The 133,469-nt window shown below is 41.2% G+C and overlaps 2 protein-coding genes and 2 long non-coding RNA genes across 5 annotated transcripts; 2 read left to right on the plus strand and 2 right to left on the minus strand.

Annotated features, from left to right (window-relative positions):
* Nucleotides 1–2,168: 2,168 nt before the first annotated feature.
* On the plus strand, nucleotides 2,169–39,550 carry LOC143420419 (uncharacterized). Its single transcript, XM_076888578.1, has 7 exons — nucleotides 2,169–2,291; nucleotides 7,427–7,478; nucleotides 32,905–33,030; nucleotides 34,938–35,111; nucleotides 38,553–38,604; nucleotides 38,742–38,818; nucleotides 39,545–39,550. The coding sequence occupies exons 1-7, from the start codon at nucleotides 2,248–2,250 to the stop codon at nucleotides 39,548–39,550; spliced, it is 531 nt and encodes a 176-aa protein (XP_076744693.1). The 5' UTR covers nucleotides 2,169–2,247.
* A 15,258-nt stretch (nucleotides 39,551–54,808) lies between these two features.
* Nucleotides 54,809–56,025, minus strand: bhlhe22 (basic helix-loop-helix family, member e22). Its single transcript, XM_004546662.4, has one exon. The coding sequence runs from the start codon at nucleotides 55,737–55,739 to the stop codon at nucleotides 54,933–54,935; it is 807 nt and encodes a 268-aa protein (XP_004546719.1). The 5' UTR covers nucleotides 55,740–56,025; the 3' UTR covers nucleotides 54,809–54,932.
* A 5,589-nt stretch (nucleotides 56,026–61,614) lies between these two features.
* On the minus strand, nucleotides 61,615–64,756 carry LOC101476875 (uncharacterized). Its single transcript, XR_191068.4, has 2 exons — nucleotides 64,519–64,756; nucleotides 61,615–62,436 (listed from the first exon to the last, which is right to left on the minus strand). It is a non-coding gene; the product is annotated as an uncharacterized LOC101476875 (long non-coding RNA).
* Nucleotides 64,757–66,492: 1,736 nt separating this feature from the next.
* On the plus strand, nucleotides 66,493–115,891 carry LOC143420302 (uncharacterized). 2 transcript variants are annotated; one of them, XR_013100120.1, is made up of 5 exons: nucleotides 66,493–66,891; nucleotides 69,884–70,086; nucleotides 70,262–70,316; nucleotides 112,797–113,026; nucleotides 114,793–115,891. It is a non-coding gene; the product is annotated as an uncharacterized LOC143420302 (long non-coding RNA). The 2 variants fall into 2 exon arrangements; XR_013100121.1 differs by having other exon boundaries at nucleotides 69,884–70,058.
* The last annotated feature ends 17,578 nt before the right edge of the window (nucleotides 115,892–133,469 follow it).

The following is a 133,469-nucleotide window of genomic DNA, read 5'->3' on the forward strand; positions in this document are numbered from 1 at the left end:
ACACATCCCCTTCATCTGATGTGCAGCTTCTGTCAGTGATGTGAGAAAAACAGCCTGACTCTCCAAGCTTTTTTTGCACCAGTGCAAAAGTTCAAAATTGAAAGCCATCTGTTCAAAAAAAAAAAAAAAAAAACTAATCTAGGCAGGGAGAGCTGCTTCCAAGGCGGCCCTGATTGGATACGTTTCTTGTCTTTGAACTCCCTGCCACACGGTTCACAATCAGCTCAGGATATTGTCATTTGCAAAAATGTTGGGCAAATACAAACACAGTAAGTCTTTCCATTAGTACTAAATTTTTCTGCTATGCTTTTTGAACTTTGCTTTTAAACATTGCTCTGCCTTTATCTTATAAATTCAGCTGTGGGCATTTTTATTGTACATAGTATATCTGGATTCGGGGTCCTAACCATCTTCACTCTTTAGTTCTAATAAAATGTGAGGCCTTAAGTACTTTCACAGAAAATCAATTGTCCTCTCTTCCACTGCTGCCCTTAAGCACTCACTTAGTTAATTGCCGCACTTATTTGATTAATTGGATGTGTTCCATTGTAGTCTCTCTTTACCTCCTATGTTTTATAGAGGTGTTTCAGAGTACTCTTAATCATCCACTTTTAAACATCTTACCAATGTTAAATATGTGCACTTTAACTAATAATTAGATCAATTACACTAATTAGTTTCATAAGTTGAACTGTAAAACACTGAAGTGGCTTTTATGTCTCATATATAGAGTGTGCTATCTTTGTGACTACAGTTTTAAATCTGCGACCTGTGGCTGGTTTGGACGTTGTATGAGAACATCAGAGCTCTCATCAGGTCGTCACGCTTTAGGTTAAAATAATAGTACTTAAAATTAAGCTAATCTCAGTTGGTTTTATTTTGCTGATAAATATCAGATGTAAGATTATAGTCCATAAAGCAGAATTATGTCTGATACTGTTGATGTGCTTCAAACTGACTCCTACGTAGCTAAGTTCTAACTATGGCTCTGTATAGTAACCAGTTATCGATCCCTTATTTATTCCATAATTTATTCCAACATCTCTGCACCATTGCAGAGATGTTGCTATTGTCTGTACTGAAAAAGAAAAAGACTGAAAAAGACAGCCTTAAAATAGGTACACTTTTTAGTTTTGCAATTAATTGTAACACAAAGTGACAAACCTTTTAATTTATTTACTCGTTTTTCAGATATAGAAATCAGTAAGTTTAAAAGTAAACACCACCTACTGGCTATTTGTTTAAAATGTGAATTTGAACAAGTGAAAGTTATTGTGAAATTAGGAGATTTACAGCGTTTTAATAACGTAGCCTTTAATAAAGCCACATAAAAGGCCAAGAACAGATTCCACACTCCTCTGACTCTATTTTAAACTGAAGTATCATTGATATTGTAAAAAAAAGACCAGATGTTCCCTGTATCTTTAAAAAATTAACAATCTTTATGTGCAATATTTTCCAAAATGTCATTTGCATAATAGTGAGCAGATGAAACATCGGTATCAAACTGACTGTAAACTTCTCTCCATTCTAAGTCTAGATGCATGCTTTATTATTCAGGTGAGGACAGTTTGTTGCTAGTTCTGATCTAACAACTCTGTGCCTCACTCAGAGTCATAGGAATCAATGATCATGACAAAGGTATATCTTTGGACTGCCAGGACTACAGTGTTTCTGAGATTAGTTTTAGCAGGCAACACACTGAAGCCATAATTCCTTGGGATGGCTGTTGGTGTATGGCATAACACAAACCATTTAGCCAACAAAGACACAAAAATTATCTCTGCCTTTACATGCCGAGCTGCAAAAACATATCTCATACTCAGGGGTTTGGTTTTTTTAAGGACCAGTGAGAAAACAATCACCTCTTGATAAACATTTGGCTTTAACTTGCTAGTAAAATCAAAGCTATTACCTTTAGCTTTTTAATAAGTGTCCTTTTTTTAATGACTAATATTGTGTGAACTTTTAATACAAAAACAACAACATTAAAAATAACTCTGACCTATGAAAATAGCAGACAGATGATAAAAAACCAAAAATAGCAAAATTAAATTTTACCAATCCTTCCACGTTTTCTTTTGCGGGTCTGGGAGTGGGCGGGGCTTGTCAATTAGCTCACCGTTTAGCCAGAGCAGAGCCGTTTTAATCTTTTAATTTTCTGAACTTCTGGTTGGAATAAGTTTAGAAAAATGTCCCTTAACAGCACACGTTTTTATTTTTGTGTTTTTCTGTTTTTTCTGCAACATGATAAAGTCCCGCTTAGTTACAGCAAATACCAGGCAGTCCAGGTAAGCCAAGTTTCGACTATACACCGCTGTCGTTCTCACGCCTGCTTCAAATGTGTATCTCAGATAAACACTCTTCTTTTTTGTCAAGACTAATACACATTTAGATTTTTTTCCTATTAAATACAACCTCCCGTTCTTCTCGCCTCTTTTTACGCATATGTCTCATTTAAAGTGGAGCCCATATTGTATAAAAACATTACTGTACTGTCCTTGAGCTTCTGGCAAGTCATGCGACGCCACGTGTTTATCGTTGTAAACGAAGGGTTGCTCTTTTGATGCTGTAAGCATTTTACTTGACATTTCTCAGAGTTCTCGTTTATTCTGCAGTGTTTCTGCTATACTTTAGTTTCATGAAATAATGCATTTTGCACAAGGAGTACAGTTATGTGCATGTCTATTACCTTCTTCTGTAGGTACTGCTGAGTATTTTGCATGATGACAAGAGGCTGTAAAACATAAAGAAGCTCATGTTTCCTAAGGCCTTGGTTGATCAGAGGCTCATGCCTCACATCCTGTAAGCCCCCCTATGAAAATGCAAGTGTTTTGTGTTGGATCTAACAATATGCAAAATAGTCTTCCACCTCCTTCTCCACTTGCTTGCCTGAAGTCCACTCCCACAATGCCTTTGGGCACAACCCCCTCTCACTTATATGTTTTCTTGTTACATGGAGGGAGCAACTCTGCTGGTTGCAGGTCCACACTGCTGAAATTTGTGTGTTTTGTGACTCACAGTTTTTTGTGAATCAGGAGGATTGGACAGGGAACTGTCTTCAAGAAGTCATAAAAGAAAAAGTCAGAGCACTTTGAAAAAATCCACAGTGCCTGGAGCACATTGGACACTGGCAGGTGCTTTCTGTTAAAACTAAACAAAACTAAACACAACATTTAGATTAATACTTGTTTGGGAGTTTTGTTTGTACTTGAAATAGTAGAACGAGTGAAGTTAATATGATCATTGTGGGTCTGCTTCACTCTGTGTGTGTGTCTCACAGTGAGCTCTGCAGATGAGCAGAGGATTAACAGGCACGCGTGCACACAGTGAAACAGAGTCAATGAGAGCAGCAAACCAGCAGCAAAGACTCTCACGCTGAGCTGAAGTGAAAAGATAGAGCAAAGACAACATCCTTTGATTTGACTGGTGTTGTCAGCAGCTAATAATGTGTTGCCCATGTTAGATGAACCTTGTTCTGTAATTGCCAGCTCTGACAAGTTGGCCTTGCCCCTCATGTTGTCAGGATTTGATCCACTAGTTTGATACTGTGAAACCCTATCTGTCTTTTTAAGTGTTTTTTTTGGGGGGGCTGTCTTTGGTGCAGCCTTGACTGTAGTGTTCACTGCTTGTTTCTCTCAGGATGTGTCATTAAAAACCCCCAACAACAACAAAAAAGCATGAGAATATGTTAACATGTTAAGAGTGTGGAGGCAATCCTTAAGAGAAATGTTCAGTAACTGCCAGCTGGGTTTGTTTCAGCAGGCGATCCACTTGACCTCAGAGCAGGAGCAGTGTTGGTGCTAGCAGATTAATAAAGCAAAGTATCATCAGCTGCAGCGGTAGCTAATAGACCTTTCTCAAACCAGACATTTTGTCTGCTTTGGGGAGACCATAGGTGGGATTAATGATGGCTCAGTTGCATTAAGTGTCCCTGTCAGCCATGACAGTTAACCAGCATGCGCAAAAGCATGACCTCCTCTAAGTAGAACGCAGCCCTCATTAATAGACCCGAGGTTTCCCTACTGTGACAAAATGTCTGGCATGAAATAGATCAGCGCAACCCCTAGACGGTACATAAGGCTACAGTGCAACACAGCCACTGATACATGCGCTAACGATGAAGCCAGGACTTGTTTTCCTTTGCGATTGTGTCTGAACCCTGTCTGGCTTTCAGAACCACACATTCCCTTCAAGATTTAGTGACAGAATGTAAAGAAGGGGCAACTGGGTTAAACCTTAGTGTGAGTTTTGGCTTTGAGGCCGTCTTATGATTGGCTTAAATCACACTGATTCATGAGTGAGCTCGCACATTTCCCATCGCTTTGTCAGATGAGGATTTTAATTTGAGCATCACCTGATGGATGCTAGTAATTTATGCTGATTAGAAATAAAGCGTCATATTTTCCTTTATCTTCCCCCACCCATCTCAACAGAAGAAGACTTTTTTTTTTTCCAGAACGGTACAGGGAGAGCACTTGATTAGTTGTAATGTGACCGCTGTACCCCACAGGCTGAAATTTATGTCCTCCATTTGAAGTGTGGCTGCGCGTTCTGTATACATCAGGTTTGTTAATGAAATTTGTCGCCAGGAGGGAGTCGGTGGTGGCGGTCGTTGGGCGCTTTGGCACATAATCGTGTGAAATCTAACCTTTCAAACATCAAGTCAGCACAACTTTAATTGTAGCATTAATATTATCCACATCAAAACATTACACAGTGTATTACTTTATGGATTATTGCTGTCAGACTGTTGCAGAAGGAATTAAATTACCAGTGTTTTATTTAATAATTTCCCTGTTTGCTTTAAATGCTACACAGCCACGTTAGGAAAAACAGTTTGTTTCACAGGGGCCACATCAGGAGTGCCAGTGTGGCAGCACTACCTGTGCACTGTGTGTGTGTGGATGAGTGGTAAAGTGAGGTCAGTACTACTCTGCTCTAACATGTGGACCTGTGTATGCTGCTGTCCTCTCCATCCTGTCTGTGAGTGCATGACTGACAGGTGTCAGGCTTGTCATAGCAATCCAGGCTGCTGTGGGTGAGATGTTTGGGGAGAGTGAGAGATGGAGGCAGTGGAGGAGAGGGATGGCGAGAGAGTCTGTCATTTCACTCAGGCTTTTCTCTTTTATGACACGCATCCTCAACCCCGTATTGTCTATCAGTATCAGCAGATGACTGACAAAGGAACTGCTCAGCTACAGACAGATACACATCGTGACTGTGTTTATGCCTGCGTGTGTGTGTGTGTGTGTGTCTTTGAACTTTCATGGATGAATGCAGGAGTTGACGCATTAAAAACAATGGCATGCCCTCACTTTGCGAGATCAGCATATCCTCACATCCTCGCAGTTATGATGAGACCTTGCAGTATGTGCACAAAACACCAAACAACTGTCCCTGCTGCCTTTCTGCTGCCTTCACCCCTTTGCACTTGCTTCAGCCTGACCATCAAAATGCTGACTGCTTTCCAAAAACTTGATTTCACAAATGGAAAAACAGCATCTGCTTTCCTACAGCTTCACATATGGCAGCCATAGCTTGCTCATATTAACTGAAGCAGGTAAGCAGGGTAGGGGGTTGGCCCCTGGGGACCTTGAATAGAGGGCCTGGCCCTGGAGACTGTAGGGCCACTCTGCAGCAAGGACCCACGCTTGTCCAGAGCCAGATGAACCTGCATATGAAATGAGGCCACAGAGAGCTGGCGACCATGAACATGGAGAAAAGTGGAGGTTGTGCATCTGCTATGGTTATTTTAGTAAATAACCAGAGAATATAGATTCACTCATTAGCAAATTTAATTTAGATTTGCACACCTATCATTCCCACATAAAGATTGTTTGCACAGAAGTAAAGCCACTAATATTTATGAAAATATTAGTGGCTTTAAATCTTTTAAACCCAGCATCTGTGACAGGATAGGATAGATTGTAAAATCACTCCTCAAAGAATCCTGTGCTTTATTTATGGAGCCATAATCTTCAAGCTCATGCTATATTAAAAAGATTTGAAGCTAGCTGCTGAAACATAAAGTGATCAGGAAACTGTTTACTGAGGTCATAAAACAGATAAACATTAGAGTCATTCTCTCCTAGACAGTCGAACTTATTTTTACAACTAGAGGAATAGCATCCTCCACTCGTGAGTTTGAGGAATTTCTGCATTGGCTTCTCTTTTCAGCTCCAGAAGCAGCATCCATCTTTAATATACAGTCTGTTGTTTGAAGGTTTTTCATGTCATTGTAAGATCAGGGCTTTTAAAAAAACATGTTGTCCTTGTAGTATAGTGCCCTTGCAGACATTTCATAATAAAACAACTAACATATTTTGAAAAATTAGCATGTTGGCTGTGTTTGTGCTCTGACTGATGTTATGGTTCGGTCAGTTAGGTTAGATGCAGATGTTTATAAAGGTGCTGTCAAACTGGACCTATGAAATCATCCAAATTTAATCAGATTAAATTAAATTTGATTCAGGAAGTCTTCTTTGTTTCTTTTCCGTTTTTATTTATTTATTTTTGCGTGGTGAAATCATGCCAGCTGCACAGAGGAAGGTTTGGCTGTATTGAGTGCAAGGACGTTGACAGAGGTCAGTAACAGTGTTTGAAGCTGTTTAATTAACAGCTAGCTTTGTGAAAAGCTGCTTCCAACCTGCTAGCCACACTAAATGCTCATAGTTTATGGCTATGTTTACAACCTGGGCTGGTTTCTGGCGTCCGCTGCTTTTTTGCCAAGCCACATGACTAAAGTTGTTAGGCAAATTTTAACTGTTGCACTTGCTCTAATGTAACCAATTCTGTTTTATGTGTAGTTGTCATTTAGTTGTCAGGAGTCCCGTCTCCCTTCCCTCTGGTCTGCTCTGGTCTCCCGGTGGCCTTACCGGTGATTGCAGTGTGACAGATCGTCCTTGGGGAGTAGGGAGCACCGTTTATAACCCTTTTTGGTGTCAGTGCCTCCTGTCTGCTGTAATTTCCACCTAACTGCTTTACCTGAAACACTTGCCCCGCGCTCACCTAAACTATGCAGATATTGGAGATCTATTATGCACATAGGGTTAATAAGATATGGCAGAGGGAGTGGTGGCAGAAAAATAAATTTTTCGCCCAGGATTCAGGATTCCAACTTTTATGCATATCTTATTGTCTTACATGTGCTCTCAGACCCATGAATTGTAGATTAAATAATGTGGTGAAATCATTACCAGTATCTGCCTGTAGGCCACCCAGAGTAGAAATTTGTAATGATTGCTAATTGCCTTGTTAGTATGAAAACAAAGCAGCATTTTTTTTCTCATGCTGAAGGGCTAAATTACCAGGAAACAAACAAGTGGAGGGGAACATGTGAATAAGGATGTTTTTACATGAGCATCTGTGGATACAGCTGCTGCTTGCTCTGACCATCCTGCCTTCTCCTCTCTGCTTCTCTCAGGCTCAAACAAACAAAGCCAAACAAGACAGCATCCTCATGTGCCTGTTTTTGGGTAAGTGTTGTAATCTACTGGCTGAGTTTTTTATGACATCAGTTCGTGGCTTTTTTCTTCTTCTGGTGAGCAGATAAAATCCGTCACAATGTACCAGGGTAGCAAGTCTCCTCTGTTTTATGGGTTTGCTTTTATGTTTAGAGCAAGTATAGTGCAATGTTACCACTACTGTATCTTCTGCTAATGATTGAGGCAAACAGCACCCTGGGTGTTTCTTTCCTCTTCAGTGAATCACAATTTCTGCTCTGATTAAACACACTTGCTTGTTTCCACTGTGTATTACCCCAAATCTTCCCTGTGCCTTTCTTCATCCCAAGAGAACTGTGTTTACCTCGGCAGTCACCTGCTACTGCGGGAGGCAGAATAAGATTCAGGGGCCTTTTGTCCCAATCAGCTTTTCCTATCAGGCTAAATGCTCCCCAGAGACCGGGCTTATTACCTGACACAATTCCCAGAGTAGATAAATAGCTGCCCATGTCACGAGTCGAACCCTGCTTGTGGGGGCTGGGGGTGTGAGTAGCAGACAGACAGCTTGGGGCCCCAAGAGATGAAAGGAGCCCACAGCCTTATTGACATTTTAATCAAAAACAGTTAGCACTGAATCAGACTGTTTGCAGGCAGCGAAGCAGGGAGGCTTTTCATCCGGGCCTGTTGAAAATATGCAAGGATTGAAATGCAGACCTTGCTGACATACAATTTACCTGCTGTCAGTCTGTATGGGCCTGTTTTATCATGAGGGCTTGTTGTGATGTCTCCCACACCAACTCTCCCTACTCACCCACCCCTTGCATCTCCTGCCACCTGTTTTAACCTCAGCTACGTAAAGCTGCACGCTTGAGTGTTAAATCTGCGTGCAGTTGTCTTTCAGGCTGATGAGTCTGTGGAGAAGTATTCTGAGGCCATCATTTTTTAACTATACCGAAATCCCGTGATCACAGTCTCTGAGGACAGCATCATTTGAAGGCTCTGCTTTGCAAAGAGATCACAGAGGTTCTTGGAGTTATTTGGCTGATTATGTCTGAGTGCTTGGACGCCTGCTATAACCTTTTTCACACATTTGACATATTACTGATAGCATTAATAATGGCTCGGTTGTACTCAAGCGTTACTCTAAGCCATGAAAATGTGATAGTGACTCAGCGTCAACTTATAATAACCTATGAAAATTGTTTTTGCATACTTGAGTTGGTAACGGGGTGTAATTCTCATATCTTTAAAATATCGGGCTGAGCACAGGTCTGATAAGAATGAGTGTGACATTTGTGTGCACATATATGAGTCACTTCATTAACAACAGCAGTGTTTGTTGTAACATGAACTCTGTATTGGTCCTGCACTCTGTATCATCTGTATTGATGTTTATTGGTTCCATGGTCAAAAGTAGCCTTCTGACTGTAACATCCACAGTACTGAGCTAGAGTGAAACGTGGGCTTTATCTTTGACTTGTAGTTTGTCTATTGTTTATTAGTAAAAAAGTAACAAAGTTTCATGCCATCTCCTCCTTTCCATTAATCCTGATGTGCATAATAGAGAAATTTACACTGGGACAGGTTAACATTAGTAATAGTGCGCTTGTGGTAATGAGGCTGCAACAGAAGGCCAAAGGAATGAAAAGCGCGTTCAGTTAGAGATTTGACTTGAACTACTTCCAGATAAAACCTGGTTCAATATAATTCAGTGCATTGGAGTCACATGTCTCCTCATTTATTGGTTCTTTATATCAGTGCTGACAAATTGCAAAACAAAAGATGACAGATGAAGCCGACATAATAGATGAAGTTAATTCAAAATGTTAAATTTCTATTTAATATCTTTCCACTAGAATGTTAAATACATGTCCCCAAGAGATATCAGTGTAAGTCTGGGAAGCAATTATTAGGCTAAAAAAACCAAAAAAACTCAGAGAGCAAAGATTTGAACAATCTGGTGCATTGCTGCCAGCTCAGGACATTCAAAATTTCTGAAAGACAACAGAAGAAAACTAAAGCGCATGATGACAGAATTATTTCCATGGTTAAGAAAAACAACCTCACAAAAATATGACCAAGTGAAGAAGACCCTCAAGGAGGAAGGCATACTGTTGTGATGCTCTGCAATCAAACAATGTTTTCCTGAATATAAATACAGAGCAACAAGGTGCAAACCACTAGCTACACTCAAGACGAGGAAGGCCAAATTAGACTTTACCAGAAAACATCTAAAAAAAGTCTCCATGGTACTGAAAATCTTTTTGAATAGACGAAACCAAGATCAACTCGTACGAGAATAACGGGAGGAGAAAAGTGGGGAGAAGGAGAGAAACACTTCATGATACCATATACCACATTATCCTTTAAACATGCTGGACGCAATGTTGTGACATAGGTATAAAGGGCTGCCAGTGGAGCCAGGTCTCTGATTGGTCAAAGCTTCAGAGTGCCAGTGGATAATTACCTAAAGCATACTGCAGAAGCAACTCACCTGCTCTCAACTCATTGAAGAAGCATCAGGTTTTGTCCATAGGCTCTATGCTTCAAGCAGTCATTGACTGCTTATATAAAAAAAGATGTGCGATTAAGTTTGAGTATAAAATGACTGCAATTCGCAAATAGTTGTTCTTCTGTCATATCTTGAATGATTTAAAATCCAGAGATTTTGGTGTGCAGAGACGAAACAACAAAAATTGTTTATATCCAACAAATCGTGAGCCTTAAGCTGAAGTTGATAGGCAAGTGGAGGGGAAGTAAGTTTAGCAGAGATGTAATTTCCAAGTTTCATGTGATTTTGTTTTTTTAGTTGTTTTTTTTTACCTTAAACTGTTTTGAGAGTATGAAACATTTATACAGTCAATAAATTAAGAATGCAGCCTTATAGAAATGTATTTCTCTTGGGATAATGTGTGAGCATATTTTCTGTGTATGTCCATTTTTACTTTATAGTTTACATCACCATATGAAATATTTATCATAAAATCCTGCTGTTTACCGAGTGGACACCTTCCAGCAGTTCCCCTCAGTCATGTCGGATCTCTCCCTCAGTATTAGAACATTAAAGGCCAGCAATCTCAAACATTTGCATTTCTGTTATTTTTCATTTTGCACGCTTTAGTCCGACTCTGAAATTGCAGCGAACAATTTTCCACAGTCAGAGCTACACAACTAATTGTTAAAGACACTCCACTGAGTTTTAAAGATGTTGTCACAGACTTTTCATCAGACATTAACACGTGGCACTGATGATTTCATGCAACGCGCTCTTAACATCGAGCTTTTAATGATGCTCCAAAAAAAAAAAAACCTTTAAAACTAATCATGAATTACTGAATGATAATGGGAGGAGGGAGAGCAGGAAAAGGCTCTGCTCCCCGACCGGTCATAAGTTGATCATCTTAAGCTCCGAGCTGCAGGTAGGCGGTGACAGCTGCTTAATTTGGTTTTGTCACCAGGGTGACTTAATCCTGTAGCGGGCCCCGGTGACAACGGCCTCACAGACGGCTGAGAGACGGAACGGCACTCTGGTTGCCCGTTTACAGATGCAGCAATAGACACCAAGGTCACTTTAATTAACTGCCAAATTACAATTTAAACGATAATACTAATCACTCACTTTTGCAGTAGCAAGAAGCCACTGGCTGTCACGATAATTTAAGGCTGTGGGGGAAAATGGACATTTCCACCTCTGCCTCTCAGTAGGCCTGAGTCTGTGCTGCCATGTTTTCATTTGCTCTCTGTGTGGCTTTCAGATCACGAGCAGGGTGACCTAACTTGTCTCTGCGGCTTTTTATTACTTTTGAGTCTTCATCACTTTCTGTGCCTGTCTTAGTTTTTCTCTCCCGATGAATTTGCCGTCTTTCTCTTTCTATCTACATAAAAATCTTTTTGCTTCTCTCTTCCTCAAAAGTCTCAAACTGAAATAGGTGGTACTCGGCGACGTCCTCCCCTGTGTTTATGGTTTTAACTAATTACATCAAATCAAAATGCTTAATCACTCAGTGCCTCAGATGGACACCTAACACTGCCTCCATCTCTGTTCATCCACTTAAAGATAAACTTATCTATTTTTTAACACTGTTTTCTTAACAGGGCATTTGAATTTTATGACTATCTAGACATCTACTAGTACTAGGTCCTTCTTAATTTTTAAGGTACTATGTTTCTGTTAATATGGACGCTCGGGGTCTAAAGAATGATGCTTAAAGATAAGAGAGCGCACCATCACAAATTTTGATGAAACTGGATTTTTCTAAAAAGCCCTAGCTCTCCTCCTGCACGTCTGCTTTTCTCTGCTGCACTAATAACCCTGTGAGGTTTAAATCATCATATGTGCAAACCCTAACCCTACTCCTACCCTGCACTTTGGGAAAGTTGCACCAACTATTGCTAGCAAATGGTGCTTTGCAATATCAAAGTAAAACAAATACCTGAATCCCAAATATCTAAAGTTAGTATGATCTAAAATATCATACTAAATGTGATTCAGAGCATTTTTATGTATCATGATTGTTATTTTGTTGAACGCAATCCACATAATGGCACTGTTAGTTTGAAGTCCACACTTTTGACACAAGTTAAAATTAAGAGTCAGTGAGGCTGCATCTTGCTGCTAGGTCACTTTAAATCCTTGTCCCCCTCCACTGATTTTCTCTAATCAGCAAATCAACCCAGATACTCCTTGTTTTGTAGTCTTAACCTTTCTTTTGGCATAGGCTCATCATGAAGCCTCCATGGGCAGTGTATATACTAGGTAAGCTCCAGACTATGGGATATTTATTCAGGCCAACCTCCACCCCATTACAGTTACTGCCCATCTGCCACAGCTGCCACTCAGAGCCCTCCTAAAGGTTACTCATTTACATACGGGGAGGAAAAAGCCTCCACTGATAACAGAGTTTCAATCAATCAATGATTCATGATTAGTCCCATGTAAAATCTCAGCAGTGGGTTAAAACTCTGCCTGCTTGCCTCGTTGCCACTTTTCAAATGAGCTCCTGGAATGCCATGACAAGTAACTGGAAACAACTGAATGGAAAAATTCACAATATCTTAGATAAATTATGACGGGGTGCCTAAAATTGATTTATTATTGTGATCGTTAGCCATATGGCACAGACTGCTTTGCTCCCCCCCAGCACCCAAAAATCGGTGATTACAGGGCTAGGTCAGTTCAACCTTTACCATTCTGCAAATGAATCTCAGTCTAGTCAGAAACAAAGGACAACAGAAATGTGAGAGTTTGGGGAGTCACAATGAGAAGTGCACAGATACAGATATAAAATATATTTCATCAAATTGCAAATAGTAGTTCATAAAATAATGTCACCTTCATTCAAGAGCCATTTTTGGCTGGAAAACCTAATCTTACTAACTTGCATAGTTACATCTCTTACTTACCTACCAGGCCTACACTTCCTTACATCCAGATTATAAAGATAGACAATTATGCAAAATTATAGATTTTATTTTTGAACATGATTGTCATGTGCATTTTGCATCTGTTGCATTTTTGCAAATATTTACAGGTTGTCAATCCTCTCTTCAACACTGAAGGCAAAGGATTAACAAACTAAAACACCAAAAAAAAGGTTGCGGTGGTCAGACTGCACCCACAGGCAGTTTAAACCTTCTGAGGAACATTTCTGCCATCACCATTGGCTACAAAACCAGATATGATCATTGGCTAAAGACTTGAGCCACACTTAAGTCACTCGTTAGTCACCCATTAGCCAATGGGTGTCCGCTTTCACGACACAGATAATTCTCCATTTTGAAGCACAGGTTGACCAAATTTCATAAAATATTCATAGTTTGAATTCTGTATGACCCAAATGAGTTACTGTACCCATAAAGCCAACAGGAAAGTGTTTACAAAGGTCAGGACAGAAAGATGTTTCCCACTGACATCTGTTGGGACCAAAAGGTTTTTAGCCATCGCTATCTGGTGGTCTTTATGTAGAATGCAGGTCAAAGGTGTTTCCATTCTGTCTTTGTTTTTATACTTTGGAATCTATATCCATATTTTAATACTGTCTCTGGACTTACCAAGCAATCCTTCAGTTGGTAGTTACTTTTTTTCCATTGTGTAGCTAAGATGGTGAACATTGAGGGTAAGAAGTGTACAGCATCAATTTTTTGATACCCGCTTTTGTTTTTAAGCGTGAATGCACTCAAATTAGCAAGTTTAAATATGGATCAGTGAGATTTAAGACACAGCAGTTACACTGAATTAACAAAATTGTTTTCAGGTAATGAACAGATACTGGGATATATTAGCATTCACTAGGAGTCATACTTCAAGTCACTCTGTGAATGTAGATGTTAAAATATTCACCCTACTTTTATTTTAGAATTTGTCTTAGAGGTTTTTGGTGCTTTCCAAATTATTTATATGGTTGACATACTAACACACCAATTACTGATCAATTTTCTTTCAGTTAATTAAATTATAAGTCAATTATTATTGTACCAACAGGGATATAGTTTGATGTTTTGTTATGCGTGAAAGTCTTGAACCGCCCCTAATGTTTTTATGTGTTGCTAGGAAAATGGGAAATAGGTGGAGCGACTTTTGAAATGGGAAATAAATAGAATAAATGGAAATATAATATATTAGGCAAAAGTTGGTGCAGTTCTAATTAGCTTGAAAGTAGATGTGTAGGCACGAGTCTGGTTGAGTTGGGTATCTTTTTATGCTTGAATGATTCAGGGCACGATAAAGTGGCTTTTTAAACAAACAAAGACCACTCCTATGAAAACGGTAAGGCACAAGGACTGAACGGAAAATGAGTGAAAAAAGCCAGAAAGTCTGGCTACATGGAAGCAAAGTATGAAGCATGAAGATGATATTTGAATAACGTCCGTCTTTGTCTTTATCTTTGTGTTGAATCTTTTATGTTCTTATGAATTTGCCCTCTTGAATCATCACCCCTCATACTGCACAGACAAAAGTCAAACCTTTAGGAAGAAATGTCCTGTTTGTAATTATTTTCATGTGACCTGCCAACATTTACATTACCATCGCCGTGTCATAATAATTGCCTGCCTCTCCCATTTGCTCAGGGCAGTGTTGTATTAGATTGTAATCTTCAACACTGTTTCCTGACACAAACTTGATGTGTCACCGTGATTGGCATGGAGGAGATGACATGACAGAGCTGGTTTTGGGAAACTGACAGATAGTTGGCAGGTTAAGGCTCCCCTGTTGGGCGCTGCGCTGCCTCAGGACAGTCACCTGTCAACTCAGGTGAAGGCTCGTCATAGCTGATGACTGGGAGCAGCAGAGTGGATATAATGGGATGAGCAGACTGACACAGACGTAGTGAAGGACTCCCTTTGTCTGTTGGCGAAGGAGGAGACCTTGCTTCAGTCAAGTGTGCCGCCATGCTGAATTAAGAGTATGAAGAGTTTTAGCACTGTATGTGATGTGTTGGCAATTATGTTCTGAGTGCACAATCGATCCAAGTTATGCTCAGACCCGTGAGGTAGAGTGTTTATAGTCTGCTGCACATCTATTTGTTACACTAACTGAATAACACTGCAGTTATTTTGATAGATACAGCAGCAGTTTGTTTTCTGTCAGGTATTTATCATTGTATATGTTCACCTAACTTTTTATATGATAGATATAAATACAAATAACTTTTACCAATGTTGTCAAGGTGATTGTAAGTTGAAGTGCTCGGGTCTTTCTTCACGAACCATCACCTAGTGAAAAAACGGTGTGCAATTTTCTTTTTTTCTTTTCTTTTCTTTTGTGTAAGGGGGCGGGGAAGAGTGTCGACCCGATCACTGTTGCCATTTTTGTTCAAGTTCCTCAAAAGACCGTCCTGCCAAGCACAGGGGGACCATGTGTCCATCAAAGTCAGGCTGATATGAGACGTGAGGGTGAGGCCTCCACGAGAGATGGAAGGATGGGACTGACTCATGCAGAAGCTCAGGAATCAGGATGTCACTCTCAGCACAGCACACTGCCATAGTGCATCAGCCCACACTGATCCTATGGAGAAACTCCTGGATCAAGTGCAGTATTTACCAGTGTCAGGTGCTGACAGGTTACCATTTATTCAGGAGGTATTTCAAACAGTTCTTAATTAAGACACCCCAGAGATGATTTAAAACACTGTTAAATCTGCATTTCATAGCATAGCATCAACTACAATTTCTTATAGAAATAGACTATTAGAATCTGAGTTTGAAATACAAAATAAAACGAATAAAATGTAAGTAACTTCAACTGTAAAAAATAAACATAAATCATCCCATTTGTCCTAAAGAACCTTTACTGTAAAAATGATCCTTGTCAAAGAAAATTATCGCATGTCGTTTTTTGCAAGTTGCATTTATAAATTGGGCAATTAATAGTAAATCCTGTATGAGCTAAACAAACTAATGAGCTAGAAAAATAGCTTTTCAGTGTAACTTAAACTTGTGTGGTGTTGATGACCTTTTGTAGTTCTTTTAAAGATATTTTTTGATTTTTTTGATGATGTGTGTTGCAGGTCTCACATTTCCCCCTCATTGACAGCACAGCATACTAAACCAGCTGGCGCTCACGTGCCCACCGTCCACCTTTTCTGTATTAGCAGCTCGAGCAGTTCTATATCTCGCTATCCGATGATTTCAGTCCCAGAGGCCCTGAGTGTCCATAAGTGTGTCCTCCGAGCCGCTGTGAAGACGATCAGCGGCAGGAGCAGTGTTTAGTAATCTGGATATAATCTGTGTAACCTGCTCAGATTATCCATCTTAATGGGTAGATACAGACCTGCATCACTGGACTGCTGCTTCACTGTACCCTTTGTGAAGGTGTCTAGATCTAAAAAGTCATGAGTCACACTAACCCCAAGCTTTCAGGTCTAACCTTGCTTCCTCTTACTGATTGATCAGTATATCATAAATTACGAATTAAGTCATATTAAGTCATTTAGTAACCAAGACAGTTGTACATCAGTGACCCTTTATTTACCTGGTGGGCCTATTTTACAAGCACTCTTTAAATGGCTGTTACTCCACTGCCGTTTGTGCTAGAGGCCAAATTCAAACAGTTTGGGAAAGAAGGCGACCTTTACGGGCATTTTCAGTGTGTCACAGCAGCACAAGGTATTTGTAAGGTATTGCTATGTGTACACAGACAGAAAGAATTGGCTCTGGATAGATTTTACCATGTGTGCTTCACATTACTTTGTTCCTCAACCAGTTTTGGGCTGGAGGAAAAAAAATCAAATGGTTCCTGAAAGATGAGAATTACATGTTTTCCTTTTACAGTCAAAATTACAGAGTAAGTCCATCAGGTCTGTGGGAAACTTGGCCGATGGAGGGTTAAGGGATTTCTCAAAAACAAATTAATTGTGGATTAATTTGTGCGACTCCTTGCTAGCTTTTTTAGCATTGTGCCCTCCAGGTAGCAAAACAATAATATATGCAGCAGGCAGAAAATACAGCAGTAATCAGAGGTAATTGTGTGGTAATTATTACAGATCGCGTTGTGAAAAGTATGTTTTCATCTGTTCTCTGTCATCCCGTATTGCTGCAGGTGATTTTTCATTCCTAGGTCCTTTGGTCAGGGGCAAGCTTCAAAGAGGACACCTGCATTGTAAATATTGAGATAGGCACTTTTTCTATTGTTTGTAGGAGCTCCTGAACAAATGTAGCTAAACCCAGCCAAAGGGAATCACGGTTCTCATTAGAGCGCATAAAGGTGTGGCCATATTTTGCTTTTCCCTCTGAGGGAATCAGTGTGCCGTCAGAAACCTCTTAATTAATGAGACCTCCATGAGAGATTAAACAGGCCAGAGCAGATTTAGACCTTCAAAACAAAATAGTTTGCAGGAGACAGGTCAACAGTGGCAACAGCGGACGCCTCAAGGCTGTGCTGGGCACTTATTTGCTGTTTTATTTAGCGTGGTGTTTTCGCCCGATTGGGGGCATCTTAATTCTCTAAATGACTTTTTAAGTAGTGCCCCTGCACTGCGTGACCCTGATGAGTGACAGGCCATTCTAATCCTTTTCACCAGGGAAAACAGGCTTTGTTGCAGCCTCTGGTCAGTTTGTTTTGCCTTTACAGCATTTAACACACTCGTAATTAAAAGGGTGAAACCAAAACGCTTTGTTCAGTCTGCGGCTTTGGGCTCGCGTTGGCGGACATCAGCGGGGGATCGCTGAGGCCCTGCAAACATCATAAAATCCTTTTTTTAATATTACATTGATAATAAACAGACATGAAATGATGCAGAATGACTCAAAATAAATAACTGCGTGCTATTACAGTGTTGATTGTTGCATTAGCAGGTCAGTTTTCATCAAACAGAGCGAAATTAACAGAACTTAAGCACTCAGACACAAAATTACATGTAATGTTGGGGATTCTTGACGGTGTCCCGGCTTGCCGTTTATCCTAGTCTTTTCTAGCCAACTGGGTGAAGGATACTCTGCCTGTTTCCCCACCCAAACTCTAGGTCCCATCTGCTCACAGAAAGGCACAGCATTTGTCAAAGTAGACTGGATAATGGCTTTGGCATCCTTATTATAATCTCAGCATAATCTTCATTTGTCCACTTTTGGCACCAGGACACTTCTGGGTTTGAGAAATCGGTCAGGACTCTTAAGTGTCCTCGTTTCGTTTTCATTAGCTCAAATCTAGGCATGAAAGCTCATTTAATTCCAATTTAAAACATGGTGGTTTCTGTATTATTTGGAGGCACAGAGAGCTGAGGTTGTTTTCCATCCTGCTGTGATTAGCCTGAATAAAACTCCCCAAATTAAAGCGGTCATAGAAACAAACTCTCATCAATCTGTGAGTCTGATTTTGACCTGATCGAGGCTTCTTCCTGACACATTTCAGGCATCTACTGTAACGTCACGATTGAGGCATTAGATTAAAATCAGATCCTTTCATCTCTAGGTTACCACTACGGCTACAATTAGAGTGCAGCAGTCATCAAGTTGCTTGGATAGTATTCATGCTATCAGGGAGTAATTAACAGCAGAAAAAGCAATAGAATACAAGCTAAAAACAGCTAAACTGGCTTTATTTTCAACTTCATGCTTGTAAAGACAACAGAGGGACAAACTTCATATTATGTCTCGCTATTCTCCATTAAGGTTGTGGCTCTCAGTTGACTACTGCTCCCCCTGTATGTGGGTCACATACACTGTTTCCAGCTGCGTAGCCCAGTCAGCTGTGCCTTTTGCCATGCCCGCCAACATCTGCTCCACAAAAACAATATCCAGCTTTTAGCACTCAAATGGAGGTTACACCATATGCCAGCAAGCCACTTAGGTTCTGCCAGGGGAGCTGGGGCCTGGCCGCAATCGTCGAGGTAACAATGAAGGAGAGCGGTGCTGGAATATGAAGGAGAGCTCATTTTCCTCTTCTTTTTATTTTATTTTTTTGCTTTATCCCAATTCGTCATTTTGGTTTCTTTACTCAGTCTTTTGTTTTAATTGGATTTTTTTCCTTTTGTTTTATTTTTGAATTATCTATCCTTTTCCTTTTGCATTGTTCCCTCTTCAGCTGCTCACTCAGACCATCAGTGTGTGCCAGTGTGCATCTGCTCAAGGTGCTTTGGCAACATCACCTTCTGAATATTAATGCATCACCTAAAAACAGTTTGCCTGCAAGGTCTGCCACAAGGTCTGTTGCGGTGTGTGTCTACACTCTAATACCTGAGAATCATTTGTTGTAACACTGGTGCACTTTTGCCAAGGGGGGTTATTTTTTAAAAACGAGTCCAAGCTACTTGCAATAGTTTGACTTCCCCTTTAAGAAAACTTGAAGTCCGGTTGCATGAAAATAAATTTAGCCATTTAAGGCCAATTAGGAGTGCAGATCTGTATAGTATAGGCTGAAGTGCTGCTCGCTATGCTAAGAGGTGATAATGGATTTTTAATTAAATGTGGGAACCAAAGGTCCCAAAATGGAGCTTGCAGCTAACCAAGCAGTAGCCATTTGGTGACTGTACAGACAAGGTCCATTATTGTCTCTGAAGCCTTGAGTCTCTTTTATTTTCTGTGGTCTAGCCAGGGTGCAATCCTTCAGGACTTCCACAACTGCTCCTTTTGTGAGGAGAAGTATGGAGTAAAGAAATAATCAGAAAAAATTAAAGAACTTCAGTTGTTTTTAATTTGCTTAACAAACAAATCAGCGATCTTTTATCACGCACGCCTACGCTTTATAGTACCGTGCCAGCGATTACCTTATTCATCTCTTGCAAGCTCTTGTCCTTGCTCAGTCTTTGGGGGTGGGTGGGAGAGTAGGGGAAGACAGACAGAGCCACGTGCTCAGGGGGTGGATCCACTGAGTCGCTCCGGGACGGCGGGTCGGGGCTGCCTTCTGCAGGTCACGGTTTTACTTGTGGGTATTAATTTGGGAGGGACAAGCACACAACAGCTGTGTGTGTGTGTGTGTGTGTGTGTGTGTGTGTGTGTGTGTGTGTGTGTGTGTGTGTGTGTGTGATGGCCATGGTGAGAGCTGTTGGAGGAAATGGTGAGAGGTGAGAAATCACCTTGACAGGGGCTGTACTGTATATCATACTTAGAGCCGATGCCACTCATGAATGCTGATTAGAGTCTACTGGGAGTTTAATTACTTTCTGCTTAAATGCTGAAGAGCAGTTTGTACAGGCTTGGAAAAAAAGATGGAAAATGTATCCGTTTTTGGCCACTAAACAACTTTGAGTATCATCAAGTTACCAGCTGGTTGAGCTTAAAATAACAACACCACCAGTCAGAATCTAACCAAAGGGCTACGCTGGCAAATAAGATATATTTTTCCTGTTGAAAGATACTTTTTTTTTGTTTGCAGCATAGCAACATACTGTGAGTTATTTTTCAGGTTGTTTATGCCCACCTCTAGCTTGTATTTATTCAATCTGATTGCTATTTTTTGTCCAAATTCACACGTTTTTATCACGTCTATTTGATCGGATCACATCCGTCTGAGAGTCACTGCTTGTGTCGTGGAAATGCCAGCGCTTTTGGCAACGGCAGCAGATTTCTGTCAGCGTCTATCTTTGAACACCTCCCACATCATGTTCTGAGGAAGTGATTCCTGTCTAGTGCCAAAGGGGTGCAGTCCAACAACAAATGGCACTGGATGTGGTGGTGATGGGGGGATGAGAATGGGGTGGGGAGGACTCCGCTCATCCACCTTCTGCAGGCTCTTTACCAGCAATAAAATTAATCTTGAAATCATCTTTGCTTTAAAGAGTGTAATGACTCGGAGCAGCGCTGATGAGTAGCTGTATGGACTGTATGCACTTCCTTGGACAGTCAGAGGAGGGCAGTGCTTAAGTGCAAACAAAGCTGTCAGGGTGCAATCGGCTTCATGTGTTTGAAGTGTGTGTAACTGTGTTTATGCAAAGGTGTATCTGTGTTTGTATCATAGTGTGTGGCTCTCTCACAGCTCAGTGAGAGTCTGTGGTTTGCTGTTATCTGCAGCTTGTAGCATTCTGCTGGGTGTCTCTATTGTGCTATACGTTACAGTAAGTAACACAGACAAACTAGCACAGAAATTATGCTAATGAAGACAATGATTATGTTAATTTGCCTCTACCAGTCCAGTGCAATGATGCTGAGCCTGCATGATTATTAATAGGATCACAACATGTTAGATCACAAAGCGGTTAAGTTATGCTTCCAGTTCTCCGGTCACTTTTCTTTGACACCAAAATTTTAACCATTTTATCACTTCATAAAACAAAGCTAATATTTCAGCGTGTCTATTTCTTAAAATATAGCAAATTTTACATCTAATGAAATTACTTTAACATGATGTTTTTGTAGGTTAGCGGCTCTCATCTCTGCTCCAGCTGTGACTTCTCAAACAGACAACTTCTGTAAAGGCCGTCGCATGACTACCTCAAGAACGAGAGTGATACCTCGACAAATGTGTTCAGTCAGCAACCACGAATGGGCATCACGGGGACACGTCAAAGAACTGTGATCCTGATCAGTGTGAAAAGTGTAGACGAGGATGTAATATTGAACGTCCAGATGGTTTCGAGGCAGAGACAGACGTGCTGTGGCTTGGCATTATCTTTAATTCATATCTGCTCAGCCGTTCTCCCTGCGTTGTTAGGCGCTGGGAGACGTGAAACTAATTTTATACGGAGGACCAAACAAAGTAAGTTTAGTCAGTGTCACTTTGGCTGGCACTTCAGCTAATTTGTGTAAACAGTGTTGTGTATGATATAGTTCAACATGGTGAATGCTTTCTCTCGCAATTGGAAATGACTTTTTTGGGGTGTCTTGCCAACAGCTTGATGATGATGCTCAGAAGCCCCACTATGGTTCACGCCTCAGTGCTTTAAAGCAATTGTTAAGCTCTCTTTAATGACATGACATACACCATTATTGTGGTTGTCTCAGTCTCATATACTTGTTTATGTATTGTCTAAAGTTGTGAAATGTCAAATATTACACATGCTATCCTTGCCTGTTTGAATTTCATTCTTTAAGGGTTGAAATTCATATGAACTCCATATTGTATACTTTAAATAAAGGCTTTTAGAACAGACAAAGCTTACCCAGGACTGAGCTGGGCTGAAAGGTAAGGGTCTACTTCTCTCTTTTCTTGGGCCATTTTTAATCTAAATGAGTTTAAAAGTGAGGAGGTGGTGTAAGACTCAGAGCTTGGTCACACTCTTCAGCTATCAACGCTATGCAGATGTGCTTGCATGTGTCGTTGTGACTGACAGAAGATGAGAAAGTCCCGATAAGGGAACAGCACGGGTCCCTCACAAGAAAGCATGAATGCATTGCAGGTATGAAAAAAGTACCTAATTGACCTAACGAGGGGGAGTATTCTTTATTAAGCTAATTTTCAGTGGGGGGAACGATTTCAGTGTCAGTATTGATCAGATGTTGAGATGATGAACTTTTCTCTCCTCGGAGGATAGCTAGCTTCTAACATTCAATGCATCTGCTCTTCAGAAGCAACTGACAAATGTATGTTAATGTGTTGGCAGGATTCAAAAAATGAAATGAGGCAGCCCATCTTTTCAGATCAGTCATGTGTCACAAAGCCAGAGCCTCAGCTCTTTCCTCTCTCCTCCATGGGGCCGGGATGACCTCAATAATTAAGGGACAATTTTAAAATGCATTTCTAATTTTCTACCAGACTGAAAAGCTTTATCACGGAATAGCTGACAAAAACCCTCCCCTTGAATGGGGGTGACTCCTGGGCTTCCACTAAACTGGTCATGAATGCACAAACCATCTGTTTTTCTGGCCGTTTGTCAGTGTGAGCGTGGCGGAGGCAGCTGTCGGAGTGGCCCCGGTTTGAATGATGGAGCACACAACCTTTGTTTCACTCTGCAATGGCTTTGTGAGGTCTGGCTCGTCCTGCTCACGATGCCCTGCAATGAAACCAGGCGGGAGACGGTTTCTGTGTTTTGCCCCACCAGTCGCCACCAAGTTGGCAGAAAGACAGAGTCGGAGCAAGAGAGACAGACTTGGAGAGAGCTTGAGGAAATTAAATGAACGAAGAGAATGAATGAAGGGGAAAGAAAAATGAGGGATTGGACAGAAGGGATGTGGTCAGAGAGTTAAAGAGAAGGGAAGGTGTATGGCCGGTGAGTGCATTGTGTTGGTGAATGAGGATCTGGGGCATTGTGTGCCGGCCAATCTGTAGCTCAGTGGGTGAGGTTGTCAAGAGCCAGAGCCAGGGATTAGGGCCAGAGGGCCAGGAGAGTGAGGTGAGAATGTGAGAGCAGCCAGCAGGGTTGGGGGGTACTGCAGGAGAGTGGAAGCATGAAAATATCGCATGGTAGTAAAGACGGGAAACATTATTAGGAGCATCAAAATGTTGATTTGTTTTAGTTTTGTGCACTGCTTGAGTGAGCTGCTTAACTCTAAGAGTTTCAAATGTATGTTGGTAATTAAAAGCAACACAATTTTGTCTTTAATTTCCATTTTACTTGCATGAAAAAGGTGTTGCTGGTGTTGGTGGGAGTCCATGGTTGGCAGCCAGGAGTGCAGAAGGAAAATTCCTGTTAATTTGAGGCTCATGGATGCTCAAGGTTTCTGCCAGGGTATTGCAAGCTTGTAAGCACGCTGTGCACAAGTTGACCAGTGCCAGGCCAAAAGACCTATAACTGTTAACTTAGCTAATATTTCTTATTACCCTGCTGTTCCCATCAACTGTTTTACACACATGTTATACGCCACAACTTTTCTGGTTGCACTTGCACTGTGCTTTTTTGACATACCAAATGTGGATATAATCATGAATTCTCTAAAAAAAACAGTTGAAACAGCCATAACATAACTCCTGTGATTCTGTGGTCGGTCTTATTGTTTGCGGCTGTCCTAAACCTGCCGCTTCTCCCACTTTGCAATCATAGTGAAACACAGAAATAAAGAGATCATTGTTCGTTACTTGGCTTGGACTAAGAAGATTGGCTGGGACTACATGAATACATTTTGGTAAAAACAAAAAAATGCAACAATTTCATGCGTTTGGAGCAAAAGCAGATTCATTCAAAACTAGATATTTCTGCTTATTTTGGGTTTTTAATAACACTGATTTTATTGCTCTGCATTTATATTTAATATGTAGGTTTCCAGAGTGATGATGCAGTGATGATCTTACTGAGAAATCAAATAGAAAGATAAGAAACAGAAAGGAAGGATTGTTGTTAGGTTGTTATGATTTTTTACGCTGATACGAAAAAGATTGGTACCGGCTAAGCCCATCAAATTAAAATTTTATTCATATCATGTAAAATGTGTATTCTGCAATTTATTTTTCTGTTTTGTTACTTAGTATTCCTCTGGACAATTTCCTGTCCTCTTTCCTGGTACGATTTAACTTTTATTTGAAATTCATAATGACTGTTGTCCCCCGTGTGGGTGACACTGACCAGCATGACCTAATTGCATACGTTGTTGTCCTGGCTGAAGCACTTGACCGGAACAGAGAGGCTGCGAGTCCACACGTGTGGGGGTGTAAAAATAAGTTCAGTGTGTGTCTGTGTGTGTGTGTGTGTGTGAGATGTACACCGTTGTTGTGTTCATCAATCTGGCATTCATACATCGCTCACTTTGAACGATAATGTTCCTTATAGCTGTTTAGTGCATTCTCCATACAGTCTTGCTCTTTATTGACCTGAGTGACTCGTAAAATTCAAGAGACAAATGCACAGACGACAGCCCACGGTGACGCCCGCTGTAGGTAGCAATGGCCCAAGTCTCTGTGTTGTAATTTTGTGTATGCCTGCATGAAGTTTGGACTTCTTTGTGAAAGACATGTTAGACATGATCTAACGAGATCCGACCTCATGCGCTCATTCAAACATGAAGTCGAAGCATTTAAATGTCGTCAGAATAATGGAAAGTTCATATCTGAGGGTCTTTGTGTAACCCGACATTAAACCAACATATGCAGGCAATATAATGCCATTACTAAAAAGGTCTTGTTTAGAGATGGAAGTTGACATTATTTATGATATTCTAGCACACTCGTGAAACTTCTGGATGATGTTGATGGCAGAGTTAATGACAGTTGCCTTAAGGCACCAAAGAAAAATTTTTCCCGGCTCTTCCCGTGTGTGGGTTGACAGATGAATAAATGAGGGCCTGATAGGGTCTGTTCTTTCTGTCACAATACAAAGCTTATTTCACATGACTTACTGCTTGGTCACAGGCTTATTGTGTTTGGATGCTTTGAAAATCTTTTCTCTTCTTGCAGTAATGAAGTTCCTTGTGTTATAATGCAGTCTGTTGTTCTTTGTAGCACTCGCTAAGCTTGTTAACAGCTATGAATAACTTTAAAGGTCTTAGTGTGACAAATGTCATGATTAAAAATAGTTTTCTGCACTTTTAGGCTGTATATTACATTTCAGTTTCTTGTGTTTAATAATATAAAGAGTAGCATTCCCTTTTTGTTGTTTTTTCTTGACATTTTATTGCATCTCATTCATTTGTAATGGCCCAGCGATGCCGGCTGTGGGCTGGTAGAGCTTATGGTGGAAAAGCAGAGTTTAGCAGAAAGCAGTTGTGTTCTCTCACACGGCAGTCTGAGCATGGCGTTTTTCTGTAGCCCCAGGGCAGGCAGGCAGGCACCCAGCGCTAGCACTGCCCGTGTCCAGCCCCTCCCCATCTGTGTGTCACGAGTCAGATCTTGTTAGAGATGATGGTTCTCTGATGTGGACAAATTGTCACTAAGGGGGGACCTAGAGACTGAGAGACACGGCTTTGGGTATTTTGAGGGGAGAAAGTGTAGAGAAATGTGTGTGCAGAGAAGGACCTGAAACAGCAGAAGGACAATTCTGGTGCTTTGTCCCCGCCGTGAGGTGTAGAGTATCTCTGGGGTTTCATCCAGCTCCTCTGTTGTCTCGTGTTTAGCTGAATGTTAGTCTGGATGCTCATAGCAGCCAGGAGATCTCAGTAGGTATTTAGCTGCATTTAGTTCAGACAGCAGCAGAGAAACAATAAGCAAATCCCATAAGTCCACAGCGCCACACCGACGAGCCTCTCCTTTGCCGAGGTGTTGATAGGCGTGCCAGTCGTTGCGTTTAATGGGGCACTCGGGGAGACAAAATAACCCCCGGTTCTCTTTCAAAATGCATGCATCAGGTGCAGTTTCTCATTTCAGATCTGCGGCAACCTCCAATAGACTGCCAGCCACTCATTCATGATCTCACACTTTTGTCTCTTAACCTCCTAGGCTCACAATAAGCAGTGCAGTGACAGAGTGGCCCCTCTTTTAATGGTTAACGGGCCAAGAGAGGCCAAGCATCAACACCGGGCTTTGAGAGGAGGCTGGAGAAGCATATGGAGCTCTAAATAAAATTCAGATCAAGCACAATGATAGCTGAGTTCTGCTTTGTGTGTGGACGGCTGGGTGAAAAAAGGGGGCGGAGTGGAAAGTTGGATTCCCATAATAAGATCGTGAAGCATGAGGAAATGAATGTATGGCTCTGTAATGTGGCACGCTATTGATTCTAGAGGAAAATTGCAGCGGCAGTATTATTGTGGGGGGGGGGAGATACTTTTCAACTCTGCCCTTTATTACTCCTCAACGGCTGGCTGCAGTGAAGCCTCATCATCCGCCCAGAGTTCTGCTCCTAATCAATGACGCTGACAGATGACAGATTTTCCAAGCTTGCAGTCTTTGTCAGAGGCTGATGATCTGAAAAAGGCTTGGGTGGTAGGGCAATGAATAAGATGTTTAAAGCTCATAAATAAGCCCTCCAAAAGCTGCACTGCTGTGTGTATGTGTGCATGTCTGTTGCAGAAGAAGGGTTGTAGGGGGATATTTTTTCTTTTTTTTCTCCTCCCTCTTTTTTCACACTTGCAGAATCTGCGGCCTTTGAAGGACTTGTGAAGCCGAAGGCATCCCGTTGCTCAATCAAACAGATTAAGTCAGTCAGACAAGCAGCGATCTGTCCTATTCAATAAAGTTACTTTTGTCATGCTGGATCTCAGAGGGCCTCATATATGCATAACACTGGGCTTGGACATGTAACCGTTTTATCACAGTGTGAGCGGGCTTTGACTGGATTTTAGTTTGCTGTTTTTCTCTCCTTAGTCTTACGCCATCAACGTAAAAGACAATATTATTTATGGCAAACGCTATTTAATTGTTTTTTTTCCAATATTTTAACATTAACTTGAACGAATAATAAGATTAGAGTTAAAAAACCTTGTGATGTTCCTTAATCCCCTGATCTGTGAAAAGTTGAATAAGTAGTCTAAAGCACGGGGCAACCCAGTAATGAGGACATCTGTTTTCATATGGTCCTTGACACGTAGCACCAGAAATTTGATGTCATCCTGTCCAAACTGGTACATGGCTGGCAGACAGCATGGCATCCTGTGATTGGTTCTGACAAGCCAGTGACAGCTCTGGAGGTGAGGAGGGTGCATGACAAAGGGCAAGCAGAGGATGAGGGGGAACGGCGTCAGGCTATAGGTCTGTTTGTCTGTACGTCTGCCTGTCTTTTCTGGATTCAATAACCCACCCCCTCTCTCTCAACCACCATCACCCCCTCCTTTATAGCATGCTGCCATCAACACTCAACCTCCACCCATGTTTATCAAACCAGTGACACTTCCTTATCTGTAACAGCTGTTCTGCAGAAATATATTGCAAAAACATGTATCTTTATGTATAATATCTAAAATATTGCTTCTATTTAAAAGTCATGGTTCCTCAACCTTCACTCATTTATATAGATTTTATATCAGTATTTAGACCCCAAGGGGACCAGAAGCTGTTGCGATGTTCTTTTATCAATTGCTAAATAGGCCAACCACGGTTGTTTGTGGCTGGTATTATTATTTTAAAGATGGCCACCTGTCATTATGAAAATCAGCTGCTATGCTTTTGTACACAGCTGAGCACTGTGAGAGCCAACAAAGCCTCCTCGACGCCGAGAGTATAACATGTTTTTGGCAGCGAAATTCTCCTTGTCATTTTTTTTCTGCCTCAGACATAAAAGAGAAAGGAATCTCTGTTTCATACATGGGACACTTATTAGGGCTCCTAATGAAAAAGGTTCCCATTTAACACACTGACATGTTATAGCAGCCTGTGATGACTACATCAGGAGTTTGTCTGCTGGGCTCACAAAGCAAATTAGATGGCTGTTTTCTCCTCATGTGGCCAGTCTCCAGTGTGACCTTGCATTAGTGCATATGCTCACAGCAGGGTCACTGGTTTAGGGCATGATCTGTCAGCCTTTGTTTATGAAACGCAGACAGCACAAGCCTGTAAGATAACATATTTCATGCAATTAGTGGTCTGCTGTACAGCATTTCTCTACAGAGTATCAGTAAACAACATATATTATGGCACTTATATTCCATATACATGTTTACATGGAGCAAAATGATTATGTTGTCTTTTTTCAATTAACTGCAGAATTAATGTACAAAATGAAAAAAATCTAGTTTATTTTGATGATATGTTGCTTAATTTGCATTTTGACAGAGAAAGATTAGCAAATTCTACAATTTGAGAAACTGGAAACTGCAAATGTTCAATTGTTCAACTGTGGATAAATTCCTGTTGGATGAAAACGGTTTAAATGCAGGAAGAATAAATGTTGCCTGCGAACGCTTCTGATAAAGATGTGTTCAGGTTAGATCAGCTTGGTGTTCGCATGATTGAGATGGCTTCGATATGATAGAGATAGGTTGACAGAGTCTGTCAGTGCAGAGTTGGCAGCAGCTCTGACAACAGGCGCCCTCTGACAGTCGCTCTATAAGGCTTGGTAACCAGCCTTTTTCCTGGGAGGTGTTCACTGTCACTGTGCATTGTGGGTGCCTGGCAGCAGTATTTCTCGAGGCTGTCAATCTCCACAGACACTAACCTGCCATGTTAGATTTGACCTCCACTGGGGAGATTACTGTCTCCAAGCTTTAGAGGCATCCTTCATTTTTCTCTGCTCTGTAGGGATACCTGGGAGAGATGAGACGGGAATGCACGCAAGATTTGTAATGCTTAAATGTGACAAGAATATTCTCATTGCTAAAACCATTACAGCTACTTTTTTTTACAGTCAACATTTTAACTACTGCCCTTTCTGTATTTTCGAAAATGTATCTGGGAATTGATTTCTGTGATATGCAGCATTACGGGAATGTTACGTTGCGTAGTAGCACTGCATATCCGTGTTTTTGTGGAGTAGAAATGAGTTTTGGATAAGGACACTGGCTGTGACTTTGATGCGATATGTGTGTGGGAGGCCTCAGAAATGCCTGCTAATTAATGGCGTTACATTATTACTCTCAGCACAACTAGTACAGCAACTAGACAGAATGAGCTATCACTAGGTATATTTTGGGATGTGATAAGTTTTGTTCAATATTCTGCCGTGAAAGAAACAAAATACTTTACTGTTGACTCATTTGACTCACGATGAATAGATTAATGCTAATGCTCCACTCCTTGAAGTTGATTATACTTATCTGAAGCTATTAATCAGACAAACTTTTGTCATAGTCTCTTAAAAATGTTATATATCCACTACAGCAGCTTTGAGTGATACAACAATTTTCTGCCTTTTTAGGAAATAAGAAACTGAAACGTGGTCCTTAGACTGTATATCAAAGATGGAAGCAGCCACCATGTAATGAATGTATGAGGAATTTAACATAACTACCTCAAGTTATAAATTTTGGTTGTCGCATCTTAATCTTTTGAAACTAGGTGTGACCATATTTAAAGGGTTGGTCTGCTAATTCTAGAGGTAGCTATCTTGGTTATCAAGGTTCATACGTTCTTCATTGTGTTGCTAAGTGGGATGCTTTTGGCTAATGAGGCTTAAAACAAAACATTTCTTCATGTTTCAGACCTGAAGCTGTCCATTTTTTATGTACAGTCTGTTGGTGCCCTACAATGTCGAGAACAAACCTGAGTCCTTCCTTAGTTACGCTGAATAGTTTTGGACTTCTGGGGGCTTCCCATGATGCACTGGGAAGTGTTTCTTCCTTCACACACATCTTTTGACTCTATCAGTTTATGCACCACTGTGCACTAAGTCATTTATAATTATGAATTTCTGACTCTCTTCCACAGCGTAGCTTTTGTCCTCTCTCCCTTCCCTCAACTCTAACTGGTCACGGCAGATGGCTGCCTCTTCGTGAGCCTGATTCTGTTGGAAATTTCTTCCTGTTAAAAGAGAGTTTTTCCCTCCCGCTTTTGCCAGATTTTTGATAACAGTGGATAGTCTGATTGTTGATGTTTTCTCTGTATTTTTGTAGAGTCTTTATCTTAAATAATAATATAATAACATAAAGTGCTTTGAGGCGCCTGTTGTTGTGATTTGGCACTATGCAGTATAAATACTCAAGCTTTATTGTCATAAAGCTTGAGTACCACAGGTGTTGTTGAACTGATCATCTGGCTCCCTGCTGGCTTGCAGCACATAACTGGCATAAAATAATTCAAGAAATCTTCTCTCAAATACATTTCAGATTAAAAGGATCAGATGCATCTAATTCTGAGTGCTAACTAAGATTGCCAGGAGTTGCTTCTGACTGTTTGCGATAGTAACTTTATTTTATATGTAAAAAAAAAGTCTTTCTGGGATAGTAAGCATGAGATGATCCAACAATGTCAAGAATGATGTGTATCAAAATCATCAAAATTTCACAACGCAGTGGATTTTTTAAGCTAGTTTAAGCTAACTGGCTGTAGTCTTATATTCACTTTTCCCTGCAGGCTAAGAAATCACTCATTGTTTTGTTTTTTGTTTTTTACATTCAGTCTAACTTTTCAGCTCCTATCTGTCTGCTGAAGATGTGTAATGTTTGATACTGTGCACGTTCGTCTGCAGTAAATGCAGACTTGCATAATCAGCTGAGAAGGAAGTGACTCTGTTCTGTCCAGTGGTGACTCTGTCAGCAGTGTACCTCCTCACGCTGGTGTCTGTCTATAATTACATTTGAGTATGATGAGCTGTATGTACTACAGGATGTTGATGGAGTTTCTGTGTTCAGTAATGGCCTTTAACTTGAATTATTTGTATTAGGTTGAAGCTTTTACATAGACGCCAGGTGTTTTGTTTTTTCCCCCCAAACTTATTTTAACTTTGTAGTAAAATTTGATAATGTACCTTAATGTTGGAAATATTGGAATTTCCAATAACCTTTTTTAAGAAGGTTCAGCTATGCTATCAGAAGCTAGTTCAGCACATAACGATGTTGTTTGAGATGGGCCATCACACATAAATTTACTGCTTTCTCCATTCTTATCGTAAATTGACTGGTGCACTGAGAACGAGTGGTTATACAGTCACATAAAACCCCCAGTTATGACCTGTGTTCTGTTTAGCCCTTGATAGAAACGTGCTGTTGCTTCCTGGTGTATTTCTGACCATGAAAATTATAATATGGAACAAAGATTAGAATAAAATTATCGTGGCCGGAAGGCATTTAACCGCCTTGTTGAGGCACGCTGTTCGGGGTTAGAGGAGGGGGGAAAAAACCCTGGTCCCCAAGAATAATGATAATACATTAGGCTGTGAGCGTGCTGGTATTATTGCTGTACATTATGTATGTTCCATTTATACTACCTCACACAGCCCAACCACTGCTGACGGATAGGTCATTACTTCCCGCACCGGTGAACACTTATCAGGCCCCACTGCTGTTTATGGCCAGAATGAAGAGCACTTGTCAGTCAAGGTCACTGCTTTGTGTGTCCTCTTTAATAGTTCCTTCTTCACAGTTGTTGAACTTTGTATTCTAGCTCAGGCCCCCCCTCTAAGTGGTGAGGGAGATGGGGCAGCTTTATATTCAGGTAGATTCAAGCTTTTATGTTGTGTAGAGGAGCAGCCCTGCTGGAGATGCTTTAGCGGTCTGAGCAGGATTAAATGTTTCTAAAAATGTGAACATAATCTGAAGACAACAGGAAGCTCAAAGAGATCTGTGTCCAGTAAAAGCAAGCTAGCAAGCTGCTCTTCCATGTTTGTTTTTTGTGTCTGCCGTGTGTGCATGAAAAACAAGAGTGTATGATAAGTTCGGGTGACAGGATCCTAAGAGCCCGCTCTAACTGGAGGGCCAATGCTAATGCATGGCTGGTTGCGTTACACCAGCTAGTGCAGAAATCAGAAGTGGCCCACAGTGCAGTGCAGGCTTTGGCCCTGGGACAAAACCAGATTTTGGTTGCCTTGGTTTTCTTTTAGCCTCAAGTCTCAATATTTGTCATCTCCGCACAAGTTGTATCTCTGTATCTTGTAGCACTGTAGGCCTATAGAGGCAAAGACACTCACTTGTTTATTCAGCTTTCTTAGGTAAAAAGGCTTGCCCCATGGTAATTGTCAATGTTATTTTGTGTTTAGCTCTGATCTCTTTTTTTTTTGTCTGCACTTGTTTTCTGCTCCACAAAAACGGCCCCTTCGAATAAAACAATGAAAAAATCTGTTGTAAATTGTAATCCACACTTTCATATTTGAGTCAGATTGATATTTTTACCAGTATTGGCTACATCCCAAAAAAAAGAAAAGGGAAAGAAAAACGCAACTGATGAAACAGAATTTCCTGAAAAGATCTAAGACGAAATCACAGGTGTTACCACAGTGTTGCACCATGCAGGCAGCACTGTCACCAGCAGACTTGCAGTGTCAGATGAAGTCCACACGGATGCAGCTTTTCAACATAAAGAAACTCGATCTGTGGAAACCGACTTTTTTTGTCTCCCTTCACCCTGTGTCAGGACCTCATTTTCACTCCGCTGTCATACTTCCAAACAAGGGGATTTTTGACAAGGTGCTTTTCATTGTCATCGTTTTCCCTGTAAGTCACCCAGCATAATTTACGGTGCTCACCTTCCCAGCCTGTTTCCCCCCCTACAAGAAAGCCCCTCCACAGTCCCACTCCGAGCTGTAAAAATGAACAGTTCCTGTTTCTCTGCTTTGATGCAATGCTGACAGGAGTCACTTTGATATACTTGGGAGTATGAAATTTAGATCTGTCCTGTTTTTTTTTTTTTTTCCTTCCCGAGGCTTCATCTTTGCAGACATTGGGAGCTGTCATTTTGCAACACCCTGTGATGTGGGTGACACTCAGCTGCTTTGACAGGTGCTGGACAGCAGACACACTCGTAGACGAGCTGGCAATATTTCTTCAGGTAAAGTGCTGAAATGTGTAAACGAATTATTGATAAATTTATCTCTGCACATTTTTTTTTTAATAAAGTCACCCTTCTGTTCAGTAAAAAAGTCAGCATTTGATTAAATATCACTAGTTTAGACTGGTTTATTCATATTTATCAACTAAAAATTCAAGACAATTTAATAACCAGCTTTACTCATTTTACAAATCCACGAAGCATCTTTAAAATGCTTCTTTGGACATTCATGAAGATATCAAAATTTTCCAACAGTCTTAATCTAATGCATGCAAAAAAATAAGCGTTGTGTCCAAGATCTTAAAACTGCCTAGCTATATTACACTTTAAATGTAATCCTTATTTGCACCTAATTTAATATTCATCCCTCAATAAATGAGTCATTGAGCTGATCTGTATAAGAATACAAACTGAGTGATCTTACCTTATTAGCATATTTTTTATGTGTCATAAAAATGGAAGACTTTTCTAACTTTACATTAGACACACTAGTTAGGTGAGACGGATGGTTTCGTTGCAGTGCTATGGTTGGATCTCGGCTGCATGGTGCACTGTGGGAGCCCACAGGGTGTGTGTTCACAGCGTTTCCTGGATTAGACACCTTGGTATGGCCTGTGGAGAGATGTTCATAGTCTGCTGTTCACACAGTCTGCCTGCTACAGCTGAGCTGCCCTTTGCCAACAGGCCTGGAGACAGGACGAACACATTTAGATTCGCATGTCGCAGTTCTCTGTTGTCATTATTTTTCACTCTTTGCTGTTGTAGGTGAGGGTAATTCGAGGCTGAACGATGTAGACCAATAAAAAAGTGTTTCAAAAGTTTTGTTTGTGTGTCCCCTCAGGTGCACCTCTATTCACTTGGTAACATTTTACAGACTTACATGCAGATTTAAAATATCTGATTAGAGCGCTGGTAGACTGCGTACTGGATAGCTTGGCAGTTTTGTGCCTGATAGCACAGTTCACAGCTTACCAGGCCTATTGTTTCACCACACACACGCACGCACACACAAACATGTTGACATGCTCATCTGTCACTAGGAAAACCGCCACAGGCTGTGGCCTTGGCACAAAGACATTCTCCGAGCTGAGTGAAGATGCTCAGAGCCAAGATGCACCCAGTCAAAATGTTAAGAATTTCACATGCCAGAATCGACAAGCACAAGCGTTGATTTGAGGAGAAATGATGTTGAAGCAGCACTGTTGATACACATGACAAAAATGCTTTACGGGTTTTTAACAGCTTTAAAAACTCCCTGCTTGGTTGTGTTGTTAGTGCTTTGAAAATCTAAAGAAATAAACAAATTACTAAAAATTATTTAGCATATATATATATGGTCGGCAGCCTTATGAAATTTCCCCTTGTGGGACTAATAAAGGTATATCAAATCAAATATATATATATGTATACATATATGTGTGTGTGTGTGTATATATATATATATATATATATATATATATATATATATATATATATTTAAAAGCTATTATTTTCCTGACAGTTCAGTGTCAAACATAAAAATGTTCCCTGTGTCTAAAATTAAATCTACCAAAAGAGCTGCAACAGGGCAAAGCTAATGAGACGTCATGCGTGCAGGGTGTGGTTAAGAAGGGTTGTTTACGTCTGTGTAGGAGCTTTAAGTAGACATTATTATCATTATTTTGCATCTGTATTCATTCAAGAAACAGCTGTTGAATTTTGAGCGAGATTTAAAGTGGCAGGGCCTGCAGTTGTTCTTGTTCATTCAGCTAACTTAGCTTTGACATGATGGCTTCTGGCAGAGTTTTGTGCTGAACTCAACATCTGTGACAACTGTCAGCACCACTGACCAGTCCTCTCCATGTCTCTTTCTCTTTTGTGTCTGTATATCCCTCTTCCTCTGTTCTCTGTGTTTTCCTGCCTTCCAGGATTGCCCACTTTCGGGGGTAAAGACCAAAACAGAAAAAGCGGGAAAAATGGGAACCTTTGTAGCCACTAGATCAGTTTCTTCTGCCAGTACCCATCTCCATCACTGCCACATCAGCTGGTCCCAAGGTTGTGAGGTCATCCAAACATCTGGCCCCTCCGCCATGTTTTCTAAGGTCAGTGGGTAGCATCTGTTATAGACCCCACCACCTTCAGTGTCTCTGACAATGAAGATCACGCTGAGAAAACCAGACAAAATACTTTGATCAGTTATAATTGTTGACAGGAAGTAGACCTGATGCGTGTAAACCTGCTGCAATCCATTGCGGTGCTCTGGTAATTTATGAAATAGTCTTGAAATCCAGTGTGTTTGTTCATATACAGTTCTTAAAAAATAAATTAGAGCACCTGCCAGAAAAACAAGAAAACACAAATTTTATAGAAATCTGTAAAAGCTGAAAATGATATTGCTATTTATTAGGCAAGTAATAAACAGGTGTTCTTCTTTCTTTTATCCTAATTTGAGCCGTCACACTGGACTTCTCTGAGGAGTCACAAATTAATCAAGCATGATATTATTCAAGTACTAAGACAATTTTTTTCTGATTAGGAGTCCAAGTAAATAACTGTAATTTGACATAAAACAAATAATGTGCCTTATTTCAGCTTTTTTAGTAAAACTGTAAGTTTAAACAATCATGGATAACAACAACAACAACAATTATACTTTAGAAATAAAAATATCATTTTGATATTTTGAACTCCTCTGTATACCAAAGTAACAGTAAACAGCAGCCAATCCACAAGAGAATGCATGAAAAATAAAAGAATAAAGTTGTTGCAGTGACCCAGTCAAGTTCAGACCTCAGCCTGATTGAAATGCTGCGTTGGGACCTCAAGAGAGCTGTGCATAAATGAATGCCTGCAAACCTCAATAGACTTAAGCAACACTCTAAAGAATAGTGGGCCAAAATTCCAAAACTGATAAAGTCATATCAGAAAAAAGGTAAATATTTAAAAACAAATGCTATTCTAAATCACATGCATATGTATAAAGACAATCTTGAAACAGTCAGTTCAATAACATGACTAGTTCATATTTTTCCTGTTGATTGGCTCTTTGGGATAAGATCTGCCAGCTTTGGTTTCCCACTTGAATTTGTGTTGAGGGTTTTTTTTGGTTTTTTTTGCGTGGCATTTCTCTCACTCGTGTTTTTGTTAATCAGAAAAGTCATCCCATATTGTAACCGAGCCTGTACCCAAGACCTTAAACTTCCTAATGTCACCTTGGAGACGGTGTAGATTTTTCCTTTTCTTTTCCACGTGCTTTCTGAGATCACGCAGCACAGTGAGTACTGATTAGGATTGAGTTATTATAAATAGCTCAAAATATGAATGAATATGCATAAATATGAATCACCTTTTCTATTTCAGTCTTTTTTCTAGTTCATTTTAGAGGATTTTTGTAAAATAGGAAGGACTGAGCTCTTTTCAGCAACTCTGTTTATAATTATACAACAAGTCAAAGACACAGAGGTACAGAATGCTTCAAAGACAGAACTTTTAATTTAAGCAATTTTCAAGAGTTAATGTTTTGGTGAAGTGTCTCAAGGCTACAACACTGTTTTAGTAAGCTGCTCTCCACTGTTGACCACTTCATGCAGTATCTCTGTACTAAGTACTGCAATTTGATCCATTGTTTTGGATCTAAGTTATGATTTGGCCTCAGAGCATAATTCCCTGCAAAAACAGCTCAGAGATTGGTCACACTAGTTGCATGCCAACTCTTCATATGTGTACATTCAGTGTTATTCAACCTTGCTGGAGTTGTAGTTTAGATCTTAAAGCATTAACTTGCCAGGCCTGTACTATAAAGGTGAATTAAAATTCATAAATTACTTAAAGCTTAAGCCAGTTGCAGTTGTCACATTTTCTCACTCCCAGTTCCTGACACAAGGACACATTCATGCAAATATTGAACTTGTCTAGTCCTAGGAAGTCCCTTTCCATGTCCAACATCAGCCATTTGGTAACGATAGAAAGAAGAGTACTGGATTTATCTGTCCTACTCCAGAGCAACATGACCACTGATGTGTTTATGTAGAACCAGGTTTGTGAGGCAGATGATTTGGTGGCATGTAGGCACCTGTCTCTTTGTGTCTGTTCTCAGTGAAGTTTGAGCAGCAGCCGGCGCTGTGATGTCAGGGGCTCTTAGGGGTCAGAACAGGAATTATTGAACAGAGGGTGGCTGACAGAGCGAGCTGGCACTGGGAGCAAACAGATGTTGCAATCATAAAGAAATACACAACCTCTGAATTAAATATGAAGAGCGGGGGGGTTGCAAGAATTGAGCATACTTCTCGACTCTCCGTTACTTGTCCAATCGCAGCAACTTGTTGCAAGTTTAGGAATCACCGATTGGTCGGTGGCCATCATCACGAGAAGCAGGTAAATCGGTTAAATTATGCAGGTTTCAAAACCTCGAGGACAGGATGCGACCAAAAAACCTTGGAGGAAAAAAAACATCTTGCAAGAAGACAGCTGTTCAGAACATACTGCAGATTCATTATTCACAAGCAGAGAGTCTCTGGACACAGCATGTTATGTCAAAGTGTTTTAAAGCATTTACGCCACAGTGGCTCAGTGATGAAATCTGTAAAAAAGAGAAGAATCTGACAGGATGTCCTCAGAACATTGTTTTACCACAAGTGTTTTGTTTCCCAGCCATTTTACAGGGTTTTTCACTCACAAGGAATTACAAGTGTGTCTGAATATTTGATGGCAGAAGCCATGGAGACACTTTTGCGTCTTCTTATCGTCGTAATTCTGCAGTTTGCAAGTTGTGCACCGCGGTTCTTTACAAGAAATTCGATTTGTGTTTTACTAATTTTTTTTTAGATGCTCATATGTTTAAACTCCATGCACAGTCGCTAGGAGTGTGTTATATGGAGTGTGTGTGTATCATCGCATTGATATACTGTGTTTTATGTGATTTTTAGGGGATTTAAGATTCATTTTAGTAGTTGTCATGTAACACGAGATGTTTCCTCTGTTAAAGGTAACAAGGAATTGTGATTTGAGCCTTAAGTTTCTTTGTCATGTGATGACGTGACTCCCAAAGCCTTAGAAATGGCTTTGTAATCCTTTCCTGACTGATGGATGTAAATTATTTTGTTTTTAAGCTGCTTCTTTAGATCGTGGCATGATGCGTTGTTTTTTGAGATCTTTAAGGTAACTTAAATTTGTCAGGCAGTTTCTATTTGAGTTTTTTTGTTTTATTAAACAGGTCTGGCAGTAATCGGGTCTGGGTGTGGCCATTGAAACTGAACCAAGGGTTTTCAAAAGTGTTTAAAACCTCATCCGAAGATTCAGATTTTGGTTGGTTCAGATAAGAGGTCCTGGTAATTTAAATAATGTTTCAAATTAACAGCCCAAATAATTGCCCAGAGGTGTTTCAGGGTGGACTTGTAATCGCTCTCCTCTTCTGTCTTTTCTTTTTCTCTTTATTCAAGCCACACTAAAAATAACAGAGAGCATCTAGTGTCACATTTTCCTTCTTCTGTGTTACACCGTGAAAATGTCATTGAGCGACAGCGGTGACTTTTTCAACCCAATAGGTGCCACCTGACAAACCTGATCTGTCTCTCACTGTAAATGCACCTCAACATGGTAAATGCAGTTTTTCCTAACACTATATTAACTCATTTCACGACATATTTTAAACCCACTGCTGCAGATCTGTGTGTGTGTTTGTGTGTGTGTGTGTGTGTGTGTGTGTGTGTGTGTGTGTGTGTTTATCTTTAAAGTGGATGGCCTCCTGCCAGTTGGGCCTACTCCGAGTGCCGCAGTGTCAACAGTGACGAGAAAGGGCCAGAGGGGTGATGTAAGTATTGATACACTTCTTGAAATCACTTTGTCACCACCAGACATGCCAGGCTGCTGAAGTACCACACAACAGCAGGAAGATGATTGTGAATTCTTGGCAGCAGGATGAGGGATGCCATTAAAAAGGCAAATGTGATTAATTTTTAGTGAGAACGCTCTCATGTTGGCGAGTCAGTGAGGTCGGGCTAAAGGGATGTGACACAGAAATTACTCCTCCCCCTGCTCCTAATGTGACTCGTCATTCTCAAGAAATATCTTGGAAATGGGAAGACAAAAACACTCTCATCCAATAGCCTATTTGTTCAGGGCTTTTGTGGCAGGAATCTGGCTCGATAGCACAAAGAAAATCCATTGCTCATTGTAGATCACTGGCTATTTAACACACGATCGAGGGAGATATTTGATACGTCATCATCCTGGCACGTTTAGTTTGTCTGTTTTAGTTTGTTTAAAAAGAGAAAGAAAATGAAATGCCTTTTTCTGTTCCAGTACTGTGTTTTTCTGTAAACCTGTTCGAACTAAGACTCCCCCTCCTCACCCCTGTGGAGTGACATTTTCCAGGTGACACAATGGCGTAGGCCACACTTAATCTGGACCCCTTTATAAACACGGCGGGGCTGCGGCACCTCCACCGCTGCCTCTTGTCTCTGTCTGTATAAGCGCTAACAACAAAAGACAGGACACAGGTCACGTTAAAGGTTATGTCCTTTTCTGTTTCATGCAGTTTTAGACAAATGATTTTTACAACTTGAATTCATGTAATTATTGATATGCACAGCAGATAAAACCGCACAAGTCTTCTTCATTTTAGTTATGTTGTGACTTTTTCAGACTCCTCATCATCAGTGGGTTTTTTTTCCACACCAAAAAACCTAAATAAATTGCTTGATACATTTTTTTAGTAAGAAAAAAAACCCCCAAATAACTGCTGAATCTAGAAAATATGGTACAAATTAAAACTCATATTTTCACATTAATATTTAATTTTAAAAAAATTCTGGCAATTATTTCATGCTTTAGAGTGTTAAGCGTTAAAGTACAACAAATTCATGTGTGTTTAGGGGTTTGCGTGTAGAGGCAATGAAAAGCAATATTCATATAAAGTGGTGTTTATAGAGCTCTATAGAGGTTTATATGAAGCCCACAATAACTTTTGCCTGCCTATGTGCCTTTTTAGAGTTTTATGCTTCTTCGTGTTCCTCAAAATGACACAAGAGAACCACAACAGCAAAGTTATGATAAAAAAACACCCCAAAACAACCAGCTGGAAGTGGTCTGAACCACATATAGCTGAGAGACAGTCTGTGTACTAAAATTACGCTACAGATTGATCTTTTTCATATTTAGTCATAAGTCATTTATCTATTTTTTATTCAAAAAATGTCAAAAGGATGAAGGTTCTGAGTCTATTTAGCCTCAGTGTTTATAATTGAGCTATAATTGATTCCCCAGACATCCATGAATAGAGAGCCTCAGAGTGCTCAGAGTCATAAAAATTACACTCTGCATGTCTTGGAAAGATGAAATTGTAAAACGTTCCCCAAAACGGAAGTGTTTCTTTTAAAATTGCCAGCTGCCCTCGCTGAAAACGAAATATCTTCTGAGTGTTAAATCGATTATAAAAGTCACAAGCCAGCAGAGATCACAATTGCTTAATCCGTTCTCGCTTGTAATCTTGGATTAGCCCTCGGTTTACGTCTCCTCAACAGAAAATAACAATCCCACTGCACACAGGCCAGCAGGACAGTCAACTGCACACCGTGCTGTAGTTTACTTAGGGTGGAAAACTGCTCATGTTCTTGTATCCCATTACCATGACCACCTTGAGATAAATGGCTCTTTCTCCCTTCTGCCATAAGGTTTTATATCAAACGACATGTGTTGAGTATCTGACTGCAGGTTATATTGTTGCAGCGGAAATAAAACAATCACTTTTGGAGTCGTTTCAAGGCGCCTGCATGCGCTGTGTAACTGCTGGCCGACCTATACGCACAGTGTTTATAGATGTAGGGAAGAGGACAGTGGCAGGTGACAGGTTAACTCTGCTGTGTAAATTCCTGGGCCGTGTATGATGTAGCCTGTGATCCTGCGGTCCTTGATTAGATCTGAGCCAGTAAATATCCTGTGATTAATCAAAAGGGCTTGTTCTGTGTGTAGCGTCCCTGTGTCACCTTCACAGCTGGGTGGCAGGGCCGCTGTGTTTACCGCACTCCACTTCCATCCCTTCAGACCTCATCCTTATTTCATCACAGCCCACAGAGGGACGACTTAAAGGCTCCTGCAGCCCTAGTGCTGCGGACATGGCTGGCATTATAATCCAAGATAAAAACTGAGATATTGTGGAAGATTTTTGTCATCTAGTGAGCAAAATGTGCGGGTGTATAATCTCCACAGTGAGGCTGTGTCCCGCTGTCTAGTATGTTACACAAATGTAGAAGTGGGAATTGTAAAAGTTTATTTTTCAATCTTTTTTAGCTTTCTGTAGTTTTATTTCTTCATTATTATGATTGGCACTCTATTTTAAGTTAAATGCAGACGGACACACGCACGTTTCTGGGATTGCAGAGCAAAACACAAGTACCGTTCATCTCTTGTACTCTCTACTCTCGACCCTTTAAAAAGAAATATATAAAAAAGTCTTTATTCTAGGCAACACAGATGGGGGAAGCGAGTCCAACATTGTGTTTTATGATATTTGTTGACAATAAGAAATATAGAATACCACCATCCTTATCCTTTAACTACAAAATAATTAGCACTCAGACCGAGAATATCCCCTGGAAACAGCTTTGCTACAGGCTCGTTACATCCATGAAACATGTTCAAATGAAGGCCAACATGATAATGGGTGATTATAGTAATTAATAGACTGAACTAATTACTTTAGCCAGTTGAGATTCATTTAATGCTGAAGAGTAAGTGGTGTGTGTTTGAGTGGAGCCTGCCCAACTGAAACTGACTCATTTCTAATTAATCATACTCCTCTGCTTCCTTACAGTATCTTTAGCGTTGTCTGATAACTGGTGTCACTTTAGTTAGCTCCTGTCTGTTTAAAAAGAAAAAAAAACCCAGTATGGTCCTCACAGCATCTTCTTAGGCACTATTTTATTCCCTGAACAGCTCACTTGGAAAATCCGTCCTGATGTCCTGACTTGTCTGTGGAGCATGATTTCACTGATTCCTGCCCCCCTTTTTATGATGACTCCTTGATTGTCATCTGAAGATGGTCTGTGGGACATGCATGTCATGTTAATAAAGGCATTAAAACCCGTGTATCCCTCCACCACAGAACAAAGTCTGGACCTGTCCGCGAATATAGATCTCTAATTGCTTTTGCGTGGTGGTGCAGCAGAATTGTGCTTCCCAGATGTCACGTCTGCCAAACCCCGGTGCACATCACTGTCAGTGGGCCTGAGAAATCTCCCTAACAAGCTTGTGATTACATAAATCTATAGCTGCAGTGTCGCCAAAGAGACTGAATAACTTTCAAGGAGACTTCATGTTTGATGTTCCCGGGCTTGATTGCAAAGAGGAAAAAAAGAGAAACCCTTTATATTGGGAATGTGTCCAAACACTCTAGGTTTGCTAATTTTGTCATAGTCAATTTTATAGCATGGCCGTGAGAATGGGTGGCGATGAAATGAAGTTTCTGAGTGCTTTGCAAAGGGGCGTGAGTGGGTTTGACAGGCCACTGAAATATGCTCCGCTCTACCTTATTTCATTACAGCAGCAGGGGCTAAAAATGCAAATCTGGGGTCCACTCTCAAGAGGTTGTTTGAAAAGTGACACGTCAAACAACTGGCTTCGAGTGGCAGACAAAACCTTACATTAATGTTTCATCACTGAGCTCATATTTTGATATCTGATTACTACAGTGGCTTTTCAGGCATTCTCAATAAATTCTCATTTTCAATAAAGCTATGCTTTCCTCCAAGCCGCTCTCTAAAGCCATTGTTTGGATGGCCTCGCCATTTACTTCCACGTTTAATATGGCAGAAATCCTTGGTCATGAGAACAGTAACCATATCCTAAACACAGAGACTGATAGACCAGATCCGTCTCATGGCCTTCTCTTAAGGGGTGATGAATTGGCTTAATGGGGACCACGCAGCCACACAGAGGGAGGCGTGAGAGGAGGTATTAAATGACATGATTTTATAGCCTATCAGCACTGTCATACCTCAGCTGTAAGCTGAATGTCTTTTTTTCAGTACAATAATGCGGTTTGAATATATGCCACGTTAAACACACTTACGCAGAACACTTCAAGTGCTACCATGTACTTGTGCAAAAGTTTTTAGCCACCCAGCATTTTTTTTATATTTTGCTTCAAAGGAGCCAGACTTTCTTGGATTTTTAAGGTGGTTTTCCTGAAGGTCTTTCAAAACGTTTCTTTGGAGATTGGCAGCTTTTTCTCGAATTTTCAATTCAGTCGTTTTACCTGACTATTTTTAGAGGATTGATTTTTTTCAAATCCATGTCCTATGAATCATTCAGGCATAAAAAGGCACCTAACTCAACGTATGAACCAATTTTGTGTCTAAAAATAACAGACAACTTAACAAAGAACCAATAAACTGCCATAAAACACATCATTTGTTCCCATTTCTTTATTCAGAACTTTATAAAATACCAAAGATAACCCAGTTTGAAGGTATAAAATTGTATTTTTGTGCCAACAAGTTGATTTCCCAAAGAGCTTTTGGCTGGAAAATTGGCATATCTCAGCATGGTGTGCAGTGTGTTCTTAAAAAGTTTGAGGAAACAGGACAAGTGGCAGAACTTAAAAAAAACAAAAAACTTTTCCCTGAAGCCTCCTCAGACATGGTCACAGGAGAAGGGTGGGCGTAAAGGAGCCGTTCTTAAGGAAGAGGGGAAAGGCTTGAAGTGCGCCGCATTACACAAGAACTGGACTGAAAATTATTTGCAGCAGGTCTTATGGAGTGATGAATCCAAAGTTTCTTCAGCATTATTGAAGCAGTGTAGTATCATCTCAACAGAGAGCGAAACAAAAGCCTGCCAACATCTAAAGAGGAGCTTTGAATGGGATTCAAGAACTCCAAAGAACTCTTCCTGAAGACTTCTTAAATTATAAGAAAGCTGCCTAAGAGAGTTCAGACTGTGCTGAAGAGTGAAAGTGTTTAAGGAAATTATTAACTTTTTCATTAGAATTGTTTTTGCCTTGTATTTGGTATTACCATTTGTGTTTATATGTTTCACTGCACCTATTTCCCATTTTCTTAGTAACATATAAATAAATGAGAGGTGATTAAGACTTAAGACTATCAGTATTTGGCATCAACAGCAAAGAAAATTTAAAGACCACTTTTTTTGGATTACATGTGCTTTTTTTTATATGAAGTTTATTAGTTTAGTTACCATCGATATGGAACCAGTTTTATTTATTTACACTTGTGCCAGTTCCAGCTTTTTGGCAGCACTGGCACCATGCTGGGGGTTTCCATGTTACCACTTTCTGTATATTTTAGTCAGACCAAAGAATTAGTGGGATTTGTATCTGTACATAACTTGGGTGACCCTCTTAGTTGTCCTCTGGCACTATTGTAAATATATATGGTCATGAAATTTGGTCTGAATAACAGCTTTGATGGTTCTTTTTTATTCATCCAGCACAAAACAAAATAATTTGATCATGACCGAATCCCTGCCAAACTAATAACATTTGCATCAGCCCTAATGTACTTAGTGCTAATTTGTTGGCCTGCAGACACACCGAAGTCAGTCGCCAAACACAGTCAACACCTGCTTAACATCCACATGTTAGCATTGTTACCGTGAACCGGTTTGAATGCTCCCGTGACTTTAGCTTCAGCTAGTGCCTCACAGAGCAGCTCAGTTCTTGGACTTTACAAACCACGCAGGTAAACAGGTGTAGGGATTTTCCAGGCCGCTGGGAAGACACGTATATAAAAATACTTTTTATTTGAAGCCACTCCAACAAGCACCCCAGAAGCCGTAAACAGCGCGTGACAGGTGAGACCCATTAGGGTGATATTCTCCTTGAGTATTTAGCAGCCTGTTTTCACACAACTCATTATTCCTGATAAATTAGCTGGCTGATGATAGTGATATGTTGTAATTTGTAAATGAGTGGGGTGCACCTGTCAGTAAGGCTCATTTGCTAATAACGAGCATCCACTAAATAAGTAACAACCCTCCTAATTTCAGTTGACTCCTTTACCGTCTGCTTTGTATTATTTTGCCGTTTTCTTTTGCTGCAGATTGATTCCTTCTTTGAAAATGTGTTCCCAGTCAAGCCTCCGTCTCTCTTTGCTTTCTAGACTCACATGTGAATTATTCCAGTTCATTATTTGCTGAACTGGTATTGATGATCATTTCATATCCTTGATCATGTTGTTCGTTGCATTTTATTTTGCTTTTATTCATAAAAAGAGACAAAAAGATGATAGTCAGTGAAACATAAACATGGCAGTACACGTTGCTTTTTTTCTTGCAGAACTTCTTTTCTTTAGTACTGCAAATAAAGATTCATAAATATATTCAGGAAGGCTTACTACTCTGTCTCTGCGTGAAATATCGATATATATTTTTAAATATACCATCAGATAAACGGACTGACAGATATTTTTGCCTCAAATATGGTAAAAGTGTGCAAATCTTAAAACCTTAAGGGAAAAACGAGATAAAAGGAGCACCGAGGTTTGGTGACTGGTCACCCATTAAACGATATTACCCTGTTACTTTGCAAAGGCTTCCTCCTAATACAAGACAAGGGGGTATGTGACCTTCAGCTATTAAACCAGCCTGTTAATTGTCTAATAATAAAATGTTTTTATTGTACAAACCCTCTTTTAGTGTAATTGAATTTCTGTCTGCCTTTCGCTCATCTCACTTTTATTTCTGTCTTTTTTGCTGAGGCTGTGAATCCTCGCTATTACTGGTTATAATGATGGCATAGGAATTGGTTCTCCGGGATCGCCACATCTATCCTCCTCCTCACTCGTCTCCCCGCAAACTTTACATTTAAACCACTCTCATTACAGCGCAGATTACAGAGGCTTATTGGTCCTCATTAGAGCCCACTGATCCTTGGCTGGGCCCATGTCCTAACATCTTTTAATTAGCATTCTGGAAATCTAATCAATGTAATAACTCAGATTAATCTCCCCTTTTGCACTTATTTTCTCACACTCTTTTATTTCAGGAGGTTCTTGGCTCGAAGGCTCAAAGGCTGAGAGATTGCGGTCTGTTTTCTGAAGCTGCCAGGTGTGTGACATGAGAGTTAAGGAGACCTTGAAGTTTTTATATTTGAAGGGCGAACAGGATCATTTCATGGATTTGACTGAATTTATTGAGCTTTGATCAAACAAATTACACTTAAAATGCAAACTAGACCTCTCAAATGTAAATACAGATTGTTTTAAATGTATGTTTCTCTCCATATAAGGCTTGCAGTACTTTGGAAGGACATGAAAAGATTTAAATACCTGGTAGTGACAGATGTTGACAGTGGGCCATGAGTTTTTCATCTAAATGTGCTGTAAAGCTTTCACTCCCCAGCCAGGCTCTGTGCTGTGATACGAAGTGAAAGCCAAGGCGGAGTTTGGCACTGGACGGCCATTTTGTGTCTGGTCTGATGCATGGTTTCACTGGGTGTCACTTTGGCTTCATATCACAGTCAGTGGTGGCGGCGAGCAAAGCTGCAGGTCTCATTAGAGCATGTTTACTGCTACAGTTGCAGGGAGTGCAGGAAAATAAAATAAAAAAAGCAAAACAGGGAAGAGTTTAAATGTTTATGAATGAAAATTCAGGTCCTGGATTATTAAATGATAATGTTGCTTTTAAAAGTGTAACACCTTAAAAATGAACACAAGAATCCATTTCGTCTGGCCGTAATAAAGTAAAGGACAACTGCATTTAGGCCATCGTGACTGGCATCCAAGTAGGAGAAGTCCAGTGTCTGACAGCCCGGTACTCACACACCTTTGTGTACAGTAAAGCACCGTTTCTATGCCAGGTATCCAGGGCAGACATTTTGGCGCAGCTTTGACCATACAGACAAAGACGCCAGGGTGTGATGGGACACAGACCTGCCATTTCCCAGCAGCACTGGCATGCCTCTCACTGCAGAATGATGAATGGTTGCACACGCATGTTGCACATTTTCTCATGCTCCCTTATAACACATACACGCTCGATCACATGCACACTTGCAAAAGCCCCATAACAGCCCTCCTGGTCAAGTCAACGAGGCATTGCATCACACACATACACACTCTATCTCTCACACATACATATAGATGCACACACATGCAGACAGGCATCCTCACTGTAGTGCTGCAATATTCAGCGCCAGGTGTAGGAGGAAGGGGGAATAAGGTTGTGTTTATTAGCAGCTCCCTTGGTGTTCTCTAAATTGCCTTGTTTGCTCGGCACAAGCACACAAACAGATGCTGTCCTCTCTGCTCTGGGTAATTCTTGGGGGGTCTCTGGGTACTTACTGAAAGGCCTACCCGTACCACACAAGCAGTCTCGTATGTGGTGATGCATACGGTTCCTGCATGCAAACACACACACGTCAGACCAGTCGATATTAAAACAAACAAAACAACAACAAAAAACTACACATTTGTGTGGTAATTTTTGCACTGACATTCAGAAGTACAGTTTGATTTGTGCAAACAAGAAGACATTGTCTCTCCAGATAAGTAATTGCTGTATCGCCGTATAAGCAAATCTCTCTCTGTGCCTAACCTCGCAGTGGCACAATTTCACTCTTATTAAGAAAATCTGCATTTAGGAGGGACCAATGCTATCAGTCGAAATTAATCTGCTTTGACTGATCCTTAATGTGACCACAGTCATCGAGTAATTATTGTCTGGATGGCTGTGCACCAGGCTCATAACCGCCATCCTCCTCCTCCTCCTCCTCCTGCCCCCCACAAAAGGGGCTAGCCTTGGTGTGTGAATCCCTCAGCAGCGGGCTGGTTACAGTGGGTACGGCAGGCATGTCATTAAGCGCTTGATCAGTGAGTCGTGATTAGCCTGCCCTGTATTATTGTGATTAACGTCTATCCAGCGGACGACTGTCCCGTTGTCACCAGTGATACCATCTGAGATCCTGAGATTCTCGGGTGAAGGCCAGTGGAGGAACCTGGTAGTGTGGATACACAAATCTGTTCGCTTCAATGAAGGCTGCTCCTCTTAAATGCACACGCACCAAAAAAAAACAAAACAACAAAAAACCCCACACACACCCTGTCAGTCACGAAAACGAATGCATTTAACGAGTGCAGCACTCTCTCCCCGTGCAGCTATGTTTTGTCTGTGTGTCTTCTCTGATTAGTTAACCCACTACCTCTTGTGCAGCTTGCATGCTCTATAGCATTTCCATCAGGCCACATGCCTTTTGTCTGCGTGCGCGCTGAAAGACAAAAACCTCCTCTTCCTATTGTGCTCCATTTCTCTCTTTCATCTCGCACTTCCTCGACCAACAAAGTTGATTTGACCACGGCTGATTATTGTAACGAAGGCAGTCCAAGAGAATATGCACATTCTCACTGTACGTCAGATTCGATCACAGCAAGGGGGGGAAGCCTCGCACTGACCCACGTCTCTTCCCCTCAGACAACTGGCTGCTTACACAGAGGGAGCTTTTGAGAACAGGCGCTGTGGACTGAACTGCAATCGAAGTCTCACTTATGCGGCGCTAAGGACACGGAAAGACAGTGGGAGGAAATTGTTTTAAATTAGGAATTGATATAAGAATGTGGCAAAAAGAAAAAGAAGAGGAAAACTAGTGCTAAACTGTGCCACACGAGAAACGGAGATCAGACTACTTCTCTTTTTGTGCATTTTAAAAGCAGCTAAATATATAAATACTTAATATAGTTCAGATGTATTCCCTGTAGCTTGGATTTCATGTTTTTTTTGTTTGTTTTTTTTTTTATTCCCAAAAGTTTCATTGAGCTTTTTCTTCACGAGCCCCTGTATGCGTGTTTCATTTCTTTGTAATTACTCACCTAAACCCAGACCCTCTTCTCGTGGCTCTTGTGCTTCCGCCGGTGGAAAAGAGTCAGTTTTGATTACAAAGTAAACGCTGTGGCATCAGACAGGGGGGTTACATGCTGATATGCATTCTATCAGGATGATTTATGCAAATTATGCACATTATTCCCGCAGGAATCTCTCTTCTGAAAGTGCCAGGATAAATTGCCGGAAATTAGCCATAAAATTCACTGCGCAGGGAGTGTGAGGTGAAGGCCGCCAAGGAGCCAAGGACATTGGGCCGCCATGGTTACGCTTGGCCTGGCCTGCCTCCCCCATGCTTGGCATTCATGGCTGTTAAAGACCTCTGCTCAGACAGATATACTGAAGCCTGGAGTGGCACTCAGCACATCAGGAAGATCAGCCAAGCAAGTGTTACACTAACGGCGGGGTTTCATGCTCTAGTAACGTGACAGATTTTTCAAAGGGAGGGAACGAGATTGTTGGTTTATTCTTCCCACGTTTTAGGCCGAAACCCACTTTGTAAATTCTTCTGTGTTCCTAGAAAGTGGCAGCGCGTTATCATTGAGTAGCTGGCCTCAGATCCAGTCACCGTTTGAACTGTTTTATGACTGAATTTATGCCTTTGTTTGCTATATAGCTGACCTTGCTCATAGTGCATCCTAATCTTCAGATTACACTCTAATCAGAAACCTGTTCAGCAATCAGGTGATGAATTGTTGTAGGGACAGCACATAAATAGGTGGTTGTCATTATCACAACACAGAATTGAGGTTGTATCAGGCAATGTCTTCTTTATAGCGCTACACACCTCCCTATTGGTCAGGCCTTTCATTTGTCTCGTGATCGGCGTGTGTATGGGAGGGAAACAAAGAAAAAGTGTGTGTGTACATTAAATGAGAAGCGAGTGACTCTCGGTGTTATTGTGTCTTCCTCGTGTCTTTATTTCAGTGTGAAAGCCAGAGTTAATGAATATGAGAAAATGGAGATGAAATCCACCTCGCCTTGGCTTTAATGAACCCTGAGAGGGTCACGATCTGCATATTGAGCAGGACGAGCAGGATCTGTCTCTCTCACAGGTGAAGTACACAAAAACCATTGCAGTTTCACGTTTTAGTTTAAATCCTTCACTCTTTTTAAGGTTTGCATCGACGTGGCTGAGTGCAGCCGAGCGTGGTGCTGTTAACATAATCCAGAGCGGCCGCTCGGGTCACTGTGAGTTCTCCATCCGCTCTAATCAAGCACATTATCTCGATGTTAAGGTCACATAAATGGAAAGTTCACAGCTGTCGGGGAAGCTTTGACCACTGCGCCACCGGAAGTTAGTTTTTGACGTTAAAACGATCGCGTAATCTGTAAATTCAATGAAAAATAAATTGTTTCTTTTATCAAGATGTGTGGATAACAAGTAATTTCTTAATAAAATCAACACGCGCATGGAAAGCACACCAAAGCTCAAAGTATATTTCAGGCAACGGCCCCATAAAACGGCATCAAATCGAGTGAATTGCCTCCCAACGGCGTTCATAATTTGATTTATTTGGCACAAATATTTGAACAATGAATGCACTTCACTTCATCGCCTGTTCTTGTTTGTTCAAGCCACAGAGTAAATTGTTTTTTGTCTTTTTTTTTTCTTCTGGAATAAACAACCTGTACAGCAACAAAGAGCCAGTGCTGTCCACAACAACAACACGGCCACCACCAAATTACTGTGCTCAGCCATGACACAGTTTAATCCCAGCGGAATAAAAGAACATCAGATTACGGCAGAAAGACAGAGCCATCGGTAAACAGGGATTAGGAGATTGGGGTTTTAATCTGATTAATATGGAGGCAGTTGGAATATTAGAGATGTTACTCAACTGTTGTATTCCAGATGAGGGGATAATCACACTTTGCTACGTCATTTATTGTGCCCTGTTAGAACTTTCAGAGCTAAACGAGCTGCCATATGTTTACCTGACCTCGAGGCTGCCTCCGAGATAAAAACATTTGCAATGTAATGAATTAGGAGCTCGTTAGGTGAGTGGGAAAACAGTTAGAAATATGCAGGAAATACTGAATGTTATTGCAGCGAAAGTGGTCTAAGTCGGCGTCAGTATTCTTTATATTTACAGATATAAAGCAGCTCAGAGTTACAACAAAGCATCTCTAAATAAAAACCTTTATTACAGTTAAACAGCTCCTTCAAGCATCAATGTTTAAATATTATAATAGGGATCGTTTCTGTTTTGAAAGGAAAGGCTTAGTTATAGCATTAATCTGTAAGATCCACACCTGGTCTTGTTCAGGGCAACCTTAAATCAAATGTGGTGTTTATCTTCCTGCACACAAAGAATGAGTAGATGGATTTGGACATTTTTTTAGCTCCTTAAAACAACCCTATTTGTGTTTTAAAGGTGGTAAGCATGTATTTAATTGTTGTAAAGATTTGGAAATATTCAGCAAGTTTGGACGGTTTAGCCTAAAAACTGCATTCAGTATTCCTTGTCTAATAAGCAAAGTTTCTAATAAAAGTGCTATTGGAAAGATTTGTAGCTGAAGTTCAGAAAAAGCTCAAGTAAATTTCTCGAATGTGATAATGGGCTCATCTACGAAGACTAGCTTCATATATCGGCCCTACAGTGCATCTGATAATGACGGTTTCACTGTTAAGAAGTTCAAATTTGTACTACTCAATGTAAGCAGTTTACCTCTTTAGCTTCACAGTTCTATTAGCCAGCATTGCGTGCACCAACAACATTATGCATTGCTATCAGTGGCCTGACAAAAATGAAGTACCGCCCAGCAGTTGATTTGGTGCCTCAACCAGTGCAGCACATATATCTTTATACACAGCGTGTGACACAGCATGGATGAATCCATTGTCAGAGTTTTGCCAGCTACTGATATGAAGGAGACATTTCAATTTGGCGTACTTATGTATATTTTTAATGTTTATCATCTTTAGCATACACAGCAGCTGCGTTATGAACGAGCGCCCTGCTGCCCACTGATATGGCAAATTGGACATTTTATAGTTTATGAAAGGGGTGGGTTTTTTTGTTATCTTCCAGTTTTATTCGTCAGTCCCGATTCCCACTGTAAATGCTTTAAAGACAGATGCAGCTTTATTAGGCTTTTGGATAAAAGCGATGCTCCCTATTATGACTTGGTTGGTGGCCACTTTAAAAAAAATAGATAAAAAAAGAAGAAGCTTGAAATCCTCCCATTTTTTTCTGTTTTCATGAGGCATCTTGGGGCTCTATCGCTGCCCGGCCCAGCTTAACATTTCAGGCACCCTTGTGTGTACATGACATTTCACCTACTTGTAAAAATGGCTGAAATACCAAGTATCTAGCAGCTCCCTTATCAAGAGGATCATGGAGACTTTCGATTATTCAGTTTCTTACTTTTTCTTATACAAACCTGCTCCTCATGTTTGCTCTAAAATTGTCCTCTGCCTTTACATTGATATTTTATGCTGTTGTCTGTTTTCCTTTGGATGTTGTGTTCTGTTTTATGCACCCATATGGCTCTCTCTCATCCCTGGGGAATCTCCTCTTATGGGCTAATGTGAATATTAGTATGGGTTAAATGCTCCACTCATTTATGCATTAATGCATATTGCATAATTAATATTTTTGTGAAGTCTCATTTTCAAACAGCAGCAGGGGGAGAAAAAAAAGCCTCATCTCTGTGTTCAAACTACAGTAAATAAATAAATAAAAGCTTAAATCCTGTAACGTGAGTTGCTGACAGGATTTTCACTCCAGAGCTGTTTTGATGTCTCCTGATTATTTCCAGTCTTGATTAAGGGCTCTTCTGTGAAGATTCAAGGCATTCAGGGGTGTGATGGGATTAAATGGGACACTGTAATGACCCTGTTGTCAGAATGGCTCATCATACAGACACAAAGCTTAGATCGGAGACTAGTAAAAATAAAAAAACAATAAATAAAAAAAATCAGAAACCAGCATTGTTAACACATTTTCATATTTGTTTGCTTCTATGTGGAAAAATGAGATAAAGATGCAGGCTTTTGGTTAAAATTATTAGGATAAAACATTGAGCATGTTACATTTAAAGAGGTTTTTGGTGTATGGCTCTGCAAGCTTGAAGCTTGTTTGACGATTTCAAATGAAAGCTGTGCCTAAAATATCACAGTATCCATCTACAACAGAAACATTTATTGGCAAGACGTTTGCTGTATTGAATTTAGTTGATTGTATTAAAAAGTTCGGGGAAATCTGTGGTGCGAAATGATCGGTGCTAATTCATGGTCTGAAATGTGACGTCTGTGGCCTCTGTCCATGGTGCTGAAGCTTTCACGATATTTACCCTGCCTTTTAGGGGGGGGGGGGAGATCGTGGAGATTTAATGCTAGATTGGCTTTACTGTTTCAAAAGCATTTCCTTATCAAATTGTTTTCGATGTGGACAGTGAAGTGAGGGGGACGAAGCTTGAGTCGATCGCGGAGCAGCTGATGGTTGCGTTCTAAGTAAAGACACCAAATTGCGGCAATGAAACAGTCTTAATTACATTTCTTAATCACAGTTTGGAGGTCTAATTGCCTTAACGATCTGTTTGATTATGCGAGGCCAGGTATTACTGCCGACAGTTTTCATACACACTTGTTTTCGCATTATCATATTATTACACACAGGCGTGGAAATTGTCTCAACATCCACAGTAAAGGTCATCAGAGTGTGTGGGGTTTTTTTTGTTTGTTTTTGGGGTTTGTTGTCTTTCTTTCTTTTCTCTTTATTTTTTCTTTTAGTCCGTGGAGCACAAACATCTTAATGTTGCCCTGAACGTTCGCCCACCCACGTCTGGCCTTCGTTCCCAAGACTTAAGACAAGAAAAGTTACCGGTTTTGATGGAGCAGAAAATTGTTGAGCATTATTTCCCCTCTCTGCATGACACCTGGTGAGAATGCAGAGACTGACAAATGAGAGCTGCATCGCTCCTAGAACAGAGAGGCTCTAAAGTTATCCTTTAAAAAAAAAAAAAAAATAACCCCCCTCCCCCCCCCCAAAAAAAAATAAAATAAAATAAAATAAAAATCAACAAGAACAATTAACAGTTAAAGGCAGCTCGCTCTGATTCCACGTGCGCTACACTTCACATGAATAATCAGATTTTCTTTTTCTGTTGTTCAAAATATTTTAATAAAGCTTTTCAACACTGAAATACATACAAACGGCCCTCCTCTGCTCTTATAATAACTAAGGTATCTACAATAATCCACAGCCCGACCTGACAACGCGAATAATCTGAAGACCTCAATCGTCATGTTTCAAAAGAAAACAAAAATACAAGAAAAAGAGAGACAACAATGTGCAATGCAAGCAAAAAATATCCATCATAGATATTCAAATGAATAAATTACAAAAGCACATCGAAACACGTGATAAGCTTCAATTCAGGATTTTAACAAAAAGAAATCTGGATGTTTATTATATGACAGTGCCCCCTCACCCCCAAAAAGAATTGCAATAGGCGTGCGCAACGATTAACAAGTGTCTAAAATTAGCACATAAACATCTGACTGATTCAACCTCTTAACTCGCTGTTTCGTTTGACTTTCCTTGCTCATAGCATTCCACTTGCTCAGCAGAAAAACTTCGTGAAAGCAGGCCTTAAACCAAAAAAAAAAAAGAGGAAAAGTCTCTGACTTGAATGGAAAGAAAACCGTGAATAAATGAGAAAGCAGCAGAGAGTGAGTGTGGACCGCTTCGACAAGATGTCCATCTACTCAAGTGGAAAGAATCGCAAGTTGTCAGGTCACCCAAATTTCCAAAAGTGTCCATCACAGAGCAAGTGATCAACAACTCACTCAAATCAACACTTGCAGCCATTCTCACAGGCCCTACTGTACGTCTGTTTGGTCTTCACTGTCATTCATACCAGCACTTTAAGGATGATTTATATTCACAATCAAGTAATGTTTGAACAAAAAAAAGCGCGTTTTAATGCATTTAGTAAATATCATAAAAGTATTCGTCGCCATTACTTTTTCTTTCTTTTTTTCCTTTTTTGTCTCTAGCCTACTGACTTCACTGGTTTTCCTCTCCAAAAGTGTCCTTAAAAGTGGGTTCTTCTTTCTCGTGTGCTTCTCGGAGTCTTTGTCAGGCGCGTTAAGGCTTGTCAGTGCACTGTTTGCAGAGGCTGGAAGTGGCATTGTTGAACAGGGCACATTTATCGGGGCAGGAGGACCCGGCCACTCCGGTGGGGAAGGGGTATCCACCCGGTTGGTCGAACGCGCCCAAGCCGGGAGCTGCGAGGGCAGTGGTGGCCGGTATGGAAGCGGCAGAAATGGCTTGGCCCTGGTTGAGATACATCACTAGCCTCCTCATCTCTTCCAGCGCCTGTGACTGCATGAGGATGTAGTTTTTGGCGAGCAGCAAAGTGGCAATTTTGGAGAGTTTCCGCACTGACGGGCTGTGCGCGTAGGGGATGACCGCTCTGAGCTCATCCAGCGCGTCGTTCAGATCGTGCATCCGTCGTCTTTCTCTGGCATTGATGTTTAGCCTCAGTATTTTCTGCTCTTTGGTTTTCTTACCTCCTTCAGCTTTCCCTGCGCTCACCGTCCGCCCATCGCTGAGGAGGACCATGTCACACCTGCCGTCGCTGTCATCGTCGGGACTCTGCTCACCTCCGCTGCTCTCCGCTGCCGAGGTCCTGTTGGCACTCTCTCCGTACTTTACGCACAAAGATCCCGTCGGCAGACCCAGCGTCCCCCCTCTGCCTCCTGCCAGTCCTCCCGGTTGAATCGGGTCTGGCTCGGCCTGGTCAAAGCAGCTGATTGGTGACTGGCGGTCTCTGGCTGGTAGTTCGATGCCGGCCGACGATCTGAACGGGTCCATTTTTTTAGTGGACACGGCGCTCAGAGTTTTGTGAAAAATGTCCCCTCCGCTTACGTTCAAGTTCATCCTCCTGTCCATAGCCTCGTGGATTCCGCGTCGTTGCAGGCTATGGTCTCTTCGGGAAACTCTTGACGCACGTCTCAGAGTTTCTTCCTCTGTTTGTCCTTCACGAGTTTAGTTGTGTGTCAGTGGTGAAGTTGCAGGCTCGCTCCACTTGTCAGCTGAGGTGTAGAGACGAGGAGGAGCCTCACGTAATAAGAGCCACTCTCTCCTGCCTCTCTCCCTTTCTGTGTCTGATTCACCTTCACCGGATCTCCACGATAACCCTGGTTACGCACAAGACGCTTCGGTCCTTTTTACATCATTATCTCGAGGCGGGTTATTAAAAAGGATTCGCCTATTGGGATACAGACACCCTCTCCCCCTGGCACTCACCACCCAATCACGTTAACGTTTTAATTATTGGTATTTAAAGGATGGCAAACAAAGCAGCATGCGCTCTGTCTCTCTTCTGTAATACGCTTTGGGTTCAAGATCTTTGCAAAGATCCCCCCCGATCATAAAATAGCCCGCTTCACTGATTTGGTTACGAGACATCAGTTTGTATCCTTTTCAAGAGTCGCAAATTAACCAACGTCTATAATCTTAAAGCTGTTTTAGCTCAGAGAGGAGATAATTTCGCTGATCTCTTACTGCTTTATTCAAATGAAAAGATATTGGCATAATGTTTTAATTCAATAATTTTTGTTGCTTTTTCGATTGTTCGCCCACTTAAGTTTAGTTTTATCACAATAAGTACAATTCTGGAGTACAATTGTACTCCAGAACAACACGAACCTTTTCATTTCACTGTTGTAGCGTTTATCTCACGTTGTGTCAGATTTCCCATGATAGATCTGCGGGCTTGCCAAGCTTTACCTGTGCTCATACTGCCATCTTGTGGAAGGTATAGTGCAGTACAACCATACTGGAAAGTCAAACGTCATAGGTTTTATTCAGATAGAGCCCACGACCTCCTTTAGCATTTAAATCACGTGATTTCTTGCTTTAAAAAATCCTGATTTTTAACATTTGAATCTGTATTTCAAGACTTCAGATTGTAGTGCAGGGTTAAGGTTTTATAGTGGTGAAATAATGAGATAAAGAACGTTCCTTTTAAGCACCGAAGCAACCAAAATAAATTATGGGCTTGATTATAAACACTCAAAAGAAACAAGGAGATGCACACTGTTAAAGAAACATACTAGATATAACTTTTAAACTTTTAAAAAGTTTAAAAAGGTGCTTCAATGCTTGTTTTTTTGCAAGTGAAGATTAATTGTTTACCATTTAGAAACAATTTATACTAAGATGTCTGTAATCTGTTAATAGTTGCTAGGCAACATTACTTCTGATTGGGCCTGAGACTTATGTTTAGAGAGAATAACTGATCCTGTGAACCTTTGTCAACATGTTTGGAAGATATTAACTGACTCTGAGGAAGGGTCTAATCAAATTCACTGCTTTGCATGACTTCCAGCCCATTGAAAGTTTGATCTTAAATTGCACTTTGGTGAGTAATGTGGTTTAAAAGAGGTAACTGCAGGGTTATGGTGGGCTGGAGCTCAGCGTAGAGCTCCATAGTTTATATCTGAGCTAGGTTTCATTGCAGAGGGTACAGGCCTAAACTCCACAGGTGAAACTTGAGTTCATTGTAGCTCAGAGAAGCTCACAATGCAGCATGCAGCCTTCTCACAGACATTTCAGCTGCTAACAGTAATTTCTGCAATTACTCTCCACAAGAACTCATTCGTAGGCGCTCGTTTCAACGCCTTAAAGGACACACTCTTCCCCCTTCTTCTATCCAAGTAACCATGGTTATTTACCATGGCATGTCTGCTGCACACATTAAAGGTACCTTTAGCAGTGATTAGAGCTGACCACTGCTTTCAAACCGCAGTGAATGTGCCTTAATTCTTTTCGCCCTCTGGTTTGGTTTCTTGGCAGCTAAATATCAGTGGAAAAGTCTGTTCAGTGAGTCACCCACTGAAGATATTCCAGAAAGTCGTCTTGTTTTGAAATCATGTTTTTCCATTTGTGACATGGAGAGAAATGGAGTCAGAGAGTAGAAACATTTGAGATATTTTAATTTAAATAGTTGCGATGCCATTCTTCCCTGTTTTATTTCTTAGCTAGTCTGTAAAATCCATTTGCAGTCATGACTTCAAAAACAGTCTGAAAAGCATCTTAGCAAGTTCTGAGTTAACAGATACTGTGTTGACAGTATCTGGTCAGATGTAAAATGATTCATTACAAAGTATTATTGATAAATTTACTGGGATTTGTAGCTAGATCCTCAGAGTTAGAAACATTTATAGTAAAAGAATGAAATATCAGTCTCCATGTTTAAAGTAGACTCTAATTTTAATGTTAAGATGTGTTTTGTTCTCTAAAAATGACATCGTTTGGCCTTTGTTATGTTCATATCTTTCATATAAGTACTACTAAATCTCCCTTTAGTTACTGTAAAGAATTATACAAACTGGTAATTAAAGTCAGAATCCTCTCTTTGCAACAGCATCACAAGCGCTGAAATTGTTCCACACGTTCAAGGTCAACGTTTTAGCTCTTTCCGAACATATTTTAATTTGCTTATGTCTCTCTTGGGTGGGGGGGGGGAATAGTTGGGGAGTTATGATCTAAGAAGTGGCAAAGACAGTCACTTTATTCTGAGATGGCAAGAGAACACCTTCATGGCCAATCAGGTCCGGCTAATGAGATAAGATGGGTGAGGACGGTGGCACAGCCATTACAGTCACAGTACGTCAGCACTTTGGTAATGAGGAGACCATGAAGGCAAAACTGTCGAAGAAAAGGATTTCTGCTGGGACAAAAGAGAAGTTTAGATGCTGAAAAGTAAAAACAAAAACACATAGACGGATTAAACTGACTCATTTTTCAAGCAGAGTTGTTAAGAAGAAGGGGGAGCCTTTCCAATGTAGTAATGATCATTTTTGCCTTATATTATTGTAAAATATCTTTGAGACTTGGACTGTTTCTCAGACAAAACTGTGCATTTGGAGCTTGTTGTAGGACTGCAACACTTGGAACTATTCCAGACATAAATCCACGTTTTATAATCCAGGTCAGACACATTATTTATAGAAGTATATCTAGTTTTTTATGTTCTGCCATTGACACACTTTGACTCCATTAAATATAATTTGAATTGTTGCTTTTAAAAACAGACAAACAAATACATTAACAAAATGCTCATAAATTATTATTATTATTATTTTTTTTTTTGCTTTTATCTCCTGAAATCACGTTTTTCTAAATGCAATTTACCAACACTCATAATATCATCTGTTTTCTCCTCTGTCCTCATTTAAAAAGGTGTATTGGTGACTCTTCATGGAAGCTTCACTGCAGAATGATGCATGTTTCAGAATTTAACACATGCAGCTTGCTTTGGAGCAAGGTTATTATAGTTGACTAAAAACAAAGGTTATTGTAGTTAACTAAATATAAACTGAAAACTAAAACTACATGTGTGAAGGAACATTTTAGTTAACTAAACGGTTGCCGTACAGCAAGAAGGTTCTGGTTCGTCTCCACCTTCATGTGTGGAGTTTGCATGTTCTCCCTGTGATTGTGTGAGTTCTCTTTGAGTATTTCCCACAGTCCAGTGTGAGTGTGAATGGTTATTTGTCTCTCTGTGTTGCTGCGACATTTCCAGGTTTTACTTTTGTCCTATGGTAACTAGGATGGGATCCCCCACCCACCTGCCCAGCCCACAACCCTGAATTGGATAAGCAAAAGAGAATGGATGGATAGAAAAAAACATGGAGGAAAAATCCTTAGCTTTTTGTTTGTTTGTTTTGTTTTAGAACAAAACTTGTTTGATGAGGCATTGATCGACATGTTTATTTTTATTTTTTTCACTCTTTTTTAAAAAAAAAATTTAATCTGTGGTGTTTTATCTTTTTTTTTAATGTGTTCTTATTTCTTTACATTGACCCTTGTATTGCTGGAATTCCTGTTTGTTACAAGCCAAACAACACTGATCTATTTCTCCATTATTTCAATAATGGAAGAGCTCGTAGTGCCATTTTCAAGCTTTCCAACCACGCTGAGCTTTTTATGGAAATAATTTTTAAAAAAACAAAAACAAAAAAAACCCGATATCACCCCAAAAAAATATCACTCAAAAGAGAGCCTGTTTATAAACATGCCTTCAGGGGATCTTTAAGAATTTGCTCTTTACTAAATCTTGTATGTGCTGTTTAACAGCATTTATCAATTTCCGCCACAAGAGGGCAGCAGAGTTCTTCTGACGTCCTGAGCAGCCCGTGCAGGAGGAGCTGAAGGCAAAGCAGGAGCATGATGAACATGCTTTATGGCAGCCTCATGGATTTCATTCAACTTTGAAGATTTTGGTTATCAGTAGAAACCAGACTCCAGGGCTGCTGAGTTCAGATATGAAATTTCAATTTTGTAATGTGGTTCCCTGCACTGAGACCCACCAGTGTACCAAATACATGACACGGCAGGCAGACTGCTCTTTTTTAATTCATGAGGCGACCGAGTTGTAGTTTCATTTGTAATGATATTAACCACCCGAGCAGGTGGATGTTAGAGCGGACTTCTTAAACTGTCAGTCCCCCTCCTTAACCACTCAGCTGATTTTAAACACTACGGCAACCGATCATGCGCACTGTGGAATCCGTTGACTGTACTTAGAGATTCAGTTTATGCTTACGCTGATCCAGATATGTTTCTCTGGAAGACTTAAAGGAAATAAACTGATGATTTGGTGAAATGACTTTTATGTGCTCCCCTCCCCACTTTAGCCAGGCCCCGCTTATCCTTCTATCTACATGAAGCGCACAGACTCATGTCATTAATTAAGATCTGATTATTTTCTGTCGGTGTGTGCAACATGGAGCCAATCATCTGAATGAAAAACAGAAATGCGTCCAGATAAATAAATAAATACTCTAACATGAGTCGTACTAAATGAAGCCCCACTGATCTTTAACTGTCCGGAAGAGAGAGTCTCCATTACGGTTTGATATTGCGTGCGGACGCCACCAGGCGACACACTAAGATCGAAGGATGTTATTTCATCCAGCGGAAATGCCACAAGACTCTCACAGTTAGTGGTCTGCATTCATCTGCTTGAGCCAATGATTTTGGTGAAGCACATTTTAAAAACCTGATATTCGTTTAAAGTCCATGCGAGTGTTTAAGCCACACGCTCCACGGTCGTCCTCCTCATTTACATTCCGCAAAGGCACCACGCGTACTTTTGGAAATTAATATGCAGATCCAATAAATCATGGTTTATTATCCTTGTCACGCGAGGCTCTATATGGTTTTTGTGGGGGGAGGGGGTTAGAACCTCTTTACTGTGATAATTGTCATTTGTACAAAATATTTTTTTTTCCTCTAAGCAAGTTTTAGGGGGGAAATGGGTCGCTGATAAATTCGTGCGACGATGATTAGAAGTAAAAATGTGTGGGGATGTTTTTATGCTATTTTTAGAACCGAATGAGCTCAACGGTAATGCCAGCCGTCACTCCATTTGCAGATTTTCACGAATTTCCACACTTAGAATAAATTAATAAGTAAATATATGTACATAAAGAACATTTGAGGTGCCTGCAAAATGCAAGAATGTCGAAATTTCTTCTAACGCAGTTGCTTGCGTTTCTACGTCGAGGAGTCCGGACTGCATTCCTGCACTACAGAGAAGAAGTTGAGCCATTTCCGCTTTTCCACCGGCGGGCAAGTGAAACAAAAGGCTGATCGGTGGCGCGCAGATTTCAGCACCACAGAGGGTGGACAGCGCTCCGGGTAGCCTATGTGAGGATGGACAGCTCCCGCCGACACACACACACACACACACACACACACACACACACACACACACACACACACACACTGGAGCAAATATGTTCATATAAATAAAGAGCTTTCAAATATTGTATTTTGTTTATTGTTAAATGCAGGAGGAAAAGAGACAGCACACGAATGACGGCACACGAATTACAGTTTGAAACACAAGAGCAAAAGTTCAGTGTGAGAACGCCACCAGTATAGTTTTAATAACATTATAGGCTATCTATCTTTTTTTTTCTTAAAAAAATAAATCTGCAACTTTAAACTTTTGATTTCTGGGGTGTGCAGATCGGAGAAGATAGGAAGATCATCTCTTGGCATTCACCGCGTGCCTTAATTGTAAGACATTAAATCAAGGTCCGCTGTGAACACGGAGAGACACAACCCGCTCATCTGTGTGTGTTTGCGCGTGTGTGTGTGTCCGTCCACCAGCTGCATCCACTCTACTGTGGGAAAAGGGCAGACACCTCCAAACCTTTGCGTAAAACCTGTTACGACAAATAATAATCAGTCTTTATTTCTGCAGCCTCCGAGGCCTCTGACGTGTAACTAAAGATGTTTTTGGGATGTCAAGTTTGGCCAAAAATGTAAAGATTTTTTTTTAAAATCCAAAGCATCCCGTATGCATCAAAAGAGATCAGATCCTCTCCCGGTGATTGTACAGGCCTACCTTAGAGTGTGTGTGTGAGCGGGGGAAAAACATTCAGCTGGAGAAAAAAAAGAGGTTAAGTTACAGGACTTTAACGCAGAACAGCCAGTTTGGAGGCAAAGTGATTATACGTCCCAGACCGCTTTAGCAGTCAAAAATGACTTGATCCGTGTCCGTCGACTGCTTTTTGTCCAAAACCGAGGAAGGCATTAAAAAAAAATCCTCCATTATCCCATAGTGCACCTAAGGAAAAAGAAAACACAAATGCGTCATATTGAATTGCAAATGACAAATTCTCATATTCCACATTGACCTGTTCAGAAACATCACTCGGCGTCCAAAAAAGGAGGAAAAAGGTCCGCGTGCAAAATATTGATTTTCCTATAGCCTCATAACGCCCTCCTCACATCATCTATAGATACACGCACACACGCACACACAAACGCCTGCAGCCTCTCTTTGCGGGTCACAGGTTAAAATTGCCGCAAATCGCAAACCGGGCAGCCGAAGAACCCCGAGAAACTGCCGGTGTCCTGAGCGCATCGGTGCGCACTGTGCGCGCGCGTCCATCCGTAGCAAACGCACCGGGACATCGAGACCGAGCTGATCCCGGCGCGGGCACCACCTAAATGGGACTGATCTCTCTCCGTCCGGTCTTTTCCTCTGACTTTGGGATTAATGGTGCTCCAGCCAAACAAATGAGGCATCTGCCTTCAGCACAAGAGGATTGGGATGAAAGGGGGGGGGGGGTGCTGACGTCACCAGGCAAACAGATGTTCCTCTATATTACCCAGCGTCCTCCTCATCGCTGCCCCGTGTCCTTGAAACTAGGAGGGAAATTGACGACTTCCCAATCCGAGAATTAACGTTTATCGCTTACATGTGTTAATAGTTCTGCTGCTGGTTGGTGTGTGTGTTTGCGTTGGTGCGTGCATGCGGATGTGCGCGTGCTGGCAGAGGAAATGCCAACAATGGTCTAGCAAATTGTGAAGCCCCAAATCTGGCATTGGCTGTGATCAGTTATGCAACATTGCACTATTCAAAAAAAAAAAGAAAAGAAAAGAAGAGAGAACACACGTGTACCTACACTCACACATAGACCCACACTCACGTGGGCATGCGCACACGCACTCCCTGCACACAGTAACGATGGAGAGATGCTTGTGTCATTCTGATCGCGCCGCTTGACGTGAGTTTGACAAGTGCTGCATTTAGCTTCTGGTGATGAGCTGTAGCTGATTTTTACTCCCTCAAAATATTATTATTATTTTTAATCAGTGACGTTCACTAAACTGCAAGGTGCATTATGCGTGCTATGGCCAGATTATATAACGCGCACGCTGAATGTAACGGGAAAGTGGCTCAGACGTGCATAAATGCGAATTCCTCTCCTGTCGAATGCCTCAACTGAGTGGGAAACTGACAGAGATCCTAGAATCTGTGCAATTCAGCTATAACCCGGTGAAATCTGCAGCGATGCAGACTTCACGGAGCACACGGTGATTTGCATATCTTGTAAACTAGAGCGAAAGCAGCTTAAATTCAACCCAAGTCACTGCTGTTTATGAGTAAGAGTCGCATCGGACACCTGCCCACAACTGTGAGGATCTCCTGAGCTCAGCGTTTAAAAAAAAAAAAAAATTACGGCTCCTGTTTTACAGTTAAAGAGCGCGCGCACACACAAAAAGCACTGTGGAGTGGGAAAGAGAAGGCGCAGGCTCGTAGATTGTAGGCTAATTGCAATGCATCACCCACTCGCTGGAACACAGAGGAGAGGGATACAGAAACAAAGGGAATCGCCATTTTAGACGGAAACGTCCCTATCCCCTGAAAACAGTCCGACTCTCGCGTCGACCCCTGTTTGGAGCTCCATCGCGACTTGTCAGCAAATCACCATATTTCACCAGTTCTTCTCTCTCTCCCTCTCCCTCTCTCGCCTCCCAGAAGAAAATGACCCCTATTGTCCTCACGCGCCGTGCAACGAACAAACGATGAGGCTCAGATATCCTCCGTCCTCTTCCCCCTTCTGAACAATCATGAAACCATAAAAACAAATCCCGCTCGTTAAGCCTGCTCGGCTTTTTCTAACGTCTTTACTCATCCTTTTTTTTAAACTAGTAGTGGATTTTTCCCTGAAGCCCGCAATAACAATGGCAAGTGCAGCGTGCACAGGGACCCGTTATCTGCACGGAGAACGATCGCCATCCGTTTTATTCTCTTAAAACGCACGCGTTACCAACGGCGGGAGCAAAAAGACGCAAATCAGCTCATCAATAATTGCTCAAAGGCTTGATTATAAAGCAAACGCCGGCGGAAAATACTCACCGTGGAAATGGTCCACGCCATATGGTGGATCCCAAGCACACCGTGCGCTCTGCTCGTATTTATCCGTGCCCTGCTGTTTCTTTCACTTCATCTGAGCGTTATTACTTCACCGCAGCTCTAGGCAGTCGCTGTGTATTCCCGGTTTCTCTCGGCGTGTAGCAGCGAACGAGCAAAGACTCCGTGTGGCGAGAAGCTGACGCTACCAATGAGAGCGACGCTGTAGCCTCTGCAAAGCATGGCTGCGCTTTCTCGCTTTTTTTTTTTTTCAAAAAGAGGGCAGGTCGCTCTGTGCATTACAATGAGTAAAATCTCTCTCTCTCTCTCTCTCTCTCTCTCTCTCTCTCTCTCTCTCTCCTCTCACATGCCCGCGCACAACACGCGTTTATCCATACAAATGCGCGCTCGCTCGCAGACACTCAAATATGCGCGTTCTGGAAGTTCTATATATCCAGTGATTTAAAGCGATCATTTATCTGATTTGCTCATTATCATTATTATTATTATTATCATTATTATACACGTCAGACTGCGTTTCAGTGGGGATTTTAGCAGCATGTTGTAGTTTATGTGGTCTATACGTGGGAATAACTGCTCTATAATCTGGTGAAGCCTGACGGTAGGACTGTGTAGTCTGGTCGCCTTCTTGCCGGCCACAATTAATCATGTTTAACGCCATTTGTCTTGAGAGGTTCATTTCAGTTTCACGCATCAGGCCACCGGTTTTGCAACTCAATTTCTATAGGCTGTTAGTTCAATTGTGTGTTGTCTCTGCATAGATTAAATGAGGAATATTTTAAGCTGGGGGGGGGGGGGGGGGGGGGGGGGGGGGGCTGTTGTCTCTGTAAATAGACCCATAAAACTTGTTTTGCTGTTAAAGGCCTGTAAATAAAGTTAAGCGTTTTCTTTACACGCATTTTCTTTCTTTCTTGTATTTCTTTCCTTTTCTTACGGCCTCTTCCTTTACCACACGTAACTTCTGACATGCAAAGGCGTAGCTTCCTTTTAGGGAGTCTTGCTTGTGCATTCAAAATTGGAGCAGTAATTGATTGAAGCAAGTGGCAGTCCTGCACTGCTCGTTTGTGTCCCCTTCACTCCCTGCCGTGATTGACTTCCAGGCAAAGATCCAATCGAAACGGATGATGTCATTAGAGTAACCTTGCTAACCCTGTGGCCCAGGCGCAATAATGCCCGCTTTACCTCCAACTTATTAACGTATATCTGACTCCAGCGTTAAAATCACCCCACAGGTGTTATTCACGCGCTGTTTCTTCGAGTTCTTTCCTTTCTGTCATCTCGTCCTCCTCCGAGCATCCATCCTCTGTCTCACAGTTTCCCTCCGTTACCGTTTCATTGTTTCACTCTGTTACAGTGTTGGCCTTTGACGGCTGCAAGAATCCAGTCAGTGCAATGATGCAACGTTCACCCAAGTTGTGATGCAACTCGGGTGAACATACCACTGAGAGCGTTAACGTTTTGTCAACATTTTTCTTCTTCATTTAAAGCGTTAGAGGAGAAATTCTGTTCAGGCTTGCATCAGGCGACATATAGGGAAGTTTGAAAGCTGCTTTTTCTCTGGCAGAGGGAGGAGGTAGAGGGGTGTAAGGCTATTGTTCCCGCTGAATCAATGGAAGCTGCGGGGCGACATGCAGCGGTGCGCACATGAATGGCAGGGCTCTGGGATGTGTGTGGGTCAGTGGCCCGGGGTCTCCGTCCCAAAGCCCCTTTCCCAGCGCCTCACAATGAACCTGCGCAAGGTCGGGGCTCCTAGGGGTCACAGGCCAACCCCTTTTGTCCCTCACTTCAAAACACATAGCCTAAACATTTATTAATCAAGAGGCAGCCGGTGGGCCTCTCTTTTGAGAAAAAAAGGGGGTTGAGAGGAAGGGGGGGGGGGGGGCGTCAAGGGTGGGAAAGAAGTAGGGAGGAAACAGAAAGAAATAACTTGTGGCTGCAGTTGCAAATTCCATCATTTGGACAGAGGTGGAAGTTTGTAAAAGTTGTGGGCTAATGGTAGAAGTTGGGACTCCGCGCAGAAGGCGGATGGGAACTCACGGACAGCAGGATTTGGACTTCTTATCGAACCGAACCTGTTTGTTTCGCACTTCTGCTGGATTTGCGATCAACACGTCCGGATAGGGATTTCTGTCGCACACCGACACGTTGTTCTGGACTCGAGAAGAACAAAAGAGAGTACAACAGAAATATAAACCGATCTGCGTGAAGTAAGGGAGTCGCATAATCGCCGTGACAGCCGTTCTTTAACGTCAAAACACAGAGAAACTGCCGCATCGAAACGCCCTTTGCGTGCGCAGCGTTCTGCACACGGAGCCTATGGGAACAAGTGCCACAACAACAACAACAACAAAACTAGATGTAAGGCGACATCGAAATGCGGTCTGTGCTGTGCGTCTTCGATCGAGGCTGCTGTCTAAGCCGACAAAAAAAAATCTGAAGCAGGCCTTCCTCTGCAGCATGGCCACATCAACCGTACCTGTGTGAGAATGTCCTGACAACCACATTCATTTTACTCAAGATCAAACTATATGTGACCCTATGGAGTAAAATTAGTTAATTAACTAATTAAAAAAAACAACAACAACAAGATATTAATTTCATTTCAAACCTGTGTGGCATGCGTGAGCATTAAAAGCTCCCAAATAAGCGTCGGTGTTGTTGGTCTTTTATTTTTGGCAGTCAGTGAAACGAATTGGAAGTCAGGTCGAAACGCGAACGTGCTGTCTGTAGGAAAGTGTGTGCAGGGTCGCTGTGAGCTATGTGCTCTGCAGTAGTAAACGTTGTAGTTGCATCAGTTTTAACCAAACTGAGAGGCCTTGGTAACCGTTGCCTTTCTATCAGTCTCCCCTCCCTTTTAATTATTATTATTTTTTTTTGTATCATGCATCAGGCCTTACCCCAACATCACACAGCCTGCACAGTGGGGCTCATTTTGTGCTACAGTTTACTCCATAAAATCTATGCAGACTTGGTTTAATATGCTTATAATTTTTGTCTTATTTTTTTTAGCATATTAGTTCTAGTAAAAAATGTTATAACACAATAGTTAAACTGTAGTTAATATTTTATTTTATATATTTTTTGGTGGGGATATTATTATCCATGCTTTGATTTTGCTGATCAATGCCAAGTTATTTTTAAACCCAAGTTCAAATTTGTTGCATATTTTTATGTGTTAAAATGTGTGGCAGTATCATTCACTTAACAGATTCTGATGTATTTCCAAATGGCTTTTGTAATTTCTCAAAATTGATATTAAATCAAGTTAGGAGCAATCACAGCTGTCCTCAATGATCTTGTGAGGAAGCGGGGAAGAAAAAAAGGCATTTATTTTGGTTTTCTGGCTTAAATTAAAAGATGCCCAATCTGTGATGGCACATAAGCAACATAGGCAGGTAAACATACCTGCAGTACCACATAAGAAAGAGGGGGCATACTGTGCATTTCCACAATGTGAGTGGAAATATGGAGAATATTTAGCAGTGGTAGTGAGACATTGTGCGCCTTCGGTAGTGACAATTTCTTGCTGTTACTTTACATTCAAAAATCATCCACGGGATGACTATAAAGATGCAAACCGCTGTGTGGATTTATTATTGCCTTTGGAATATATTTATTCTTTAAAAAAATGTTTATTAAAAAATAATAAATACACAGTATTCAAATTATTCAAATTGTCCTTTTGTAAGTGGCTTAAAAAAGTGCACAAACACACACATTTCACCATGTGTTTCTACAACCTATATAAAAACATTTATATTATAAAATGCATATATGTGGCTGTTCTGAGTCCTTACAGATGTCATTAGTAGGTTGTTACGAACAAAATAGTTAACTATTAAATTTTAGTAAGCTCCACATATTTTTGTATTGTGCTTTTTCATCACAGATGCTTATTTTCTGACATCTCTATGTGTTCAGTCATCAGAAATTATAGAAACTTTTCAACATCCAGTGTGTTTAAAAAAAAAAAAAAAAAAAAAAGACTATATGGGTTACAGCGTTATATGTGCCACCAGTCCTGACCTGCAATGAGCAGACTCCAGAATTAGAGAATAACCCAGTAGATGCAGCACCTGCTTTGTTTTAGGACATGACCTGATTGCAATTTTTTTTTTCCAAGCAAATCCTGACAGTAAGGTTTGCCTGCTTAGCTTGAGCAGGGACAGTACGCTCCCCAAGCTAACATCAAACTCTAAACAGCAGTTGTTATTTCATGGTTGCGTGCAAGCAGAACCAGGTCATCTGCACTGGGTTACAGGCCTGCTGGCTGTGTTTGTTGTGCCCTCCAAAGTGTGCTGCATCCTTCCTCATGCTGCAGAGAATTGTGTTTTTGCCTTAGTTAAAATAAAGAAAAGAGATGTTGATTTCCTAATGATTACCTAAAATGCTCTTATATTTGCACATTTAACAATGTGCAAATATAAGGAAGCGTTGCACTTTCTAGCAGCAGACACTGATATGTTCTTTATAATTCAATAAAACACTGAGCTTTTTATTTCATGCAGTGGAAACGTTAAGTTGCAGGATTATGCTATATACATGTAAATATTAAGAGGTAACTAAAGTCTATCTGTAATTACTTAGATAGTACTCTGCAGCCTTGTAGTGTTTTGTATGAGCGAAGCAAGGGTGTGTGGGACCTTCCCCTTATGACATTAGCAGGGGGTCAAATGTGCATGTAGGGCACCTGGCTCTGCACCTCCCCTCTCTCTGTGATGTTAAATGTCAACCAGCAGCATCCAGAGAAAGCAAGGTGAGCCTCCATTCTAATGCTTATGGCAGGAGATCATAGCGTCTGACTCCCAAAGCCATGTTTCTCTTGTGTAGTGCAATTAAAACTGTTAGAGAGGGGAAATTTACAGAACCATTAACCTAAGGTTTTCTTTTTAGTGAAGTCGATAGTCTGAGGGTTGCTCTGCTGAAAGGAAAACCCCAGGCTTTTTTTTCTTCTTCTTCTTCTCCTTCTTTTTCTTTTTAATAAATGTAAAACGAGCGGCTTAATCTTGATTTGTTTCGGAAAGATTTGTGTCTTTAGCCTTAAAGTGCAGTGGATTGCCTCCTCTGCATTGCCCACCTTGAACATAAAACAGTAATTGAATTAAAAATTGAATTCATTTATTTTGGACACACGTGCTCATCCTTCTGGAAATCATTTTGCTCTAATAACTTGTATTCCAGTGCTGCCGCTGCTTCGCTTTGCTCGGTCGCAGTTATTTATTTTTTTCTTTAAAAACAGATGCAGCGGGAGTGATATGATCAGATTGCTGATTTTATAAGGTACAGTGTGGAATAATGTATAGCTGTGTAACTGCGTCGCACACTTATCCAGTTTTCCCTCTGATTCCAGATACAGTCCGGTGTCTGCTTCAAACCCGAGGCGTACAGGAGGTTAGATGTAAATCTGCACCATCACAGAAACATCCTCACTCAGAAATGGCAGTAGTCAGGACCTTCTGCTGCACTTCTGCTGCTCCCTAATAGAAAGCCTATTGAGGCCCAATCAGCAGGTCTGTTCCAGCCTTGTAAGTGGATTTCTCCCATACCCCCAAGGTTTGTGAAATAGGGGTCAATGGGTCTGTTATTGTTTTTCTCTGCCTCTTTATCCCTACATAACTCTGTGATGTCAACAGCAAAGTGACAGAGTGAGCTGGGAGCATGGAAAAGGGAAAAAAAAGAGGGGAAATAACTACTATCATGATCTTGCGTGTGTTTCTGCTCACAACAGGGCTGCAATTGTTCCAGCGGGCATGGATGCCTCCCCATATGAAGAATGGAAAGAGGTAAATATCACTTATCCCCCAACAGGTCGAAATGAAACAGCAGCAGCTGGCAGAGAGCTGCTGAAAATATTGAGTTTAGTCTGAAATTTATCACTAAACGTAAGCCTCACTGTCTCTCAAACGCTATACACTTTACTGTGTAATAAGGGTCTATGTGAAATTATTTAATGTGCGAACAGTGTTGTCAAACGTGCCATTCGCGAGATCTATTTTTCACATCTCTCAGCCGGGTTGCCATTGTCTCGTTTAACCCGGTTATATCGTGTACAGATTTTCACATACATTGAGTTTTTTTGTTGTTTCTTTTTCTTTCTTTCTTTTTTACCTTGCTGCTTTAAAAGACAAATGGGAACAGATGTGACTCTGAGCAGGGACGTTTTGAACAGATTTGCTTCTTATGTCAGAGGAGAAATGGCATTGTTTTCCGTTGCGTTACAGCCTGGTGCCATTTATTAAATAAAAGTGGGGATCCGTTATGAGGTGGAATTTTATGGCTCTGTCTGAAATGCGATCATTGCATCAAAGCACAGCCATAAATTTCTTTTTGATATAATTGTATTAATGCAGCAAGTAATGGATGAGCATATGTTTCACAGTGATTACTATCCCTCTCTGACTGTGTGTCCTAGTTGCCTTCCCATCGCCTGACTATCGGAATGAGAATATGTGCCTTGAGTTAATGCTGATTGCAGCAGCTGCCAACACATGAATCTCCATGGCAACAATAACGGTTGCCAGGCAACCATGCTCTTTTAGGGACACTGAAAGAAGCCCAAAGGCGTACTAAAAATATATATATGGGTATAGTGCTTCTTGAACACCTCAGCCGTATGCACGGCATGCACAGAACGACAAAGAGTTAAACGCTTAAGATGGCGACGTGTTATTTTCTCCTCTTCAGCCGCAGTGTGTGTGTGTGTGTGTGTGTGTGTGTGTGTGTGTGTGTGTGTGTGTGTGTGTGTGTGTGTGAGAGAGAGAGAGAAAGAGAGAGAGCTCACGCTGATGTTACCCTACTTTGGCATGAGCGCTAAACGGCAGCCCCAAACGCTGCTATCTTTTTATGACATTAACACACAGAGCCGTGTCAGAGGACCTAATGCTTTTATGAGGTTATATTTGGAGGCTGTGGACAGTCTGGGTTAAGAAGATAGTGACATTTTTTTTCTTTTTTCATTTCTTTTTAACACTTGGAAAAAAAATGGGGCAACTGTCAGCCATCTTGGCTCCTGCATCGAGCTTCCCTCGCAGCTCGCACAGACCCAGGTGGTATGCGCACACGCTGTGGAACAAAGCATTCCATCAGCGCAAGTGACATCACTGCAGTCAGCTCAGCTGTTTCTGCCTGCGCTATAAATAGTGTGGTGGAAAGAGCGGATTGCCTATGCAGAAAATATTTAACTCCTGACCCCAAGCCTTAAGAGATTTTTTCCTTTTTTTGTGCTGAAGCGGTGAACTGGATCACAACCAGTGCATCTAACATGGAATACGGCTGATATAAAGTCTAATCCCGTGCTCTGCGTTGACTATATAACAGTAACAGGAGTTAAAAAGTGACACTTTATACCAAAATATCCAAGTCCACGTATCCACTTCTTACAGTATTAAATGTAAGATCTGAAATATACATGCCATCTAAGATATTAGCATCATTGTTGTCACAAACAAAAGTTTGAGTTTGCCTCTAAAACATAAAAGTTCTCTATAGACTTCAGGTTAGGTGGGAGGCTGGTTTTCTTGTAGATACAGATATTGCAGCCTCTAGTTGCCAAGCATGAAATTACACAGAGCAGTGACTTTTAAATACCTCCAGCACCTCAGCTGATAAAGTAACTGTTATCACAGGCAGGGATCACGCTCGCTGACAGCACTTCATTTGTTATGTCATATAATTAGATATATTTTGGCAGCAAATCGTTTTGTTTTTTTAAGATAATTTGCATATGTATTTTAGACCTTGTCAGCTAAGAGTTGCCTGCACAGAAAGAGATGAATGTTGAGGCAACGCCTGGTGCAAATACAAAGATAAACCAAGGAAGAAAGCCAGGGGAACCAATCAGAATCTTCAATACTCCAGCTGGTCTCCCAGCTTCCTACATCGTGGCTTTTACATTACTAACCCACAGCACGCTACAGCTGATCTTAGTACACCCTGCCGCTTACTAGCACCGCTGCAGCCTGCGAGTCCAGCCAGCAAACTTGGGGTCGTGGCGTGGCTGGCCAGGCGCCAGGACGTGTGCAGGGGGCTATGCCATGGTGTTGGCTCTCACAGGCTGGCAGCATTGAGGAGCGTAAAGGCATTCAGCAGTGTGAATGTCCCTTTGTCTCAGAGCAGCGTGCCAGGCTAACTCTAATGAGGCAGCTCTTTGTGGCAGGCCTCTCAACATCAAGTGGGCTGGTGGACTCATTAACCTGACTACTGCAAATAAAGCAGGCAGGCACAAGAGACGCCTATGATAGCACACTTAAGGCCCCGCTGAATCCCCCCACCACCCCCACCACCGCCACAGTCATCCTTCCACCTCCTCACTCTCTTCTTTTCCCTCCAGTCTCTCTCTCAGGTTTCCCAGGGCTCCTCTGATAGGAGGAAACCAGCCACTGGCCTATTTCAGGTGTCCCAAATAAAGATTGGTTGGGGGTGTGATTTCCAGTTTCTATATTCTGTCTCGTTCATACCTTGAGCTTTAATCAGATTTTTGGCTCTGCGCTGTAACCTGGTTTTTGTTGAAGAATGAATGAACTGCTGGAGTCGACTGCAAAGCGCTACAGAAAACATTTATGCGTTTATCCACGACGCTTCTCTTTATAGATGCATTTGAGTCGGTCTTTCTTTGTGGTGATAGGAAACCTATACTTCTAAATGTCCTAGAATATTTCAACACAGCTTTGTATGCATTTGTATTTTATTCCCACTGTCTCCCCCAAATAATTGCAATTTGGCTTTATCACCAGCAACGAGAGGGGCGGTAAAAAAGAAAAAGGATAAGAAGGGATGAATAGAAATATGTCCGTACCTTTGTTTTAACACCTGGATAAAGATTTTTCTAACATTTCCCATTTATAGCTCTTTATCTTGATCAGTGACTGTGTTTTGACTGATATGTTTCAGGTGAAATGTGACTTACAAACACGTTTTGACAGTCAAGGTAGTCTCTTGCTGCTATATCACTTTCTGTATTAGCTGAACTGCTGTCAGTCTGATTTTAGTTCCATGGCTAAAAGTCAAATCCTTTTATGCCATCTTGAATGTTTTAAATTTATCAACTTGAGCTATGCGCTGATCAACTTGACTTATTTAGGTCAGCTATGCCTTTATGAGTTGTTCTCCCAACTAATGAAACAGTTGTAATGGTGGGACCAGGGATTGTAAGCGAGTCTGCTGAAATAGATTCGCTAACTTGTTTTGATGAATATTTTTGCAGTGGTTATGAAGTCACGTGGCTCACCGCTAAATTATGTAGCTGAATGAAATTGGGTCGCGAGAAGCTGTTTTCCGCACACCGACAAGGACAGGTCAGATGCTCGTCTCACAAAAGGATAGTCGGCTGTTTATATTTGTCTTTTTATTTATCTCTCATAACCCTGCCGGTTATTAGCGCTCAGCGCTACGGCTTATGGGTGTGGACCTGCTAGATATTGATTCGATGTTAATGTCATGTACTGTTTGATGTATGGCCTCTGAAATTGCTCAAGCATTTGATCAAGTTGCTTGTATGTAGATTAGATTCATTAGATATTCCCCCCACTATTTTTCATGATGTTTCCCCACACTCATTTTACAGCCTCCCATTGTCTCCTCTGCACAGTAAATGATTTTAATCTGGTGATGCTGTGTACTCTTGATAAGCCCTGCACAAATTGAGGCAGCGTCGCTGACGGTGAGGAAGAGGCTAACGCCACAATAAGCTCTAATCGTGCGGGCGCCTCATTTTCTGAAAAAGAATATTCATACCAACATCAAAGGGGTTAGCACTCCTGACACTGACAAATTGCAGACGAGGTTTCATTAATTAAGTAGGCCACTAATGTTTATTTAAATGAAATTTACGGTTGCATTATTGATTCGCCGCCACAAAATTATCTGACATGATGCACATGGATTGTGAGCTGTGGCTCTCTGCAGGAGCAGACAGACAGCGGGAGTGTGGATGGGAGGGAGGTGGATGGAAATTTAGAAGGGGGTCTGAAGGCTGGAGGGGAAACATGAATATGATGGTTAGGAATTTTTACAGCTGCCAGCATGAAGATATTCCTACCTATATATTTTTTCATTAAAGCCATAAAATGCTGAGAAAATGATTTTTTTTTAAAACTACACAGAGTTTGGATTTAAGATTCAAATGATTCTTCTTCTTTTTTTTACCACCTGATGAAAGTAGCAGTAATTGAATAAAGTACACATCCAGTACGCTTCATTCTTTCTGGATGATGCAGAGTTTTCTTAGTACAACTGGGAAACAATTTGACTTATTGGTTACTCTTTAAGTAAGACATCTACCTTAATTTACCATATTAGAATGGCTGTTGGTGCCATATGAGCTGGCGAGTTTAAGAAACTGCCAGCTACTGGGATTTTCCAGCACAATCATCTCTACAGTTTACGGATAATGGTCTGAAAAGGAGAAAATATCCAATAAGCATCAGCTCTGTGTGGAAAAAATGCCTTGTTGATGGCAGAGGTCAGAGGAGAATGGCCAGGCTGCAAGCCGTCACTCAAATGACCACTCGCTACAACCAAGATATGCAGAAGAGCATCTCTGAATGCACAACACAGCAAATCTTAAAACAGATGGGCTACAGCAGCAGAAGACCACACCGAGTGCCACCTTTCAGTCGTCACAGGAAGCTGAGGCTACAGGTTACACAATCTCACCAAAATTGGCCAACAGAAAAGTGGAAAAATGATGATACTGATACTGATATACTGCAACATTCAGATAGTAGGTCAGAATTTAGTGTAAACAACATGAAAGCATGGTGTTGCTTGTGGTGGTGTAATGGTGTGGGGGATCAGTTCTTCTTTTCTGAGCATTGTTTAAACACCGCAGTCTGAGTATTGTTGCTGACTATGTCCATCCCTTTATGACAACACTCTACTCATCTTCTGATGGCTGCTTCCAGCAGGATAACACGCCGTGTCACAAAACTCTAATCATCTCAAACTGGTTTTGGGAACATGACTATGAGTTTGCTTTTCTCAAACGGCCTCCACACTCACCAGATCTCAATCCAATACAGCATCTTTGTGATGTGGTGAAATGGGAGATTCACATCGTGGGTGTGAAACCAGCAAATCTGCAGCAACTGTGTGATGCTGCCATGTCAACACAGATGACAAGGTGTGTTTAATAAGGTGTCCAGTAAATTTATTACTCGGTGTGATTTTTTTCTTTTAACTCATCATGATTCGCCAATGTGTGGTCAGTAACGACACTAATATTTTTGTTGAGTATAACAAGCGGTGCTACCACCAGCAGCCTTTTTGTCCTAAAGATTTGTAGTGACGCCGATCAGTGTGCTAATGCAATGCTCCAGCTGAGTTATGTGTCCTTTTATTATAACAAGGCTTAAATGCAACTATTCATTTTTATTTTCTAAATCAAAATGTTGATGTCATCTGTCCCACTTTCCAGCGTGCTGGCGCTGAAAGAGAAGGTCCCTGTTTACCACGGCTGCAAACCAGTGGCAGGCAGTTGTGTTTCATCTTAGACCCACCAGTTAACTGCTGTTGTACATGAAGTGTTAATAATACTTTATGTATTAATAATGTTATAAAATGTATTAATCGTGGTATATTATTTAACTGACTAGTATTTGTGGTGTAGAATAGCAGGACAACAAAGTTTCATTGTTGAATCCAATAATAGCGCCGATCCCTAGATAGCAGAGACTCATACTTCCTACTAGTGTTTAGAAGCTTCGGCTTTATTTTACTATATTTTTAACATTGCTCCTCCAAAATAGAAGGAAATAGACAAAAAATTGCAAACGTAGACATAAATTCCTCTTTTATATATATAGCGTGTCGAGACTTGTATGTATCTCATACTGTGATTTGCTTATATAAGAGGCCCCTTTCACATTTTTGCCATACAACTGGATTCATGCTGAATTTGTGTAATTATACTGTTTAAGAAAAATGTAAACGGGGCATTTTTTTATCCAAATATGAGACATATACATCTAGGGAGATGTATAAAAGTCATAAAAAAATTGTTGGAAGGAATGTAAAACTTTTTTTTCTATTCCTTTTCCATGTGGGCGGTGATTAGTTTGAATTTGTGTTTGGACTTTAGAAAAATCCACTCAATATCAGATTCTCCGAACGTCACCCAGGACCTCAAACTATTACCTCGTGCATTTATTTCTCCTGCTACTAAGGGCGGGGTTAAGGATACCAGTGTGTGCACGTGCATTCACACACATGCACTCGTTTGAGCTGCAGACACACGCTTGGCACTGTTTGTCAACAGAACACATGTAGATGAATTGCTATTGACAAGTATACACAACACACCGAGGGCTACCGAGAAGACTCAATAAAATTGAAGGATAGACTTGTTGAGATCCAAGGCCCTTCTAATTTCCTATAATAGACTCCTGTATGCTTTGAAATGTGATTTAGGCTGGAGCAGTGGGTTTTGGTAGTCTGTTAGCCTCTCCATCCATCGCTTCTCTCTGTAATGGAGAGCATCAGAGTCGCTCGCAGGTTTTTACTGGGCAGAGACGCACACTGCAGCAATCGTGCAATAGCCACAGCCTCCTCTCTGTCCCACAGTAAAACATTTGACTGAACAAAAATCGATCTTAATTAGATCGGATGAAATTAATCCAGGTGTCAGAGTTCAAGCTCGTACTAATAAACCAAACCGTGTGATTAATCAGTGATGCTAAATGAAATATTACAGGTGATATTGTTGGAATTAATCTTGCTTGTAGTCAAGTGTACGTTTTTATATATTAATATATTTTAAATATTGTATTACTGTTAAAGCTAGTGCAGGTAGTTCAGATGCTTATAAGAACTTCTGCTCTTCTATTTGTTAAATGACTTAAAACAGACAGCGGTGCACAGCCATACTCACATCAGCATCCATGCGGCGTGCCTTTATCGAAGAAACAGATCCATCCGTGTGTGAGAGAGAGAGAGAGAGAGAGAGAGATGAAACAGTTTCTGTTCTGCCTCTCGGGCGGCACGCTGATGGCAGGTGCATCGGGATGACTGCCTGCCATCTGTCCAGGTATGCCGCTCCGCATGCCTGCGACACACATCTCTGTCGAAGTGCCTGAATTTGTGCACAAGCCCGGGTACGTGTCTGTTTTGGTGCGTGTTGTATTCTCTCTCTCGCTCTTGCTTTTTTCTTTAGCCTCTGTGGCCTTTGCTCTTGGAAACTACAAACCTCTCACAAGATGAACTTCATTTCATCCTCTTTTTCTTTTGTTGATCGTTTTCTTGAACCTTCACATATTCACACTGACACTTGTTGAGCACACTTTAGTCCATCACACAGCTGCCTGTAGCTGCATGTAGCAACCCCCTTTACCTGAGGACAGACCTGTATATTTGTGTGTGTGTTTGTAGAGAAACAAGGATGTGTAGAGGTTGAACCGAGGCAGTGAAAGTGATAGAGTGTGTGTGTGTGTGTGTGTGTGTGTGTGTGTGTGTGTGTGTGTGTGTGTGTGTGTGTGTGTGTGTGTGTGTGTGTGTGTGTGTGTGTGTGTGTGGCAGGTGGTAAATGACATCGCAAGCCAACAGACTGAGGTCAACCTTGCTGGGCATAAGCCCAAGCTATATTATCAACTGGGTAGCTGGCAGCTTGCTCTGCTGTACTGCCCACACCCACTGCTATCCACACTATAGATATGCACACAGAAACATTCACGGACAACTTGCTACAATATTGATTTTTAAACGGCGTGAAATTCTAAAGAAATAATTTTATTGCTGGAAGCAGCAGCAGCAGAGCTGCGCCAATTTTAACACCAAAATGTTGCCTCTTTACTCCAGTTGATTAGTACAGGTATTGCTAAATAAAAGGCAAATGCAGTATTCATATTATTAAAAGTGTAATTTAAGCAGTTTAAATGATCTGCAACACAAATATTCTCTGAAAAGCAACTTTTCTTGATGGTTTTCCCTGCAAGTTGGCGCTATACGCTGAACAAGATACATAGTTTATTTGTGTTTTGCATCAGCGTCTGATCAAAAAAACACCATGTAAGATTGACCTGAGGACATTTTCAGCATTCAAAATAGATCAAGTGCCTTTTCTTCACAGCGCATCGCGTTGCCCTATCTACACCATCCCTTCAAAGGGAAATAGAAATCTTTTGACATGCTCTCATTTTTTTGCAGTAAGTCATGCTTCATCAGAGCTGTGTGCTGTTTGACCCACTTTACTTTAACATTTCATCCTCTGTTGTCTCAGAAGAAAGCCAAATACCACGGTGCATTTACAGTAGTTGGGTGGAAATGACAGATTGCATTTTTCAAGTGCTAGTACAGCAAATACCACAGTTGCTTTACATGATATGTGTAATGACACATAGATGCTTACGGAAGATGATATCGACGTGATTTGTCTTTTTTGTGTAAGTGTGCGATAATTCGAGCTCCTTAGTCAGATCGTTGCCAGCGTGCACGACATAGTACACTCTCTTGTATGTGATAAAGTATTTCCTTCGCTAGTGGCACACGGTCATGATAAAGACAGATGAAGATCCTGCAGCTGTTTGTTAGTGCTGCTTATCTGTCTCCGTATCAGATCTGTGTATGTGGAAGGCAGGGAGGTCAGAGTATGTGATAGCAGAATTTTGCAGTTTTGCCCCTTCTAGGATCTCCTCCATACAACAACACTTCGTCAGCCATAGGAAGGACCCAAATTTACATCTGAGGGTAGGAGACAGGAGGGAGAGATGCTGAGGAGAGGGGGGAAGGGATGGGATGGAGAGAGAGAGAGAGAGAGAGAAAGAGGGGGAGGGGGGCACAGCAGCTGGCTCCTTTTTCCCTGTCATTATCCCCGGTCGCTGTTTCAGTCAGCTCCATTTGATGAAAGTCAAACAGTACACTAGCCCTGATTATGTGACAACTAGAATTCACCTAGTTAATCCTGCATCGCGGTTTAGATTTCAATTAATTTCTCTCTGGTTGCTCCATCTTCCCAGGGGATGGTGAAGGCGGGCTGGGGGAGGGGAGCCTGCTGTGTGCATGAGGATACAGTATGATGGAGATGGCGGGGGGAGGGGAAGCCGTACCTAGAGAACCGAGATGGCGAAAATGCCTGCACAGCACATTCAGATGTACCACGCAGAGTGGGGAGATAGTACCTGTCGGGTTTTCTTACTTTGACTGCGTAGTCAGGGAGCAATCAGCTGAATATTTTTATGGCTTCTGTTTCCTTCTGCGGCGTGCGTGCGTGGCTGCAGCGTGTGCACGCGTGTCTTTGTGCCTTCCCGCGCTGTGCTCAGCGAGCGGCTGATACTTTATCCACATGCTTCAAATGTTTTTGTTTATACGTGTAAAATTGAGTGTACGCGACAAACATTTCAGAGCATGCCCGTTCCTCAAAAAAATCTAAATCAAATAAATAAATAAAGCTGCATATTAATAAGGTCTCAGAGGCCCTTTAGAGGATCGAACCCCCCAGGTTGTGATTTTCCACCATTAGTCTTATGAGGCTGAAGGGACTGGGACTGTTCAGGCCAGCTGAATCGATTGTGCTGAGGGAACAGTGCTATCATACCTCCTTTCTCCATCTCCTTCCTTCTCTGTGATATTCCTTGACATTCTGATGGAGGTTTGAGTTAGAGCCTCATGTCCGTGTCACCATGGTAAATCTTTCGCCATATGGCGTCCACTAGCACTCGGTGTCTGTGGTGGGGGATGGAAGGCAGAGGAGGCCTGGTGTGATGCTGCTGCACGTCAATTTCAGAAATAGGCAGGTGTATTTCCCGAAGCATTAAAATCTGATATCTAAAAAAATGTATGTTAATATTTTTTTTTTTAAAAAAAAAACATTTTTGCAATAGGTGCAATAGGCAAAATACAAATTCTGCCTAGAAACAGCAACATTAAATTACGGTTACTAGCATCGCTCATGGTGCTCTTTAGGAAAATGCTAAGTGTGAATAATTTAAATCAAGTCAAAACCATCAGCTTAAGCCACAAGATCTTTTTAAATTTTTATGTAATTATTTTTGACAATGACTGCACACAATAAAAGCCATGGTGGAGTTTTATTGGTTAAAACTCCCTCTCCTGCAAACATCAGTTGTGGAAAAGAAAAGCTTGTTCAGTCATCTTCTAATATTCAGTGTTAGCGTTTTGCTGATGCACATTACAGCAGCTTTTAGCCTTAAATTATAGCCTTTTACTTGAATTGCTACAATCTTCCCCACTTTTGCATCATTTGTTGTGTGCACTGTCAAATGCTGTGCATGTCAAACATGTTTCCTTTCATACTACTGGTTAATTTTTTCCATAAAAATGTATTTCATCTTGAAACTGCTGATTTCATGGGTGTAGCTCCTCAAATGCCGTTGTGTTGTTATAAATGATGTTGCACTAAAGAAAGTGATTGGGATCTGCACCCTGATTGGATGTACTCTTTCCTCTCTGGTCTTCATGTCCACCAAGTTTTATGAATTTTAGCCTGGAAGTTTTTGAGGAATCTTACCGACAGACGAACTGCACTAAAAATATTCCTCTCCCTCAGCTCCCTCCTTGTAGGAAAAATACTGCCACATACAGTTCTTGCTCTCCATGAGTTCTCATTAATAGCTATGGGTTTTTGTGGTGTAAAGAGCATAATCCCCAATACACTGCCAACCTGCTGTATTTGGCTTTCACCAGTACAGCCTGACAATGTGGTGGGATAGTTAACATAGCTGCCCTTCCTTACCAGACACCAGACCTCCACCCAGACCTGGATCTCTTCATCTTTAACCTGTGCGATCCCTGTGTGGTTCTGCTCTGCTTTGTCCTCCCTGCAGAGGCAAAGCCCTCGGAGCAGAGGATGCTGGGACACTAATGGAGCCTGGCATCCAAGCTCACTAACGGCATCCCAGACCGTTCAGGATACCACTGTGAAGAGTGGGGAATTATAATGGCACACTAAGCCCACACTAAGGGGGCAGGAAAAAAATCACTCTTTATAAAAGTTCTAACTGTCTGTATAGTAACAACGGTGAAGAAGAAGAACACCACTCACCTGCATGTGCAGTAAACATCAACTTAGCTAAGCTAACATTGTTCAGCTCAATTCAGGAATTTCCAGCCTTTGTGCTAAGCTAACATAGCTCAACTTATCACAAAGGATGGAAATTCCTCTAGCCTGCATGTTGTATTCTTGAGTGAGAGACGCCTAACTGTCCATTGTCCCCTTCGATAGCTCAGTTGGTAGAGCAGAGGACTGTAGTGGGTTCCCAGAAATCCTTAGGTCGCTGGCTCGAAGGAGGGTTGATTTTGTTTTTTTGGGGGGGATCTGACATGCAGACTAGGGGAACCAGTCTAAGTATTCTTGGGCAGGAAGTGAGACACTGAACCCAACACTGAAAATTACCCCAATGTATCTGCGAGTGTTGGGTTAAACGCGATTAGTCATAGAAAAAGGCGAGTGTGGCTTGTACTAACCTTGAAGGCTCAAACTGAGTACAAAAGTGCTCTTTAAGTACCAGTTTCTGTTGCACCTATTGCTGTGTGTGTGATTAGGAAGAATTTAAAATCCTGTATGCCTGTGAATGTGGCTTGTTGTGTGAAGTCCTTTCCAAAGCACTGTCCAAAATTTGAAAAAGGTATTAATTAACATTTTCATTTTGAATTTTTGAGATTAAGACTAATCAATATTAAAAAAAACACAAATAAATATTTTTGCGATGAACCATTTCTCCTGGAAGTCACAGAGTAAACCCAATACATATTCCAGGAATAGATGTACATGACCTGGAAGAGGATTAGGGCCACTGAAAAAACCCATAAAGCAAAACAAAAAAACAAGGGTTTTTAGGATTTTCTCCTTTTTTTTTTGTTCCAGATTTTGGAGAAAAAGTCAGAATTCTGTGATTAATGGACATTATCATTAATCAGTTGTACTAATAGCTTCCCTCAAAGGTCAGCTGAGGAAACACATTTCTATAAACTGTAGATAAATGATGGCCATCTCCTCCATCACTATTTTGAAGCCTTGATTTGGTTGATTGATTGATTGCATTTTCCTTTTGTTTTAGCTTCTGACACATTGTGGCCTAATTGTGTCTTTAAGGTCACACGGGCCAAGAGTCCAATCAGTGCAAAAGTGACCCTCCATAGGTTGGCGCAGTTGCCATTACTTTGCATGGATGCAGGCTTATTTCCAGACTCTCACCAACTACCAGAACTGGCAACAGTTTCCTTTCAAAGTAAAAGTTGCACTTTTACAACACGTTGGTCTCAGGATGAAACAACAGCATTTTTTTTTACTTTGAAGGCAAAAAATCTCTGTTTTCAGTTTGTTTTTCAAGTTTCATCACAGATCTGGGGTTAGTTCATGAGTCACAGTCAGTGACTGAGACAATCCTTTAGTTACCAAAGCTATCATAAAGAGCGGTAACACCATTTTTGCGGCCAATTTTACCTGGTGAGAGTAGTAGCCAGTAACCACCCAGCAACCAGTCAAGGAATATACAGGGGACAGGATGCAGAAGCCCTCACATTAATTATATAATCAGTGAATGTTTTGTTTTTCAAACCAATCAGCAAATCATAGCTGCAGGAAAAGACGAGGAAAGAAAAAAGGGAACAGGTGTAGTGATACTGTGAGTGTATCAGTGTGCTGTTTCTCTTTTTTCTGAGAGCTACGCTCTGTCACACTCGGATAACCTGACATATGTAAAGTCTACAGGCAAAGATCCAGCTTCTACTTCAATAAATACTACATTAGTGAATCTATTTTAGTTTAAAAAATACCTTCTTGGTTCTATATCTTTGCATTTTTTTAATAAATTATTTAAAAGATATAACATATATTTGTTAGCTTTAGAGGTGATCCAAAGCCCTTTATTGTACCTTTGGACAGAACCAGACTTACTGCCCAGCAGCTATATTATTTATCTATTAGAGAGCATCAATCTATTTATCTGACTCTTTGCAAGAGAACAAAACCACCTAATATTCCTCCAATGTTTGTTTATCAATGTGATAGAAATAAAGAAGCATCAAAAGCTGCATGTGTGCTAGAGAGAGACATGTGAGGAGAGTTTTCCTGGCTCTGTAATGGCTGCCATCCTCTCTCTCTCCAACCCCTCCTCTTCCTCCTGCTTACGGCTGCAGCTCTGTGGATCCTCGGTGCCCAGGCATGGTGTACTGAACATGCATGGCGGCGTGTTTCCTCCTGTAGCAAGCTAACTTCTGCACCACTCCTCTCGCTATTTCAAGGAAAGTGCAACCTTTGCCTTGGGCCTTAATTATGTTCAATTTGCCAAGCTGGGCCTGAAACCATTGGGGGGTGGAAAAGCTCTCTGACCTATTTATCAATGCAGCTTTTTCCTTCCACTGACGGAGACTGAACCAAAAAGGCACGGGGAGAGAGAGAGAGTGAAAGAAATACACTTTGCTCAGTTTTCACACAAGCAGAGTGTAGGCACAGCACAGGATGAATGGGAGTAGTGCAATGTATACATTTAATTTCTTAGAGGGTGCTTTTGTGGGAGTGTGACAGTACTATTTTATATTATTCCATCCTATATTTTATTATAAAGTCCTATGAAATTGAAAAAAGAAATCACTTTTTTTGTAGTAAAATGTCAAAACACAGAGAGTCCAGAAAAAGAATGAGCCAGTGTTATTTTTGGTTTCACCTGCAGTCAGAAATGCTGTATCTCCTAACCACACCGGTGCTCTTTCAATAGAGACTGAAGAAGATTCTTCAGACCACATGATTGGAGGTAAACACTGAGGAGGCCATTGACCTTTCATTATAGCTTCTGATAAGGCCAACTATCTCCCCTTCTCTACACTGTGCCCTAAATGTCAAGTCACTGTATGTGTTATAATTACCCTGAGTTGGTATTTTCCTCCTCTTTATGTTTCAATGCATGGAGAGCAAATCCTGCTAGCAGAGGTTGGCTGAGGACATGTCACCGCTTTAGACGTGTGAGGTTAATTTAGCTGTTCACAGGCTAATCAGTTTTCTATTTTTATTTATTTATCCCCCCCCCCCCCTTCCTTTTGCAGCATAGCATTTTCCAAACACGGAAGACCTTCTTAACACTGAGAATTTACCTCCCTAGAGTCGAGGGCTTGTTAATACACTCTCATTAGGAGGTTTTATGCATGGACAAATAAACAAATGCTAATAAACTCCTAATTATTTTCTCACAGCAAATTCAAGGATTTTGAATATTCATGTTTAACCGAAAACATTGCAATTATTTTACTGAGCATAACACATATATATATACTTTCTCTCAATAAAACAATTTGGTAGTCAGAAACTTGTTTCAAGAACAAAGAGGTAACTCCTGATTTTCTTTTAAGGGAGCATACATGTGAGTGCTGAGAGAATATTTTGATTGCACCACTGACAAAGGTGCTAAAATGTACGGGCTGCGCTTTTCTCCAAGTGAATATTTAATAGGTTGATTCATAATTTTCTCCCAGTGAGCAATTTCTGTGTTTTTGCCAGAAGTTGTAGTTTTTGTAGTGATTTTATTTTGTTGTGAAAGATAATCCTGCATTTATTTTTCCACCCTTTACAAGAGAAACCCCCCCAACACTGATTCAGTTCGATGCACCACACTTGAGCTCTATTGTGACTCTTTTTTTCCATGTGAAAAACATCGTGCATCACTAATACAATTTGACTTGCAGGTGCAATTGTTTGGAAGAAGGTTGGCCCATTTTGCTGAGTGTCAGGAAAGGCTTTTAAACTGTCACCACACTTTCTCCTTCCTTCATACGGAAACCTTTTAGACGTCCTCTTTGCTGGGTTGGACAATGGGGTGTCAACGCTGTTACCTTATTCTGATTTTTGCTGCCGAGTTAGCCGGTAGTCTAGTGACTGATTGGTTCTCTGAGTTCTACTTTTAAGGACGTATGCATTTGGCCACTGTGAGTTTTGGTGCTGCAAACATATGTACCACATCAGGACTCCAAGTCTTGTTTGCATGTTGACAGACTGCCATAATTCAAGATGGCACCTGTCTCGCTGATGTCTTTACCGCTGCTGCTCTGAGTCCTCTGCAGCTTAGTGACAGCCTGAATCCTCTCTGACGTGAAAACCCCTGTGAGAATCGGAGAATCTGAGATTAGGAATGTCATCGTTAGCATTTGGGAGCGTGAATCTCTTCGTTGAGGACGTGGTTTCACATTAATTGTGAGATTAAAACCTGCAGTGAGACGTAGGCCCAGCCGTGCACCGATTTGCCGCGTGCCTTTAGCAAGTGCAGCCATCGCTTGCACGTGGCACACATCGAAGTCAGGAGAAAATGAAATTATGATTTGCGATGACAAATCTGAGATGTGTGCGTGCTACCACAAAAACAGCAACAGCTCATGAATAATGCATGGCTGCCGTGGGCTATAGATTAAGTGTGAATATTCATTAATTTGCTTGCCCTTTGGGAGGTGATGCAAATTCATACAAAAGCATACTGGCAACTGGGTTAGCCACCACTCACAGCAGTAAATATGGGTAACGATGGAGGACGCCGGTTATTTTTTCCTTAAGTACCTGAGCTGTTTGTAAAATGAAGGACAGCATTGGCTCTGTTAAGAAGTTTTAACAGGGTTTTCCTGGAGTAATAACCACCCACCCCCACCCCTCCACCTCCCTACCTCTTAAGTGCTAAGTCACCAGAGCAGGGAAAGCCCATTAGGGTAAAGAAGGTGGGGGAAGGCAAGAGTTTGAGTGATTAGGCTGATTGGATATAGCAGCACTAGGTTGCTCAGGTCAAAACTAATCAGCTTCAGAACAGAGGGAAGGTCCTTATAACTAAAAGAGAGAAAGACGTAGAGATGTGACTGCTGCCCTGTGTAAAGAAGCGTCATGTCACGCAAACAAACAAAAATGCTCCCATACAGGCCTGAACAACCACAGAGCGCTTACTGAGTCAGCATAGAGATAGCTGATCAACTAATAAGAACAAGTAGCCAATATTTAATTCTCCTATTCACTGCTTTTTGGACAACGTGAAAAAGGCTGGACTCAAGTCTTCAGGAATTAAGGACAGAGAAGAAGAGAAGAGACTGTGAAATCTGCAGGTTTTCAGTCTCAATTTTGCTGACAGCACCCTGAAACAGAGCAGAAGAAGTATTGACAGTGTAGCTGCGCCGGCTCTCGACTGTGTCTTCATTTCTGCACTTACTGTATCCCCTTTCTCAACCATGAAAAAAAAAACCCTGAGCAGGATAAATTGATTTTGTTTATGGGATCATTTGCACATTTATCCACACTACATGCAGGAACCTGTTATGTAGATTTCCCCCCGCAGCAGGAACTGGCAGGAAGACGAGCAGGGATTGGACAGAGATAAACGACTCATTAACCCCAAATTGATCATGAGCCGCACACTTGTGAGGATATTTCATCATTAATATTTCAACTTAATTATTTGTGCCCATGTTGACTCTGAGGTCCTAATTTACACATCACCGTGTGATGTATGAATTATTGTAATGGACAATATTTGAGCAGTTATTTCTCCCACTGCCACCATTTTTCTATCCCCCTCCCTCTTCCACCGCCCCTCTTCGTTACCGACCTCTATTGCTTGATTTTTCTCTGTGTGCTGAAATAATACCACCACGTGGCAAACTCATATTGTAGAGGCTTAAATCTTGTAGATTGTCACTTATAAATCAAACTCTGCGGGCTGAGGGAATTCTCCTTCACACACATGTACTCCCTCTGAACTGCAGGCTCAGTGTCTCTGATTTTCCCTTCGTTTGTTCACTCAAGTGCGCTTTTCAGTGGCGAAATATCGCTTTTGAGAAAAGCTGTCAGCAGAGATGGAATTTCCTATGAGGGGAAGAGAGTTTGGCAAAACATTTTCATGAAGTTCCATGTTCGTCTCGCTTGAGCTCCCGCCTGTGTTGTCCCCACTTTTATTCTGTATGACATGCAGTAGGTATCAGCGTGGTGATTTGCTATCCCTCAGAGGTGGAATGTCTGCTTTGCTTTGTTTACCACTCTCCCTGTTGTCCCTGTCACTTGCGCTCAGCGAGATAGTGGCAACTAGAGAGAAACTTTCATTTCCACTAACCCGCCGCCTTCGGTGCGCCAACAGCTCTGAGCATCAGCGTGCTACAAATCATTCTGCGCACTTCAACTATAACATCAAATGGCTGAGAAACGGCTAAAGCCCGACAGCAGGTGTGCTCTGAATCGTTCAGATCAACATGTCAACACCTTTAACAAGACATCTCATTTCAGGCACCCGCGCTGCTACCACAGCTTGGGCTTTTGTAGATGCCTCTGACTGAGGTTTGAGGCTTGGAGCAGAATCAGAATCAGAATCAGAATACTTTATTGATCCCTGGGGGAAATTATTTTTTTTGTTACAGTGCTCCATTTTAAACCAACATTAAGACAAGACAGACAATACGCTAACTAAGAATAGTACAATATATACATATATATACATACATACATACATAAGTCACTTATAAATAAATAGTTGGAAAGCAGAGAGCCAGATTGAGATGTTTGGGGATTGGAGGTGAGTGCAAACCTGTGCATCAGCATCTCTTAATCCCAAAGAGCCATAATCTGGGATTAGTGATCCTCTCCACACTGGATCCAGATTAGAGCATCCGCTCATGGAGGAGCCTCTGCAGTATCGGCTGGCACCACCTCCCCGACCCCTGTGGGAGGGGCTTGGAAAGGCTGTGGTGCTCCCTGATTGGAAGAAGCTCCGGATAAACTATGTGGTGACAGGGGTTGCCAAGACGATCATGCTGGCTTTGCCTTGATTGGTTGTGTCAGAGCTTAGGATGTCTGCTTGTCCTCAGATCGACATTAGATCACTCGCTATAGAGACACTTGTGTAAACGTATGTATGTACACGCACACACTGTGAGACATGCATGTAAATGATTGAAAGCCACTCACTCTTCAGTTCATCAAATTTACCAACATGCTCTTACAATGCAGAGACGCTGATTTATGGATCCAAAAAGTGACCAGTGCAAGCAGTATTTCACTTGCTTGTGTTTGTATGTGTATGTGTGTGTGTTGGCCAGTGGATCGTGCCCGTTGTCATCTGTCACTAATATGCACTCACACACAGCAGTAGCAGCAGCCCACATAGGTCAGTCTCATCACCCTGCTCACTGGCACATGGTGGAACCATAATCCTAAGGGTCAGAGGTCGGCTTCATGCTGCTTGCCTGGCTGAAAGGGCAGATGGGACACATGCGTGCATGGACACACACTGGCCAGCTTCATGCTGCTGGGTTGGTTTGAAGGGCAGATGGGTGCATTGTGTCATAATGGCGGCTGAGCTACAGCCTGTGGGGGCGGCCATATTGTCATTGAGAGGACACTCGGTAGGTCAGGTGAGCAGAGGCGAGCACTGACTGTAGTGTTTTACACAGCCTTTGTTTCGACTGGTTATATCCACCCAGTCTCCCTGGCAGTAATGTAAATGCCATTTAGGTTATTTGCAATTTTCATTCTTTAACTTGGCTGATTTATTATGTCATTGTGGAGCTTAGTTTCTTTCTTTCTTTTTTTTCTTGTCTTGAAAAGCTATTAAAGCAAAAAGTGATTTAGACTACGCGCAGGAGGCCTTTAAGGCAGAAACTCAGCTGAATTGTTCTTCCTGCCCACTTCCATGTTCTCATTTGGAGCTAATCCACTTGAGGGTTTTTATGAGACAGAAAGAAAAAATAATCTGTATGCAGTGAAGCACTGTGGAAATTGCAAAGTGATATTATATTGATTTAGTGAAGTAACATAAGTAATGTAAAAAAAAAAAAGTTAAAAAAAACTTCTCACTTTTCCCGTGCAACTATTTGGGTCACAGTGCACAATCAATTACATACACGCACATATAGCACGTGTCAGCAATCTGCAATCACTAACTCTTGGTTTGTTCTGACTGGTTGGGTGAGCATTTTCTTCTTGCTGTTTTACAAATACACATCATCAGTGTAACAATGCATTTTTCAAAACATAATTTACGTGACTCATTTTGCTTGCATATCTCGGCTCCCTCTTTCATTGCTGCGGAGACGACGTTCGGGAGGTTTATGTTGTTTAAGCTGCTTCAGTTGCATTTCCACTGCAAATGTGGTATTAAAAAAATTCTGCAATTTTAAGGAATTTAATACATTTTTAATCTGCTTTTCCTGGATTAGGCTCCCACATTAGAACAAATCAGGAAGACACAAAGGGCAAGGACTCAGGGTCTAAATATACTCCCTTTATCCGTCACTGCATCTGTCCCATTTTTTGGGAGATGTGCTTCTGGTGATGAGCGCCGGTACTTTGTTTTTACTAGAGGAGCATTAGAGTCTCTATAAAACAGGGAGTGCAGTCATTTCACTCCACAAATTCACACAAAATTGCTCTGGCTTCCTATTAAAGGGAATTCTACTGTGTATTTGTTTGTAAATTTCATGACAACCTGCAAGTAGAAGCCAATGGTAGTCAAATATTTGTGCATGCACAATATGTGTGCGCATGTGATTCGGAGCACAAGCTAGAAATGGGTGTTATAAGGTAGGCAGAGGATGACAGCTCTCAGTTAGGTCTGTCAGACCTGGGACTCTGCAGGCTGTCAGTCCCAGGATAGCAGAGAGAAAATGGAATACATTATATCCCCGGTCTCCTGCAGGTCAACTGTGACAGGGTTGCCCCTCAATTACTGAGTATCAGCACCTCTTCTCTCCTCCCCACTCCCCTTTTCTTCTTCTCTCCTCCTCTTGCTCGCTGCAGTATGTCTGTGTGTGCTCTGCAAGAAGCATGCAGAGAAGAAAAATAGAGAGGAGAGTGGGGGCAGGGTGGCAAGTACCTACAATAGGCTGCCTGGAGATTCCATGGAGCCCAACGAATTTCCAGAGGCGTTTATACCTTGGTGATTGTTTGAATATATCTCCTCACCTACACCAAGGATTTGTTTGCTTTCATCCAGCGTAACGATAGACTTTATGTTTTATTGATTGCGCTGCGAGCGCTGAGCATCACCTTAGATATATACCCACTGCCGAGTAGCATCTCTCTTTCAGTGAATCTCATATATCTAATGATCCTAAACTTCATGTTTTATGTATCCACCTTAGCTAATAAGGTCAACTAGCAGTGAAATGGGTGACAGGAATTTATGCATTTTAATGCTGCTGCGGAACAATGGACACGCGCCAAACACAATAGGGTGGATGCAGAATCAGTCAGTGAGGAGGTAGTGTGACCAGCTGGAGCCCTCTACCCTCTGACCTGGAGGTCACCAACTGCTACACTTCTCTTTCATCTACCTCTCATGGCTGACTCATGAAAATGCATGGAATAAGAAAGTTGCTTTGTTATACAGATAACCTTGACGCGTGGAGGTCTGATAGGGCACCATTACGAAATCACTTCCCTTTATATGTTGGGGCGGGGAACTAGTGCCTCTTGATGTGTCCTTTTTTTTTGTGGATTTGTGATGGAAAACAAGGTCAGACCTGGCGCAGATGGAATGGGCTGCGTCAGTATAGCTGGACGCCCTTGCTTAACCTTGAACCCATATAAATCCAGAGTGCTCTGCCTTGCGGTCACTCAGTCACTTTTGAGCAAGCAACTCCCATTAAGAAGGCTTACAGCAGGCTACGCTCCTTTCTTTATTCCAACTTTTTCCAAAAGCTGCAGGCCAAACGGAATGGGAGCCTAACGTCCCCGTGTCCCGGTCCCTTTCAGAGCAGTGACTTGAGCTTTGTGTTCAGAGACTAAAGAGCTCTTTCCTGCTCCCCTGTCCTTTTTAGTATCATGGCGAACAGACCTCTCCGCCTCCAGCTCTCAGCTTGCACACTGCTGCGGCTCACAGACAGTAAAAAACCAAACAGTGAAACAATCCAACATACAGAGCGAGTGATCTGCCACCCCGTGCACTTTAATGGCTATGTGACCTATTTGCGGGAGACAGGACTGTCACGGAGATTGGGCCTTGAAGCTTACAAGCGCGAGGACACACGCACAGGCAGCCTGGAAATGCAGTTTGGGATTCGTGCACAGTAGAGCCAAAGGCTTACACTTCTATTTAGACTCCACTTAGAGGTGGCTTCTGACAGATGTATGAGGCATCGCCGCTCTTTTTGTTTGTGTTTCAAGAGCAGTCATCAGCTTTGACATGAAAAGCTTGTGAATGTAAGTTAAACCATCAGTTTCAGCAGTAAAGCTAGTGTGGTTTGTTCTTCATTGTACTGGAATCAGTGACTACAGTAGAAATATTGAATTTTCCCAGCGCTGGATTCGAGGTCTATCTTTTCAATCTAGTATCATGTCTGTAAAGCTCAGCCTCTGTGTTAGCCAAATATTGTCAGACAATTGACAGAGCACTGGCTTGCTCACACTCCCAGGAAGGAGGCAGGGACCAGGGAGCGGTACAGATAACCAACCCAAACATCCATGGATATCTCTGTACCCGACTTCCCTGGTCTTATATTTCCAGGGTTAAAAATCAATAGGGCTACTGCTGATGAAATTTGCCGCATGAGTGCGCATCGGAGTCTGCAAAGTAGACCTGGACCGAGACATTTCTTTGCACCCGCCGTTATTCACTTTTGTTCCATTCTGTTTTCAAATGCAAAGGGGATTTCATTTCATTCTCCTTTTGCCATTTTACTTTTTTCGCTCTAAATCCAGCTTTTGGAAGGCCCAGAGGCTGAGTAAATGTGATCGATTTCTAGAGAGTGTGTCATCTAGGCCACCCTTTTAGGAGTGGTTTTGTAACAGAGGCACAAAGGCGCGTGGAGCCATCATTCAGCCGGCTCTTCCATTGTTCACTTAATTCATGCTGAAGGATCCAGGTCAGGCCCGCAAGAACCCTTCACAGGTTAGAAGTCAGGGCTCCTCTCCAATAAACTAAGGCAAGAATAAAATCACATGTGTCCAGAGGCATAATCTGTTATTACCCGCAAGAATTACACATATTTCCGCCTCTGTTTCTCCTCCTATTTGTAATATGACTGTGAAACTAATGAGAACAGAATGTCTCTGAAATTATATTTGCTCAACAGGGCTTGCAGAACAAAGAGCTGATATGAGGCTGGATGAGAACATCAAGCTCGGTTATTGGTTGGACTGTGTTTAGTGGAGTAGCAGGTTTTAAATCCATACTGGACTGTTTTCTTTAACGTGGCCGTCATCTTTGGGATAAGATTAAGTTTGAATTAACTGCAGCATCGCGCTGTTGCTGTGTATTAGAAATGAATATAGCTAGTTTGTTTCGCTTTTTATCTCTTTTGCAAAGTCTTCCCTCTCGTGTGGCTAAGTCTACAACAATGAGCTCCTCCTGTCTCAGAATATTCAAAAAGAAGCTATCTTTCCTCCGTCACTGAGGGACCAATTCAAACGGCAGCCTTGCAGTCAGGCTCTCCTGTGAAGGAGAATTAATCTGCTCCAAACAACCTTTTATTTTCTCTACACAACTACTTGTCAGCCTCAACTAAAAGCAATTTGTTTTTGGCTCGCTTCTTCAGGCTCATGTAGCAGGACTGAGAGAGCAGTGTGGCATGTTGTTTCAAAAAGGAGAAGAGGGGGGAAAAACAGTGCTTTAATCTGATTAGACCTGGCTAAAATCCCAAACCGGGGCTGAAGTGCAGTGCTTGTGGTTTCTGAACAGCTTACGCTAAGTCTGTACCATGGAAATAATCTACTCTTAAAACCCAGGAAACAAATCAACTATGGTAAGGACATAAGTCGCTGTCATTACGGAGTCATTAGGAACAACATTTCCATACAGCATGCAGGCCAGTAATGCTGGCAGAAGGGGGCAGTGTATGTGTGTGTCTGTGTATGCGTGCACTTCTCTGATCCTGCCTTTTATATGTAAGTGTGACTGTTGATGCTTCATATTTACAGCAGAAGCGTGTGTGTGTGTGTGTGTGTGTGTGTGTGTGTGTGCGCGCGCGCGCCTCTATTTATTCATATTTGTGCGAATTTCTCCAGCTTAAAGAAGATTTTGTTTTTGAATTTACTTTCGGTTTGCCTGCGTGCCTATCTCCATCTATCTGTGTGTGTGTGTGTGTGTGTGTGTGTGTGTGTGTGTGTGTGTGTGTGTGTGTGTGTGTGTGTGTGTGTGTGTGTGTGTGTATGCGTGTTTCTCTGCGCTGCTGTGGGATTGCAGGACGACTTCTCGGGTTCTGAATAATGAATCAAAGCATGAGAGAGGAGCAAAGTCACACTGCAGCAGCTTGTCTCTCTGCACTGCTTTCACCGTAGCCGAGCTTGATGACTAGACCCTGGAAGAAGCTCCCTGTAATAGGGCCAAGACCCCGCTATCACCTCCGCATCCCCACAGCGGTAGACCACAAAATTCTCTTTGATGTAAAGTTAAATACAAGCTGGACAACCGAGTAAAACCAGATATTTCATGAATATTTAAAATGAAAATATTAGCATTTATTGTAAAGGTACTCTCTGTTGATTAGAGGTGCGCTTAGAGAGACAAGAGGAAGAAGCCATTTAGGAAGATCAATAGAAAACCCTCATAAACAGGCACTTCAACAGATGGCCATCAAAAAGATGTAGAAAAATTAGTTGGTGATCAATATCCTGTAAATTTTGGAAAAAAACAATGAGCGGATGAAGCCCTGGGAAGCAGCGGAGAGGAAGAAATATGCTTGCCACCTTGGAGGCTTGCAGCAATATCACCAAAAAGGATCTTCTTAATGACACTATTAAACTGTTTTACCACAGCATAACATGTTGTCAGCCACAGCGTTTCATTGTCCCATTAATAGCCTCCCAACACAATTCAGATTTCAATATCAGTTTGCTCTCATTATCTCTCTTCTCTGATACCGTTTCATTTTGTATGGGCTAAATTAAATGTAAAAACCATAATGCAATTTTGCTGGAGGAGAACATGGCGTCTAATTGCATTAGGCTGAACTGTCGGTGGAGTCTGCAGCAGCTAGGCCCCCCATCACTCTCCCACAATTAGCACTGGCTACTCCCCTCAGCAGCAGGTGTTGTTCTGCCCGTGCCAGCATTCCAGCTGATTATCTTAGCCAAGCGCTGCGAACTGCTCTTCATCCATCTACGTTAGGGCACCACCACAGCTCTGTGCAGATACAGATTACAGAGCTTCAATTACATTACCGGACAGCCAGCAGATACAGATGTTGAGCTGTGCACGACAAACGGTCACGCTGGAAACCGGGAGTTGGAGAGAGGACCTACGTCATGCTGTCATGTTGCACACGGAGGAGCTGCAACCTTGTTCTTGAAAGGTTGTGGTGCATCACCAAGAGAAGCCAAGAGGATGATGAAGAGCATGCTTTGAGTGAACCTTAGAGGCCCAGAGCGGTAGTAGCAGCAATGTATTCACACACATGCACACACAGCCTGAGGTTGGCAGCATTCCAGCAGTCTCTGAGAGTTGGGCTAACCAAATTATAAATTTACAAGGACTAAATTACATAGCTAGGGTGCACACATACTGTCACATCAGAGACTCAGCCACAGGCGCACATACTCACACACTCACTCCTTCCCTGGCTGTTTCTCCCTATCTACAGACACACACACACACACACATATATACACACGCACACACACACCAGGGATACAGAGACAGCCAACATCAAACAACTGAACTTGAACTTTGGACAGGTAGAGAAGCTTCTGTGCATGATATGAATGAAAAAAATCTCATGCCCAAAGAAAGTCCACAGCTTTTTGATGCCAGTTTGCTTGCATCCTCTCATGTCAAGATTCCCATCTGTATCTGAGGTGCGTCATCGTGCAAATCAAACTAAAAACTGAAATTAAGATCTAGATGGAAAGTGTTCTTAATTATCCATTATAGGAGACATGGCTAAGCTTGCTTGCAACTTACAAACTAAGGCCCAAAAAAGTTGGGACGCTGTGCAAAACGCTAATAAAAACTGAATGAAATATTTGAAAATTTTATTCACAGTAAGAACATAGAAAACAGTAGAAAATGTAGACCTTATATTATTATATTACTTGGAATTTGAGGGGAGCAATAAATTAAAAAAAAATGAAGAAAGATGTAGCATTCCTTCTTTTAACTAGAGTTCGTAAACATCTGGGAACTGAGGTGACCAGCACATGAACTTCTGGGAGAGGAATGTTTTCTAATTTTTTGTTTGATATCTGATTCTTGCTGCTGAACAGTCCTTGGTGTTCTTTGTTGTATTTTTCATTTCATGATATGTAAAATGTTTTAACTTGATTATTCTGGACTGGAGACAGGTCAGTTCAGCATCTTCAGCAATCTTCTACTACAAAGCCTGTAGCAGATGCAGTATGCAGTTTAGCATTATTGAGCTCAAATAAGCAAGCCAGTCCCTGAAAAGGGCTTCATCTTGATCATTTGTTACTGCAAAACCTGTATATACAGTACCTTTCAGCACTGACTTTCACTTACAGCAGGGTGCAGCTTCCATGTTTCCTAAAAAGAATTTCAAATTTTTATTCGTCTGACTGCACAACAGTTTTCCCCTTTGCCTCAGTCCATTTTAAATGAGCTTTGGCCCAGAGAAGATGGTGGCATGTGCTGTTTCTTCTTTGCAGGATAGAGCTTTAACCTGCATTTGTGGCTGTCACAGTGAAATGTGTTCACAGTCAGTGATTTCTGGAAGTGCTCCTGACCCTGTGCAGCCATTTCCGTGACATAATCATGCCTGTTTTTAATGCCCGAAGATCAGAGGCGTCAAATATTGATTTTCAGCAACACACAGAGATTTCTGCAGATTCTTTGAATCTTTTGTTGATCTTGTGTACTGTAGTTGATGAGATATTCAGTCTTCCCAATTTTCCATTGAGGAATGTTGTTTTGGAATTTTTCCACAATTTGTACTTTACTTCTAAGAAACTCTGCCTTTCTAAGATACTTTTTAAAAAATATATAAATAATCATGTTAATGATCTATTGTCAGTTAACCCAATTAGTTGCAAAATCTCCCTTTAGCTGCTTGTTTTTAGTACTACTTAATTTTCCCAGCGTTTGCTGCCTGTCCCAATTTTTTTTATACCCGTTTTCTATGTTTTGTCATGAATAAAATACGAGTTTACGAGATTTCCAACATTCTGTTTTATTTACTTCAAACAGTGCCCCTACGTTTTTGGAAGTGAGTTTGCACCATGGCGTTCTTATACACTTCACTTCTAGACATGGCAGGAAAAACTGAAGACTTGAAGAGGTTAAGAACAGTTTTAGCCATAGTAAATATATGGCTGAATATATTTACTATATATTACTAAATATATGTCTGTATATATGTATTTATTTATAATTCAAGTGGCTCTGTGCCACTTTCTTGTAAACAAAGGGGAAAAAAAGTTATGTTTCAATTCAGAGTTACGGTCCATGGCACATGTAGACATGAGGGGTGACTCCATTTCCCAGTACTGGATGCTTGATGGACATGCCACTTGGCAGTGCCATGATAAATGCTTTATGACTGCTTCTTACTACCACACCGGCACTTGGCTTCACCAGGCTTTTAGTGTGCTGTCTGCTGTCTGTTTTTAAACGGGACCAACATGGTAATTAACTGTTATATTAGAAAAATAGGTCATAAGATATAGGCTGTTTTTTTTTTAAAGTTTTTTTTTTCTTGGTATTTGTCCAAACGTCAATATTCTGGAAGTGCGTAAAGACCAGTTTGACCCCAACATGTCACCATGCAGCTCTGCCAGCTTATATTGCACATCTGGTATAATATAGTTAAAATGAGTGTGCAAATGAGGGATGAAATGGATATCTACTATTATTCACCAAAGCTTAGGTGTGTGCATGTAATTGACACAAACAAACCTCCAAACTCCCAGACCTCATAGAAACCTCCACAGCACCGCCGAGGTCTTTAAAACCAGGGGGAACTTTGAACTTCTGCAGCTAGCCACGTGAATCATACATGACCAGGCCATATCATGCTTTGATTACTGTGAAATACACAGAGAAATTGAGTTTACAGTCCCTCATTCACTTCGGGAGAAAAGCACCAGTGGGAAAAATCAATTATCAGTACTGAATGTAAGATCATTTGATGCGCCTGCACATTTTACGCTGTTTATTTCCTGGTTTTTTGTTGTTGTTGTTTTTTTTGGGAGCGGTGGTCAGAGAATGCAGTGGGTTTGAAGTGGTCATGGCTTCGATAAATGTACCTTACAGAAAAGGCACAGTTATGAAAAGACACGTGATATCTTTGAAGCCACTGTAGCCTCAAACAAGCTAGATATCATCAGCAAGGTGTAGCCATAGAGTGAATGCATCGCACAGACAGAGATGGGTCGTTGACTCAGTGTTTTGCATTTTGTCTTTTCTTTACTCTTTTTTGCTTTTGTGAATGATGAGTTTTGTTCCTAGTTTCTTTTTTCAGTGGTTCCTTTTGTTATTTTTGTCTTTATCTTTATTTCAGATTATCCTGCTTTCCCTGTATTTCCCGTGTCCAGTTGTTAAGTCTCTCTCAGTTAGGTGTTCTCATGTTTTGGTTACTTCCTGTTTTATTTTGCCATTCCCTCCCTCTCGTGTGCTTCATGTTCAGGTTTTTGCCTCATTACTTAGATTCTGTTAACCTGTCTTCTTTCACTATTATCTCATGTGTGTATTAAGCCCCTCAGTTTTCCTCAGTTCCTTGTACAGTTCCTTGTGCTCCTTCATTCCGTGAATTCCGTTTTTGTCTCCGACTTTTCACTTCTGGCTCCACCCTAGCTTTGTTTGTATTTTGTCCCTCTATGCTCCAGCAATAAAGCTACCTCTGAGTTTGTTTGTTTTTCTCTGGAGTCCTGCATAGTGGCCTGCTGAACAGAGACACAACAATACTACATATGTGGCTATGTAGGTCCCTTTCATTACTACTTGGCATTCACCTGTCACACGAAATGTCCTCACATTATACATGACGGAACATTTAATTTAAAAAATGCATTATAGTAGTCACATTTTTGTGTACCATACTCTTAAGTATCCTCATTTCTGCTGAAAAGCTGCCTTTGACTCAATTTTGAAGCTAGCCTCAAGTGGCCTTTTGAGGAACTGCAATATTTGTCACCTCCACTGCTTCCAGAGGCTTTTTTCACCACTTCGTCACTTAACCGTGTTTCCCACTGCAGAATTACACTTAACTTTTGTATAAACTTCTTAGCTGCGCTGCAACCCCCCACAATTACTAATCCACTTTTAGGTCTGCAGAAGAGCTTGTCAGATGGTCAAACACCTTCGGAAACCCTTCCCTCCCACAAATTTCTGACATCAGAACTAAGGGGCCACAGAGGTAAGAAAGTTAGCGAAAGGCTTTGAACTTCTTTCTAAAGCTCTTTTATATTCTTGGCACAGCAATTTCTGTTTGTTTGTGCAAATAAGTACAACACCATGAAGGCTTTCAGGAGACTGTCTGAAAGCATGCATCATTATTTCCATACACACAGTATTACAGCTCTCGCCTCTCAGTGCCCAGCTTTAACCTCACTGCCCAGTGTGGCATTCAGAGCTCAGCATATACTCCTTTGCTTGTCAATGCGGTCAGACACATTATACAAACTAATTCTTTTTAAACACATCTTTGCCTGTCTGCCCACCGATGTATACGTATGTTTGCCCAAGTTGTGGTATTGCGCGGGTTCAGTTAAAACTGAAAGTTAAAATTGTTTCCTTAATTTTTTGAGCAGTAATTATGTGATATTTACTGTAAACTATGTCTATTCTCTGTATATTTTTGTGATAATTCAATCTTTTGATCTTTAAACTAATTATTTGTAGCTCCATCCACCCCTTTTTTTTGCATAACCAGTCACTGAGGGCTGAAGTGTACCCCAGTTGTCATGGGGCAAGAGGCAGGGTATACCCTGGATAGCTTACCAGTATATCACGGGAATAAGAGCTGTTATACACTGAGCGCATTGCGGAAAAACCCTCCTGCTAAATACCAGATTTTTCAGAAGGAAACTTGTTGTGTAACGCTGGTCCTGATGTTGCCAAACAAGAAAAGGAAGAAACAAAGATTGTGGATTCATCCAATTCTCAAGAAAAAGCAGTAGCAGGGAGATTTTGACCACATCCAAGGAGGCTGAAGCAGCATCTAGCTGTGCCTGAGGTTAAATTATTACTTTACTATTTCCATATCATTATATTTTCAGAACCGGTTCACATTGTGAGTAATGAGTGCGCTTGTTACCAAATGCAGCAGTCTGATTGGTCAGATCTGTTTTGTTTTTTGTTGTGTTTTTAATGAATTTATTTATTTCTATATGATCATAACAAAACAAGCAGTACAAGAAAAAAAAACACACAAAAGCACAAACCCAACTATATTTCAGACAGAAAGCGTGTAGGCCGAAGCACCTACCACTCATGCATATTACAAAATTGAACCAACCACAAAGTAACAGAGTAACAGAAAACAATATTTCATAGTAACATTAGTTGGCATGGTGGCCCAGCAGTGCCACAGAGCTCAAGTAGTAAAGACAGACTCTGCATAAGTCGTTCATTGAGTTCCTCCACTCACATTTTCTCAGTGCGGCTTTCAACCAGCAGAGATGTTACATGAGTTAGCGATAACTCCGCTTATTTAGTCTATTACAGGAGAAAATGTAATAAACAGTGTTTTTTTTAATCTCTGTAAACTTGGCCTCGATCACAAACCCCTGCTTTTATATTTATGGTGTTATGTGGGAATGAAATGTTCTCAGCCTGAATCCTTCTAAGCGTACAGTTCTCTCACAGTGATAATAGGGGATCACTGTCAGTGGCAGGCCACACTTTTCAACAATGGCCCTGCCAGACCGGCTGCCAATTACCACCAAAACAAGAGCAGAAAAGTAAACATGCAAACACTTTACACATCCGTGCATGTGCACACGCACTCGCTCAAATGTTTTGTTTCCAAATGCTTTTCCTTACCTTTGGTTTCGCTAGTTAAACAAATAAATTGATTCAACCAGCAGACTTAAGGTTGAATGCCACAAAGAAAAAATAAATGATGTAAATCCAGAGCTTGTCATTTCTGAATGTGATATCCTGTGATTCGCAGATTATAGTATTACTGTATTTTCATTTTCTCACTTTCTAGAAGTCAAAATATAAACAAAAAAATTACATCTGAATTTAAATGTGTGTCTTGTTTGTTCAACAAAAGTAGTATAAGCGTTTTTAAACGGTTGTCAAAATAATTGCATTTGAAAAGCTGTCTGAGCGTGTTATAAAAAATATAGACAGTGAGCCAGTGTGGTGTTAGTCTTCCTAGGTCGAGCATTTTGGTGCATTTTGACGATAATGTTGTGGTTGGTGGAGCAGCTCAAGCTCACATCCATGGAGACAATGCGCACTCGTCTCTCCCATGGTTAATTGCTGTTCATGTTTCTCCAAGTGAGGCAACCCTTCCCTATATCAGCCCTCAGCCAATTTACATCTTATTATGTCTATCTGTGCTGAGACGCAGTCTCTCAAATAGAGAGAAAATTACTCTCCATTTCTGGGGGAAATAGTGACTCGTCCTAGTCTGCCCAACACTGATGCGTTCTGTCACCATGTCAGGTGCCTCTGAAGATATTACATGAATTCTGGCCAAGCAGTGTGGTCATTGTTCCATATTCTCGCTCCATTATTAAAACCCTAATGCCATTATCAAGAGCACACATAAACTGGTGCTTTTCAAAATAACTGGATGATGTGAATTTGGCTCTTACTTTTAAAAACTGGCATAGGGCACAGCTGTGTTGATGTCATAGTTCATGTTAAATCACTCTTTTTGAGTCGTGCGAGTGTTAAGTGAATAATGCAAAGAATTTATGTGAATTTTAAGCTACAGTTGTTGGTTTTTATTCTTCTTTAATTGTATGATCTTAACTCTGAGATATGTTTCCTGTCTTCTTCTTTTATAATTTACTCATGCTTTACTGTCTGAAACACTGTGAACTGTATTACAGTACAAAAGTCACAGACAGGTTAACCTTCTATGGTCATTTTGTTGTACTTTCTGAAACAAGCTATTTTAGCTTGTTTCCCTTTAAGGCTGTGGAGGCTATTTGAATACAGTGAATTCATGATCGTGTTCAGGAAAGCAGTTTGAGATGATTTGAGGTTTGTGACTCAAAAAATGGTGTGTTATCCAGCTGGAAGCAGCCATCGGAGTATGAGTACACTGTGATCATAAAGGGATGGACATCACGTACTAAAAATACTCTAGTAGGCTTTGACATTTAAACAATGCTCAGGTAATACTAAGAGGCTCAAAGTGTGCCAAGAGAATATCCCAAACAGCATCACACCACCAGCAGCCTGAATCACGGATATAAGGCAGGATGGATCCGTGCTTTCAAGCCAAATTCTGACCCAAACATTTGAATGTTTCAGCAGAAATAAAGACTCATCAGACCAGACCGGTGCTGTCTTTTGCTGTTGTAGCCCAACTACAGCTGCTTCCTAGTTCAGTATATTGTGCATTCAGTGATCCTCTACTGCGTGCCTCGGTTGTAACGAAGGGGTTATTTGATGTTGCTTTCCTAGCAGATTAAAGCAGTCTGGCCATTCTCCTCTGACCTTTGACACCAGCAATGATTTATTATTAAGTATTTTCACTGAGAGAATTGTCACTGGATATTTTCTGTTTGTCAAATCATTTATAATAAACTATAGAGATGCTGTCTGGGAAAATCCCAGTAGATCAGCAGTTTCTGAAATAATCAGACCAGGCACTATCCCACATTCAAAGCACCTTCCTTCTCCTTTCTGATGCTCAGTTTGAACTTCAGCACATCAATTTGACCATGGACTGAGCAGCTGTTACGTGATTGGCCTATTAAAATACAGGGAGTGCAGAATTATTAGGCAAGTTGTATTTTTGAGGAATAATTTTATTATTGAACAACAACCATGTTCTCAATGAACCCAAAAAACTCATTAATATCAAAGCTGAATGTTTTTGGAAGTAGTTTTTAGTTTGTTTTTAGTTTTAGCTATTTTAGGGGGATATCTGTGTGTGCAGGTGACTATTACTGTGCATAATTATTAGGCAACTTAACAAAAAAACAAATATATACCCATTTCAATTATTTATTTTTACCAGTGAAACCAATATAACATCTCCACATTCACAAATATACATTTCTGACATTCAAAAACAAAACAAAAACAAATCAGCGACCAATATAGCCACCTTTCTTTGCAAGGACACTCAAAAGCCTGCCATCCATGGATTCTGTCAGTGTTTTGATCTGTTCACCATCAACATTGCGTGCAGCAGCAACCACAGCCTCCCAGACACTGTTCAGAGAGGTGTACTGTTTTCCCTCCTTGTAAATCTCACATTTGATGATGGACCACAGGTTCTCAATGGGGTTCAGATCAGGTGAACAAGGAGGCCATGTCATTAGTTTTTCTTCTTTTATACCCGTTCTTGCCAGCCACGCTGTGGAGTACTTGGACGCGTGTGATGGAGCATTGTCCTGCATGAAAATCATGTTTTTCTTGAAGGATGCAGACTTCTTCCTGTACCACTGCTTGAAGAAGGTGTCTTCCAGAAACTGGCAGTAGGACTGGGAGTTGAGCTTGACTCCATCCTCAACCCGAAAAGGCCCCACAAGCTCATCTTTGATGATACCAGCCCAAACCAGTACTCCACCTCCACCTTGCTGGTGTCTGAGTCGGACTGGAGCTCTCTGCCCTTTACCAATCCAGCCACGGGCCCATCCATCTGGCCCATCAAGACTCACTCTCATTTCATCAGTCCATAAAACCTTAGAAAAACCAGTCTTGAGATATTTCTTGGCCCAGTCGTGACGTTTCAGCTTGTGTGTCTTGTTCAGTGGTGGTCGTCTTTCAGCCTTTCTCACCTTGGCCATGTCTCTGAGTATTGCACACCTTGTGCTTTTGGGCACTCCAGTGATGTTGCAGCTCTGAAATATGGCCAAACTGGTGGCAAGTGGCATCTTGGCAGCTGCACGCTTGACTTTTCTCAGTTCATGGGCAGTTATTTTGTGCCTTGGCTTTTCAACACGCTTCTTGCGACCCTGTTGACTATTTTGAATGAAACGCTTGATTGTTCGATGATCACGCTTCAGAAGCTTTGCAATTTTGAGACTGCTGCATCCCTCTGCAAGATATCTCACTATTTTTGACTTTTCTGAGCCTGTCAAGTCCTTCTTTTGACCCATTTTGCCAAAGGAAAGGAAGTTGCCTAATAATTATGCACACCTGATATAGGGTGTTGATGTCATTAGACCACACCCCTTCTCATTACAGAGATGCACATCACCTAATATGCTTAATTGGTAGTAGGCTTTCGAGCCTATACAGCTTGGAGTAAGACAACATGCATGAAGAAGATGATGTGGACAAAATACTCATTTGCCTAATAATTCTGCACTCCCTGCATTGTTCAAACTAGCAGTTGAACAGGTGTATCTGAAGAATCAGGCAGTGAGTGTATAACAGTATGACAACAAACCATTGCCAAATGGTGGCAATATCTACAATAACAATATGTACATCTTTGATAAATACTAAAAAAAAACAACCTCCAGATAGACACCATAAAAAGCAGTAAAAGTGTTGAGTTTCTTTCAGTTTTTTTGTAAGAGCATGATCAATTCATGAAAACACAACTTCCAGGATAAGTATAAGGATGGAAAAATCCAGCAGACAAATGTACAGATGAATAATTTCAACTGTTGTCTCTTATTCATCTTAAATGATTTGTGTGGGTCTCAATGCTCCATCCTTTAAAAAAAAAATCACTTGTGTCCGCTCTTTGTTTTACATTCATATGTTCATACTTTAACCCAAACTAGTTGTAATTCCGATTTCTGTGGGAATATTATTTGCGTGAAAAATGTTGTAGCTTTATTGACTTTATAAGCACACATTAGCTTGCATGTATTCACTCTGCCTCTCTCTCATCTACATGTTCACACGCACAAGGGTGGCGAGATGGGATCCTCTGATTCAGCAAATCAAAGGCCTATCCTCCTGTCCATATTATCGATGCTGCTGGAGGGCCGTGGAGGATGCCGGGGCACAAGGCAGGGTGGGGGTGGGAAGAGCTGGCGGATCTGTAGGGGGGGCAGGGCAGGCAGGCAGGGCTGGAGCTGCAGATTATTCTGGAAATTGCCAGCTGCAGTGTCTGCAATCAGGATCAAACCGGTTCCGGGTGGGGGAGGAGAAAGTCACTGTCGATTTTTGTCAAGCCAGCCTGTGCCTGTGTGTCTCCCGGCTGAGTGGGATGACATTCGTGAGGACGATGGTGGAAATGTCCCACCACCTCATCCTCTCCTTAATAATTCATCCGCCTTCCCAGGCTCCCCGGCTGTGGCCGTGCTGCCTGCCTTTTAATGGAGCTGGTGATTACCAACACTGACATCTTAAGATTCAAATAATGCACAGACACCAAGCCGGAGCAAAATCAATAGCACATAGAGGGAGCGTAAAGCACATCCAGCAAGCATCTTGCCTACTACAGACTATACAAAGCTTGTACATGCAATAACACATCCAGCATTCCTTACTCTGCATGCTGCCTCCCCCTCACTGTTCCCAATACTGTTCCTGATACTATAGGGCCTTCATTTCCTATTTCCCTCCCTCTTCCTCATCTTCTCCTCCTCCCTGCATTGCCTATCCTCCCTCTTTCATATTCCTCTCCTTGTTTCTTCCTCTTCTCCTGCTCTGCCTCTTCCGCTCTCTGAGGATTGCAGGGCTCCTGAGGCGAGCAGCAGCAGAGCCTTGGGACAGACCCTGATTAAAACTGCCTGTTAATGACAAAGTCCCCAAATGCTGCAGCTCTCGCTCTAATCCTAATCTCTGTGTATCCGCAGGAGCATATATTTCTTCCCTCGCTTTAGCCCTCTGACACCAAACAGAAGCACAGAAGCAGGCAGCCATTTTGGAACAGCTGTATGGAGCTTCGTGTAATGGAGGAGGTGTTCACAGGAAGCCAGCGGGAACAAAAACCGTTGCACCAAATCTGCATCCAGTTGATTGTGATGATGTTAGGTTCTCCTCATCCCTCCAGATCTGTGCATCCAAAATCATTGCTACATATGGGATAACTACAGGTGCATGCCAGTGCAAGGCGCCTGAAGCCAGCCTAGTCTCGTCACTGAAAGCTCAATTTTAAGAGGCTTTAGTACTTAAACACAAGCTGTTCTGTCATTATTCGACTTTAAATAATCGACTGGGTAACCTTGAGTGCACAGGAGAAGCAACCCATTCACCTGAAAACAGGCTGATGTGCTAATAATACACAGGGAAGGTGAGCAGTTTATTTTAGCATGGGGAGGGAGGTTGGGGTCCGCGTGTCTCCAGTGATGCAGGGTTGATTTCTTTCGGCAGGCCCGCTAATGCCCCGAGGCAAGCGGGTGAAGGGCCGTAGAGGAGAGGGGAAGAGAAAGAATCTGGCCTGGAGAGACTTTGCTACACGAGTGCACTGGAGCCATTAAAATCTAACAAGAGATGAGTGTAACGGTATATATTTAGCAGCGGTGAAAGCCTGCTACACCTCTGTGCCGCTCTGCACTGGTTGTTCATATCTTTTGGTCACTGCAGGAGCTCAAATCAAAGCAGAAAAACTGTGAAGGATGAGAAAGAATGAAGGAGCAAACTGAGGTGTTTATCATTTGCTGTTGTTGCTGCTGGTGTGTAAAAGAAGCACGCCCTATCTGAGCAGCAACCACATTCGGTGCGATAAGAAACAATGGAGTCTTAAAATGAACAGGGGGGCTGGTTCAGTGCTTAGAATTATGGAAAGGATTTTGGGTGTGGGAAAAGGAAGAGAGCGTATAATGAATTTTCAGCAAATCGCAGAAAAGCATATGAAGAAATCTCTATGAAGACTTCTGTCTGTATCCCTCTGTCTTTTTCACTCTTTAATTTTTTCTCCCCCGTCTCTCTTTTTTAAAATCTATATCTCGTGGTCTTCTACTTTTGTGGATTTCACGATTTTATATGTATATATATCTTATATTCTCATCTGTCCACTGTGCCAATCTTTGATTCTGCAAACTGAAACATTATCATTGCAGTGCAGCATTATTTATTTGAGCCTCTTTATTCAGTTTTTTTTCTTCTCAGTATGTGTAAAATGTCACATCGTGAGACTGCTTTCATTCCTACTTGCATCGCTGGCCTTAATTGAGCGACTTTCCAGAACAACTAGAGAAATTGCACATTTCGTTTTGTCTCTGAGCTGATATTATGAGACCTAAAAAATATTTGGATTGTAATAAGTTAGGAGCATTTTTCTAAAGGAGTAATTTGATATTTTGGGAAATATAAATATTCAGTTTTTGGAGATGGAAGACTGATACAGCTGCTTCTGTATAAAAGTCTGTATAAAAGATATATAATGAATGATTTATGCATTTACTTTTAGTTTTTTAGCAAGTGTTAGCCATTTTTTGATGAGCCATCAGCTAGTACTAGCTATCTTGGTTAGCAAGATGACTACCACCAAATACCTGCTAATTAGTGGTCAGTCATAAAAAAAATACGAAGTCTTACCACATAAGACTTCTTACATGACTTGTCAGTACCATTAATCCCACAGAAAGCTTTGTTATTTGTCAGATAATTAAATTTATAAAGCTCAAAAAGGTAGCAGCAAAGCAGTCAAGGCATCCAGTTCGGTGGCTCAAATTAGCCCAGGTAGCGTCCAGCGCTTAACTAGTTGTACGCTTGTCATTTAGAGTAGCCAGACCAGTGAAAATGCATTATTTTATGATTTAATATAATTTAAATAGTGAGATATTTTTAAAAAACACTTACTATAGTTAACAGAACCTTTTGTAAGCAGTAAAATCTGACACTTTACTGACTTTTAGAGCCAGTCTCCAGTGACTGCCGGAGAAACTGCAGTATGCACGCACATTAGCACTTTGAATCTTCTGTACAGGCTTCGGTTTTTTAGCCCTGAGGAGGTCCCCTTGCTAACTAACCATCAGTTGTGGTGACAGATCGAGTCAGCCTAGAGCTGCACAAATATAACTCTAACTTTTGGTATTAAAATGATTTCATGTATTTCAAAATACATGGGCCAAGTAAACTAAAATTGTCTTGTCGTCAGATTTACTTTGTTTTTCCTCTCTTTCAACACAACAAATATTTTTTTCTATTACTGACCTTTTATTGGCATTTAGTTGGAAAAGAAATCACCCCAGTCATACTTTCCAGCAGAATAGAGACGTCCGTTATACACGCAGGCATTTTCGTTCTGTCCACTGATGAATAGGAGATGGTTCTTGTAATTACAGGGTGCTTTGCGGAGTCTGATTGCAGCGCAACAAGGGGCAGAGAGAGCAAAGTTCAAGCTTCCTGATATTTCCCAGAGAAATAAATATAATCAAGAGATGTTCTCGGGCTCCCGTGGATCACAAAGTTGAGTCCCCTTTGTGTGGACACCTTGGCACCGGAGAACCAAGCAAATGATTTAGTGAGCTGCAAAGGTTCTGAGATGCTAGAAAGGTGGGGAAAATTATAGAGAAATTATAGAGCTTCTTTAATCTATCCATCAGCAGCCGCCATGTGAAAAAGGGCTTGAAGAATTTTGCAGATTGCTTTGGAGCTAAAAAGTGTGGATTTTTTCTTTCTCTGGCTTCCCTCTGAAACAGCTAGGTGGAGTTCCTATGCCCTGAGCACAACCTCTCGATAAAAAGAGACTTTTTACTCCAAACGCTACAATATTCTTTCAGCTTAAACAAATTCAGTGGCTGTTCTTGCAAATTTCGCCTTCTTATCACTGAAATGACTCATTCGTGAGCACCGTGCCATAGAGATCAAAGAGTTTGCTGCATAGTGAAATCTCCATTTTGTAGCAATGCACAAGTAGATCTCACATCACCCTCTTAACATCAATGGTAGAAACATCAAATATTGAACTTAATAATTTGATGTTTAAATTGCATGAACTCCCAGACAAAGACAAAAGACAAGTCCTCATGCTACTCTTCACATATGTAATTCGAATCGATGGTTGCAATCCTCTAACTCTCAAACCGCAATCAAGGCTGAGGGTCTTGAAATATTTTCAGCTCAAACCTGTCCTTTTGAATATGAATACTACACAAGGTAGCATGCATTATGATAATAGCCTTCAATTACCCAAGATATCTGCATATCTATCTCCTCTACTTCTTGTAATGCAGTGAAGAGGAGCATTACACTTCTGAGGACACTATACGTGAGAGCCGCGTGAACGTTGGATCATCACTTCTCTCCCGCCTCTCGTAGTTGCGCGCTTAGCATCAGCATTCACTCCTCATTTCAATCGATATCAATTAATTATCACGGGCACTCCGAAATGATAAATGCTTTTTATCTATCACTTCACAAATCAGTGCCTTCTCTGTTACCGTGCTAATATTTCCTCCATCGTCTAGTCGCAGTGGACAATTTAAATTGAAGATGTATGATGAAGGAGAATCAATATTAGTGGTGGTCAGAGTAAAGGGGAGTGTGATGTCTGTGACAAAGATTTTTTTAAAAAGGTTATACCATCAACAACTCAAATTTTATTACAGTCGATCACAAACAAAGTGACCAGCATTGATTGCAACACGCCGAGCCCTTCGCGTCTTCTGTGCAGCCATAAATCACAGCTACTGTAGATCTTGGACTTTGTTGAGGACAGGATGTTAATTCAGAGGTTAATCTGTACACACTGACCGTGTTTTCATGGTTGTAGCTCATGTCTCATATTGAGCACGCACTGTCCTCTGTGACCGTGTGGCCGAGAACCCAGTGACCTGCTCTGGATGGTGTCTGACCCCTGAGGGCAGGGTGTACAGGGTGAATATGACAGGCAACGCCTCTCCTTGATGCTGTACCGTCGACCTTTGACATTTGTTTGAAAGCTCAGCTTTTGGAGTAGAAACATAAATCTTTAAAGGAGATGCTAACAGTCACTCTAACATCCAGTGTAAGCTTGGCTTTACTTTGAAGGGAAACGTTATTTGAATGCAGACACAACTGGCTTGATGACAAACTGGAAGAAAGAAAATGTCACCCACTTTAGTAGCAGTGTAAAAAAAATAACATTCAGATTCTTTGTCATTAATTATAAGCAACATGTAATTAAGTGTCAAAAACTGAAGGTGCTTAATGATTAATCATGATTTTTGATTATTATCTATATATCTATATATGAATATGCAGCTGTCTGGTTGTTATCCAGTAGGTAAGTAAGGTTTGAGCAGGTTTACATGTAAGCAAACACTAGTGTTGTGTGACTTTAGAAATTTTGGTATCGATCCAGTACCGAGTAACTAGAGGCCCAGCACCGCCGATACTAATACAAATACTTTTGTCCTATAAAGGCAGCTTATGTAGGGGTGTGCGGTGTGTCGTGATTCATGAGATGAACCGTCATCAATTTCCAAATTCTTAACACATTTTAATGATGATCGGTTCAGCTATCAAAATGATACCAGTACTGTACCAGCACTTGTATCATGCCGTTGATATTTGGATCACTATTTGGATTTTAAAAAAATTTTTAAATCCTGCATTTATGCAATGTTGAAACTAAAGCATTCATTATTTTCTGGTGTTTTATTGTATTTTCCATTGCTCATAATTTTACAGGAAGCCTTGAATCAGATGTCCTGTAGCCCCACCAGAAGCCCTGACAATTTATCCTGAGAGACGAAGTCTGTAGACGAGCCGTTTGGTTCCCACTTTGCTGCCGCTTAAGCTCCACTTTATTCCAATTCTCATTATTCACCATGTTTTATTAGGTAGGTGGTGGTAATTTTACCTCCTTTATATAGACTTTAGGTTTAGTCCCATGGTTGCCAAACCAGAAACTGAGCCCCTCCAAATGGCCACGAGATAAATCTGAGGGGTCGTGAGATGATTAATGGTGTTGGTAACAAGAAACAATAGTTAGCTGCAACATGTAGCTACTTGTTTGTGTGTAAGGATTTGGGGACACAGGCTGTTTCTCCAAAATGTTTAATCTTTTTGTGTTTTCAAAAGAAAAATTGGCAAATGAAAGTGAGATATGTTTACCGCTCTGGACCTCTAACCTTTAAATGAAAAGAAAAATATGCTGCTAAGTAGCTAGCAAGCGGTCTGTGATGCAGAAAAATGTGATACAATAAAAGATGCAATTTTGCTCTCCATAATCATATTATGTATGCAAAATAACTTAAAACCACGTTAAGTAAAGCACAGAATTGAGTTATGTTGCAGTGCTATACACTACAGTGTACATCAGTTTATTTCTATGCATTTAGATACAGCAAATGGAGCAAAAATAATTAAAGTTGTAATTAACTTTGCAATGTCAATAACGACAACACAAAAACAAGTTGGAAAAAGCGCCTTCACAGTGAGTCTAAACTCACTGACACTGATATATTCTGGTGAGATGTGTTTTGTTCTAAAATTACCGGCCCTACTGTAGAAATCATCAGGGATGGAGAGAGCTCCGTTCCTGTATTCCAATAAATAAATGTCATTACGCCTGAAGGGGTCAAAAGTTTTTATTGTGCTTTTAATGCCAAGAAACCTGCAATGTTGTTTCTGCATTTCCTCCACAGAGCACATTTAGGTCTCCGTGCATATTTACCTAATTTGGATGGAATAGATTGCTCACAATGGTCTAATTACCATAATTATACATGTTACTATGGAAACCCACAAGTCCAGGTCCGATTCACTGTGTTTTACCTCCCAGACAGTTTTAATTGTTGTGATGTGAGATAAGAAATGGCCGCTGGCATTTTCAGAACTACTCCACCATTGGCTTTTAGCAGCTGCCTTAATTTCACTTTGTGTCAGCCGCAGCTGTGTTCAGTGTACTCTGCAACACCCACACACCTGTCGGGGAACGCTCTCTCATTATTCCAGCAGAAGAGGAATATGTAAACTTTGCTTGATGCGGTGTAATTTTGTGATATAACCTTTATTTCAAATCCACTTAATTCAGTTAATAAGTCACTAATCTAATAAAAATATAGTATGTTTACAGTTTTTCCAAATTAAATAAATGAAGTGAAGCTGACTTTTACGCTGTGCTTTATAAATTGTATATAATTTGATGGAAAATCTTAGTCCCCTTTATAAGTTGTGTTGCCAGTGTTGTCCATAATAAAGTCAGCAAACCTTTACCTGTATATCTTCTGAAATAACTGAAATAATTAAACTATAATAGAATGAACTCTGTTTCCAATTACAGCCGTTTTTATTGAAAAAGGGAAAAGTCATTTAGGCAGTCTAATTGAAAATATATCTCACATTCCGCATTAAAATTCCTCACGTTCCTCAACTTCCTGCAGAAGTTGTCATGCCCTCTGTGGCTCCCGGGCCTTTGCAGGACTTTCTGTGGAGTGTCCTCTGATTGTTTTTGCCCCGCAGAGGACGCAACTCAGATCTAAGACAACGGATCCCAATCAGTCATGGTAGCTGGCGTTTGGGCCGCGACACATCCCTCACTATTTCAGAGGTATCGATCGTTTAATTACACAATATGGGTCAGATTTCCCATGATAGATGACACTGTAAAGGAAAAAAAGACAAATTCGGTAACCGTAAAGGCAGAAAAGCAAAAGAAATTGCAAAAAGAAAGACAACTGAAGAAAGTTGGGGCGTTATTGTACAGTATATATAAAAAATAGTATTAAATATAATGCTGCATTAAATCAGTATTAATAATTTTAATTGTCCAGGGGATTTTAATGGTAACAAATGATTGTGGCACGATTATACACAGGACAAAAATGAAATGACTGGTGACAACCTTAACTGAAGTTCTTGATTAAAGTGTACTTCTGAGGTACTTCTGCTTTAGCTATAGCTTCTCCTCTTTCATACAGTTTCATTAATGAATAATATACCGATAAAGTACGAAATTATCAGGCAGCTGCATCTATTTGTATTGTGTATTTGTATTTTTTTAATAACTTAAATTTGGATAACCAGTTCTTGAAGTTCACTTGTACACTTGCCCACAAATACAGCATGCAGCAACAGCCGTGCTGTAATTCTTAAAGTAATAGTTTCCTCAAATGAACATTGATGTAACTGAGTGTAACTGAGTGTAATATTGCAACTTGTGGAAAGCTTGCTGTGTAAACTCCTCCCTGGCTTTTTTACTGTGTATGTGTGTGTCTGTGTTTATGGTGGAATCACTGTAGTCTTATCAGAGCGAATCCCTCGTTGGTGGGACGGCTCGTGAAAAGCTTTCAGGCGACATAAACTTGCGGCTACTCGTCACAGTGCGCTACCTGTGAAGTAAAAGTGACGGCGTATGGACGGAAGGGTGAAATCTTAGCCCTGCTATTTATGTGCTCTGTCTCTCTGTCTCCCTCAGCTGTGTTATTTTCTGCTCTCCCTCTGCAGCACGGCCCTCGCTCAGGCTCTCAGCTCTAATTCTGCAGCACTCGCCGACGTCCTTCATTTGACCTTGCCGCACCACGGTGCCCTCTGACGCCACGCTGTTATAGCTTCAGCTCGACAATGCGTCATTACAGGCACACACAAACACAAACACACACTGCCATCCTGCTAATCAATAGTGCATTGGGCTCCAGGTCAACAGAGGGAATTAACTGAGCATGCCCGATCACATGGTAAGAAACATTGTCTCTGCATTATAATGACTGCATGCATGCAAAGTGGCGTGCGTCCCTGTTCCCTGTGTGTATGTACTTTCAGTAATGAGTGCAGTGCAAATGCTAAAAGCGATATTTTGCCGATGACCTGCTGTTCACTTCACAGCGTTGTGTTTCTCTATGTGGGCTGTTTGAGCCTGTGAATGGTGATGGCGCTATGGAGGCTCCTAAACCTCTTCTATAGAGGTTACACTTGTATCATCTCATCCTCCGCCTGCACCTCGCAGTGCCTTGCTGTTGAACAGGAGGAGGTAACACACGTGTGTATGTTTCAGCCTATCTTGACTCCAGGAACAGAAGCCTTTTTCTGTGCAGCAGCATTGCATTATCGTTCTCTCAAGTCTTTCTGATTAACTGCTATGTATCGAGAACGTGCCTCTGTGATCCAATTATAACACACATAATCATCAAGTGATTTGTTGCCAGTGTAAATTTTGTACTTTGCGCTGCAGTAATGTGTTTTTAGGCTCGTTTAACTACAGAAAGCCACCGTACTTCACGTGCAGCATGTTATGTGGAGCATTCAAAATGCCTGTTTTTAATATAGGAGAACATTAGTACATTTCAACAGTATTCATTCTGGACCTGCATCTGTATAAAAGGCTGACCAGTGAGATAGAAAAGAGTGCATGGCATTCTGCTCTATCTCTACCGCTCCATTCCACTCATCTGTCCCCAGGGCCAGAGTCAGAGCGGCGGGATCAAAAGTAAAATCAGAGCGGAGAGCTGTATCCAATCATGTCAGTCGGAGAGGTCTCTCCTTCTACTGTAGTCTGGCAACGTCCAGGGCTGAGGGCACTGATCTCTATCAACGAGGATAAATTCAGTCAAGCCGCTAAAATGTGTGGCGGCGGACCTCAAGTGATTTAAATCATTAAAATGAGGCCAGCTGCATCATGCAGTCAATGCACGCGGTGGGGGCATCCAGCAGCCTGCTACAGAGAAAAGAGTGCCATCATCTGGCCCCCGCTGATACATCCATCCTGCTGCAGATCGCATGTGTGTGCAGAGATGCAGCAGCTGATCTGTGCAACCTGCAGTGAAGGTATTTGTGTGTGCGCGGTCATGAAATAATAGGTGTTTGGTCCGGTATGATATTGCTGTCAAACTCCTGAAACCCTTAGGCCCATCCTAAAATTACGATTTGAGTCAAAGTATCCAGCGTCCACACACATTCAGAGCATACCTCCATCGTCAAAGTGTTTCTTTCACGTGAGGCCCATTCCGTGTGATCTGTGTTATGGCACAATTATCAGGGCCGATCGAGCGAGGATTCTCTGTTTTCAGGAGAAAATGTGCAAAAGCCTGACAGCATCTTAAGAAGAAGCCAGCAGCTTTTAAGTACAGACAGACAACAATCACACATCAACTGTTCCATTTCGCAAATAACAGAGCAGCCTCCTGCAACCATTATATGGGCCTGAGAGGGAGAGTGTGTGTGTGTGTCTTGTATAATTGTAGGGTTACAGATGTATGTTTGTATTCAGTCTGCTTATTGTAAAACGGTTGTGAGGTGTTGATTCACCTGTAAGTCTGTGATTGAAAAAGAAAATCGCTGCAAGCCTCTCAGACTCACACTCGGGACAAAATTGCTTGTTAGGGTGAAATTAAAAGAGTTTTATTAGTGCTCAACTCAGCTTTCGAGGTTATCTTTGACAAGGGTCTATGTTCTACAACTCATTCAAGCTTCATTTATTTATTTATTTATTTGCCTTTATTGATAGGAAGGTGCAGAGACCGGGAAGACAGTGGAGCCCCTTCAGCCCCTGCAGAAGCCCTCAGCATACAAGTCGCCTGCTCAACCATGTGAGCTATAGCAACGCCCTGGATTCAAACTTTATCAGGTGTAAAACGATTTAAGCAGTCTCCTTGTTATGCGTACTTGCATCTTGTCTTTGTCATTCGCTCTCGCACACGCCGCCAAAAGATAAACATAAGCACGGCGCTGCGTGTCCAATTCAGAAAAGCCTTTGAAAAATAGACTCCGTGAAATCTCTGCTCAACTTGATGCTCCTGCAAACCACGAGAACGAAACAAACAGGTGGCGTTATCGGCGACATACCCGACAGCTAAAGCACACACGGGACCATCTAAGTCAATCAGCAATCACGTCTGTCCTGACCATAAACACACCTATTATACACGCCAGGCGGTGTCAGTGTAAACAATGCAGAACAATACACTCTGCATTTCAAGCTGCACCGACTCCTCTGATTGGCTGAATCGATCGTCGGAGGCATTTGATGTTATAGGAGGAGAGGAGAGGCATATTGATTGGAGGATAATCAGAGTCAAGCTGGCTTGGTCCTCTTCAATAATTCAAAGGAAGGATTTGGGTGAGATTCCCTTAGATCGGAGGTGTGATGTACATTTCATAGCCTGAGAGTTTGGTAGCAGCACAGGAACGGGGAGATGTGTGTGTGTGTAAGACTGAGTGTAAGTGAAATGGGGGGGGGTATGCGGGGAAGGGGGATGGCAGTCACGTCACGTGTGCCCAAACATGAGATACCTTTTGAACCAGTTGTAAGCAACAGCAATGTTGTTGTAATTGTGTTCTACAAAAATTAAAACTACTATTAATATTTTGCACGTGATGTGCATGTGTGTCATTTGTGCGCTTGAGTTCATGATTAAATTCATGCATTTCCTTTTTTGGAGGCTTTTCTCACAATGTTCTTGAGGCAGAATGTATAGCAAACTGTGTTTACCTCACCCAGAGGACCTTACACTGCAATCCAACCATTGATTTTCCTCTAACACCTTCAGCTCTGTATGTGTGACTAAGCCAGTTTTACCAGCCATGACATTTCTGTGAAAAATAGAACAAGCATAAACATTTTATCATATTTTTCTTCTTTCCTGTCTTCACTGAACGCAATAAAATCTGGATCAACATACTGCTGTCGGAACCTTAATCAGATTATCGTTAAACTTGCATCAGTTCACCTCAGATCAGCAGCATGTCAAATCAAATAAACTTCATCTGATTGCCTGTGTGTGGAATTTTAGACTTTAGTTAATATAGTGCTTTAACATTTAAATTTAGAAAAAAAAAACAGATTACCTGCTTTAAAAATGTTGTTTTTAGACCTGCTAAACTGGGGGGGAAATGGTTTCTAAATAATTTAAATACCTTCAAATCACACAAGCTCAAAAATGCGCACAGAGTATTTCGTAGAACCACCACAACAGTGCCATCACATGAATAAATCAGTTAACTCTTTATTATTTTGATATGCATGCAGATCTGTGCAGCTTGCATGGGTTTACGAGACACCAGAAGTTAGTGAGCTACCAGCCAGATTCAGAGCACTGCCAAAAGAAAAGTAACAGAATTTAAATATTTAAAAGTCAGAATTTTAGATGAACACGTCAAGAGAAAAGAAATCATAAATCACTAACAAAGCCCACAATGTGCCGCGTATATATAATAAAAACGACATTGGCAATATTTCATGAGGTTTTTGAGCCCTGTTTCTAACTCAAAGAATTGGGAATTTGGGTTTTTTTTGTAAAGGTCAGGGCAATCCCTACTGCTGCTTTATGTATTGCCAGAATATTTTTTTACTTAGAGATGGACAGCAAGGGTTTCTGTCACACCATGTTACAATATTATGTGTTGTTAAAATGCATTTAGTTAAAATCAAAGTAAATAAATATGTCTATAATAATAAGTTAATATCAAACAACAAAGGCGTTTGATCATTTTTACAGTGCGACCTGCATATCAGTTTCAGTGATGGATAAAATAATTATTTCATTATCTTCCTTAATTATTTAATCTATGTCAAACATGTTGCGAATACGGTGAGTTTCAAGATTTATTTAAACATAATAAGTAGCACACTTAACTTATAGTACAAGAGAAATAAATTAGAATATAATAGAAATGTGGAAAGAAAGTTAGAGTTGATGTGTGTATGTAGCTACACATAAGCAAAGAATCCGTGCAAAAAAAATTAAAAAAATAACAATATAATAGAAAAAAAGAGCTATAATTTCACAGCAGGCGATGTGTAAATTAATTAGTACATGCAAAGTTAAGAATGTAGGAGTTGTGTGAAAAAACTAAGCCAAGAGGCTTTGTAAAGATATGATTTATGGAAAATAATTTTAGGGGGAGGTTGATATCACCCATGCAGAAAGTTGCGAACCACCCTCTGCTGAGAGTCTTAAAAAATGTTTGGATTGAGGCCATTATTGTGGTGAATATATCAGTTTCAGACTGTTGCTTGGAAATGCTGCACCTTTTGAAGCCAAGCTCAAGGTGTGGTGAAGGTCTGGAGAAGCTTTAGCGTCTCCGTATTTTACGCCAGCATGACCCATCCTGTGGATCTATGTGTCGCTAGTCACACGTGTCTGGATTCAAGCTGCAGTGCTGCTTCTGCATCCCAGCGAAAGGTCACACGGGGGGCTTCCTCCACAAAAGTGTGTGTGTGGGGTTTGTTTTTTTTTCTCCTCCTGACGCTTATCTCGTAATCACTGCAATTACCATGGCAGCGCTTGTTTGTTTGTTTGCTGAAATGGTGCATTAGAGTGTTTGTATCCCGCTGACCGGTGCAGACGTGTCAGCCGGGCGTCCTGGGAGGGACACTGCAGATAGAGAGGATGCTGACTGCAGATGTGGGGATCCACAGCATATCGAGGCTACCAGGATGCCCCATGTCATCATCGTCATCGTCATCATCATGTTGATTGTGTTACTGTGTGTTTGTCTTCCTCGCTCTATCACAGTGAGGCAGAGGCACTGGGGAATTGCTGCGCCAGGTCAAGTCTCATACAGCATCTCCATACATCATTATGCTCCCTATTCACCAAAGCTGTCGATTAGGTGTATTGAGCAGTTGAAGTCATGACCTTTTTGTTTTTTTCTTACCTCATGCCCCGCCTCAAATGTGCATGGGGCAAAAATTTGTCACTAAATCTTCATTTCATCTGTTTTTTTGTCTTCATACCATTTTCTTTTTGATCTACCACAGTGCCTTGTGGTATCTTGTTCTTTTGCCGCCGCCCTTGTCTTGTTCAGCCTGTGACACAAGCCCCGGTCCACTCACTATTTGAGGAAAAGAGGTGAATGTGTAGCGAAATGTCCTTTCCTGTGCTCTTTGTCACCTCTTACCTGGAATCACATCTCCATACACACTCTAATTATCCCATTTGATGAGAACTGGGTCTCCAGTCCTAGAAGGTAGATGCAGGGCTTCTCTCCCCCTTACCATTACTGCAGGAGATACCTGGCTAATTATAGCCCCATACTGTTGTAACAGATACAGACCTGGATGGCAGGGTGTCTGGGAGGGGCAGACATTGCCGGAAAAGGAGGTTTAACAAAGGAATCTGCCTGCTTTTCAGACTGTGTAAAAGACATCATCTCTGCAAGAGGATAGAAAGAGTTTATTTTCTGTGTGTGTATAAACTCAGAAATTTTCATGTGTCGTTTTATTTTCTGGTTGGAGATTTTTAGATAACATTTTCACTAGAATAATTGTGCGGAGGGATTTTTTGGTCATGTATATTTTTCAGTATTCTGTGCATTATGAAAAATGTGTTTTGCATTCTCAAAAACACCGCATGTGATGTAAAGATCCAAAATAGACTCCACAGTTTATTATTTTTTGGGGGGATGAGGGAGGCGGTGCCAATATTAGCTTTAGCATTTCTGTATTCCAGCCTACACAGTGCAAAGCATCAGGTTCAGTACAGATTGACCTTGATATGAAGTCTGTAGGTGAGCTGCAAGGCAGTTTCGCGCACACACGCACATACAAACCAACACACACAATGCGCTGTGTGTGCTTGTGTGATTGTGTGCGTGTTCTCAGCCTCTCTGACCCAGCATGTCCTCTTTCCATCATCTCCATTTTTTTTTTCTCTCATCGCTGTAATGGTTCTCTGCACTGCCTCTTTGGGTTTGTGCAGCATCATTCACAAACATCATACAGTCCTCCTCCTCATCCTCTTCCCCTCACTCATCCTCCTGTCCTTTCATTCTTTTGAAGTCCTCGATTCACGTATATTTCCGCTGAAGTGCTCCTATATGTCAGCCGACCAGCGAGAGAGACAAAGACAGGCCTGAGTTAATTACCTATCATTTAGAGCAGATGGCTGCAGATGATATGTAAATGTGTGTGTGTGTTTGTGTGTGTGTGTGTGTGTGTGTGTGTGTGTATCTGTGTGTGTGTGATTGTTAATATGGCTACATATATGTGTTTGTGTTTTCAGAAAAATATTCACACACATCTAATGTAGGTATGAAGATGTTTTTTATATATATTTAAAATAGGGCATGAATTGTTTTATTGCACATAGATAAAGTGTTAATGACTGAGATCATGATTATAGGTAACAATAATTTTTCTGCAGTTACTCACAGCCTCCTTCAAGCTGCCCATGTGTTCATTTTAAATGTATGTTTAACATCCTGTTCCTTCACATTAGAATTAAACTACTGCTTTGTGCATTCGCTTTAAATTATTGGAGACTCACATTTGTGCTTTAATCGTTTTACACATAGCCTCTTTTTTTTTAAATGCACAAGCCTTTTTAGGAAGTGTGAGCTATAGAGTCATCTGACCGAAGCTAGGTCATAATGAGTCTACTGAGACGTTTGGTTTTTTTTTGCTTTCTTTTTCCTTTTTCCTTTTTTTTTCTGTTGGCGACATTTTCACTGGTTTCAAAGATATTTTTCTTTTTGAAACAAGCTCTTTTGATGCCAATCATGAGCTGGTCTCTGCTCTTTCATAGCACGAAACGCGAGCGATTGTAGATCGATGATGAATGTGCAGTGAATCAGACATATATGTTACAGTGCAGTCCGTGACACAGGAAGGAATGTAACCACAGAGGGAGGGCAGCACTAAAGGGGAGATGGGGGAGGGGTGTAGTCAGATCAATAGTACTGCTCAAAAGACCTTTTCTTATACTTCACACTGTAAATCAGGGTTCTCCATGCCAACATTTTCTCAGTGGCAAGTGCATGAATTACAGTGCATATCCAAGCTATAATGTGGTCTTTTGTGTATTGTACAGTAGCTGCTCCAATGTGTGAGATGTAATGTGTGTATGTTTATTCTCCACCAACACACCCAGCAGGGGTCTGTGAATATAGTCAGCATGTGTGACTGTAAGTTTGCAATGCCGCAGATGGAGAGCCACTAATTTACTCATTATGGGGATTTAATATGAGACAGTAGCACTGCAATGATCAGAAGTAACTAATGCACAGCATCGCAATTCAGTGTGTCCTTCAGTTTGAGCCTGAGCTTCACACTCAGAACCATCCACTCTGTGGCACACTGTGCTTAGTGAGGCTGAAATATTACAGAAATCCTTCTTACTTTATTTCCTCAGATTATTATTATTATTATTTTTATATGTTCAGGCGTGACACGATGAGTGCAGCAGCAGATGCAGCAAATGGAGCCCATTCACATGATGGTTAGTCCCCTACTGGCTCCCTGGTGAGCAAAGCTCTTTCAAAGAAGTTAACGCTGCTTCAGGCCTTTTATGGCATAAAGGGAATAAGAGCAGTTTGACTTCATATGATTAAAAACTGTTTATTAATTCAAGGCTAGTGTAGCACTTCTGTTCCACCATGTCATCATATTAAAATCTGATATATATATATATTTTTTTTTAATTTATGCTTAGCAAAGATATTACATTAGGAATTGTGGAGATTTCTTTAACATGGTCAAAGTGAAAACAACTAGTTTTGTTGGTATTGCGGCTGTAATTGTATAGTAGTATTTTTTTAAGTTGCTAAAAAATGTTTGATTTCATGAAATCAAATAGAATTCTTAGGTAAATCAGCAAAATGTGAATATCCTGCATCACCGGTGCACTAACAAATTCAGCACTGAATCAGCATCGTCTGCTCAGGATCAAGCTGTGGCTGCTAGAAAATGGAACCAGTCATGTGTGTGTTTTATGTTATAACAAGGAGGCCCCCTACTGGTAACAAGAGTCTCTGCACAAGCAAAATGAGTCTCCTGTTTAAGTCTCTTCATTGCTTGTCCATCTGGATTTTTATTTATTTATTTATTGTGCTTTTTGCCAGTTTAAGAGCAGTTGTTGTAATAATGTGGATTGCAGGATGATTAAAAACACTGGTGTTATTGTAATTCTACATTCTGGTCGTCCATAGAAAAGAAAAGAAATTACTGGGCTATACCAAGGATACCCCTGCAATTAGGTTTATTATGTGTCCTGCAGTCTAAATATATCCGCTCCAAAATATCCTATTGTCTTAAGATTATAGTGACCCCATTTGGAAATGAAGAGCACCACACAGCGAAATGAAAGAGGATTGTGGCTAACCTTTAGCCACGTTTGAGCGTTACTGAGTCCACATGCTCATTTTGATGCATATTTTCTCTTTTTCCTCACAGAGTATCTCTTGTATCCCCCTGCGGAGAAAAATGTGTGCACCTTTGATCTGGTCTTGCTCGTAGTCTATATCACTCCTGAAGCAGAAACCCATTACATACACTTTACGTCCAGATACACTTGTCATGCAATGGCAAGCTCAGATCCTGGCAATCAGAGGTGTGGGTGATGCCTCCAGAACCTGCATTAATATGCATGAGAGCGGAAGCTTCTCTATGATGTAATTGCAGTAGCGGCGAAGGTCAGTGCCTTTGCCCAGCATCCGCACAATATCAAAGCCCAGATGTAGACAAACCACTTAGGTTTCTTTATGGTAATCTTCATGCATTTTGAAGACTGGGGATGACTCTGCTGATAGGGGTATGAAAATAGATGAAAATCTGCTTTAATTGTGTTATCGCCAGACTTTTTATGCTCTCGGGGGTCTGAATCTCGCATTACAGTGTTACACTCTCATGTTCTCTGCTTGGACACACATCACAGTGGGCCTTTCATCCAAGCTGTAAAGCTGTTTACAAGCCTCCCACCCATGTGGTCCTATTCTCATGGCTTCTCCTGGTTCTGAATATAATGGATCTTCCTTTTATTCATATTCCAGCTCTTCCCCTGATTCTGCCCCAAGGATTTTACTCTATATCAAAGCAAAGCACCCCAAACTCATAGTCAATGCAGACCTTTTCCTGCATTATAAAATGTGGGCATTGTAAATAAAATCCAGCAGTTTTGCCATTGCTGATGTGATGCACTTCAGTTATTCTCTTTGTATTGTTTTGGGCCCTGTGAATCCCTCCCTGCTATGGCTGATTGATAGAACCAGGACAGGCACCAGCTCCTATCACATAGCTATAACTGCTATTAGACCCAGTTCTGTCACAGCATGTGCCTTTCCTTTAAAGAATAACATTATGTATTACAGTATTTAAAGTGGAATCAAACTTGTCCGTGAGGTATTTAGAGAGTTTTCAGTCAGTCTTCATCAAAAAGGCTGTTGAAATGTAAGTCTGCTAATCCCAGCAGGCAAAATCTTGACTTCATGACCACTGTGTAAAACAATTCAGCACGCTCCTCTCACTAAGCCACAGCTGAGGAGTCAAAGTATGTTTGTGCTGAATATTTTACAGCTGTTGCTGACACTTTCATTTAATGCAAACATCACAGAGGACACTGACACTGTGGCCAGAACTAGCTATCCAAGAGGTCCACTGGATGGCTTTGACAAGTGTAAGAAATTGCAGCAAAGCCATTAGGATTTTTTTTTTTTCAATCAAACGCACAGCTCCTTCTGTTGTGGTGATGCCAGCAACAACACACAGATGAAGTAGAAAGTTCATTTCTAGACCTTGACAAGTTGTTTGAATGATAAAGAAGTGAAATGTTGTTGTTCTTTAGTTTCAAAGTGGTCAACAGCTGAAGGGTTTGTGCCACTTTGACCTTTAAAATGGATTGCACATGTAATGATAGCAGACTGAAAGTGGAAAAAACTCAGACATATCGTTGAAATTGGTCTTATTTTCCTTAGGACTGTCTCGGGCTGTTAGTCACCTGTTTTATAAATCATTAGCTGATTAAATTTGAGTATCTTAAGAATGCACATGTACTTCACACCAGAAAGAAACAGCTGTGGGTTTATTAAGTTATTGGTCAATTTTTTTGCATGTTGGGCCTAGTTGAGACCAAAGTTTACTGTATGTGCCAGGTTCTTTTTTGGGGGGGGGCATAAAGTATCAGACATTCCTAAATTTTCATCTGCTGGTGATGTTAAAGTCATTAAATCATTTGAATGCATATGGGTAGCTACCATCAACATCTACACAAACTGTCATTGCAATCAATCAAGATGTTTGAATGTATGGATGAAAATATAGCCTCCTGGTATTGCTCGAGTCAGAGGATCCCCAGTGATAAAAATTCATCCTCTCGACTCCATAAATCTCTGCAAAAGAAATAAATAAATCAATTCAATAATTATTGGGGTATTTCTGGACCAAAGTGGTGAACTGATCAGCACACACTGCCATTCATAGTTAAATGCTGTTCTTGTGGCTAAAAATAATCAATTGTTCTCATCATGCCAGATGGCTTTAAGATAAGGCATTTCTGAGAGGGGATAGATATCCGGTTCTGCGGGAATCCCCCTGAGTTAGCAGGATAGTGGGACACTTCCTGTACAGTACAAACTAAGAAGATTTCCATGAGCCCCTGTCAGTGCTAATAACCAAAGTGGTCTTGAAGAGTGCTCCCGCAGGGCTGTTTGACCATGCAAGGATGGGAGGAGGTGATGTTCAGAGGGGTGGGAATCAGGAGGGTGTTAGCTGATGCCTTTCAGACTGTCTCAGCTCATTTAGCTTAGGGGCAGAGCCAATCCATTTCTCTTATGTAGAAATAAGGTTCATCAACTCTGCTGTGTTTAGAAACGACTGGATGTGAGAGCACAGAAACAAGGAGTGGGTAAGATACACGAGTGGACACTGAGAGCAAAAGACAAAAATACAGATAGACACGCGAGCAAATATTCAGAGGCTTGCCGAGGGGCCTCGGGGCCTTCTGGGCATGTCCCGGTGCTGACATCAGCAGAGGCAGGGCAACATCCACAGAGAAGGATAAACCAGTAACGGCGGATGGGAGGAAGAAGAGAGGGGAGGGGCAAAGAAGAGAGAGGGTGGAGGGGGAGGGGATAAGAATGGGGGTACAACACTTGTAATCAGATCATTGGCTACAGTGGGTTGAGTCGATGTGATCAATAGAAACTGCTCGTGAAGCAGAGAGCTTTTAATGGCCCTTAATCTCCATCAGACCTGAGCAGGAAGGTGAAGAGAAGAAAAAGTCACAGGAGCAGCCTGCATCACATTACACACTCGACTTCTAGTAGAACATGCACGCACATTTCCTCTCACATACATATCTGTATGTATATATATATGTGTGTGTGTGTCATCATATAGACACGCAATATATATGCACAGCTGTGTATAAAGTCCCAGCCGGGGGCTCCCGAGACTTCAGGACTCAGGAGTGAGCATGTCATATTTCATTCCTTGGCACCTATTCATTTCATTTCAAATGCATTACATTTCAGACCTTTCCATTCTGTGCTACCCCCTGCAATGCAAAGCCTTGGTTTGAACATACCGTGCTAGCACAGGACACATTCCAACCTTTGAATTCAATAAGCAGCCTGCCCACAGCTTGAGTGTCTTCAGTCATCTGCACAGAACTGAAAGCACAGTCCAGATATGAAGTATACTGGTGATGTGGTACCAAATCTTTGGACGCAGTACTTTCTCGCATTCCTTCAAGTCATATATTTCCTTCATCTGCTCCATAGATTGGAGATTCATATTTATGAGGCCCGGTGCTGATGCCCAAGTTCCCAGGGCAGCAGTGAAGCATAATGAACATACAGAAAAGATATTAGTGCATAATAAACCAGTACAGTACAGCTGATCTGACCCGGCCCTAAAATATAGAGTGGGCTGACAATAACCTAGATCCTCAGGGAAGACCAGGACTGTGCAATGAGCAGATACATATATATATATAGATCTATGTTAGATAAGAGCCCTCCAGGAACAGTTCCTGTGTACTTTGTCACATTATGGACACACAAGGAAAATATTTTTTGCACCCAAGGAGTTACATTAACATTAATTTGATCGTTTTGATTGTCGCCGGCAAACATTTGAATAGATTAATGGCCCTGAATTATTCCCTGTTGCTTTAAGAGCTGCACAGATGCACCACATAAACATTTCATTTGTGCAGAAAAAAATATAAAGTTTTGAAGATTGCTCTTACTGATTGCTGACTAGCACACTGCATTATTCACTGTAATGTCTGAGTAGCTTCATAAATCAGTTGAATATAGAGAACTCTGAAGGTGAAGCACTTCCCTGGGAGTTAAAGCATCATGATAACAACATGTTTTACGTGTGGTTATTATCAAGTAATTCAAATAATAGTGAATAAAATGTAATGTGTTTGTATTTTAAAATGTTTGTGAAATAGCTGACAAATTAAAGGCGGAAAAACGAATAAATGGCGAAATATAACAAACGCAGATCCCTCCACACATGTGGACTTCATAGCATTGCTCTTTGACGTGTATTTAAAAAAGGAAGTTGATTTTATGACTTTGATGAGGTTTTCATTGTTGGATGTCAGAAGCTTTGTGAAGACAGATCAATAATGTTTCAACAAGAGCAATCGCTAATGTGACATTTGCCCCATTTACTTTATTTATAAAATGATCTGTATAGTGTATCAGCTTCACAGTGTACACCATTATACTTTCTTAAACACCTCACAGTGTGGTATAACTAAAAAATAAAACCTCAAGAGTAATTAAATATTATTCCTCCAGCTGATCCAACCTTGCACAAACTTTTAGGCACCAGCTGGTCCATCTCCCTCGTGGTTAAAGATTTATGAAGCTCACCATGGCATGACAACATATATTGCCAGAGCACAGCAGTCCATATGGTGGCCAGATTCGACCAAACGTGAGGCAAAAAAAAGTGGAAAATGCAGTGCGCCGAAGCTTCTGCTGAAAAGGCCATGATCATGAGGGAGATGGACCAGCTGGTGCCTAAAGGTTGGAGTCATACCATCAAGTGCGTTACACTAGTATGCTGGAAAAGATTCACTGTAACACACTGCCAAGGTCCACCAGATTATGGATTCATCAGCAGTAGCTCTGGTGCTTTGTGATCTGACATTGCACATATTAAATGGTTCTCCACTTTTTGCTTGACATGTTTGGTTTCTCCAGTTGAATGGGCAAAGCTCTAAAAATAATACCCTGGAGACCTTAATGAATGCTGTTGCACATTTCCTCTTGTATACTGGCAGGGATGACAAGTTTTAACCCTCTATAAGGTCCTGGCGATTAAGCTCAGGTGGAAAGGCTTTCTGATTACCCATCATGCTTACAGCAGGTTCTTGGTAATTAGTAGATAACACCTACTGTATGTCCTGTGTCATCCTCATCTGAGTCAGGCCTGCTGATGGACCTGTGTGGTAACTACCTCCATTTTCAAATGAGGAAGCATCTATTGTAACCCTTGCCTCTCTGCTTAAGCTGCTGCATGCACCCCCATACCCAGTTCTGTCTATTTCGAGGGCACGAAGTAGTATTTTGTGGCCACAATTTATTTATTTTTTGGACCATGTCATCAGAGGGGCTCCGTAGATCTGTAATCACTGTATGAACTTGGCTTTAAATGACTTTAAATCTCCTGAACATGTCCATGATTGCCATGACTTTGGTTTTGCTTCTGTGCATTGTGAACCAGTGCCTCAAACTAGGAATATGACTTTTTCAACCAAAACAATTGGTGTTGACTGTTGTGATGTTTTTTTACAAGGTGACCAAAAGATAAGGAGGGTCATCTGCGTGACGTGTTTTTCCTTCTCATCCTAACAGCATCTGTATCTGTCATTTCTGGACAGATCTTTACTGGCACATTGATTTAGGTGGTTTAATCATGCTAGAACCTTACCTGTGGACCAATTTCTGGGCTTTCGGGCCCATATTCTCCACTCTGGTTCCTCCTTAACCTTGTCAATCAACAATAGTGGCACCTGACGTGGCATTAACAAAGCGCTGAGCTCCTTTCCTCAACTCAATTCTACACTCCCCCTGCAGGCATTCGAGGCCTGTGAAGACCGTGGTGTATAGCTGTTTGATGTCAACCTCATTTTCTGAATACTGTCAACTTGACACATAACTGCAGTCCCTTGATTTCTGTCAAGCCAGACTGCACGTACTTTGCTGTCTTGTATTCTATTCTGTTCTATTCTATTCTATTCATTTGAACTGTCCATTTACCTTTAGATGGTTATAGCTCACGTTGCACCAATGCCTTGCTCTTAACATTGTGCTTTTAAACAGTATCTCAAATGGCTCCCATGTCTGCAGCAGTGTCCTGATTAAAGGCTGGTTAACGTTTCAAATTCAGCATTTACTTAGTGTTCCTGGTTCTTTGGTTTCACTCAACCATATATGGCACCAAAAAAGCCTCGATTATGCACTTTCTGCATTCTACACCTGGTTGGTGTCTATGGTTGTTTGTCCTTTTTACAGAACTCCTTTTTGCCATTGCCATGTGCATTTTTTGCTTTCGTTTATCTGTAATGAATTTCAGCATATTCACATTTGCATCTTTCTGCAAATTTTAGGGGTTCTGTTGTCTCGCCCACAGTGGGTTGCTGTTTCTTGATTTCTCCATGTCGTCTGATTTCCATGAAAAACTTTTGCCACTGTTAGGTCGTTATCCTTTTGAAGGCTGTCTGACAAGCTGCGGTATCTTAAACCTCCCACTAGCCTATACCTAATTATTTCTTCCTGCTGTACACCATATTGTCAGATGGCTTATAAGCTGCCAAGATTAAATATTTAGCTGATTTTCCTGGGTATTAACATTATTTGTTGAATCAAGTGCATATAAACTACATTTCTTCAGTACATATTTCACAGAATCATATATTTCATTGCATTTCTTGTGCATTTATCATTTAAGGTCAGCCTGCACAAAATATCATCAGCAATACCACCCACAAATTAATGAGCTCATCTAATATTCCTTTTCATTCACTCTGGTGTCAATGTGAAAAACCTTTCAAATCAGCAAAGTCTGAAAAATCAAAGGGTCAGATGGGTTTACGGAGAACAGGGAATTCACTGGGGTTTTTTCTTCCTTTTTATTTCCTGTTTTCATCTTCCCTCAAAGAACTTCTCTCCATCTTGCTAGTTTTGCTGTGTTAAAGTTTTTAAGCCAGCCAGCCTAAGATTAAATTACTTAAAGCACCAATTCCTAAAATGTCGTGACACTGCGTCAAATGTAAATAAAAACAGAATGCAGTGACCTGGAAATCTCACAAAAAACGATTCACAATAGAATATAGAAAACATCACATGTTAAACTAAGAAAATGTACCATTTTAAGAAAAATATTAGCTGACTTTTCCTGCAGGCCCTAATGCATCCCCATACTATCTGAGATGCAGGATTTTTAAACGAGTGCTGATAACAAACCGAATGGTCCTTCTGCTCATTAGTTTGCAGGGCGCGGCATCCATGTTTTCCAAAATTACTTTCAAATTTTGATTTTTCTGACCATATATCAGTTGTCCACTTTGCCTCAGAAGACAGCGTTGTTTCTGGAACATGTTCACAAATGGCTTCTTCTTTACATGATAGAGCTTTAACCTGAATTTGTGATCTGTGTTCAGTGATTTCTGGAAATGTTGCTGAGCCCGCGCAGTTATTTTCCAGAGCAGAATCGTGTCTGGTTTTAATGCTAACAGAAATCCAATTACAGTTTTAGTTCTATGCATTGTGCACAGAGATTAGTTCAGATTCTAACATATTTTTAATGATATTATGTACTGTAGATGATGATGTATTCAAAGTCGTATTCCACATATATTTTGGAAAATATTCTGTGGACTGGCCAGACAAAAGCTGAGCTTTTTGGAAGGTTTGAGTGTCGTTACATCTGGCATTAAAACTAGCACAGCATTCATAAAAAGAACATCATAGTAACAGTCAAACATGGTGGTGGTAGTGTGATGGTCTTCGGCTGCTTTGCTGCTTATGGACCTGGACAACTTGCCATAATTGATGGAACCACGAAGTCCGCTTTATACTAGAAAATCCTGAAGGAGAATTCATGTCCTATAGCTCGAGCTCGCTTGGGTTAAGCAGTAGGACAATGATCTGAATACATCAGCAAGTCCACCTTTAAATGTCTCAAAACAAAAACAAAAGAAAGGTTTTGAAGTGACGTAGTTAAACCCTCCAGTGTGGCTAACAATTTTGCAAGAGTGGGCCAGAATTCCTCACACAGTGATGTGAAAAACTCTTTCCAGTTATCACAAATGCTTAATTGCAGTTCTTTCTGCCAAGCCTGGCATTCGTTTTTATTAGATTTAGGGGGCAGTTACTTTTTCACACAGGACCAGGTAGATTTGGATCAACTAAATGCAATACTGTTTTTGTATTTCTATGAAAGCCAAAAGGTCTGACATGACAAAGGACCATTGAATGCTCCTATAGTGTCTAAACATTCATCATTTTGTGCAGTAAAAGCCACACTTTGACCAAAACACACTGTCGAGTGAGGTATATTTAATAGCAGCGTCACTTAGCAAAATCTAAAAGGGCAGAGGGGCATATCAAAGTCAGGTGCATCTCGTAGAGGTAGATTTAAATCTGTTTGTCCTTGTTATGGATGGTGCCTCCCTGTGGACATGAGAGATAATAACACTAACCACAATGCATTGCATAACTTGCCTTTGAATTTTTATTCCTTGCTCCAAGTACATGTACAGGTATAACAAGTCTATACGAAACGTGATATATCAGATCTTTTCACATCAAAATGTAATTTCCTTAATAATTATTGACCCTATTCAACACCTGCATTAACTCAATTACAAAAAAAATATTGAGGAACTATTAGACTGCAAATGACTCATGTCTATTTTTTCATTGTGAGCGGTAATAAAGTCTTTTCAGCTCACATCTACATTATATCATTGTGTTCGGCAAAATGCTCAGTCTCTACTTTCAGTTCTCTGATAATGATATAACCATGGCAACAGAGACACCTTGGGAAAGGGCAGGCAGAATACTTAGACATTACTGTCAGTCAAAACCCTGCTTTTTCAAATGGGAAATAAAACTCTGCTGATTATTTCACTTGGCTTGCTGAGTAACACCTTGAAACTTTGGGCACGGCTTTGAATGGGACGCCGCTGACATTTGCAATTGTTGATGCTCTCGCATTACGTCACTTTTAACTGGTAGCATCTAAATATGTATAAAGAATGATTTCAAGCTCCTCTGATCAACTGCTTGTCAGTTAACATAGTCATCAATTGGACTAATGTTCTGTGAGGACGTATTGAGTGACATGCCTTGGCCCAGAGTATGAAAAACTTCAAAACATCGAGGAAGTGCCAACCCTGAGACTTGCCCTAACCTTGCCTTGAGCCATGTGTTGATGAGCCTTCAGTGTGACTGAAACTTCAAAGGCATTTCAGCTCTCTGAGCAGTGGATGCTGCTTCTTCTCTCTCATCTTCACTCGACAGAATCTCTCTCCAGAAGGACATTTTGATAGTTTGAAAAAAGAAAAATAAATAAATAAATAGAAACCTTGCCTGGCATTTTATTGGAACAGCTTTGACCACTGTGGATAGGAGCAAATTAACTGCAGGGTGACGAAGTCATTAACCAGCTACTTTGACTCCTTAAAAGATAAGTACAACATGACAAGCCATTGAAACAGAACCAAAAGAGGAGTGGGTCTGCAGTGCATACGTTTCTCTGTTTAATCCTACTTATTTAAAAGCTACAGATGTGTGGTATTCACAAAACAGTGGAGAAAGAGGTGGTTTTGCTGCACTTTTCATCAGTTAAATGAGCAAGGTTACATCAACAACACATCAGAGGTCTCTAATTAAATTCGTGGTTTCTGCATATTTAAGAATTTTGTGCACCATCACACCCAAGTAGTAATTGTGAGGGCATTGTGAGGCGAATAAATAACGAGTTTCCCGCTTAGTTTGTCTGTTGTGTTCACAGACAAATGGAGGCAGGAAGAGTGTGGTCTTTTCAAAAGCTGCCTGCAAAGACCTGATGGGGGCACAAATTAACACACAGAGGAGAGAAGTTGCAATCCAAAGCCTACAATGTTATAATTACAGCCCTTTCTTCCTCCTTGACAAACATAAAGGGGGATTTTTCTCACTCCCCGCTTGCATCCTCTTTCTCTCGCTCCTCTCTACCCCACCTCTCACTGCACAGCTTGGTGAGCAGCCATTAATTGCTCCAAAAAGCAGTGGAAGCACAACAAGTGCTTCTCATCCTGGTATAATTGTGTCTGTAGGAGTAGGAGGGCTTGAGAAGAAAGAGGGATTTGCTGCTTACAGGAAAGGCTTTGTAGTATGTCTTGGTAGCAGAGCAGGGGGAACATTTGGAAGAATGTGATGTGATGGCGCACTCTAGTGGACAGGACATTGAAAGAAACACTAACATCTTTTTGTGACAGTTTCATTTCATCAATTATAGTAAACGCAGTTAAACTTAAGCCATCAGATAAAGGAAATCATTGGCCCCAAGATAAAGCTGCAGCTTAATTCTGCATACTTCATCTTTTCATATCAAAGAGTCAAAAAAGAATGTATGTTTATATCTGTTAACATGCAGGTGCAAGGTTTCCCAAATGTCCACCGATACTCTGATGCTGACAATCCATTAAAATTTGGCTCACATCCACCAAAGTCTTTAAGGTCAACTTATTGATTTATTCGTCGAAAACTGACAAAACCCTCATAACTTAGAGTGTGGTGTATGCTGGAAACATATAGAATGTATCAAATAAAGACTTAAAATATGTCACATTTGACTTCTCCTTCAAGATCAATAGATGGATCTGGAGGTCACAGCAATAACACTGCTATATAGAACTATTTAAAACTTTGTTTCTTAATGCCATTGTTTGTATTGATAACATATAGGCATGTAGGGAATAATACATGGTCCAGGTAGTACTGACAGATGTTGAAGAGGTGAACTTATGTAGGAATTCCTTTAATTTTTACCATTAGCATTATTGCTGACGAGTTATAATTGTATTTTGGGGTTGCTGTGTTTTGTTTTGTTTTAGTCACTGTGGATGTAAAGGCGAGTACATTTCAGTAGCATTTGGATCACAGTTTGTGGCTTCTATCGAAGTCAAACATTTAATGCATCACAAGCAACAGTATATCTCTACAGTGTAGTATTAATACTTCAATTAAAGTAAAAATTCTGAGCACTTTTTCTACCACTGGACGTCATGCAAGATGTAGTCTCGAGTTCATCCCAAAGCTGTGAAATGGAATTGATGTCAGGTTTGCTGCAGCCCTCACTGATCTGTGCTGTAACCATTCATAATGAGTGCATCACCTTGTTTCTTGTAGCACAGCATGAATCTACCAGCATGTTTGTGTTGTTGAAACTGGGACTTTTCAGACCTGAAAAGTTTATTTCTGTAGTTCACAGTGCCTGGTTAATATTGACAGGGTAAATGTTGCATGCAGTGGAGGAAAAACTAAAACAACCATGTAAAAGTAGAAATCCTACATGCAAAATCCCTTTTGAGGTAAATTGTAAAAGCATTAATACTCCAAATTACTAAACATACCGAAGATAAATATACTTATTATAATTTTACTTTCATGGTTGGTCAAGTCAGAGTTAGCTGTTATAGTTCGGTTCTTGAGTGAGAAAAGAAGAAAAAATAATTAATACACAACTACTGCATACACCCCAACCCTGCACCCCAACCGGTCGCGGCAGATGGCTGTCCCTCCCTGGGCCTGGTTCTGTCTGAGATCTCTTCCTGTTAAAAGGGAGTTTTTCCTTTCTCACTGTCGCCAAAGTGCTTGCTCATAGGGGGTCGTATGATTGTTGGGTTTTTCTCTCTACGTATAATTGTAGGGTCTATCTTACAATATAAAGCCCCTTGAGGCAACTGTTGTTGTGATTTGGGGGCGATCGTGGCTCAAGAGTTGGGCGTTCACCTTGTAATCGGAAGGTTGCCGGTTCGAGCCCCGGCTTGGACAGTCTTGGTCGCTGTGTCCTTGGGCGAAGACACTTCACCCGTTGCCTACTGGTGGTGGTCAGAGGGCTCGGTGGCGCCAGTGTCCGGCAGCCTCGCCTCTGTCACTGCGCCCCAGGGTGGCTGTGGCTACAATGTAGCTTGCCATCACCAGTGTGTGTGAATGGGTGGAAGACTGGTTGTGTAAAGCGCTTTGGGGTCCTTAGGGACTAGTGAAGCGCTATACAAATACAGGCCATTTACCATTTATTTGATTTGGCACTGTATAAATAAAATTTAATTGAACTAAACTGAATTGAAACGTCTCTCTAGTATAGCTATAAACAAGCCACAAACGCTCAAACTATGACAAGGTGCACTAACCACAAACTGACTGTTTTGGGCAGAATAACAAAGGGTTTTAATC

This window comes from Maylandia zebra, linkage group LG9, assembly GCF_041146795.1.
Source record: "Maylandia zebra isolate NMK-2024a linkage group LG9, Mzebra_GT3a, whole genome shotgun sequence".
NCBI lineage: Eukaryota > Metazoa > Chordata > Actinopteri > Cichliformes > Cichlidae > Maylandia > Maylandia zebra.

Coding starts and splice junctions, on each gene's coding strand:
- LOC143420419 (XM_076888578.1), top strand. CDS start 2,248: ATGATAAAGTCCCGCTTAGTTACAGCAAATACCAGGCAGTCCAG. Junction 2,292..7,426: donor GCAAATACCAGGCAGTCCAG/GTAAGCCAAGTT, acceptor TGCTTCTCTCAG/GCTCAAACAAACAAAGCCAA. Junction 7,479..32,904: donor CCTCATGTGCCTGTTTTTGG/GTAAGTGTTGTA, acceptor TTCCTTCCCGAG/GCTTCATCTTTGCAGACATT.
- bhlhe22 (XM_004546662.4), bottom strand. CDS start 55,739: ATGGACAGGAGGATGAACTTGAACGTAAGCGGAGGGGACATTTTTCAC.